Source organism: Phyllobates terribilis, unplaced genomic scaffold (assembly GCF_046119375.1).
Source record: "Phyllobates terribilis strain yellow unplaced genomic scaffold, ASM4611937v1 Scaffold_7__3_contigs__length_470593459, whole genome shotgun sequence".
Classification (NCBI taxonomy): domain Eukaryota; kingdom Metazoa; phylum Chordata; class Amphibia; order Anura; family Dendrobatidae; genus Phyllobates; species Phyllobates terribilis.
Window position 1 is genome coordinate 238,132,573 of NW_027362767.1, and position 144,179 is coordinate 238,276,751.

The 144,179-nt window shown below is 44.8% G+C and overlaps 4 protein-coding genes across 10 annotated transcripts; 2 read left to right on the forward strand and 2 right to left on the reverse strand.

Moving 5' to 3' along the window:
- The first annotated feature begins 9,010 nt into the window (after positions 1-9,010).
- Positions 9,011-23,349, forward strand: LOC141154267 (non-structural maintenance of chromosomes element 3 homolog). The gene is made up of 11 exons (XM_073639911.1): positions 9,011-9,121; positions 10,558-10,635; positions 11,265-11,372; positions 15,757-15,820; positions 18,674-18,753; positions 18,849-18,943; positions 19,584-19,663; positions 20,542-20,584; positions 21,297-21,359; positions 21,998-22,112; positions 23,003-23,349. Exons 2-11 carry the CDS (start codon positions 10,582-10,584, stop codon positions 23,102-23,104), a joined length of 804 nt encoding a protein of 267 aa, XP_073496012.1. The 5' UTR covers positions 9,011-9,121; positions 10,558-10,581; the 3' UTR covers positions 23,105-23,349.
- A 1,318-nt stretch (positions 23,350-24,667) lies between these two features.
- Positions 24,668-71,148, reverse strand: PFKFB1 (6-phosphofructo-2-kinase/fructose-2,6-biphosphatase 1). 3 transcript variants are annotated; one of them, XM_073639909.1, is made up of 14 exons: positions 71,036-71,148; positions 46,047-46,172; positions 43,935-44,031; positions 42,157-42,223; positions 41,142-41,216; positions 38,503-38,559; positions 38,297-38,418; positions 35,571-35,778; positions 35,141-35,287; positions 33,877-33,981; positions 33,466-33,595; positions 32,276-32,338; positions 30,470-30,534; positions 24,668-25,624 (listed from the first exon to the last, which is right to left on the reverse strand). In XM_073639909.1, the coding sequence occupies exons 1-14, from the start codon at positions 71,082-71,084 to the stop codon at positions 25,565-25,567; spliced, it is 1,371 nt and encodes a 456-aa protein (XP_073496010.1). In that variant the 5' UTR covers positions 71,085-71,148; the 3' UTR covers positions 24,668-25,564. The 3 variants fall into 3 exon arrangements, with proteins under 3 accessions (XP_073496010.1, XP_073496009.1, XP_073496008.1); XM_073639908.1 differs by lacking the exon at positions 71,036-71,148 and adding an exon at positions 53,281-53,587 and having other exon boundaries at positions 32,276-32,335; XM_073639907.1 differs by lacking the exon at positions 71,036-71,148 and adding an exon at positions 53,281-53,587.
- On the forward strand, positions 59,815-81,089 carry APEX2 (apurinic/apyrimidinic endodeoxyribonuclease 2). Of its 4 annotated transcripts, XM_073639904.1 has the most exons (8): positions 59,822-59,941; positions 63,096-63,174; positions 76,802-76,917; positions 77,466-77,549; positions 77,848-78,028; positions 78,487-78,633; positions 78,708-78,777; positions 79,316-81,089. In XM_073639904.1, the coding sequence occupies exons 3-8, from the start codon at positions 76,803-76,805 to the stop codon at positions 80,264-80,266; spliced, it is 1,548 nt and encodes a 515-aa protein (XP_073496005.1). In that variant the 5' UTR covers positions 59,822-59,941; positions 63,096-63,174; position 76,802; the 3' UTR covers positions 80,267-81,089. The 4 variants fall into 4 exon arrangements, with proteins under 4 accessions (XP_073496006.1, XP_073496005.1, XP_073496004.1 ...); XM_073639905.1 differs by lacking the exon at positions 63,096-63,174 and having other exon boundaries at positions 59,815-59,941; XM_073639903.1 differs by lacking the exons at positions 59,822-59,941; positions 63,096-63,174 and adding an exon at positions 74,060-74,220 and having other exon boundaries at positions 79,316-81,085.
- An 8,248-nt stretch (positions 81,090-89,337) lies between these two features.
- LOC141154268 (ceramide kinase-like) lies at positions 89,338-129,793 on the reverse strand. Of its 2 annotated transcripts, XM_073639912.1 has the most exons (13): positions 129,421-129,793; positions 117,646-117,747; positions 102,363-102,485; positions 100,862-100,990; positions 100,429-100,492; positions 100,202-100,347; positions 98,814-98,888; positions 96,145-96,297; positions 93,380-93,485; positions 93,188-93,246; positions 92,014-92,222; positions 91,721-91,905; positions 89,338-90,526 (listed from the first exon to the last, which is right to left on the reverse strand). In XM_073639912.1, exons 1-13 carry the CDS (start codon positions 129,536-129,538, stop codon positions 90,445-90,447), a joined length of 1,551 nt encoding a protein of 516 aa, XP_073496013.1. In that variant the 5' UTR covers positions 129,539-129,793; the 3' UTR covers positions 89,338-90,444. The 2 variants fall into 2 exon arrangements, with proteins under 2 accessions (XP_073496013.1, XP_073496014.1); XM_073639913.1 differs by lacking the exons at positions 117,646-117,747; positions 129,421-129,793 and adding an exon at positions 112,624-112,713.
- Positions 129,794-144,179: the final 14,386 nt, after the last annotated feature.

Consider the following 144,179-nt stretch of genomic DNA (forward strand, 5'->3'; position numbering starts at 1 on the left):
CGAGATGGTTTGGGGTGAGCTGGACCGCAGAGTGAAGGCAAAAGGGCCAACAAGTGCTAAGCATCTCTGGGAACTCCTTCAAGATTGTTGGAAGACCATTTCCGGTGACTACCTCTTGAAGCTCATCAAGAGAATGCCAAGAGTGTGCAAAGCAGTCATCAAAGCAAAAGGTGGCTACTTTGAAGAACCTAGAATATAAGACATATTTTCAGTTGTTTCACACTTTTTTGTTAAGTATATAATTCCATATGTGTTAATTCATAGTTTTGATGCCTTCAGTGTGAATGTACAATTTTCATAGTCAAGAAAATACAGAAAAATCTTTAAATGAGAAGGTGTGTCCAAACTTTTGGTCTGCACTGTATATATATATATATATATATATATATATATATATATATATATATATATATATATATATGGTATCGCTGTAATCGCACTGACCTGAAGAATAAAGTCGTCTAATCGCTTATACCGCAAGAGGAACTGCATAAAAAATAAATAAAACCAATTTAGATTTAGATGGAAACCCCAATGTAAGAGCTCAGTGTTGAACGCAGGATGAATGTGATTAAAAATGTTATAAAACATGTTGCCAATAAAAGCTTAATCTCAATCCACAAAAAATGAAAGTCCCCACTCAGGTCCATCATCTGTTAACGGAAATGTAGGGGGCTTCCATGTTAATGGTAGTACAAAGGATCTGGAAAAGCAAAATGGCTCCTTGCCCCCAAAAGAAATTCAGCAAATTTTGCGCTCCCAAATCCAAATACACCCTTCTGAGCCCCGCAGTGTCCCTAAACCATATTTAGCGCCCACATGTTTGTCAGTACTGTAGCAAAAAGAGCCTGCTTAATTTATGGGGTACATGTCTCCAGAAACACGAGCTGGACACAATGTATGGGCACTACAATGTATGGGCACTACAATTTACGGGCACGCCACTGGCAGATATGCATTTTTCACTCAGCAACATCTACTGCTGCTTGTGTGGGAGTGGTGGAGATGATGTTCCACTCTCTGACACCACAAGTAGTTAAATGTATTTGATCGTAATGTATGTCATCTGAAAGCAAAATCCTCTAGGGCTACAGTATAGCTGTTATCTGTAGCGGGTCAGCCCAGATTAGGGAGAGGGAACTGAGAGTTAATGTCAATTTCAGGAAGTGTCAGTTCAGTTAGGGAAAGTGTGGTGAAGGGGATAGCAGTGGTCATATGCAGTGGACTGCTAGGGCCACCATGAGCCTGTTACTCGGGACAGTGGATTGCCATAGAACCCTTCCGTGTGAATCAATTTGTCAGCCTGGGGACCTCGAGATGGACATCGGGGCCTTTGGGCGAACTAGGCCTGCTGTGCTGCAGGGACTGATGGACTCAGACTCTCAGAGACGGGAGGTGATGGAATCTGGGTGCATTGCTTGTGGTGGAAAAGAATTCCTAGTGCTAGAGGAGTTAGCAAGAGGGATAACTCTACCCATACCGAGAACTAGGGCTGAAGTTATGTCTTGGACCTCTGGGAAAGACTTTAATCTGTTGTGCCCTATCCTACATGGTTCATTGTAATGACTGTAAACTGCTCTGTAAAAGTTTGATTCTTTTAAAATATTCGGTGTCCCCTGCATTGTGTGCTACGGTCTGGAAGATGAAAGCTTGGAGCCAGTGGAGGCCTATGACCTACAAGTGTGATGCACTCCACACACACAGCACACCGGAACTGGGAAACTATTTTCCTATAGGGTGCCAGAGCGTGCAGAAGCAGTAGCTCGCCCACGACTACCTTGCTCAGGCACCTTACACTTGTTTCTGGCAAACACCCATGGAGTCAAAATCGTCACTACACCTGTAGATACATTTCCAGAGGGGTTTAGTTTCCAAACTGAGGTACTCTTCTAACACTTAGGGGCTCTGTATATGGAATATGCAAACTATTCTAGGAAAAGCTGTACTCCAAGAGTCAAATAGCGCTCCTTCCCTCTGAGTCTTGCCGTCAAGGCTGCCACCAGGAATTTCAGGGCCCCATACTAGCACCCCGATGAAGGCTCGCCGAAACACGCGTTGGGGTGGATGCGCACCCACCCTGAGAGTTTAGTGACAGCATGATTCTACTCCAGCAGGTACCTTACATGCAGACACAAGTTTAATTAACTATTTATTATGTTCCGTGTCAACCGCCATTTGGCATCTGTATATATGGTATGAACTTTTCAGAATTGTGAGGGGAGTGTTCATGTGGTCTGTTTCACAGTTTATTACATGTCTAAATTAGACACTCTATATGGAAATTGTATATATTCTCACTGGTTGCGCAGCGTGTCCCTTGTTTGTCCTTTGCACGTCATGCTGCCATTGGTTCTATTACACTTTGTGAATCTTTTTAAATACTTTCTTCAATAAAAATGTTATTTTTATATGCTCTTATATTATGATGGGGATTATTTGATCATCGTTTTCCTCTTATATCTTTTTCAGGCGCAGTGCAAAGCTCAGAAGGGAAGGAGCGCCATATTATAGAGCAGATTTTACTGGTATGGTTTGAGGGTGCCATGACCCACTGGGAGAGCCCAGGAGGTGCAGAACAGCAGAACCCCCCCATAAGTGACTCCATTTTACAAACTACACCTCTCAATTCATCTAGGGCAGTGATGGCAAACCTATTACAGACCGAGTGCCCAAACTGCAACCCAAAACCCACTTATTTCTCGCCAAGAGCCAACACGGCAAATTAACCTAAATACTGAGGTTTTAGTTTAAAAAAAACAACTCATACAGATGGGGGTGGGGGGCAGAGAGCAGCCACAGAAAGGAGCAGGGGTATGAGACTGCAGAAATAAAGAATGTATCCATGTATATATGCTGCCCTCCCCCAATCCATGTATATATGCTGCCCTCCCCCAATCCATGTATATATGCTGCCCTCCCCCAATCCATGTATATATGCTGCCCTCCCCCAATCCATGTATATATGCTGCCCTCCCCCAATCCATGTATATATGCTGTCCCCCCCCCATTCCATGTATATATGCTGCCCTCCCCCAATCCATGTATATATGCTGCCCTCCCCCCAATCCATGTATATATGCTTCCCTCCCCCAATCCATGTATATATGCTGCCCTCCCCAATCCATGTATATATGCTGCCCTCCCCCAATCCATGTATATATGCTTCCCTCCCCCAATCCATGTATATATGCTTCCCTCCCCCAATCCATGTATATATGCTGCCCTCCCCCAATCCATGTATATATGCTGCCCTCCCCCAGTCCATGTATATATGCTGCCCCCAATCCTTGCATATATGCTGCCTCCACCCCCCATCCATGTATATATGGCTGCCTTCCCCCCATCCATGTATATATGCTGCCTCCACACCCCCCATCCATGTATATATGCTGCCCTCCCCCAATCCATGTATATATGCTGCCCCCAATCCTTGCATATATGCTGCCTCCACCCCCCATCCATGTATATATGGCTGCCTTCCCCCCATCCATGTATATATGCTGCCTCCACACCCCCCATCCATGTATATATGGCTGCCTTCCCCCCATCCATATATATATGCTGCCTCCACACACCCCCATCAAGGTATATATGCTGCCTCCACACCCCCCATCCATGTATATATGGCTGCCTTCCCCCCATCCATGTATATATGGCTGCCTTCCCCCCATCCATATATATATGCTGCCTCCACACACCCCCATCAAGGTATACATGCTGCCTCCACACACCCCCATCCATGTATATATGCTGCCTCCACACCCCCCATCCATGTATATATGCTGCCTCCACACCCCCCCATCCATGTATATATGCTGCCTCCACCCCCCCCATCAAGGTATATATGCTGCCTCCACACACCTCCTTCAAGGTATATATGCTGCCTCCACACACCCCCATCAAGGTATATATGCTGCCTCCACACACCCCCTTCAAGGTATATATGCTGCCTCCACACACCCCCATCAAGGTATATATGCTGCCTCCACACCCCCCATCCATGTATATATGGCTGCCTTTCCCCCATCCATATATATATGCTGCCTCCACACACCCCCATCAAGGTATACATGCTGCCTCCAAACCCCCCATCCATGTATATATGCTGCCTCCACACCCCCCATCCATATATATATGCTGCCTCCACACACCCCCATCAAGGTATATATGCTGCCTCCACACCCCCCATCCATGTATATATGGCTGCCTTTCCCCCATCCATATATATATGCTGCCTCCACACACCCTCATCAAGGTATACATGCTGCCTCCACACACCCCCATCCATGTATATATGCTGCCTCCACACCCCCCCATCCATGTATATATGCTGCCTCCACCCCCCCCATCAAGGTATATATGCTGCCTCCACACACCCCCTTCAAGGTATATATGCTGCCTCCACACACCCCCATCAAGGTATATATGCTGCCTCCACACACCCCCTTCAAGGTATATATGCTGCCTCCACACACCCCCATCAAGGTATATATGCTGCCTCCACACCCCCCATCCATGTATATATGGCTGCCTTTCCCCCATCCATATATATATGCTGCCTCCACACACCCCCATCAAGGTATATATGCTGCCTCCACACCCCCCATCCATGTATATATGCTGCCTCCACACCCCCCATCCATGTATATATGCTGCCTCCACACCCCCCATCCATGTATATATGCTGCCTCCACACCCCCCATCCATGTATATATGGCTGCCTTTCCCCCATCCATATATATATGCTGCCTCCACACACCCCCATCAAGGTATACATGCTGCCTCCACACACCCCCATCCATGTATATATGCTGCCTCCACACCCCCCCATCCATGTATATATGCTGCCTCCACCCCCCCCATCAAGGTATATATGCTGCCTCCACACACCCCCTTCAAGGTATATATGCTGCCTCCACACACCCCCATCAAGGTATATATGCTGCCTCCACACACCCCCTTCAAGGTATATATGCTGCCTCCACACACCCCCATCAAGGTATATATGCTGCCTCCACACCCCCCATCCATGTATATATGGCTGCCTTTCCCCCATCCATATATATATGCTGCCTCCACACACCCCCATCAAGGTATATATGCTGCCTCCACACCCCCCATCCATGTATATATGCTGCTTCCACACCCCCCATCCATGTATATATGCTGCCTCCACACACCCCCATCCATGTATATATGCTGCCATCACACACCCCCATCAAGGTATATATGCTGCCTCCACACCCCCCATCCATGTATATATGGCTGCCTTTCCCCCATCCATATATATATGCTGCCTCCACACACCCCCATCAAGGTATACATGCTGCCTCCACACACCCCCATCAAGGTATACATGCTGCCTCCACACCCCCCCATCCATGTATATATGCTGCCTCCACACCCCCCATCCATGTATATATGCTGCCTCCACCCCCCCCATCAAGGTATATATGCTGCCTCCACATCCCCCATCCATGTATATATGCTGCCACCACACACCCCCATCAAGGTATATATGCTGCCTCCACACCCCCCATCCATGTATATATGCTGCCTCCACACCCCCCATCCATGTATATATGCTGCCACCACACACCCCCATCAAGGTATATATGCTGCCTCCACACCCCCCATCCATGTATATATGCTGCCACCACACACCCCCATCAAGGTATATATGCTGCCTCCACACCCCCCCATCCATGTATATATGGCTGCCTTCCCCCCATCCATATATATATGCTGCCTCCACACACCCCCATCCATGTATATATGCTGCCTCCACACACCCCCATCCATGTATATATGCTGCCACCACACACCCCCATCAAGGTATATATGCTGCCTCCACACCCCCCCATCCATGTATATATGGCTGCCTTCCCCCCATCCATATATATATGCTGCCTCCACACACCCCCATCCATGTATATATGCTGCCTCCACACACCCCCATCCATGTATATATGCTGCCACCACACACCCCCATCAAGGTATATATGCTGCCTCCACACCCCCCCATCCATGTATATATGGCTGCCTTCCCCCCATCCATGTATATATGCTGCCTCCACCCCCCCATCCATGTATATATATTGCCTCCACACACACACCCGCAGCTGCTGCTGTTCATGTTCATCGCATATAAAAAGCAAAAAAAAAACATAATAAACATTCCTATTCACCTTCCTTCCTCTCCCGCGCAGCGTCCTCTCCTGTAGCCAGCAGCTGACTCCAGCATCCTAGCGACAGGGCGCATGACGTCACTGCCTTGTGCCCGGTCGCCTGTACGCTGACATCAGCTGCTGGCCTCTGATTGGCCGGCAGTGTGTATTGCGGTGCACGGGCCTGGCAACTCGTGCGCTGCAAAACACTTCAGCTAGATGTGTGTCAGAGAGCGCAAATCTAGCTGAAGTAGGGGCTGGCGTCGGCACTCGGCGGGCTCAAAGTCCTCACCCGCCGGGCCGGGTCCAGGTCCAGGAGAACTAGTACTGCGGCTATGGTGCGCGAGGTCTTAGGGAGGGCTCTGCGTGCCCCCTCTGGCACCGCGTGCTATAGGTTTGCCTGTACTGATCTAGGGGTTCAGTGATCATATTGACACCACAGGTGGGTCATAGAATTTTATACCATTGGGAAGTGAAGGAAAAATAATTACATTTTTAACACATAAATGTTGTTTTTGCCCAGATTTTACTTTTTTTTTCAAGGGGAAATGGCTAAAAATGCCATCAAAATTTGTCACACAATTTCGGCTGCATGTGGCAATATCCCATATGTAGCTGTACATTACTGCTTAGCCACACGGCGACACTCGGGAGGGACGGAGCGCTATTTGCCTCCTGGAGCGCAGATTTTCCTAGAGTAGTTTGCGGACTCCATATACAGAGCCCCAAAATACTAGAAGAGCAGAATAGCCCTCAAGTGACCTCATTTTGGAAATTATACCCCTGCCAAAGATGTGTATGCTAAATGTGGTTTAGGCACACTGGGGCTCAGAAGGGAGGGGGGCATTTGGATTTGGGAGCGCAGAATTCGCTGATTTTTTTTTCGGGGGCGAGGAGCCATAGTGCTTTTCCAGAGCCTTTGTGCTACCAGTAAAGTGGAAGCCCCCTATATTTCCGTTAACAAATTACGGATCTGAGTGGGGGCTTTTTTTTTGGATTGAGTTGAAGCTTTTATTGGGAACATTTTACATAACATTTTGGATCACATTTATCCTGCGCTTTACACTGAGCACTGATATCGGGGTTTCCATCTGAATCTCCGAGTGAACCCCCGATGGATCCATTCACTATAATGAGCAGCAGAGTTACTCTGGACTATGTCTGGCCTCTGTTCAGCTTTGTCCTTCTTTTCAAAAGTGCACAAAACTGTGGCGGACTGCGCTTTTATGTACACATAAAAAGACGGACACCGCCGGATCAAAGTCGAGACGGCGTCCACGGTGCCTACATCTGCCTCATTACAGGGAATCTTCTCCCTGGGGGTTACGTCTGAATCACGCATTTCAGAGATTTGCATGGTAAGTGCTCATCGTAGAGCGCAGGATAAATGGAAGCCAAGCCTTACTGCGAACAAGTCAGCAGCAGGTGAAGAATTGGTTTTATTTATTTTTTACGCCGTTCCTCGTGCGGTATAAGTAATTAAATTACTTTATTCTTCGGGTCGGAGCGATTACAGAGATACCAGATTTATATCGGGTTTTTATGTTTGGCAGCTGTCACACACTAAAAGACGCTTTTTATTGTGCATCGCCATATTTTGAGAGCTATAATTTTTCCATATTTCGGCCAACAAAGTCAAGTGAGGACTTGTTTTTTGCGGGACGAGTTGACCTTTTTATTGGTACCATTTTCGGGCACGTGACATTTTTTGATCGCTTTCTATTCTGATTTTTGGGAGGCAGAATGAACAAAAACCAGCAATTTGGGAATTGTTTTGGCGGGGATTTTTTTATGATGCTCCGCAAGTGGTAAAATTGATAAGGCAGCTTTATTCTTCAGGTCAGTACAATTACAGCGATACATTTATATAACTTTTTTTTTATGTTTTTGACACTTTTACACAATAAAAACATTTTTAGAAAAAATAATTGTTTTTGTATCGCTTTATTCTGAAAGCTATAGCTTTTCTATGGAGCTGTATGGCGGCTTGTTTTTTTTGCAGATCAAGATGATGTTTTCAGCTATATCATTTTTATTTATATTCGTCTTTTTGATGGCATTTTATTGCACTTTTTTCCAGCGGTATGATGATAAAGCACAGATTGCTACGTTTTTTTTTACGCCATTCACTGCAGGGGTTAACTAGTGTGACACGTTTATAGATCAGGTTGTTCTGGATGCGGCAATACCAAATATGTGTACTTTTTTTGTTTATTTTTTTCTACATAAAAAATGTTGATTTATTTGTGTAATATTTTTTATTATTTTTAAATATATATTTTTATATATTTTTTAAACTTTTTTTTACTTATTCCCTCTATGGGACTTTCACTTTTTTTTACAGGTATAATGCATTGCAGTGCGCTAATAATGCAGTATTATACCAATACTGAAAGCTTCTTAGACCATGACGCGCTATGCCCGTTATATCGATAATCCTCTTCAATACCACCCCACTTTTTTTTAAAGAGAAATGTGCGACATTTTTAAGGATCGTGTAAATTCTAACTCTACAAATGGCACAAAACATCAAAAGAACAAAAAAAAAAAACAGCTTTGAATTTACTCAAAATTCATCAAACATGGTCACTATGATGAATTTGGAGAAAAATTACAAAACAAAAAAATACCCCTCAGCTGATGAATTGGGGGCCTCAATAAACCAATATTGGCTACAAATTCCCTATGTGAATGTCCAGGAGAAAATGTCGACTATTGTATATTCAGAGCAGTGATTTCTAGTCACTTTGAGGAGAGGCTGACATTATTCTCAGGAGTCAGACATTGTCTCATTTTCAACAGAAACGAAAGCGGTAACAACAACAGCCAATCAGCGTCTTTCTTTTTCCCGCCCTGAACGATGAGCACGTGACATGTTGCGTCATCAGGAAGAGGCGGCGCTGGCTTGCTTTGGTGCCGGGGACTCAGTTGCTGCGCCGGTAGCGCAGGAGAAGGTAACGTTCAGGCTTTGGTGCCGGGTTTGCTGCATTTTGCTTATCCTAGTCCATCTTGTTTAGAGGAAAAGCGCGTTGTATGTGGTCGGTCACCATAGTGGTGGACCTACTCAGTCCCTCTGCAGCTGATGGTTGTCAGGAAATGCACATTGAGTAGTAGTTGTCCATAGTAACAGCTCTTGCTCCAGTTTTCATTGTCAGGTGGTTCTATGGAGTTGGGTGAAGTCGCCACACCTGCCAATGGCCTATATATTCATTACTGGTGTTGCCATTAGCAACCAGATTGCACAGCTTACTCTTCAACTCATGTAATAAATGATTGTTTTAAAGGAGGGTTATGTTTTTTTAAATGCATGAAATTGAGACTTAAAATCATATTTGAAATTGAATTTTAATAAAAATGTTGCACTATTTCCCTTCTGCAGCCTCTATGTTGCACTGTCTTATTGCTGCTTGCATAATGAGTTAACTGAGAATCTGTCAGTGAGACAATCTGCTGTAAGGCTCATTTTAACAGTGAGTTAAGCGGTGGTGACACTGCGGCCGCTACCATTCGATTCACATAAGGACTTTGCATTGCCTTTGGAGCTGCCTTATGGCTTCTCAGATATGAGTGGCAGTTTTTTGCTGGGTATACAGCGCTGCTGGTTAGATTTGATGTGGAAAGTGTGGTGACAACCCCTACGGAGGCTGTAAGGCACTTTTTATGCCACTTCTTTTAACTGCTTTAGGGTTTGAAAGCCCGTTAGTGATTAAAGGGAATCTGTCACCCCATATAAAGTATGGCCAGCACCTTTTTAAGGCCTCCTTTACAACATACATACTCTCTTCACTCAGACTGCCTTGTCCAGGGGCTTCTCCCAGCACACTGCAGTGCTTTTCTTGTCCTGATGAAGTCTGTAGTACTAAATAAATAAAAAAGACGCATGTACTTTGGGTCTGGAGTTGGATTTATTATATGGGATACCAGCAGTGCAGATTATCCGCATGTTATCTGTGTTTTCCCTGTCTGATGACTCATTAGACCTGCAGCAGCTAGATTCATAAGTGACTTAAATGTTGTGTATACACAACTAAATCAGGTTAGTATACCCTTTTAATCACCTTTTATCTCCCTTTGATACAACCCTGCTGCGCTGTCTTTTTCCTCCTGGTTGTATTCTGGTGCTCATTGCTCAGGCAGCTTTTGCTCTGAAGTATGGAGTCAAAATGCCAGTGGCAGAGCCATCATACTGACTCAGGAAAACAATCGCCGTCATTTTCTTAAAACTGCTTTGTCCTGGAAACCTGGGCTACCATCTAAATGAAGCCTCATGCATGTTGCCCAGCTATCCTGAAAAACAAGTAGCAAATGTTATTTTTTTAACACTTTGGAGGAAATCTAGAAATATATATTTTTTTCTTTTATTAACAAAATTATATCTGTTTACTTCAAGGTGAATTTCTGAAGTCCAGCTACCATGTCACAGCGAAGGAGAGGTCGGTCTCGGCTTCAGGACACTTCACACCTTCAGGTAGGATGCAAAAGTGATCAAGTACACCCGCACGGGGTCATATTCAGACAACTGTGTTGTTGACCCATATTTTAGTTTTTACTGCAGCACAATTCCCGGCCCAATCGGGGGTCTCATTCCCTGAATATGCAGCATTGTGTACTCCTTTTGTTGCTGTAGTTGAGGGTCACGAGACCCATGGTTGGGCCGGAACTTGCATAACTAATACGGCTGAAAAAATCTGTCTGCAATGCAGTCCTGTAAAACAGCCCATTATAGGCGAGTGCACGAGCTGACGTGTAGCCTACTCATCCCCTTGTCTCCTGCTATCAGAGGTGAACGTTTCAATATGATGTAAGTGGACATCTTTTTCTCTGTATGTTGTGTGTATCTATTACTGCTGTCATGTATAGAAATAGCCATTTGGTGTGCTCAGAGCGGCCTTTGGTGAAACCTTCCTTGGCTGTTTATACCGCACCGCAAAGCAATCCACTGCGTCTACCCCGATGAGACATGGAGACCCCGTCCTCCTCGGTGTAGGTTGCAGCACATATTCCACTATATTGTCTACATGGAATCTGCTTTCCAGTGTTGCGGCTCGTCCACCCTGAATCACCCAGTGTTGCCACTTATTCTTTCCCTTTGTGTAGGGTGGAGATGTGGATATGGAGGAAGAGGTTTCATTTACTCAGACACAGACGCCATCTCAGGTGCAGAGGAACCTGGAGAAGCACTCTCCTGAGCAAATCAATCTAAAGGTACAGCAAGATCATTATAGATGTTGGTTATTCCTTTACTGCAAGAATTCTTGCAAACTTTGTACTACAGGTAACGTGGTCATTATGTGCTGTCAGGTATGACTTCTACTAGAGATGCCACTGTGCACTATTCAGCACAGTGTGCAAGAGTCCTGAATGTGGAGAGGGAGAATAAGAAGCTGTCAGACATCCCTGTTTAGCTGCTTTTCTTAAAGGGTCAGGCATGTTTAACCCCTTAACAACATTTTACGTACTAATACGCGTCTGTGCCCTGGGACTTAAGAGCCAGACCCGTATTAGTACGTCATGGCGATCGCGCGCGCACACAGGCTGTGCGGGCGCGATCGCCGCCGGGTGTCAGCTGATTATCACAGCTGACACCCGATACTATGTGCAGGGAGCGGTCCTGCACCGCTCCCAGCACATTAACCCCCGCGATGCTGCGATCGAAGTCTATCGCAGCATTGCGGGGGCAAGGGGAGGTGATCGCAGATACTCACCTCCTCTTCCGGCTTCCAGCGCTGTCTGCAAAGGCTTCCCGGGTGTTGCCATGACGACCCGATGTCGTCATGACAACATCCGGGTCACCAGACAGCAGGAAGATTGTTTGGACATGCGCAGTGCATCTCCAAACAATCTTCTCACTGTGCAGCGCTTACAGCCTGCATGGCACAGGGATGGTGCTGCATTCCTGTGCCATGCAGGCGATCAGAGAAAAAAAGGTGAAAGTCCCAGAGTGGGACAAAGTAATCAAGTATATAAACTTTCAGAAAGTGGAAAAAAAAAAAAATAATCCACCAAAAATAAAAATATAATGTACCCATCAATAAATATTATTATTTTTATTTATATATATATATATATATATATATATATATATATATATATATATATATATATATATATATATATATATATATATATATATATATATATATATATATATATATATATATATATATATATTAAAAAAAAAAAAAAAAACATTTGGTATCGCCGCGTCCGGAATAACCTGACCTATAAAACTGTTCCACTAGTTAACCCCTTCAGTGAACACGGTAGAAAAAAAAAAAAAAGCAAAAACAATGCTTTATCACCATACCACCAAACAAAAAATGGAATAACACGTGATCAAAAAGACAAATATAAATAAAAATGGTACCGCTGAAAACGTCATCTCGTCCCACAAAAAAAACAAGCCGCCATACAGCTCCATCAGCCGAAAAATAAAAAAGTTATAGCTCTCAGAATAAAGCTATGCTAAAAAATAATTTTTTCTATAAAACTGTTTTATTGTGTAAAAGTGCAAAACATAGAAAAATGATATAAATGTGATACCGCTGTAAACGTACTGACCCGGAGAATAAAGCTACCTTATCAATTTTACCACACGCGGAACAGAATAAAAAAAAAAAAAAATTCCTGAATTGTTGTTTTTTGTTTAGTCTGCCTCCCAAAAATCGGAATAGAAAGCAATCAAAAAATGTCACGTGCCTGAAAATGGCATCAATAAAAACGCCAACTCATCCCGCAAAAAACAAGCCGTCACATGACTGTCTGCCAAAATCTGGAAAAATTATAGCTCTCAAAATATGGCGATGCAAAAACTAGATTTTACAAAAAATGCGTCTTTTAGTGTGTGACAGCTGTCAGTCATAAAAACCCCATATGATTCTGGTATTGCTGTAATCGCACCGACCCGAAGAATAAAGTCGTCTAATCACTTATACCGCACGAGGAACGGCGTCAAAAATAAACTCTTGGGTTAGGATTGGGCTAGGGTTGTCCTAGGGTTGGGGTTGTCCTAGGGTTGGGGTTGTGATTTTTTTCAAAAGTAAGAAAAAAAGATGACGATATGGCGACTAGTGTTGAGCGCAAGTGCTCGCTACTTGAGTTTGCATCGGGTGCTCTGGTATGCATTGAGTATCGTGGGTATTTGAGTGACATGCTCAAGTCTCTGCCCCATATGCTTCGCGGCCAAAAAAACTTTACGGGGATTGCCTGCTATACACGAGCGATCCCCGCATGTTTTTTTTTGGGTGTCTAATTACCGTGAAACATGCAGAGCAGGGACTCGAGCATGTCACTCGAGCACACGCTGTACATGGTGCATACCTGAGTACCCGATGCAAACTCAAGTATCGAGCACTTGCGCTCAAGACTAATGACAACTTATTCAATATGATGACCTAAAGTAAACAAATTCTGTGTTGTACCTCTGGGTTTAAAATGTTCACTATACACCTTAATAAAATCCTTGAGGGGTATAGTTTCCAAAATGGGGTCACTTGTGCCTAAACAGTGGAGCTCCCCCACATCACGGGCTCTCCATACGCGACATGGTGTCCGCTAACAAGTTGAATGGAAAATCGGCTCAAATTGTTAGCGGACGCCATGTTGCGTTTGGAGAGCCCCTGCGTGCCCAAACATTGGAGCTCCCCCACAAGTGACCCCATTTTGGAAACTAGACCCCCCAAGGCACATATCTAGATGCATAGTGAGCACTTGGAACCCCCAGGTGCTTCACAAATTGATACTTTTTCATTTTTATGAATTTTTTTTTCCACTTTTTCATTTTTACGAATCAATTTGTGAAGCACCTGGGGGTTCCAAGTGCTCACTATGCATCTAGATAGGTGCCTTGGGGGGTCTAGTTTCCAAAATGGGGTCACTTGAGGGGGAGCTCCAATGTTTGGGCACACAGGGGCTCTCCAAACACAACATGGCGTCCGCTAATTATTCAAGCAAATTTTACAATCAAAAAGTCAAATGGCGCTCCTTCCCTGCCGTGCGCCCAAACAGTGTTTTTTCCCCACATATTGGGTATCTGTGTGCCCAGGGGAAATTGCACAACAAATTTTGGGGTCCATTTTTTTTCTGGTTACCCCTGTGAAAATAAAAAAATTGGGTCTAAAGTAACATTTTTGTGAAAAAAAGTTAATGTTCATTTTTTTCTTCCACATTCCAAAAATTCCTGTGAAGCACCTGAAGGGTTAATAAACTTCTTGAATGTGGTTTTGAGCACCTTGAGGGGTGCAGTTTTTAGAATGGTGTCACTTTTGGGTATTTTCTGTCATAAAGACCTCTCAAAGTGACTTCAAATGTGATGTGGTCCCTAAAAAAATGGTTTTGTAAATTTTGTTGGAAAAATGAGAAATCTCTGGTCAACTTTTAACCCTTATAGCTCCCTAATAAAAGAAAAAATTTTGGTTCCAAAATTGTGCTGATGTAAAGTAGACATGAGGGAAATGTTATTTATTAACTCTGTTGTGTGACATATCTCTCTGATTTAAGGGCATAAAAATGCAAATTTTGAAAATTGCTAAATTTTCGACAAATTTCCATTTTTTTTTTCACAAACGCAAGTGATATTGAAGAAATTTTACCACAATCATGAAGTACAATATGTCACGAAAAAACAATCTCAGAATCGGGGGGGATCCGTTGAAGCGTTCCAGAGTAATTACCTCATAAAGTGACAGTGGTCAGAATTGTAAAAATTGGCCCGGTCATTAACGTGCAAACCACCCTCGGGGCTTAAGGGGTTAACAAGCCTTATCCTTCTCCCTTTCTCGGCTAATTGTGATATACATATTAAGTAATCATAGAGTCCAGTGTGGTGTCTGTCCCATATTGGTCTAGTCGGTGTGTATAGTCAGGCCACTCATGGTGCACATAATTTAGATTGTAGAAAAGCAAAGGAGTTGTCTCAGATGATTAAAAAAAAAAAAAAAAAAAAAAAAAAAAAAAGCATTAATATTGTCCCTGTCTCCTATGCTAATGAGGCTTTCACTAGTTGATGGGGCGTTAGTTGCCCCAGACTAGTCAGCCGTATTTCCATGTCATCACGCCACTGTGGGGGTGATAACATAATTTGCAGGCGCTGTCATAATCTGCAGCTCATGCAAATGAAGGCTTCCGGTCATGTGCGGTGCGCCTCTGAAGACCGGAAGCGCACACCTGGCTTCAGAGACGCAGTGACGATGCCGGAATGAGCGGGCGCGCATGTGCAAGATTTCCATGAGCAGCGATGACGTTGGCTCCTGCAAGTTATCACTCCCACTGTGGTGTGGTAACATGGAAAAAAGGCCGACTTAGTCAAAGTCCTCGTTATCATAGGAAGTGGGGACAATATATGTGCGTTTTTTTTTTTTGTTTGTTTTCTAACCTAATTTTTACCGAAAAAACGTTATACAGGCTTGGTTAGGCAGGGAATTTACTCATAAGTGAATGCTGCTGGGTTAGAGGGCATGGGGGTCCTAACAGGTTTCCATTAGGTAAAACGAGTTACTTGCATTTTTTTTCAAAAACATGCAGCATAAAAAAAACTCCCCGAAAACTTATTGTAGGAACGAAGCTTTAATGTAAATATTCTGCGTTGTAGGTTGGAGAGTTGGTTCAGTATCTGTTGATCAGAGACCAGAAGAAATTGCCTATAAAACGTGCAGGTATGTCTACGTTGCTATCTTTGTAAAATATCAAAATGGGGAGAAATTTAAATAAGTTTTTTTTTCTGCTTATAATTTATTTTCTTCTTTTAGTTTTCTATGTTAGTTTACTTTGGATGTTGTAGCTCTCTTCCTAGGAAAGAAGGATATTCACATGGATATATATTTTTATTTTGGAGGTGGTCAAATATGAAGTGGCTTGTCTTCTTTTATATACATACAGTACAGACCAAAAGTTTGGACACACCTTCTCATTTAAAGATTTTTCTGTATTTTTATGACTTTGAAAATTGTACATTCACACTGAAGTCATCAAAACTATGAATTAACACATGTGGAATTATATACTTAACAAAAAAGTGTGAAACAACTGAAAATATGTCTTATATTCTAGGTTCTTCAAAGTAGCCACCTTTTGCTTTGATGACTGCTTTGCACACTCTTGGCATTCTCTTGATGAGCTTCAAGAGGTAGTCACCGGAAATGGTTTAAACTTCACAGATGTGCCCTGTCAGGTTTAATAAGTGGGATTTCTTGCCTTATAAATGGGGTTGGGACCATCAGTTGTGTTGTGCAGAAGTCTGGTGGATGCACAGCTGATAGTCCTACTGAATACACTGTTAGCTGCTTTTTTCTTGCCATAATACAAATTCAGAGTAAAGAAAAACGAGTGGCCATCATTATTTTAAGAAATGAAACTCAGTCAGTCTGAAAAATTGGGCAAACTTTGAAAGTGTCCCCAAGTGCAGTTGGAAAAACCATCAAGTGCTACAAAGAAACTGGCTCACATGAGGACCGCCCCAGGAAAGGAAGACCAAGAGTCACCTCTGCTTCTGAGGATAAGTTTATCACCAGCCTCAGAAATCGCAGGTTAACAGCAGCTCAGATTAGAGACCAGGTCAATGCCACACAGAGTTCTAGCAGCAGACACATCTCTTCAACAACTGTTAAGAGGAGACTTTGTGCAGCAGGCCTTCATGGCAAAATAGCTGCTAGGAAACCACTGCTAAGGACAGGCGACAAGCAGAAGAGACTTGTTTTGGCTAAAGAACACAAGGAATGGACATTAAACCAGTGGAAATCTGTGCTTTGGTCTGATGAGTCGAAATTTGAGATCTTTGGTTCCAACCACCGTGTCTTTGTGCGATGCAGAAAAGGTGAACGGATGCACTCTACATGCCTGGTTCCCACCGTGAAGCATGGAGGAGGAGGTGTGATGGTGTGGGGGTGCTTTGCTGGTGACACTGTTGGGGATTTATTCAAAATTGAAGGCATACTGAACCAGCATGGCTACCACAGCATCTTGCAGCGGCATGCTATTCCATCTGGTTTGCATTTAGTTGGACCATCATTTATTTTTCAACAGGACAATGACCCCAAACACACCTCCAGGCTGTGTAAGGGCTATTTGACCAAGAAGCAGAGTGATGGGGTGCTACGCCAGATGACCTGGCCTCCACAGTCACCAGACCTGAACCCAATCGAGATGGTTTGGGGTGAGCTGGACCGCAGAGTGAAGGCAAAAGGGCCAAGAAGTGCTAAGCATCTCTGGGAACTCCTTCAAGATTGTTGGGAGACCATTTCCGGTGACTACCTCTTGAAGCTCATCGAGAGAATGCCAAGAGTGTGCAAAGCAGTCATCAAAGCAACAGGTGGCTACTTTGAAGAACCTAGAATATAAGACATATTTTCAGTTGTTTCACACTTTTTTGTTAAGTATATAATTCCACATGTGTTAATTCATAGTTTTGATGCTTTCAGTGTGAATGTACAATTTTCATAGTCATGAAAATACAGAAAAATCTTTAAATGAGGTGTGTCCAAACTTTTGGTCTGTACTGTGTGTGTGTGTGTGTGTGTGTGTGTGTGTGTGTGTGTGTGTGTGTACATACATACACACACACATACACATACACATACACACACACACATACACATACACACACACACACACATACACACACACACACACACACATACACATACACATACACATACACATACACACACACACTTGAAGACCAAAAATAGGATGAGAATTGGTCCTTTTTTGCATAGGACAAAAAATGACAAGTAAATTTTGCTGTAGATTGAGCAAAACATTTTACATTGGAATTCTTGTAAATAAGATGTTTCTGTTGCACCCTTGTAGTGCCCCCTGCATTTTGTATTTCTCCAGGAGTATAACTAGAAAAGCCAGGGCCCAATACTTAAATTTTGAATAGGTCCGTCACCCACTGTGCTGCCCGCTCTGACTCAAACCCACGCACGCCCCTGCTCTCATAACCACCAGACCCTCTTGCAGGGTCACAACAGGCGAGCACATTGCTGCACACATTTGCTGCTCTTGCCTGGCGACCATCCCAGGCACGCCTACGATCGTGGGCTCAGTAGCAGGGCTGCAGTTTCACCCCTACCTGCAGTATATCAGGGATCCTTCAGCTTTGTGTCACGTACATAATTACATAAGTGAACACTTTAATAGGAAGAATTTGTGTCCACTTACTTCCTGTAATACTCTGTGCTGCTGTGGGTCCAACTCCGGTCTCATCCATTCTCTTCCTCCCAACATGACACTGCCCCTGAGATGTATAGCCGTTTGTCAAAGGCACGATACCATGGTCACTGCGCCTCGTGTGAGCAGAACGGTCTTCTCTTGAAACTCTGAATACCAGCGAAATAACCCATATAAATGCCGCACAGCCATAGTGGTGCCCAGCCAAACTCTTTCCTCAGGCTCGAACTGCTGGGCCCGACTGTATAGCAAGCAAGGTGCGGGGATCTGTGTACTGTGTGCATATACTTCATAATATATATCTATTATAAAATTTATATCTAATAATTATATTACAGATATTGTAAAGAATGTGGTGAAAGACTACAAAGATATCTATCCTGAAATGCTTCTCCGTGCCAAGAAGGCATTGCTAGACGTAAGTGAGTCTATAACTGGATGGGGTGAGTGTAACAAACCTCTTTGATGCCAATGTTATTCAGACTTTTTTTTTTTTTTTTTTTTTTTGTGCAGGTTTTTGGTTTTCAGCTGGAGGAAATTGACACGAAGAACCATATTTATGTCCTTGTTAATAGATTGGACCGTATGCAGGGAGATGGAATGAAAGTGTAAGACCTAATTGAAGGATCTGTGAAGTGGGTGGGTTTTCATAAAGGAATGTTTCCTTTTAGGCTATGTGCCCATGATCAGGCAATGGCAGTGCTTTGGACGCAGCATATTTTCGCTGCGTCCTACCACTCGGGTAAATCCGCATGTGTTCATTGAACACATGCGGAGTTCCTGCACCCTATACATTCTCTTGCATCTCTGCAACAGAAATTGACATTCTGCAGCTCATAAAGTTGCGCTGCGAGTGAGCTTACGCAGCTTCAAGTAGAAGCACGGTGGGCATGAGCTTTCTAAAAACCCCATCCACTGTGCTTCTAATGTAGAACGCAGTGTTTTGGACGCAGCGCAGGTGAGCTGCGTCCAAAACACTGCTATTAATTGTGGGCACGCAGCCTTAAAGATTCAGCAAAAAGAGGGGAAAAAAAAAAAAAAGTGGACTTTGTTGCAAATTTGATGCAAAATTTCCATGTGTGACATGCATGTTTTGCCATGAAGTTTGCTGCAGGCTTTAACCGATATAGCGTAAGAGCGAAGTCCAGGATGATTCCTGCAAAAAAACAACTAATCTGCTAAGGATTTGGAGCAACTTCTAGACTGGATCTGTGGTGAATTGACCCATCCCTTACCCTCTTATTTTAGGGATGACAATACCGCAAAATTGGGCTTACTTACAGTAATTCTAAGCCTTATCTTCATGAAGGGGAACAATACTAAAGAGGGTAAGTAACTTTCAGATGAGCACTTCAATAAATTGTGTTTATTAGATATGCACCATAATTGCTGCCGACTGTACGGTGACCTGCTGCAGGGACAACAAACACCCCTCGAACGGCAAATGGTAACGCCCAGTTGTCAATTCGTACATATCCAGGAGAAATAGCCTGAGGAACGGCACAACAGTTAAGAAAAATGCCACAGAATTGGGAAAAACTCATATTAAAACAAAAAAAAGGACCTGTCCTGATGTCTAAGTAGAACCTGATATTCTTAGGACTAAGTGCTATTTGGAGGAGCAGTGAGGCACAGATACTTGAAAGCCCAAAAGTGGTGTATGTTTTTGGTGCTGTAAATATCTCTAGAATCTGATTTTCTTATGGATTTTTGTTGTGAATATCGCCTAGCTGAAATTATAGGGATTATCTGAGGTATCAGTCACATGTCCTGTGCGTTACAATATGACACATGAACAATACCTCTCTCTCTCTCTCACTCACTCACTCACTCACTCACTCACTCACTCACTCACTCACTCTCATTGAGTGGTTATGACATCGGCACAACTGACCTCTAATGTGGAAGTGAGTGATGAGAGAAAATCAGCCCTTTAATGCAGTTTATTTGCACACAAACAAATGCTATTTTCTATATAAAAAATTAGTCTCTTCTAAAGTAAAAATAGGTCTGCGGTTTCCTGATCTATTTTATTTGAATCTTTCAGATTTTCCAACATCTCTGCTGACATTGAATTAAAAGTATTCACGTTCTGAGGCTAAAGATTTGTCCTAATGAAGCTTTCTTTCTATAGTGTGGGGGGTGCAGATTAGACATCAGACTAGTTAACGTTTTATATGATGCATTTCTTATTTGCTCTCTGCAGCTGCTATCTGGGAGACCCTGAGACGTTTGCGCATTGATCCAGGGTATGTTAACACAACCAATATTATAGTGGTTAACTATTTTGTTATAAAGCGATGTCCTTTTTAGTCTGATTTTAGATTCTGCCCCCTCCTCCTCTCTTGGTCCCAGATCCTCGTCCACGCTCATTCTGTCTCTGGATGGGGGGCTTTTTCCACTCTTTTTGTGGCTCAGTTAATTAGTGAAGCCAGCCCCCTTTTGTTTGCCAGGAAGACCATGCAAGTTGATGTCCTGGAACCAAGTGAGGGGTCTGAAATTGGGACATATTGGCTTTATTCAGAACCATAGGAAACCTGTCAGGTGATGCATGAATTGGAGACTGGCTCCATAATTACAAACATGTATGTTTTCCTCTGAAATTCTGCAGGTAAGGCCTAGTAGCAGGCCGGATGCAGGAAAGGGGTGAATGAGCAGCAGGCAAGTCCTGGGAGGGCAGAGACTTGTCAATCAAGCAGGGACCCATCCCCATGACTAGTGTGCTCAGTCTCCTTTCAGCTTTCAATTCTTTGTTTTTTTTTTTCTTCTGTAAAACGTTGCTGCATTTTAGAGTTCATTCTACGTCTGTTTCTGAATCATGGCTCAGGCAGCATGAATCATAGGATAAGTTGTGTTGTTTTTTTTTTTTTTTTTTTTTTTTACATTTTTGTACTAAATTATTTGATGCCAGACAGCCCATTTTAATGACCACTAAAGAAAATTTGCCATTTTATTTGGTAGGGAACGGCATGAAGAGTTTGGAGACGTGCGGAAACTTATGACAGATGAATTTGTAAAGCAAAAGTAAGTTCTGAGGGTGAAGCATCTTTCCTGCGTGCCGGTGTGTCCAGAGCAGCCTGTACAGAGTCCCTCGCTGCTTACACCACAGAGCAATTGCAGTTTCTCTCCTTTTTTATCTAAACAGCGGTAAATACCAAAGGAGAAAACTGCAGACATTGAAATTTTATCCTGGGTGTATATGGCACTATTTTAGACTCCTAATTCCTGTCCTTTCAGGAAGAGCTTTCAGCAGGCTCATCTGGCAGGATGACAGATACAGGATCCTGTGTTATACACAGCTGATAACACAGGATCCATCAATGGCAATAGGTGATGTCTCATCTCCTCCCCCTTTCTTTTCAATGACTTTTGCACAGTATCATTAGCTGCTTCAATACAACAGAGGCTCTGTCTCATTGCTGCTAATGTACATGTGGATTTCTTGAAACAGGAAGTGGGTGTAAAAAGAACAAAATTGCAAGGTTGTGTGTGTATATAGTGTGATATGGTGAAAAAAATAATAATTTCAAAGAACAGACTGTAAATTCTGCCATTTGATGATATTGGAGGCATTTTGATTTATGCTCCAAGATATAAAAGACCTGTTAAACATTTCTAAGAAAGTAATGCTTAAATTAGGAATTTCTGGTTGTTTTTTTTAGATATCTAGAATATAACAAAATCCCTCACACAGATCCCCCAGAGTATGAATTCAGGTGGGGACCAAGAGCTTTCAAAGAAACTACCAAAATGAAAATCCTGGAGTTTGTCTCAAAGGTAAGAGGAGGTATGGTGGTATGTTTGGCTACCTACCTATTGTATCATAATGGGCTATGAAGAATTTCATTAAACCTATACAACCTCATTAGGCTGTGGTCTCACAATCAGGATTTGCAGTGCTGATTTTATACCAATATGCATCAATTTATCGCATAATGCAAGTGAGATGAGGTTTTAAAAACCCTATTCACACTTTGCAGAAATCTGCATTAAAAAAAGTGAACCTAGCTTAAAGCCGGCCATACTGATTAGATGGCTGGCTGACGGCTGAACAATGCTATGGCCCATTGCTTGCCCGACCGCCAAGTGCCCCTGTGTTTTCTATGAGAAAGCTGACTGACCTCTCCCCTGGCAGCTTATCTCCTGGGGAATAAGGCAATCAGCTGTGTGAAATCGCACATGCCCAATCAACACCCCCATCCTCTGAATATCAGTGCCCGCCCCCCCCACCCCCCCACCATGGGGTTTCATAGGCCAGTCTGCAACTGGTTGGGGGAGAGGGTCATTTCAAGAAATGTGCATCTATTGATGCATTGGAATTGTACAGGTACTATCCCAGTGCTCTCCTCTTCACACCAGAAGCCACCAGTCCCATGTTCTGGAGCAGCTTTCTGTGCAAATATGGCAGCTAGTAAGGTCACCATCATATGTACCATGCCTCTCAGATTTTCCACGTTGCTCCTCTGATATTTCCAGCTATTTTGGACACTGGAAAAAGTGGCTCCACAACTTTAAAGGGGTTGTCAACTGCTTGGACAATCCATGTTTCACCCCAGTACTCTCATCCGGTGTGGATGCTTTTCCCGGTGTGTTGGCACTGGGGCTCGCATGTCATGCGATCCCTGCTGCCAATCAGCGCTTGCTTCACTCTCCCTATTTCTTCATAGATTCAGCAAAAGGATCCAAAGTCTTGGATAACACAGTACAAAGAAGCCCAGGATGTATCAATGTCCCAAGTACCCACACCATCACAGTCTACAAAGCCCTGAGCAGACGCCCCCTGCCACAATAAAGCGCACACACAGGTTAGCTTATGGGGCATTTATTAAAACAAAGTTGTAGTTTCGCATATTTGTCCCCAGGGGGCACTTTATTCCATGGACTGTACACAGGTTTGCAGCCTGACTGTTTTTTTTTCTTTTTTAGCCCACTTCCATCTGTCTTCTTTTCCAGGTGTATTTTTTTATGTTAAATCTGTTTTAAGATGTTATATAATTAAAACTTTATTCTAAAACACCTTGTATTCCTTCTTCCTAATGGTCTCTGCATCACCCCATGTGTTTCTGGCTGGTTGATATGGCTGCTTTGTGCTAGAGCCTCTACAAAGGAGGTGACTATATGTGTCACAAGGACACCAACATCAGTGATATATACTCCAGATACCAGAGGTTAAATTAAAGTCATAATTAAAGACCAAAAAGAGAGAGCGTGAAGCAGTACAAACTAAGGAGTAGAAAAGATCCAGGAGAGGCACGTTACATGCTCGTATTATATAGACACCACATACTACTATGTACTCATTCATCTGCTACCGCTGCAGTATTATACATGGAGGGCTTGTCTGGACACATCAATGTTTCATCAGTATTTATATAACAACCAGGATTGTCTCAAACACAGAATAGTTGTCAGTCTCTGTTAGGCTATGTGCACACGATGCAGAAATGAAGCAGAAAATTTCTGCATCATTTCTGCATCTCCCTGGCAGAAAAAACGCATGCAGATTGTGCATGCGTTTTTCCTGCAGAATACATGCGGATCCACATGCAGATTCACATGCGTTTCCGCATGCAGATTGACAAGCGCTTTCCAGGCGATTTTAGCATCACTTGGAAAGTGCTTGACAACTAGGTCACACTATATAAATCCATGCAGCCGACATGGATTTATATAGTGTGACCCGAGAGAGTGTATATACTTACCTCCGATGGCCCGCGCTGTCCTGCTCTATCCGTTCTCCCGGCTGCCGGCAACTTTGAATTGAAAGACCTGCCGACGTCAGCGTCACGTGACCCGTCACATGACTCTGACGTCACCGCAGGTCCTACAACTCACTGCAAGTGCCGGGAAGCAAGCAGGAGCGCTGCGCGGGCCGACAGATGGTAAGTATATATATATTTTTTATTTTATTCTTGTTTTTACAGCTTTTTTAATGGTACCTGGGTGTGGATGAGACTCTCCTCTCCTCCACACTCGGGTACCATCCGCACATTAGAACGCACCAATTACGCAAGTACAGATGCAGTCTTGCGGAATTGGCGTGTTCTAATGCAAGTCAATGGCGGCGAAAACGCCGCGTTTCCGCAAAATTAAATGACATGCTGCGGATTTTTGAGCGCAGCGTTTATGCTGCGGAAAAATCCGCATCATGGGCACAGCACATGCGGATTTCAATTGGGGAACATTGCTGCCCTTCTACCATGCGTTTTTCATGCGTTTCCGCAACTGCAAAAACGCCGCGGAAACGCATGAAATACGCATCATGTGAACTCAGCCTTATAGTTTTCTCTTAAGTTCCACTCCTGGTTTTGGCATACAAACACTGTCGTGTGAATAAGTCCTTACATAGAGCATAATGACAGATTTGTAGATGAGCCGTAAGGGCTTTATAAGACAAATCTCTTCCCGTTAGACACAGGCCTCAAACTATAAAACCTGCAGTCTGGCCTGCACATGTGGTCATTATACAGATAAGTTGCTAAAATGTGCTTGCATTACAGTTGTCTGAATAAACCCTTAAAGGGGTATTCCTATCTCCAAGATCCTATCCCAATATGTAGTAGGTGTAATAAAATTTGCAAATGCCTCCATCTAGAAATGTAGTATAGTTTTTCTGATTCGCTGTGTCGCTTACCCCATGTGCAGGGCATTGCAGTAGCTTAGGTATCCATGGTTATGACCACTAACAGTTAATGAGTGATCGTAACCATAGATGCCTAAGCTACTGCAATGCCCTGCACATGGGGTAAGCGACATAGAAATGTAGTATAGTTCTGATTCACTAATTGGAAGTATTTGTTAATAGTAGTAGTGCACCAGCTACATATTGGGATAGGATATTGGAGATAGGAATACCCCTTGAAGGCTCATGCAGATGTCTGGATCTCTGTACGATCCCGTACAGCAATATACGGACTGGCCACTCTCTCGACCCGAGCACGACAACGTCGTATAACAATATGAGCTGTCCATATTACTGGCAGTATATATTATGACCTCCTCAAGCCAGTTGTGCTCATGACTCAGATTTGGATGGCTTCTATCCTCAAAGTATAATACCAATTACCTCAACAACTTGAAAACTTAAAATGGTTTGGGATTTAAAAAAAATAATAAAAAAAAGTTGCATCAAATATTTTAAAACAAGTCTAGAGCTCTTCAGCCCACTTTCCTTTTTCTCAGCTTCTTATTCGACAAAATAAAAAAAATACATAAAATAGAAATTCTGATTAAAAGTGTTCTGGGACGGTGTCCAACGCTTCCTCTGGATCACGAGACACAGCTACGTTCTGCAATCATACAAGAATGACGGCCATTAGTAAGAGCGAGGGGGACATACTTTCATAATTACAACATGAAATTAAAGATTACATTTGGACTGCGGCCATGTGACTTTAGCTTGAGGGTCAGTCTGGCTATAGGGGCTGACAACTGTCCTGTATGTGGGGCTGTCAAGTATGCACAGCATTAGCCAAAACCCATCTTTATTCTCTGCCTTGCGCTGAAAGCCTGACAAAGCAAGCATCAGGCCTCGTTACAATATTTATTTTTTGCCATTTACAAAGTGTCCCGCTGCTGTGACATCTCATTTCCTGGGTGTTAGAGTCCTGCCTGCAGCACTACGATTAGAGGCAAAAAAGCATTACACGTTTTTCATTGGAATCTGTGTTTACTCTGTCGCCTCATTGGGGGACACAGGATCATGGGTGTTATGCTGCTGTCCACTAGGAGGCGACGCTAAGCATAATCTGAAAAAGATTAACCGTGGCTCCTCCTCTGCAGTATACACCCCTGGACGGCATTATTAATTTATATAGCGCCATTGATTCCATGGTGCTGTACATAAAGGGGTTACATACAAAATAGGAATATCGCTACAGTAAACAAACTAACAATGATAGACTGGTACGGAGGGAAGAGGACCCTGCCCTTGCGGGCTTACATTCTACGGGCCTTCTCCAATTTTTGCTTAGTGTCGCATAGGAGGCACACCTAAAACTTTTAATCCGTTTTCACCGACGGGATTACAAATGAAGAAAAGTGGGTCTACTGCGAGACTCCCGGCATGGCTCTTTCCTCGGCCCCTTATTTCGCTTCAGTTTGGGCTGCCAAGGCCATCCTGGCTTGGGCCCAAAATTTACAAGCTGGCCTCCAAGCATCTGCTCCTGAGCTGTCGGACCAAGCAGTTCAAATAGCAGTTGTAGCAGATTACATGCTTCATGCAGCTCTGGATTCTGTAAGGGGTGCAGCAGGGATAGCATCAAACGCCATCACGATTTGGCGTATCCTCTGGCTGCGGGAATGGAAAGCAGACGCAGCCTCAAAGAAGTCCCTCACGCACCTCCCGTACCTCAGTGGTTGACTTTTTGGTGAACAGTTGGACACGATGATATCCAACGCCATCAGGGGTAAGAGTACCTCCCCCCCCCCCCCCCCCCCCAACTGAAACCCAAACGCACCTACATGAAGCGTAACCAAACTCTATTCCGATCCTTTCGGAACTCTTCGGGCTGGTCCGTCTCGCATCCAGCACAAAATAGCAACCGCGCCCCACACAGGGACAACTCGCGGTCGACGCAAAAGTCGGACAAGACCTGGCAGTCAAAAGCAGGCCAGTCAAAGCCCAAAGGAGGAAAATCTCAGACTTCCTCCTCATCATGACTCAGGGACTCTGGAAGACACCCCACCCGTAGGCGGCCGACTTTTGCTCTTTCATCAAGTCTGGCTGCCTATTACAGAAGACAGGTGGGTCAGGGAACTAGTGTTTTCGGGATACTAAATAGAGTTCACTTCCAACCCACCAAACAGACTCTTTCTTTCTGTTCCCCCAAAACTGCCAGCCAAAGCTTGTGCCTTTCCGCCAAACGGTCTTCTCGCTTCTTCAAGCAGGAGTCATAGTACCGGTCCCCGCGGCCCACGCGCTTCCGAGGGTTCTACTCCAATTTATTCGTAGTCCCCAAGAAAGGAGGCGGCGTACGGCCCATACTGTACCTAAAACAGCTCAACAAATATGTACGGGTACATCACTTCCGCATGGAGTCCCTTCGGTCCATCATTGCGTCCATGGAAAAGGGAGAATTTCTCGCCTCCATAGACATACAAGTTGCATACCTGCATATACCAATTGTACCCGCCCATCAGAGATTTCTCAGGTTCGCAATCGGACTCGCCACGGCTCCCAGAGTGTTTACCAAAGTCATGGCAGCCACCATGGACGTCCTGCACTCCAGAGGCATAGTAGTCGTTCCATACCTGGACGATCTCCTTATCAAGGCTCCCACCTTCAAGGACTGCGAGCTCAGCTTCTCAATCACAATCGACACTCTGAGTCTCCTGGGCTGGTTAGTCAACCTACAAAAGTCATCACCAACCCCGAGTCAGTCTGACCTTCCTGGGAATGCTATTCAACACCTTCAGGGGTCTAGTGCTCCTTCCCAAGGACAAGGCACTGCCTCTCCGTCTAGGAGTTCGCACTCTCCTCAGCAAAACCCCTCGATCTCTCCGGTTTGCCATGAGAGTCCTCGGCAGGATGGTGGTGGCAATAGAAGCGGTCCCATTTGCCCAGCTTCACCTCAGGCCTCTCCAACTAGCCATCCTCAAGTCATGGGACAGGAACCCTTTTTCTCTCGACTGGGAGTTCCAGCTGACGTCGTCAACCAGGAGGTCCCTGCACTGGTGGCTCAAGCCAGCCTCACTAACAAAGGGGAAATCCTTTCTCACGGGTCAATGAAAGGTTCTGACCACCGACGCGAGCCTGACGGGTTGGGGTGTGGTGCACCTACACCACAGAGCACAGGGCAAGTGGTCCCCAGAGGAAGCGACCATGCCCATCAAGATCTTGGAAACTTGTGCCATCCTCCTGGCATTGAAAGCCTTCCACTTACTGGCAGCCTCTCACATCAGAGTACAGTCGGACAATGCCACGGCTGTGGCATATGTGAATCACCAAGGAGGGACCCGCAGTGCCCAGGCGATGCGAGAAGTGACACATTTTCCACTGGGCGGAAGACACACAGGTTCGGTTCTCTCTGCGGTCCACATTCCGGGTGTGGACATCTGGGAGGCAGACTTCTTCAGCCGGCAAGGAATGGACTCGGGAGAGTGGTCTCTTCATCCCGAAGTTTTTCGACAGATCTGCCATCGCTGGGGGACTCCGGACGTGAACCTAATGGCATCCCACTTCAATGCCAAGGTCTCCAACTTCATGGCCAGGACACACGACCCGCGGGCGCTGGGAGCGGACGCCCTGGTTCAGGACTGGACCCAGTTCCAGCTCCTGTACATTTTTCCACCTCTCCCCCTGATATCCAAAGTGGTGAGGAAGATCAAGCAAGAGGGAGCTCCAACCATCCTAATAGCACTGGACTGGCCCAGACGTACATGGTATGCCGATATCGTACAGCTCACAGCAGACGTCCCCTGGCATCTCCCCGACCGCCCGAATCTTCTGTCACAAGGCCCATTCTACCACCAGAACTCAGGGGCCCTCAATTTGATGGTGTGGCCATTGAGACCTGGGTTCTAACCCAGTCAGGGTTCTTGCCGGACGTCATTGGAACCATGATCAGGGCACGGAAGCCAACCTCTGCTAAGATTTATTACCGTACCTGGAAAGCCTTCTTTACCTGGTGCGAATGTCGTGGCCAGACCCCATTCCCTTATCCCCTCCCCAGGGTACTTGGGTTTCTCCGATCGGGTCTGGAGGCCAGACTGTCCCTGGCCTCCCTTAAGAGCCAGGTGTCAGCTCTCTCAGTGCTTTTTCAGAGGTGCATTGCTAACAAGCCGCAAGTAAGGACATTTCTTCAGGGGGTTTCCCGATTAGTTCTCCCTACAGACGACCACTAGAAACGTAGGACCTCAACCAGGTGCTGACAGCATTGCAGGAAACACCCTTTGAACCCCTTAGTGAAGTCCCACTCCGTCTTCTATCCCAGAAAGTGGTTTTCCTGGTGGCAATCACCTCGCTACGCAGGGTGTCTGAACTCACAGCACTCTCCTGCAGACAATCCTTCCTGGCTTTTTACCAGGACAAGGTAGTTCTCCGTACGGTCCCATCCTTCCTTCCGAAGGTTGTGTCCGACTTCCACCTCAATGAGGAAATTTCACCGCCATCCCTCTGTCCGGTCCCGGTTCATAGAGTGGAGAAGGCTCTGCATATGCTTGACCTTGTCAGGGCATCGCGTATCTATGACTGCGCCCTTCCGGAAGTCTGATTCTCTTTTCCTTCTTCTGGAAGGCGGCTGCAAGGGTCTACAAGCTTCCAAAGCTACCCTTGCCAGGTGGATCAAATCCACCATACAAGAGGCCTACCGCCTCAAAAAATTCTCCTCTTCCAGCAGGTATTACGGCACACTCTACACGTGCGGTAGGGGCCTCCTGGACCATTCGGCACCAGGCTTCGGCACAAGAAGTGTGTAAGGCAGCCACCTGGACTAGCCTACACACGTTTACAAAACACTACATGGTTCATACCCAGTCCTCAGCAGACGCGAGCCTGGGTAGATGGGTTCTGCCGGCGGCGGTACCCCAATTGTAGGGGCCTGTCTACACAATATTCGTCCATTGCTTCCCACCCAGGGACTGCTTTGGTACGTCCCATGGTCCTGTGTCCCCCAATGAGGTGACAGAGTAAAGGAGATTTTTGTGTACTCACCGTAAAATCTCTTTCTCTTAGCCTCTAATTGGGGGACACAGCTCCCACCCTGTCGCCTGTTCCGGGCCGTTATGTTGAGTTCTCATATTGTTTTTTTGAGCTCGTACATAGTTGCCTTCTTATAGGCATGGTTATGTTATCCATGTTACGTTCCTCCTAATGCTTATGCACAAAACTGAAGATGGCTGACGCCGTCCAGGGGTGGATACTGCAGAGGAGGAGCCACGGTTAATCTTTTTCAGATTATGCATAGTGTCGCCTCCTAGTGGACAGCAGCATAACACCCATGGTCCTGTGTCCCCCAATTAGAGGCTAAGAGAAAAAGATTTTACGGTGAGTACACAAAAATCTCCTTTTTTTTCTGGTAGCTTATATACGAAGATTATCAGTCATTAAAGCACAAACTCCCCATTATCTTCAAAATCCTAGATTGTAAGCAGACTATCTTTCGGTGACGACAGTCACATATTTTGCTACTTACCGATGGCTTCTCCCTATGTGTATTTACAGCTTCAATATTCAGGTAAATGGACTCTACTTTACAACCTATGGGAAGAGATGTTACATGTTAGTATTCTCTATAGACAGTGTGATGGCATAGGCTGTTTGCAATCTAAAAGATGTAAGCGAGTTTTGTCATCTCAACTGGAGGGGAAAAAAAAGAAATAGCGATAAAGGTCTGTATGAGAATGTAGACAGTGAGTGCAGAATTGAACCCCCAAGCATGGTTAACCTCTTTATGTGACTGCAGACTTGTGAGCAGCCGGTTGTGTGCCTTCAAGTATGCGATTTGCCTACGTGTGGTCACGTGCCAACTAGATGTGTGTGGCCTCGCTCAATGCAAGTGTATTGAGCGAGGCAGGACACTTCTAGTAGGACCTGACCACCTGCTCTCAATACCTTGCACGCTGTGAGGATTCGCAAGTCTGCAGTCACAATGTAATTGCAGACTTTATCCACAAGCCTGGACATCCCCTTGTAATAGTAGTGTAATGTCTGATTGAGTGGATAGACATTTTTAGAAAAAGTTCAACTCTTCATCTTAATTTACAGCAGCATTTGCCTTATATTTGGACTGGAAACCCCCTTGAAATGAGTTTGGTGAATTCCAACAGTGTTCAATATTGCACGCTGTAGGGATATTGCTCTGCTTGCCACACGGCTGCTCATATGAAAAGTTACGGTCACATGCTGACTAACTACTTTTCTCTCCATGGAACATTGAGAGAAGCAGGAAGAGAAGCTAGTCGGCATGTGACCGCTCGGATCTGCAAGCAGAGCAGAATCCTGACAGTATCCATATTGCACAGTGTAAGCCTAGGGTCACACCGGCGTATCTTCTTATCCGAGAGAATAGGGCTGATTATGCTAATCACACTCTGATCAGAGTTTGATCTGATTGTCTCAGATGAGAATTTTTTTTTTTTTTCCTCTATCTTCATTCTGTCAGTCAGTGCAAATTGGACTGCACTCAGATGTCATCAGAGTACAGTCTGATTTTATTTATTTATTTTTTTCATGGACTCATTCACTGGGCAAAGTACGATTTGAACATCAGATGCAAATACTAACATGCATCAATTTTTGTTTTTTGAGAAAAAAAAAATCTCAAATGTGTACGGCCCCACAGAATAACATTGGTCCGAGTGCGATTCGATGTTTTGTCTGATCGCATTTGGATGAAAAATACGCTTGACTGCAAGAGCCCTTAGTTCTGCAGTGCCTGTAGCTTGGAGAATCCTATGTTTAGTAAGAAAAATAACTTAATTGTACTATGGAATGGACAAAACTAGAAAAAAAGTTAGATATTATTACTTATCTTGCCAAAAAAAAGTAATCAAGGCCAGAGTAGGGTTTAGATATGAGTAATGTATGTGAAATACAACCAAGCTGGGAACATGGAGGACTAGAAATAGGGTTTACATAAATAGTAATGATGAGCGTGCTCGTTACGAGTTTGGATCGGATACGTACCCAGTATCTCGGATGCTCCAGTTAAATGTTCGCGTCCCTGCGCCTCATATTTCACGGCTGTTACACAGCCATGAAACATGCAGGGATTGGCCGTATGTCAGGAAGTCCCTGCATGTGTTGTGGCTGTGTAATAGGCGCGGGAATTTCACTTGAGTAGCTGCAATACTCGGTGCATACCCGAGCACCCAATCCAAACTCTAGTAATGAGCACGCTCGCTCATCACTAACAATTATAAAAGAATTTAGTGGGTCTCTCTCCCTAACCCCCCTAGCTCTTCTAACCTTCAGTTCTTATATATAAGGAGGCACTCACCATATGCTACGGGGGTCAGTTTCAGCACTGTGTGAAGAGGACATTTCAGATAGGGCAGCTCTTCTGGGAAAAAAACAGATAAGTTATTGTTCAATAAAAAAAAAAGAGTTGAACTTTTTCTCTTCTTTAAATCTTCATATATGAAAGCAAATATTGTGCTTTGCCCTTACTTCATTGTGCGTGAGCTAATCTCCTCTGGATAAGGGTATGTTTACACTGAATTGTTTTTTTTTTTTGGGGGGGGGGGGTTTGTGAGTGTGTGTGTTAGGATTAGATTTGGTCAGTGAAAAAAAAAGATGGAAATTTATGCACATAGGTATTAACTTGTGGGCATCATATGTTCTGGGGGGAGTACAACTAGGAGAGTCACTTGTATAGAAGGATCTGGGTGTATTTGTAGTTCAAACTAAATAACACAAAGTCAATCAGCTGTTTCTATAACCAGCAGGATACTGTCATGTATTAGGTGAGGCACGGGACAGGGATGTAATACTACCACGTCACAAATTGTTAGTGTGACCTTATCTAAAATATTCAGTTTAGTTCTGGGCAGTAGTTCATAGATAGGATGCCCTGGAGGTAGAAGAGGTACAAGAGAGTCACAAAATCCATAAGGATATTGATTATGACAAAAGACAAAAAGCATTTTAGTCCTGAGAAGACTTGTACAAATACTTTTTGCAAGAACCATTTATGTATGGTCAAAGCTGTTTCCTATACAACTCCCTCAAAAGACAAGAGGGCACTTCCTCTGCCCGGATAAAGAAAGGTTCAGTCTCCAGACGGAACAAGGCTTCTTTACCATGAGAACTATTAATCTGCAGAATAGACGACCTCAGGAGCTGGTTCTTTACTGTAAGAGCGGTGATCATATGAACAGATGACCTCAGGAGTAGGTCACAGTGAGAATGGTAAATGGTTTCAAAAAGGGCTTAGATGTCTTTTAGAAGAAAATAAACACTAATGTAAATGTGTAAAATTTTTGTTCCGAAGGTTGATCGAGACTCGGGATCAGGAGGGAAAAACTTGCTCTAATAGAGGAGACTAGATTGTGCATTGTGGATCTACCTATAACCCATTCCCTTTATCCTCTCCCATCCTTCGGTTGAACATGTCTTTATTTCAGTCCTAACTATGTAGGATGAGATATGGCCATTACACTTTCAAAGCTGGAGAATATAATCAGTTACCTGCACTTTTGTCCAGAAAATAGGCCAGCAAACATCTCATGACTGCCTGGTGACAGATCACCAGCACGTTCTCCTGTCGCTCCAGCTCCATGATAACGGGCTCCAGTCTCTGCACCAAGTCCTCATAGGACTGGATAGAAACGGAAACTTAGTTACAATGCTAGATGACGTGACGGCACAATCGTTACCCAACACAACAGTCCGCATGGGCCGTTTCAATCCTATGACGTTTATGAGGCTAACAGTGTGACTGTAGGGCCAGCAAACCCAAAAGCAAAGTGTCCTGTATGACACACGTACTATATAACCAAAAATATGAGCACACCGTTGTTTTTTTTTAGTTTCAGTAAGGTAGTGTACATTTTAGATTTCTCTACATGTAGCTCACGTGTCTGACCATTCCTCGCTCACCTCTCCTTTAGGGTATCTGTAACGATATTTGTCCTGGTCTCTTAGTGCAAACTCCTCAGGAAAATGGTCCTGTATTTCTTCATACGTCATCTCCTCACATACGCCCTGGAAAGAAAAGGTTTCACTGACTGGAGCAAATTTTGCAGTAAGTTTACTATTTAAAAAAAACTTCAAAATTTCATGTAACATTAAATACTAGATTTAATCCTACGACTCCCTAACTTATTAATGCTCTGCACTCCATTGAAATGCATGAGAAGCTTAAAGGGAATCTGTCAGCAGGATTTCATCCCCCCCCCAAACTATTTATATATGAATGTAGCTCTTACAAAGACAAGTCCAGCAAGACTTTTACATGGCCAGTCTGTTCCTCCATTACTGAGAAATCTGCATATAAATTAATATGCAAATGAGTCTGAAGAGCTATGGTAGATCTGAAGCCTCTGTCACTCCAGCTCTATTGCTTGCCCAGCATCGCCGCCTCCTGCTTGACTAATGGCCTCTATGCTGTGTGACTTCAGGCAAAGGACTCTTCAGTCAAGCAGGAAAAGCCAGGGCTAGGTGGTGAATAGAGCTGTAGTGACAGAGGCTTCAGACCTACCATAGCTTTTCAGCCTATTTCTCGTGTCAATTTAAACACTGATTTCCCAGTAATGGAGGAACAGATTGGACATGTAAAGGTATTGCTGGACTTGTCTTTGCAAGAGCTACATGAGCCCATAAATAGTTTGGGAGCTTAAATCCTGATGACAAATTCCCTATAAAAAGGGTTCTCTGGGCATAAGATATTGAAGACCTATCCTATTACATTGGTGGTGGTCCGTCACCCCCAACGATCAGCTACGAGCAGCTGGACGTAAACATTAACAGCTTTGCCGGGTGTTGGACCACCACCGATCTAATAAGTAATGAATAATTAGTATCATATGACTGGACACCCCCTTTACGTTGAAGTATTGCACTGCACTGTGCGCATGTGGATGTCATTACCTTAGTATGCACACACAAAGGAGAAAACCGGACAGCATGGCATACTTGTGTACATGTTGTTTGACCAAAGCCCGTTTTCTGTAGCCTCAGTGTTGACGTCCTATCTAAAGTCACAGTAGGAAGAGCAGCTGTGGAGCACAAACCGCAGCTCCAACTAGTGGGATTCGATGTAAAGAAATGCAAAGCATGTATCTATTATGTGCATCTAACCATACGGCGGCTATGGGGGTCTGCAGATAGGTTACATATACTGTTGACAATGTGGTGGACTTACTGCATCAATCTCATTCAGGGCCTTCCATTGCTCGTAAGGGACGTTCAGCGCTTCTGCTGTCTGGATGGTGCGCTTCATATGACTGGTCCATACTTTGAGGTCCGAAATGTTCTGCGATTTTACAAAGTTGCCCAGTGCATGAGCGTACTGTAAGAAAACAAAATAAAAAAAGAGTAACACTTCTGGTGATCCTAGTTCCCAAAGGGCAATGCATTTGCACAATGTATATTTTATGCAACTTGTTTGAGGGATCCATCGCAATGTTGATCTTGAGCTTGCTGGTGACCAAGGATGATGTATGCACCATTAAGGCCTCCTGGAAAGCTGGGAGACAATCCCCCTTTCATTAGGAATTGGAGATGTGTGCACAACCCAATCCTCTGGCGGCAACCTTCTAGGGGCAGATTGCTGAGCGCAGGACACTTCTTACCTGCTTTCCTCGAGCTGAAAGCCCAGAGTCTCCTCCAATCCTGCCCATGAGGTTGAGATCACTTTCCCCATGCCGGGATAGGTAGATGGAGCGAGGGGTCACGTGGATATTCATCAAGTAGTAAACGGTTCGGCTCTGGATGTGATCCTGGACTCTGTTCACCAGATATCTGCTCCCGACATTAAAAATCTTAATATAAGACAGATCGCTGAAAGTGAGGAACAAATAAAAAGTAGGAACAGATGAGTCGCGGGAATGGTACCTGTCGTTCTGTGAGCACAGAATGTCATTGTTCTCGGCAGCACATGTCCAATTTACACAGAACGACGTGCTGTCGAGAATGATGAGTTTTATGCAAGCGTAAAAAATTTTCACCTAACGAACGAGCATTTTGCTTGTTTGTCAAGTGATTAGTCTAAGGGAAAAAAAAAAAATCTGACTCCCAGCAGCCAAGAGTCCCAAGATCACGTATTGGGGGTCACGTTGATAGTGGGTTACATTACAAAGTTTGGCACACACCATGCACAATCATGGAGAGGATGACGTAGACTTCCTGGTGCATGGAAGCTAATGTTCCCTGTGATGCCTCCACAGGGCACCAACATGCGAGACCCGGAGCATGCAGTGGGGCTTTGTATGGGAAGACGGCGCGTTAACAGTAAGGAGGAGGTCGTCTCCTCCCTCCGCTTTCAGACAATCCAGCTGTAGCCGGCTCCAAAACAATCCTTAGTTTGGACTTTGAGTTTCCCTGCTGTGACATTAGGGTCACCCTGGAATATATGTGCTTCAACTGTTGCTTTTCCAACATCTTGATAATACATGAGTGTGCAAAAGTTTTAGCCAGGTGTAAAAAATATGATCAAAGTAAAAATGCTTTCACAAATAGAAGTGATATAATAGCTCACTAGCATCAATAAAATGCTAAGATTTAGAAATCTAAATCCCATCAATATTTGATGACTGCCCATCACTTTTTCTAGGTACTTGTACACAGTTTTTGAAGGAACTCAGCAGTATATGGGTGTAGCTGGGCCCCATTGATTGCTGCCAGTTCTGAGTTGATGGCACTGCTGGACATCTTCCGATTTTGAAGGGAAGTAAACATGATAAGTCTCATCTGTTGCACTAAGTTTCATTGGCTGAACTCTGCATCTAGGGACCTAAACTTTGCCCATTTTTCGATGTCCTCAGTGATGAGAAATAGAGACAGATACTTATCCATCGCACAATTTCATCTGATCGGCTGCAGAATAAATTTGGATCCATACAACAACCCCAAACATCCAGCCAACGACCCAATAACGATCCTCACCATAAAGAACAACAATGGAAGTGATGATCCGGCCCCCACAGATCCCTGATCTCACATCATCCAGTCTGTCTGGGGTCACAAGAAGAGACAGAAGGATTTGTACAAGCGACATCCACAGAAGATCTGTGGTCAGTTCTCCAAGATGTTTGGAACAACTTCCGGCCAATTTCTCTTTTGTTCATTCACTTTACATTTTGTTAAATCGATAAAAATAAATTATGAACATTTCTATGTATGAAACCTTCTTGCTGTGCAGCATTTTTTCCACCTCTGCCTAAAATGTTTGCACAGTGCTGTAAATTTCCAGGACTCAAAACACATTTAGCATGATGATTACCCGGCTGGAGCAATTACACTGCCTCTTCATTCCTGCCAACTACAAACAGAGGCCATCAACCTGGTTGAGCTGGAGAGTATCAGTATCTGAATCTAATGTGATCAGAGTGAAACAAACACTGACCGGAAAGCTGCAGCCACTTCGTTTTAGCAATCTGTGGGGTCAACACTCATTAATCCTTAAAAAGAAAATCTACTAACACCTCAGAAAAGTAGGTTTGTGATCAAATCCTGATGCAGCTTTCTTAAAAACTGGAGGAACATATAGGTGTTTTTTAAGATCCGGAAAGGTCCTCACCCCTAAAAGTGGTTTTATATTTTTTAGCATTTTTTGATCGTTTCCTGAGTGCTTGCTTCATCGTTTTTTACCGGCAGCATTTTATTTCGAGTGTTTTTTCCATTGTTTTTGGCTCATCTTTTACTGCCGTTTTCCCTATTGTTTTTTTTTTCTCCATTCAATAATGAAAAAACGCTAGAAGTGAAAATGCTCAAAAATTCAAGAACGTTCTTGGAGCATTTCCCATTGTCTTGTATTGTAAAGTATAGATGGTCTTTCTAGTGGAAAACACCTGAAAAATGGTCCGCTCACCTCTTTTAGCTGCTTGGCCTCTAAAAGTTAAGATACTCAAAAGCCTGAACATATGTGCATGGAGTCGTTTTTATATAGAAATGCTTATGTTCATTCTTTTAAGCATTTTCTGAGCGCTTTTTCTGCTGGGTTTTCTGGCAGAACCGCTTGAAAAAGACATGGTTTGCATATACCCTTAGACATCACATAAGCAAAACGTGCAGCCCAATAAATGGCTTTTTCGGGTCAGAAGACATCTTTCCTGACTCCACCAGGCACATGAAGGCTCGGCCAAGCATTCTTGTGTTTTCAATAGGGATAGAGGGAAAAAAAAGATGCTGCCAGATGTAGTCAGCGGCTTAGTAAGGGGATCAAGTGAGGACATTGCAACCTCCTGATCCTTCATCTGTCAGCAGAGAGTCATGAGGTGCCCATACAGATGGCCGACTGGTCCCACTAAAATCTGCATTTCATCTAGTGTGGATAGAGGCCTTCAGTCTAAAAGATTACCTATCCAAGTCGTCATGCAACGGCTCATAATTCATCTGATAGCATTCAATACGTTTGAGGAAATCTTCCACCACCTTTTCCCGATCACAGTCCTTATAGTCCGGACTTGATAACTTCACTTGCTAGAGGGGAAAATAAATAAATAAAAAAGTAAGATAATTGTTTCCAGCACATCATTATCCCCGTCTAAAATCCATGGAGCTTACAGTGATATTTTCAGCAATGATGTCCGGATCATCGCAGATCGATTCAATGAAGAAAACCTTATGAATGGCAAAAAAAAAGAGAGAAAAGTTATTGAATAAAAAGGGCTGATACACAGTCCAAAGTAACAAACACGCACTGGCTCATAGCCAACAATCAGCAGTCACCTTTACCCGGCCACTGACAAATAAGTTGATTTACACAGTCTCTCTAGTGCCACCTAGTGTGGACTTCCTGTAATTTTTGTCAGATCCATTAAAGCAGGGATGTCAAACGCAAACAAAGGGCCAAAATGAAAAACTTGCACAAAGTCGCGGGCCAACCAGTATACAGAATAATGGGCACCACATAGTCCTCCATGCAGAATAATGGGCACCACATAGTCCTCCATGCAGAATAATGGGCACCACATAGTCCTCCATACAGTATAATGGGCCCCACAAAGTCCTCCATGCAAAATAATGGGCCCCACAAAGTCTGCCATGCAAAATAATGGGCCCCACAAAGTCTGCCATGCAAAATAATGGGCCCCACAAAGTCTGCCATGCAAAATAATGGGCCCCACAAAGTGCGCCATGCAAAATAATGGGCACCACATAGTCCTCCATGCAGAATAATGAGCCCCACATAGTCCTCCATACAGTATAATGGACCCCACATAGTCCTCCATACAGTATAATGAGCCCCACATACCCCTCCATACAGAATAATGGGCCCCACACAGTCCTCCATACAGAATAATGGGCCCCACACAGTCCTCCATACAGAATAATGGGCCCCACACAGTCCTCCATACAGAATAATGGGCCCCACACAGTCCTCCATACAGAATAATGGGCCCCACACAGTCCTCCATACAGAATAATGGGCCCCACATAGTCCTCCATACAGTATAATGGGCCCCACACAGTCCTCCATACAGAATAATGGGCCCCACACAGTCCTCCATACAGAATAATGGGCCCCACACAGTCCTCCATACAGAATAATGGGACCCACATAGTCCTCCATACAGAATAATGGGCCCCACACAGTCCTCCATACAGAATAATGGGCCCCACACAGTCCTCCATACAGAATAATGGGCCCACCTAGAGGTGGTTGTTCTGGTGTCGCGGGCCAAATTTAACAACCCTGAGGGCCAGATTTGCCCCATGGGCCAGAGATTGACATGCATTAAAGGTACACTGAACAAAGAAAATACACAAAATAAATCTCCATATTACAATAAATAAAAAAAATGTTCAGCCATGTCCCCCTCCTCCTCCTCTCAGTTGTGGCTGCAGCAGGAGCCTCCCCCCACTGTTCTGTCTACAGTACTAAACAACGATAGTCAAGGCTAGCCCCCTCAGCTGAAAATGGAAGAGATCAGGAGGAAATAATCCCGTATCCCCTGTTTTAGGATCATGACAAACTATAGGGGCAAGGTTATCTCCTGGTCACCTGCACCATTGATTTCTAGGTTTAGGGTTCCTTTCTTGAACCAGAGTTGGCGATCTGTAGACAGCGCTGTTTTGGAAATGACACTCCTAGGGATCGATGCCATGTGTGCTCTTCTAAATCCGAGCCTCCGTTATACATTATTCGGATTCATTATGGGAATTATAGAAGGATTATCCTCACCATTGGTTTATGTGATCACTGTATGCATGGCCGGCCATGCAGTAAATCCAGGCCTAAGTGTACTAATTACCCTCCCGGAAACAAAACTAATGATCAATTCACTAGTAATTATCTGTGGCAAAAATGGGATTTTGCAATGGACCTAGTTTATAGCCAGACATATGACAGAACAGCGGGTATGAGGAGCGGGTAATAAAGGCCACGGGCTCAACAGATATTACATCACTGCTAATGCAATGTTACCGGGGCACAAGACCTTGTAATCTTGTAGAAAAAAAACCCATATCTGTGCACTAACTAAAACAGGTCAACCTGATCTAACAGGAAACAAAGTAATAGGACATTTTCCTATCCCCGCTGCCACTTTGGGACCCTCCAAATCGCCAGAATGCAGGTTGGACATTGTTAGCAAACATGCCACCAATGCCTACCCTAAAACCGCCCCTTTAATGGTGCAGTCAGTATTTTGTCATTTGTGCAAAGCAAATCACCAATGACCACCGATATAAAAACCTTGCCAAAACAAGCACAGGCGTTCGGTGCACCCTTGGTGTGACCAAACAGTTCATTGTGAGCCCACCAGCTTGTTTTCCTTCTGTTTCTTGATTGACAGCTCAGGCTTTATAGGAGCCGGAGGAGGGTGGAGATAGATGCAAAACAAGTAGGTGGAAAGGAGCGCTGAACCTCTCAGCCAAGCCAAGGGTGCTTCGAGCGTTTGTGCTTGGTTTGACCAGTCATTCACTTTTAGGAAGATCTCACCCCATTTAAAGGGCTATTCCTGAGCTGATCGTTTCCACATCATAGGTGAATGGTGCCAATGATGTGTCCACGATAGGCAGGTACCACGTATGTGTCTTATTCTAATGAATAGGAAATACGTACAATATCTTGCATGTGTGTTTGACAGGAGTGTGAACTGCACTGGACATCCCCTTTAATGCTTAACTCCACAAAAAAAAAAACACATTATATAATCATGAGACACCAATGTGTATCAGCTGCTCCTTGTAGACAGTACCTTGAAGCCACGCTCCTTAGCAAACTGCAGGATCATGGCCCTTCTTTCTCTAGTGGTGTTGGTGGCATCAAAGACCTAAAATATAGAATTCAATCCATTACAGATCCATAGAGAGCGGCTCCAGTTATCCGGGAATTTAAAGGATGGACCATAATCTGAATGGCCGCCATGTCATACTGCATTGTCCCCTGTAGCATGCTGCGTCTTCCCCAGATGTTTTGTAAAGGGGGCCAAAAGCAGAGACACCTAAAAGGGGGCCAGAAGCAGAGACACCTAAAAGGGGGCCAGAAGCAGAGACACCTAAAAGGGGGCCAGAAGCAGAGACGCCTACAAGGGGGCCAGAAGCAGGGACACCTACAAGGGGGCCAGAAGCAGAGACACCTACAAGGGGGCCAGAAGCAGAGACACCTACAAGGGGGCCAGAAGCAGAGACACCTACAAGGGGGCCAGAAGCAGACACGCCTACAAGGGGGCCAGAAGCAGACACGCCTACAAGGGGGCCAGAAGCAGAGACGCCTACAAGGGGGCCAGAAGCAGAGACGCCTACAAGGGGGCCAGAAGCAGGGACGCCTACAAGGGGACCAGAAGCAGAGACGCCTAAAAGGGGGCCAGAAGCAGAGACGCCTACAAGGGGGCCAGAAGCAGAGACGCCTACAAGGGGGCCAGAAGCAGACACACCTACAAGGGGGCCAGAAGCAGACACACCTACAAGGGGGCCAGAAGCAGAGACGCCTACAAGGGGGCCAGAAGCAGAGACGCCTACAAGGGGGCCAGAAGCAGACACACCTACAAGGGGGCCAGAAGCAGACACACCTACAAGGGGGCCAGAAGCAGACACACCTACAAGGGGGACAGAAGCAGACACACCTAAAAGGGGGCCAGAAGCAGGGACATATAAAAGGGGTTGTATCTAATGATCGCCCACCAGTCGAATTTTGGGAATACACCTGGATCTTTAGGTTTTAGGAAGTTATAGATCTCTGCTACATCGCACATATTTAGTCACGTTACTTACAGCAACTTGTCCTTGTTCCCTTGTCAGATAAGTATGGACGTCTCTCAGGGCGTTGAGAGCACACTGCCTGTAAAAAATCCCAGACAAAACTTAGGTCAACAATTGCTGTCAATCAAGGAACAGAAGGTGGGAGATAGATGCTAAACAAGTAGGTGGGGAGCTGTTTGGCCTCATCGAGGGATCACAGAGCTCTTGTGCTTGGTTTGCACAGTCATTTTGTGCTGAAATACTCCCTTAATTCATTTCATCATACATCATCATACCATTTCTGTGGTCGCTTGTGGGAACGGGAGAACCGCCAGTTACCTGCCAGCATCCGCGGCTCTTCTTTAAATTAGGCAACCTGGCATGATGTCACAACGCAATGATGACGTTGTACCAGGCCAGCCATGGATGATGGCAGGAAAGAGTCCAGTGGCCACATATTACTGACGTGGCCTATGCACTGCACTGATTAACCCCATATCTGCAGGTTAATAGCGTTTTTTCACATGACAGGTTCCCTTTCAGCTCCCCCTTATTGTGCCTGCTAGGATCTAAAATAATATATCAGCAGAGCTGACAAGTCTGCATTAAATGTCAGTCTTAGTAAATACTTGTATTTCCTTTGGAAAAAAAAAAATCTGGATCATCTTCTCATAACTCTGTTGTGGAGTCCCTCAGTTATTCTTCCTAGAAATATGTGAATAACTTGATATCTGGGTGTTGTCAGTCGGGGGCGTGTCTGATACTGTCCAATCAGTGCTGCAGGCATCAGACTATATAGGGAAACACCCCTTCAACGAGATTTAAATGGTAACACCCACTTGTCAATTTATTCATAAGCTGCCAGGAGGAATAACAGAGGAATGGCACAATGCAGAATTATACAAAAACACAATCTGTTTTTCTATTTCATGGGGAATATCAGTATTTAATACAGACTCTAACTCTGGGTAAGTACTGATATTACTAGAGTCCAGAGCTGCATTTATAACTCTGCTGGTCACCAGTGGAAACCTTCAACAAGCAGGACACATGCTAATAGATGTATGGAAAGGCTCCATTGTCATTACTGAAAATTCTGTCATTCTACATTGCTTACTAGGGGTGTAACTATAGGCACTAATGAGGGCTTGTAACTTCAGGGGGTTAAAATGAGTCTAAATGCCCCATGATAATAGTTGTTGGGCTCAGATTTTGCACTGGGGCTAAGGAGAAGTTACGTCCCTGCCTCTCATCCTACGACAAGTGTGTCAGCCATGTTTTATTAATCCCGTACAACGTCTAAATATACAGAAAATATTGTACTATTGCTTAACTAGCAATTAAGGGGGTATTCCCATCTCCATGATCCTGTCCCAATGTGTAGCAGGTGTAATAATATTAGAAAATACCTCCGATTAGAAATGTAGTATAGTATTTCTGATTCGCTATGTCGCTTACCCCATGTGCAGGGCATTTTAGGTATCCATGGTTACAACCCCTAGCAACTATCTAACTGTCACTATATCCGTGGTCGTAACCATGGATACCTAAGGTCCTGCAATGCCCTGCACATGGGGTAAGCAACATAGCGAATCAGAAGAACTATACTACATTTCTAATTGAAGGTATTGGCTAATATTATTAATATTACACCTACTACGTATTGGGATAGGAACTTGAAGATGGGAATATCCCTTTATCAATGAAGGAATTTCTCCCATTGACTGTATTAGTGATATATAAATTAGGTAAGAACAGAAACATCCTGCAAGTTCACAACCACATGCGCCTGCATACAGGCTGACACTCACTTTCGGATTTTCATGGCCTCCTGGTTGTCAGAGCGGAAGAATTCATAGTTTTTATAGATCTGCACGGCCTCCCGGCGGTACTGTCCCACGTTAAATACTATGGAGAGAGAAAACAAGTCAGCGCCGAGGCCATAAAGGAATCAAAGGCATTAATCATCATTCCGGAAGATGACGGCCGGGCTGAACGTCCTAGAATTTCTGCTGCGGGAAACACCTCGGTTGTCAGGCGTTATATCACCAATTGCAAAACCTGAAATTTCAGAAATTCAGGTTCCAAGATCACAGATAAATCTTAGGTTTTAAAGGAAATGTCAGACCTATCGATTTTAAGAAATAAAACCAAAAATTTTGGATCATCTTTTTCTCAGAATTCTGCATCATACCCTTCCTCTGTTGCTCCTATTGAAAATTTATGAACAACTAGGTGTTACCAATTGGGGTATGTGTGTCTGCACATTCTGACATTGCCCAATCAAATCTGAGTGTAGCAGACTGTAGTGACACCACCTCCCTGCCACGGTACAGGGCATAGTGGTAACACCCAGTTGTCAACTTCTTCATAGATTTCCAGGAGGAATAACAGAAGTGCAGTGCAACAGAGTTTGAAGGAAAGATTCTCCAAAAGTGTATTTATCAAAACAAATATGTCAATCCTGGACTAACATTTCTGGGGTGACAGCTGATACCCAAAACCTAACTTCACTGTATCTCCGTAGGTATTTTCCTTAGATCAAGTTTAATTATTGTAGAATAGAAAGTTCTCCAAGTTTTACTTAATTTCTCATTATTTTTAAGATTTGCTTGCAAGCAGCATCTGGAAGGTTATCCAGCGCCGTTCACTTCCACATCGGAGGCGTGTAGTGCCGATGACGTTACGACCCCACGCACCTGGGCAGACGCATGTATGATCGGCAAGTATTGAGAGAGTCTACTGGTCATTAGGGTAAGGCACGGGTGAGTGTTACAGAAGGTGTGTGGGAAAATAATATCATTGGCACCGATCACCACCAAGGTGGAAGTGGTTGGTGCTGAAAAACCCCTTTAAGGGTGGCTTCACATATTGCATCTGCAGTGCCATTATTTTTTCGTCTTTTGCAGCAATTTTCCAAAATGTTGCATTTTTTACTGCAATTTTCTGTAAACTGCAGCAAGAAAAAAAAAGGATGCAAACTGACTTTAGGATGGGTACGTTTTATTTTTCCCTTTTTATATGAGTTTTTTTTTAAACTTTTGGAAACAGAAATCTTAATGTCTTAACCCAAAGAGGTTATCCCTTTATCACCTATTGTCGTGTATGAATGTTGGGCCCCCCACTTTTGGTAGCCCCACTGATCACTAGAACGGGGTCCTGAGCCTGAGTACCCCCATCTCTCCTGGATTCCTGTTCACTGCATGATCCCAGTGAGGCAGAGTATGAAACGAGGAGGGGTCACTGCCACTCCATCCCCAGTCTGTGGAGCCAAGCGGAACAGTCAAGAGATATACATGGCCGCCCATCAGCCCCATAGACATTCGCTGAACCATTCAAACTATCTCGTTGCAGTGAGGCAGATCACTGGGGTTGATAACCACTAATCTAGTCTAGTGATGGTGGAGGAACCCTGTGGATAGGTAATAAAATGTCCACCTTAAAGGGAAACTCTCAGGGACATTTTACTACTGAAGCTAGTGGTACGGCTGTATAGGTCTTAGTACAACAATAAAAATGATACCTGTCTTGTAGTAATCGGATGTGCCAGCGCTGATATATCAAGCTTTGAAAACACATGCAAAGTAGCCTGGAAGTGCATTAGGAGCAGAATGTATCAACACGCCCCCAATGCACTTCCAGGCTCATTTGCATGTGGCTCTAAAGCTTGATATCTCAGCGTTGGCACATCGGATTACTACAAAACAGGTATCATTTTTATTGTTGTATTACAATACATACAGCCGTACTAGTAGATGCAGTAGTAACATTGTCCCAACAGGTTCCCTTTAAGGTGTCGCACTTTTGATATAAGGAGCCATATAGCTGATTATTCTTGGACTGGACTGTGAAAAACATAGAGGAACGCAAGGTGCTGCAAATGACGGAAGTGGCGCCATTGCACTGGTGTAGCCATCATTTACCTTTTGTTGGGGTTCCAATCCAGTTGAGGTAGCGGGTGAGTTTCTTGGAGATGTACGTCTTTCCTCGGGCAGGGAGCCCCACCATGATGATCATCGTGGGGGAGTTGGTGAACTGAGGTATAGAGGCTGCAAAAGACGGATAGGGAGCTTTAATTTTGGCCAATCAAATATGATAAAACAGCAATAATTTGTTCCCCTCTGTTACGCTCGTGCCCGGACTGACTGGCGTGAGTGTGATTAGTGATCCCACTGGACCATGAACCGAGGAGTGCCTGGAGGGGCATAACTAAGTATCAACCCGGTCCGACCGAGGGTGCACGGCGGCTCAGTCGACTCCGTGAACCAGGGAGGAACCGAGCAGAGGGACCAGGTGCTACTCCAGGTCAGACCCCAGTCACAGCTGTTGATCCACACCGGGGAATGCAGGAACAGGCAGGTTAGCTGGTATGCAGACAGGTGGGTACTGGCAGGCACGGCTGGTATGTAGGCAGGTGGGTACTGGCAGGTGCAGCTGGTATGCAGACAGGCGGGTGCTGACAGGCACGGCTGGAATGCAGACAGGTAGAAACTGGCAGGTAAGAACGCAGGCTGGATAGTGACCAGTACAGACTGGGATACAGGAACAGAGCCGCAGGAGCGGTGAACAAGCAGAGCGGAGCAAAACCGCAGGTGCAGTGAACAAGCAGAGTGGAGCAAAACCGCAGGTGCGGTGAACAAGCAGAGCGGAGCAAAACCGCAGGTGTGGTGAACAAGCAGAGCGGAGCAAAACTGCAGGTGGGGTAAACAAGCGAAGCAGAGCGGAACCGCCGGAGCGGTGAACAAGCAGAGCAGAACAGAACCACAGGTGCGGTGAACAAGTGAAACAGAGCGGAACCACCGGAGCGGTGAACAAGCAGAGCAGAACAGAACCACAAGTGCGGTAAACAAGCGGAGCAGAGCGGAACCGCCAGAGCGGTGAACAAGCAGAGCAGAACAGAGCAGAATGTGAAGGCAGACAGGACAGGGCTCTGTTCACATGGAACAGACTGGAAAATACAGGAAGATGGTTAGAACACAGGAGGTAGATACAGAGGCAGGGAAAGGGGACAAGCAGAACCAGATACACACAAGGTACTTACAATGAAGTAGCGAGTGGACACAAAACTCACAAACAGAAGTACAGAGACAACGAGTTGGAGTTAGGTGCAGGTCCAGACACTGCTGGCAAAAGGAAGGCACGGACATAGAGAGAAACAAGTAACGGGCTAGGACACTGTTCAGACAGGAACTGAACCGGGAAGAAGATACAGAAACGAGCCTGGGAACTCAGCCCCCAGGGTGGCGGAAACAGACTAGAAGTCACAGGTACAGGAAAAGGCCCTGGGTACTCAGCCCCCAGGGTGGCGGACAGACTAGAGTCAGGACAGGGCCTGGCACCTCAGTTGCAAAAGACAAACTGAGTGAAAGTGTTGCTCAGGCACCTCCTACTGGGTGGAGGGGGTTTAAATATCCAGTGACTCACAGCAATAGGCTGGGGATGCATTAGGACTGTGCACACAGTAGCTATAAGAAACAAGCAGAAAGCCGTGCCGACGCCCTAAGCAATCAGACAAGATACATGGACACAGCAGGTAATGGAGCTAAGAGTGCAGCATGGACTGACAGGTAAGATTGCGGTCTTGCATGGTGGGAGGTGGTGCACCATGCAAGTACGCCACCAGGGATGTTACACCCTCATTCACACCTTGCTTCTCATCACTCTACCCTTTGATGATAAGAGCCAGAGCTCAACCACTACACTAAGTCCCAAGAAATAGGAGGTTCCCTGGAATAGTGGAAAAGATCAAGTTATTTATTTGCAGTATAGAAATTCCCTAATTAACGGGTTATTTCCATTTTTGCAAGTTGCTGATCACAAGGGGTTCAACCATTGAGACCCCCACCGATCCCGAGAACAAGGCTCTAAAATGAGCCGCTCCACGAACTGCAGATAATCTGATTTAAGAGGATAGGAGTTGATCTGTGATTCTCAGTAGCAGCTGCTACACAATGACTTGAGCTGTTCATCATCCTTCAATGTTTACGTACAGGTGCCGAAGGAGCTAAGAAATGCTGATCAGTGTTGGGTGCCAGGTATTGGACTCCTCCCATTTGACAAGGATGACCTATCCTAAGGATATATTATATATGTACAGTCATGGCCCAAAGTGTTGGCATCCTTGAAATTGTTCCAGAAAATGAACTATTTCTCTCAGAACATTATTGTAAGTACACATGTTTTGTTATACACAGGTTTATGTCCTTTGTGTGTATTGGAGCAACACAAAAACAAAAAAAAAGGCAAAGGACATAATTTCACAAAAAAACTCCCAAAATGGGCCGGACAAAATTGGTAAACATCTTTGTTTCAAGCATGTGATGCTCGTTCAAACTTACCTGTTGAAAGTAACAGGTGTGGGCAATATGAAAATCACCCCTGAAACCAGATAAAAAGGGGAGAAGTTGACTCAATCTTTGCATTGTGTGTCTGTGTATGCTATACTAAGCATGGAGAACAGAAAGAGGAGAAGAGAACTGTGTGAGGACTTGAGAACCAAAATTGTTGAACAATATCAACAAACTCAAGGTTACAAGTCCATCTCCAGAGATCTTGATGTTCATTTGTCCACGGTGCGCAACATAATCAAGAAGTTTACAACCCATAGAACTTTAGCAAATCTCCCTGGACATGGACGACAGAGAAAAATTTATGTAAAAAAAGAAATTCAAGTGGTCCTGCAGGCTCAGGGTGCATCAGTGTAAGCACGAACTATCCGTCGACATTTGAATGAAATTAAACGCTATGGTAGGAGGACCCCACTGCCGACACAGAGACATAAAAAAGCTAGACTGCAGTTCGCCAAAATGTACTTGAGTAAGACAAAATCCTTCTGGGAAAGAGTCTTGTGGATAGATGAGACCAAGATAGAGCTTTATGGTAAAGCACATCATTCTACTGTTTACCGAAAATGGAAGGAGGCCTATAAAGAAAAGAACACAGTACCTACAGTCAAATATGGTGGAGGTGCAAAGATATTTTGAGGTTGGTTTGCTGCCTCTGGCACTGGGTGCCTTGACTGTGTGCAAGGCATCATGAAATCTGACGATTACCAAAGGATTTTAGGGCGCACTATAGTGCCCAGTGCCAGAAAGCTGGGTTTGCATCCTAGGTCATGGGTCTTCCAGCAGGATAATGACCCCAAACATATTTCAAGAAGCCCCAGAAATGGATGGAAACAAAGCGCTGGAGAGTTCTGAAGTGGCAGCAATGAGTCCAGATCTAAATCCCATTGATCATCTGTGGAAAGATCTTACAATTGCTGTTGGGAGAAGACGCCTTCACATGAGAGACCAGGAGCAGATTGCAAAAGAAGAGTCCAAGATCCCAGCTGAGAGGTGTAAGAAGCTTGTTTATGGTTACAGGAAGCGATTGATTGCAGTTATTTATTACAAAGGGTGTGCAACCAAATATTAAGCTGTGGGTGCCAACAATTTTGTTCGGCCCATTTTTGGGGTTTTGTGTGAAATTATGTCCAATTTGCCTTTTTTTCTCTTTTTTTGTGTTGTTCCAATAGACACAAAGGAAATAAACATGTGTATAACAAATTATGTGTAATTGCAATCATTTTCTGGGAGAAATACTTCATTTTCTGGAACAATATCAAGGGTGCCAACACTTTCGGCCATGGCTGTTTAGTACATAAGTGTATTCGCCGGACAGTAACCATAAACGCCTACTTAAGTGGCGGGCAAATACTTGATCTCTTCTGATTATGACTTTCGTACAAAACCAAGAACTTGATTTTTTGCAATAAACTCTTAGAGTGAGCACCGTGACCATGGGCACCATGCCATCTGCCACGCTAGGGAATAGAGATGGCGTTCTTGTGAATGCCAGGGAGGTCTCATTGTTATGCGAAGACTTGCTGCCGTCTCCACCTGGGCTGTATGCCCAATACAACTGTGCCAGCTTCTAGAGCTTTAAAAAAGGGGTCTGAGGCGAGCCGAGCGTGTAGTCTACATTACTTATTTATAGCAAAGACTCTAAAAGGGATGGAGCTTTTACATTTTCCCATTTTTACAGTAAAGTATCTTTTTTTCTGTCTTTACATAATGTGTGATGGCCTCCTGATTCTCCCCGACATATATCAGATGGTTGGCCGTCCTGCTGAAATAAGTAGGTTTGGACAAGTTTTTTTTAAATTGTCTGGGTGCATTGAAATTTTTTTTTACACCTTATTTAACCCATTGCTATCCCACCCCTTTTCAACCATCACATGCATGTTCATTTAGGCCGATCGTGCACGTGTTTTTCAGACATCTCATCGTATCAGAACAAAAGATCAAACATGTTGAAATTAACATGCATGATCCTCCATTTTCTTGACATCTGCTTCCGGGAAAAAAAAAATAAAAATCAGGAGACCCCCAACACCTATTAGATGATCAGCTGGTTCCACTGCTGATATGTATGGAGAGTTTTAGGCTGGGACTGCTACCCCCCTACTGGGGGAGGGGGGGGGGTAGTCCATTTCAGGACCCCACTATACCAGCACCATGGACAGAGTGCACAGGGAATCCTCTGAGAGATGTGGGGATAATCTGGGTTTATATTATATGATTTTGACTTTGTAGTATGAACTTTAGGAAATTAGTACAACCCCCATACATAGGATAGAGATAAGAAAAACGTCCGTGACCTCCATCAAGTCTCAAAGTCCCAAAAATGTATTTAAGTAAGGGTAAATAAAAAAAAAGTTTCTGTGTGTTTACAGAGCTTGTGAAATGTACCGCAGAGATCAGCAGCTCCGACCCGCGAAGTGTAAATCAAAAGGCGAAACACTGCATACAACGCACGCCATGCCACATCTCAATAAAACCCCACCGAGAGCCATACAGGTCGTAGAAATGTTTTCAGCCACTTGTTGAAGGGTGACAACCTATATGGCTCAGCCTTATTGTCACCCACAAAACAATAAAAAATCTTATTGGATGTCCCATAAACAATATATCACCTATGCACAGAATAGCTGATAAATGTATGAGCATCATGGAGGATCCCAAAGTCCCCTGTGTGAACGGAGCAGCACTGAGCATGTGCGACCACCGCTCTATCAACTGTCTATGGTCGCAGTTACTTGCTACCGCTCCATTCTTTCAAAGGCCTCCCGTTTTCGAGAATCTACGTGGGTCTCAGCATCTGGACCACCATGGATCATATAGTTATACTGGTGGATGAAGGATAATTTTTTTTTTTTTTTTTATGGCACAGCCCCTTTAATTGAACCTGATATGTGCTGGACTAGCAGATATTCTAGATCATCGGACAGTCCTAGAAACTGTAGGATTAAATCCAAAATAAAATGTTAGAGAAGTCGTCTCATGATGGGGTTTGGTTGGAACCCTATGGATTGATAGCATGGCCAACGTGACTCAGATAGAAGGGCAGAACGGTGGCTCAGTGGTTAGTTCTGCTGCTCAGTTGTTGGGCAGCACAGTGGCCCAGTGGTTAGCACTTGTTGCTTTGCAGCATCGGGGTCCTGGGTACAAATCCCGCTAAGGACGACATCTGCAAGGAGTTTGTATGTTCTCCCCGTGTTTGTGGGAGTTTCCTCCCACACTCCAAAAACATACTGATAGGGAATGTAGATTGTGAGCCTCAATGGGGACAGTGATGATAATGTCTGTAAAGTTGTGGAATTAATGGCGCTATATAAGCAAATAAAATAAATAAAAATAGTAGGAAGGGGCAGGAGATCAGGGTCACTTTTCTTGCAATTAAGGGTAAAGGCAAATTATTATAATCTAGAATATCTCCCACTGGAGAGATGTAATACTTTTTCTTTTTTTTCCCCTCGATAAAAGATGGAAAACACTGGAATCCATACATTATTCACAGTCTATCACTGAGGCTTGAAGGGAGGTCTAACCATGCAAAAAAGTTAGGACAAAGATGGCCTGTCCCTCTCATTAGGCAGTGGCGCGCTCATTGCAGGCCATCCGCCAAAAATAGCTTTTATTGACTAGTTAGTGAGTGCCATATACGAGGGGTAGGGTGGTCCGCAGTGACCGATAATTGTACACTGTAAATATAGTATAAAATGAGAAATATGAAAAAAATACATAGACGTTTTGATCTTCACACACTGGAAAAAGTCTCGAGGGCGAGGATATCAATATAAACAAAGGTTCAGGACAGCAATAAGAAATAATGAAAAACCATAAGAGGTTGTCCACCTTTGGAAACATTTTTTGCCCCTTAAATGCATGTATTTTGGGCTAAAAATCATTTTTGCAATTGGGATTCCTTACAAATTTTACACCTGTTTGGGTTTAACAGTCTCTTTGTTTCCTGGTATATTCTACTTTGATATGGTAAAAAATCAGCAGGAGAGGAGCTCAGAAAAAAAAAGACAGAAAAAGTTATAAACTCTCCCATCAGCCCAAGCTCACCGATAGATTCTCAGTTAGCTTATTCAGCAGCCAGCAATAGACAGTGCAACACAGAGGGTATAGAAGGCAAATTGTGCAAAATATTTACTGGAAATTATTTGTTTCCCGGCATATACTACTTTGATGTGGTCATAAATCAGCAGCGAGACGGACTCAGAAAAAAAAGCACAGAAAAAGTTACAAACTTTTCGGTCGGACCTTCAGAAAGAGCTCTCTTATGGATTCTCAGTTATCTCATTCAGCAGCCAGGAATAGTCAGTGCAACATAGAGGCTAAAGAAGGCTAACGGTGCAAAATATTTACTGAAAAAAATGATTACATATATGCATTTAAGTAAAAAAAAATAAAAATATATATCCCCACAGGTGAATAACCCCAACTACATGGTGATATATCTTACATCGGCATGTACTTTTAGACATCGATGGAAAATGTGGGGGTCTGTCAGGTAAGACGAACAATAAAACTAAAGGACCCCAAAACAATCCTCTGGGCATAGCGTCCCATATTTTACACACCCAATTAAAACGCTGGGAAATTCTACGGGTTCTCAATGACACTGTTAAAGGGATAGTCACCGCCATCATGTCACCTCTTGTAGGGTCAGATTAATAATTGCCTAGGATAATTGCAGGGAGCAACCATGTCCTACGCACAGGCAAGGTGATAGGCAAGCGGTTTCCTACTTGGACCTCATTGTCCCCCCTGGTGAAGTCGCCAAGTCGCCCCAGCTCCAGGATCAGCTAGGGGTCAGTGCACTCACATCCTCTCCTCTGCTGCAGCCTCTCACTCTGGTGAGGGATCCATATTTTCTGTAGCCTGGTCTGCTTCAGTTCCCTCAGCATGTCAGCCATCTGCTGCTTCTGTGTCTTCAGTGCCTGAGCACAATCTGGGTCGGTGCCCGGGGTCTGCATGGTCACAGATGACCTATGGGGCTGGCACCTGATGTGGCCGTGCCCTGTGTGTGGGTCACCTCGTGGACCTTATCTGTGGGAGCAGATAGCCAGCTGTGTTGACTGAACAGCCACTCCACCCCTCCTCCTGAACTAGAAACCCTGCCAAAATGGGAGGGACCCATAGGGACCCATCCCCAACCCAGAAGAAGCCAGGAACTGGAAATGTGCACACTACACCGGATTCATCTCCGCCATTCACAAGTCAATGGAGTGCAAGCTCCTCGGAACACTGTCCTAACTATGGCAGCGAAGTATTATATGCCAAGGACAGAGGCGATTAATCTCCGCCATGTAGGACAGATTGTAGATGTGGAATTACTGAATTTGCAGAAATCTTCAAGTGACCCAGATTTTCACCCCCCCAAAAAAATGCAATGAGCCGATTAAAATCTGCATCGATTTTATGTAGAACTGTAGAAAACCACATCTATTAATCCTGCCGACGTTTGACACAACTTAAAATAACAAAAAAAAAGACAGAAAGTAAAGGAAAACAAAAAAAGAGAAGCAAAAATGAAAAATAATAATAAAATAAAAAAAATAAAAAAAGAGAAACAAAAAAATAAAAGAGAAAGAAGCAAAAAAGTGAAACTAAAACTTAAAATAAAATGAAGAGAAAAAAAAAGCAAAACAAAAAAAATGAAAAGAATTAGAAAAACAAAAAGGAAAAATAAAATTAAAAACAAAAAAAGAAAGAAAATTAAAAAAAAATAAAAAATAAAAGAGAGAGAAACAAAAATGAAACTAAAGTGAAAGTCAAAAAGGTAAAGAAAAACAAAATAAAAAAAAATCAAACAAAAGAAATAGAAAAGCAAAAAAAGTAAAAAAAAAAAAAAAAAAAGTCTCTGTACAAAGAATTGGTTCACAGCATTGTAAAGGAAAAACAAAGCACAGTGGGTGCCTATAGAAGTCAATCCATGCCCTTCCCCAGCCCCCACCCCCCTTGCTGTGCATTATATTCCAGTAGTCACATAGGACAGGGCTTCAGCTTTGATAGATGGTACTGGACAAGATGTGACTATTGGGGGTGAAGTGGGTACAATCACATCCAGGGTCAAATGCTTTACGGTCCCAGAGCTTTAAATTACACTTTATAATATGGCAATTGAGTTAAAGGGTTTTTCCAGTTTTGGTTCCCGGCTGCAGTTTGTTTGAAAAAACAAAACAAAACAACAACTGTGCTTTACTCACCCTTTTCAGGTCCAGCTCTGAGTCTCCACCACTCCTTCCTAGGTCTGTTATTGTTTGCAGTCCCGACGTCACGATGACTGCACGACAGCCAATCGGTGAGCTCAGCAGCTTGTTCTGTCAACTCAGGCAGACATACTGAGCTGATAGATTGGCTGCAGTGTTGTCGACATGAGGTCAGCGCTGCAGACAATAACAGACGAGAGCAGCGATGGAGGTACAGCTCCGGACCTGGTGGAGGGTGACTAAAATAGTTTGTTTGTTTTTAAAACCAACTGCAGCCAGGCGACTGTAGTTTTCCAAAACCGTAAAATCCCTTAAATGTGGCAGTAGTCATATACCTGTGGATGAGGTATACAGCGCTGTGACCTTTAATGAAGGGTTACAATTGATAGTTAACGCTCAGACAATGGGAGTTAAAGTACAGTACTCGGCAGCAGCCACTGCTGTAAATGTACTGGGCTGCTGGTATGTTCGCCCACGTCTGACAAATGAAGCCGATAACATTGGATCGGTGGGCATGCCAGGTGTATGACCCCCACCAATCTGATATTGATGACTAGGGGCGTAACGATCTCACTCGCAGAGGGTCCGACCGTTATTGGGCCCGTGCGGGAGGATGGCTCCCGCCGACACCAGCGCCTACTTCAGCTGGATGTGTGTCCGTGGACGCATTTTCATCTAAAGTGTTATTGCGGAGCAGAGACCCACCGGCTCCCTCAGCTTCAATACACACCGCCAGCCAATCAGAGGCTGGCAGCTGACGTTGGTGTGCCAATTACGAGCGGTGTATGGCAGTGATGTCATGCGTCGTCCATGGCTGGCATGCCAAAGTCAGCTGTAGGCTATAGAAGAGAGCGCCACACATCATGGAAGTGGAGGAAGGTAAGGAGGGAGAATCGTTTATTTTTTTAATGTGTTAGAAAAGAGCGGCAGAACAGACATTATACCACGAAGGGGGACATTATACAAGAAATGGGCCCAGGATGGGGGCTGTTATACCACAATGGGAGGCATTATACGAGGAATGGGCCCAGGATGGGGACATTACACCAGGAAGGGGCCCAGGGTAGGGAAAACTAGTATAGGATGGGGACATATTATGAGGAAAGAGCCCAGGATGGGGGACATTATACCAGGATGGCGCTTTATTGTTACAAGAATAGGCCAGGATGGAGGACATTATTACAGTAAGGGACCAAGGACAGGGGACATTATATATACCAGGAAGGGGTCCATGATGGAGGACATTATTACTGGAAAGGGCTCAAGATGGGGGACATTATACCAGGAAGGGGCCCATGACAAGGGACACTATACTAGGAAGGTTGGAGGTTACAGGATGGGGGCCAAAAATTTGGAAATGATTACAGAAAGGGTCCTGGATGGGGGACATTATTACAGGAAGCTGCCAGGTTGGGGGACATCATTACATGGAGGGTGAACACGCATGTCTTTATAGGATCTAGAATGCTACAAAGGGCCATACATCTGTCACGGGTGTGTCAGGTGTGTCAGACAGTCGTTCTGGATCCATCTGTAGAAGGTCATTGCGCTTGGCTCTCAGGCACCTTCTTGATCTTTTCATCTCTGTAGTGTAGTGATAGCCTTCTTCCTCTAGGACATAGCAGTGACCTCCACCTTCTGCTGCTAATTGACACAACCTTGCTGGATGTTTAAATACCTTCAGTCTCTCCAGAGAGTTGCCAGTGATAGCTCTATTTTCCTCTGTCCAGGCTTGAAGTACTAGTAGTTGGCCAGTGTCTTCTTGGAGTTCCCTTGGAGGATAGTTGGCCTGATCTCTCTGGTGTCTTCTCAAGCTAAGTGTTTCCCTTGTCTGTTTACCTGTTTGTCTTTAGTTGCAGTGGGGGCTGACTATTGCTCACCCCATCCCCTCCCTATCTAGGGCCTATTGCTAGGGGCAGTTAGGGATTAGGTATCCTGCTCGGCGATAGGTGGGAACCTATTTAAGGACTTTAGGGGAGACAGGGTGTTGTCAGATCTGCCTAGAGGTCTCCACTCCCCCTTTCCCTAGTGTTTGGGCTGCCTCCCCCTCTTCCCGTTGTTGTGCACTTTGTCTTTCCCTTACCTTGCGTGGCAACATCTGACCAACATGGAGGTGGGGGTCCAGGTACAAATGTCGCACTGGGGCTCATCGGACTCTAGTTACATTCTAGTTAATGCCAAGGATAAGTCATCAATATGTAAGTCCTGGACAACCCCTCTAAGCTCTGCTACATCGGTACACGGTGTTGCATCCAATAACAGTAAAACATTCTATGCACAACAGAAACGTTCCAGCACAGGATGTGAATTCTAACAGGTTTTTTTTTTAACGCAATATGTGGTTACACCCATTTTTTTTTTTATACTATCACACCCTAATGTCTCACTGGCAACGTATTGGATTGCATGGTCTAAAATGTAGCAACATTTCCAGGAGAGAAAAAAAAATCTGCCTGGTAGGAAATAATTGTTACTGGATTGATAAGATTTTGCAATGGTTTCCAGGAAAATCCTGTTCAGAGGATTCTAGAGGAAGCTACGGTGACAGGTTATTATGAACTTAATCCCCAGTGCTGCAATTAAAGCTGCGCCCGCTGTATCCCAGATCCTGTCCTCTTCCATCATACTAAAGACCTAGCCTCCCTTACTAGCCTTTCCCCAAACTCAATCGAAGTTAGTTAATTAACCCCTTAACGACCTATGAACCATATTTTCATCTCAGATGAATGTATGAAGCCGATTCAGGAGCTGTGCCCGTAAAATACCAAGGCTGATGACGGCAGTGATGCATATCCGACATCTGCCTGTCATCAATCAAATTAAATGACATGATCGCTGGAAACAATGGATTACCACAGCAGCCATAGGCACATCTCCATAGGAGAACTGTGATTTCAATGCTGGAATATTATGGAATTGAAGTACATAGTATAAGAGATCAAACAATCACGGGTTCAAGCTCCCTCCCTATATATGTGTATATACACTGCTCAAAAAAATAAAGGGAACACTTAAACAACAGAATATAACTCCAAGTAAATCAAACTTCTGTGAAATCAAACTGTCCACTTAGGAAGCAACACTGATTGACAATCAATTTCACATGCTGTTGTGCAAATGGAATAGACAATTATCAAGACACCCTCAATAAAGGAGTGGTTCTGCAGGTGGGGACCACAGACCACATCTCAGTACCTATGCTTTCTGGCTGATGTTTTGGTCACTTTTGAATGTTGGTTGTGCTTTCACACTTGTGGTAGCATGAGACGGATTCTACAACCCACAGAAGTTGCTCAGGTAGTGCAGCTCATCCAGGATGGCACATCAATGCGAGCTGTGACATGAAGGTTTGCTGTGTCTGTCAGCGTAGTGTCCAGAGGCTGAAGGCGCTACCAGGAGACAGGCCAGTACACCAGGAGACGTGAAGGGGGCCGTAGGAGGGTAACAACCCAGCAGCAGGACCGCTACCTTCGCCTTTGTGCAAGGAGGAACAGGAGGAGCACTGCCAGAGCCCTGCAAAATGACCTCCAGCAGGCCACAAATGTGCATGTGTCTGCACAAACGGTTAGAAACCGACTCCATGAGGGTGGTATGAGGGCCCGACGTGGAGAGTGATCTGCTGCCTGCAACATCCTTCAGCATGACCGGTTTGGCAGTGGGTCAGTAATGGTGTGGGGTGGCATTTATTTGGAGGGCCGCACAGCCCTCCATGTGATTGCCAGAGGTAGGCTGATTGCCATTAGGTACCGAGATGAGATCCTCAGAAGCCTTGTGAGACCATATGCTGTTGCGGTTGGCCCTGGGTTCCTCCTAATGCAGGACAATGCCAGACCTCATGTGGCTGGAGTGTGTCAGCAGTTCCTGCAAGATGAAGGCATTGAAGCTATGGACTGGCCCGCCCATTCCCCAGACCTGAATCCGATTGAGCACATCTGGGACATCATGTCTCGCTCCATCCACCAACGTCACGTTGCACCACAGACTGTCCAGGAGTTGGCGGATGCTTTAGTCCAGGTCTGGGGGGAGATCCCACAGGAGACCATCCGTAACCTCATCAGGAGCATGCCCAGGCGTTGTAGGGAGGTCATACAGGCACGTGGAGGCCACACACAATACTGAGCCTCATTTTGACTTGTTTTAAGGACATTACATCAAAGTTGGATCAGCCTGTAGTGTGTTTTTCCTCTTTAATTTTGGGGGTGACTCCAAATCCAGGCCTCCATTGGTTAATAAATGTGATTTCCATTGATGATTTTTGTGTGATTTTGTTGTCAGCACATTCAACTTTGTACAGAACAAAGTATTCAATGAGAATATTTCATTCATTCAGATCTAGGATGCGCTATTTGCTATTTGGCAGCTCTTTGATGTATCTCTGATGTTCCATTTGGATTTGAATCGTTGTGTGATATGGTATATGGCCTTTGATTTTGTGGAGTTTTAACTAATAGTGACTTTTTTATCTCTTATAGATCTTTGGAGAAAGTGAACTATATTATCTACAGGTTTCACCTCTACATCATCATGTGACAGTGTGATCTACACGTGTGATAATTTTTTTGCATGTCAATATATATTGTTGCTAATGTTTGGATCAACATTGAGTATCATATATATGAGTCTTTATTATACATTCTCTTTATAATCTATATAGCCAATATGGTTCATTCATTAAAGGGCTTGGTTGAAACTTGGTATGTGTGTATAACATGGGAATGGATGCATGGGGCATGGTGGGTTGAGTAACTTGCCCCTAACCGGGTGAGTGGCTCCCCCTATTGCTCTGATATTGGGTTTACCAACCCCAGCTAATGGGGGGTGTTACCCGATACTATCCTTATATGTCCCTATTATAAAAAAGAGAAAATATATAATATCGCACTATTACCTTTTTTTGGCCCTTTTTGTCCATTATTGTTGCTATGTGCTAAGTATTTTTAGGCTTCAGACTTTAATTATTGTATAATACTTGATAACAGCCTAAACATATATGACTCTTGTGGGCATACCTTAACAAAAATGGCGCTGATGCAACACATTTATATAGTTACTTGCACAATGGATAGTGGGTATATGTACCACATCAAAGATGGCGTCTATAGCATTTCCGCCCTTAGTGCAATGTCATATTCTCCAGTGATGTCATTGGAGCATGCTCAGTGTCTATTCTCTGTATGCCACAGTTTGGTCTCCTCCCTTTTTCAGCAGCAATCCTGACATGCGTTTTTTAACACTGGAGACGCCGCTTTTCGGCGTTGTTCACATGTTGATGTGGTGAGTCAATCCTGATTCTTTTGATTCCATACACCTGTATCTATTAAGTAATTTATCATGGATTGAGCTATATCATGTAAACAAACAATGTGTATGTATTTTCATGAATCAAAAAAAGCTTTATATAATGTGATCTATCTATGTATATGTATTGTATGTTTTTATGCACTTTGCACTTTATAATGTAATTGTCCTTTAAATGGATGACCTGATATATACCTCACCTGTATACTCTGCACTTTGCTTGAAAAAGGCTGTATTCAGCCGAAACGTTGCCACAGCTCTTGCTGAGCTAATAAATCATCTATCTATGGAGTGCTGTTTCTACTATTTTTTTCATATATATATATTTATAGATACATATATATATATATATAAATAAACATTAGGTTATTTTTTCTAATTTTTTTAATTAGCAAAGAGTAAAGGAAAAATAAAATAGAGGTGACAGGAGACAAAGTGACACTGATCTCCTGCCACTTCATTCTAGTGGTTGTCAGGGATCAATGTGTGATCAATGGAGACACAACCCAAGTCTGAGAGAACCTTTCTAAATAAAATAAAAACTGGTCAGGGGACAAGGTGACTAGTCCAAGAGGCAGGGCAGGTCTTCGCTGGCTCCTCCATGCCAGTTCAGCTAGATGGATAGATCTCTCCCCATGCGTGTTTAGGGAGAGACCTGTTTGCCTACCTGAGCAGGCGGGAAGAAGCCTGCAGGGACCTGTCCTGCCTCTTGGACTAGTCACTGTCACGACTCCTCCATTCACAGTGTCCTAAGGACGCCGTGAGTGACAGCTCAGCTGCCCTATCGGATCAGGGGCATGCTGAGCTGTCAGTATTGTGAATGACAGCTCAGCTTTACAATCAAGGACTTTCTTTTTGCTCCACTCCAAACTGGGATTCTTTCCAGCTTCAGAGGGATTTACAGCGATTTTTTTTTTTTGCAATATCAGACTGAAAACGCACTTTGGTTTGCTTGAAGAGATGCCCACCAACAGGATACCCTCAAAGGGGGGTCCTCCTGTTATGGACCTCGCCATTACCAGTCTAGGCCTAGGTAACCCAAGTAGCTTCAATCCACCCCACACACATCATGCCACGGAAACCCTTATTGATCTGCAGCTGTACAATAAGAGACACAGACAAGGCTTCTTCCCCACTCATCAAAATCTGTCCAAAATTGAGAGACAAGCAATAAACTCCCTTAAGCACAACAAAAGCATTATCATCAAGCCAGTAGATAAAGGGGGAGCCAATGTCATAATGGGTCGGGCGCAATACCTACAAGAGGTTAATCGACAACTTTCTGACACCAGTACCTACAGAGTCATTTACAGGGACCCCATCCCCTTCATCAGAGACAAAATCCAACAAACACTTTCCACATACCTGCACAAGAAAATCATACATCAGAAAACAGTTACCTTCTTGACCAATACACATCTGGTTACCCCTATATCCTACATTTTACCCAAGATCCACAAATCACTCATCAATCCACCTGGACACCTGATCGTGGCCTCCACCGACTGCATTCTGTCTCCACTTTCCATCTGCTTAGAGAAAATCCTTACACCTCTTACTAAACACACAAAATCCTTACTTCTGGACACTGGCCATTTCATTCAGATCCTCCACAACCAATCTAGTTTCCTCCAAAGGCATTCTGGTGACCCATGACGTAAACAGTCTGTACACCTCTATTTCGCATGATAAGGGCCTAGATGCGGTCTCCCACATACTCTCCACCTCTGAGATGCAGAATGACTCCATACAAATCTCTCTAAACCTCTTCTCCATGTCCTACATGAGAATTTCTTCCTATATGGAGATACTTTCTACCTCCAGACATGCGGGACCGCAATGGTTTCCAACGTGGCTCTGGCTTATGCTAACGCTGATATGAATCTATGCGAAGAACAACACATCTACTCAAATATACTCTTCTTACAATTCGCTAGCTGTTGGCTAAGATATATAGACGAGATCTTCTGCATTTGGCTAGGCCCTTTCGAGACCCTCAATACCTTTGTCACCATGCTCAACGTAGTTAGACCAGAACTCACTTTCATCCTTAACCATGACTTCCACCAAATTCCGTTTTTAGCCACACTTGTACTGAAGAACTCTGATGGCAGACTGTACACAGATTTATATTCCAAGCTTATACATAGCAAAAATTTACTGCATTTTACGAGCTGACATCCCAGGTCCACAAAAAAACAGCCACCCAAGATCACAATTCCAAAGAGTTGGAAAGATAGTATCTGACAAAACCCTACTACCCACCAGACTACGAGACATGTCCGACAGGTTCAAAGAGAGGAAATACCCCCCCATCCCTACTTGAATAAGAGACAAACAGGACTCTGTCCATGCCACCTTCACACATGCCCGAGAATAAGAATGAACGTATACCCTTCATACATACCTACCACCCTTTCATTCCCCAAATACATAGAATCATCCATAAACATTGGCCATTACTACACCAAGCCTACCCCTCCATAGAGGCATTCAAAGAACTTGCCCTACTGTGCAACAGGAGACCCCACAACATTAGGGACAGTCTCATCAGAGCAGACTTGGGCAGAACTATACGAGTACCGACACAACAATTTCTGGGCACCAAAAGGTTGGGCACATTCCCTTGTCTCAGTTGTGCGGCCTGTTCTAACGTCATAATATCCAGTGAAGTCCGTCACCCTAGAACAGGACAGTCCATTCCGATCAAGGGATTCTACACATGTGAATCTAATTTCTTAATCTATGTCATTAAGTGCCCGTGCAGACTTCTCTATGTGGGCGAGACAATACAACATGTTAGAGCACGGATAGCCAGCCACAAGTCCACAATTCAATGTGGCAAAACTTGGCTACCTCTTCCTTCCCATTTCTCCACAGCTCGACACACTGTATCACAACTGCGGTTCCAAGTTCTTAAGCAGGTCTCCACACCACATCGAGGGGGCAACCATATCGCGTTACTTAAACGGAGAAAATCTTATTGGATTCATAAACTCCAAACCCTGGCCCCACTGGGCCTTAATCGAGAGCTTTTGATATAAAGAATAGACTAAGAATCAGTCTTCTATTTCTTATTATTTATGTGTATTTCATTCACGGAATAATAACCAACTATTTTTCCTTACAGAACCGTTAAATCGGGCAGACACGAGAAACCCCTCACCCTCTTCCCTTCCCCTGATCCCACCATTGGTGATATACCTATGGTAAGTTCCCTGTCTTTCATACCTAATCCTCCCTTTCCTCTCCCCACTCCTCTCTCCACTTGTGCTGTGTCTTCCCAATGCCACACCCTTTGTGTTCAACAACAAAAAAAAATCCCCCTTTTCTTCCTTCCCTTTTTGTTTTATCCTCATGTTAACCATACTCCTTTCCCGGTCTTCCCACCATTTTCTCCCTCAGTCCTTTCCCCACCTCCCTCTCCCCATACCCAGATCGCTAAAAATCATCAGTGACATGGTTCATGGATACTACAGTATTACTTGATCTGCAACACGTCATTAACATGATTTTACACTACTAGTGTATCATGCTCCCATAACTTGCACGCCAGACAGCAACTTCCGGGTTGCGCGCTTTACACAGCACCGCCCCGCACTGCGTCCCTGGTCTCCATGACCATGGGTAAAATTGTGCATGACACGTCACCACGTGACCCATGCATCCTTTACACTGACCATCATCCCGGGACGCGTGCATCTAGCAGCGCCGTCCCAACTTTGCCTCCTCCATTGCAAGACTCAGCCAGCGACAGGGGTCGTCCCCCCCCTTGACCCCATGCCCCTAGATTTCCGGTTTGCATTATATAAAAGCCCCCCATGGCCACGAGTCATGCACACAGGAGGCGCAGGAGCGCCCTGACAACCATTGTCATTGAGGTATGTTTGTGATGAGAGGTATTAACATATTAATTGATTATTTTAGTTAATCTCGTATTTTGTCCATTTTCTTACTACATGACCAATGTCAATGGGCAGCACTCCAATAAGGCTCGTATGCATCTTGAGAGAGATAAGATTGACATACCGTATTCTTTAACATCAAGAAACTGTCATATATAATGCGGTGTGTGCCGTGACCTCATTATTTACATTGTAATTTTGTATATTTGAGCTGTTCCATTCGGGAATCCATGTTATTTGTATATACTGTATATATTGTATACCTTTGTATCTATTATCCATGCATGTGCATTGACATCCAGTTTTTTTTCCCCCTTTCCCAAGAGCAACTATGTGAACAAGGCCTAGGAGTGGGTCGAAAAGTTAAAGGAGTATTCCCATCTCCAAGCTCCTATCCCAATATGTAGTAGGTGTAATAATAATAATATTAGCAAATACTTTCAATTAGAAATGTAGTATAGTTTTCCAGTTTTTAGTTGTCTCTTTCCTCATGTGCAGGGCATTGCAGGACCTTAGGTATCCATGGTTACGGCCATCAGCAATGAGCTAACTCACGATATCAATGGTCGTAACCATGGATATCTAAGGTCCTGCAATGCTTGCACATGAGATAAATGACACAAAGAATTAGAAAAACCATACTACATTTCTAATTGGAAGTATTTGATAATATTAATATTATTACACCTACTACATATTGGGTTAGGATCTGGGAGATGGGAATACCCCTTTAAGTCGCCTCCATCATATGTACCTTTACCTTGTCCGTCACTTGCTTTAAATAATAATTAAAAATATTTGCATTGAACTTTTGAGTGTGCGGTGAAAATTTCTGTACTTCAGCTTTACAATCAGGCTGGGCCTGTAGATATTCCTCCAGGTGTTGCCTGTTCTGGGTGATTACCTGGTTATTTAGCTGGCTGGCAATGATTAGAACATTGCCAGTTGTACCTCTGCTCAAGTGGTGTGTGCCTGCTATGATAGGGAATGTAGATTGTTAACCCCAATGGAGACAGTGCCAATAATGTCTGTAAATTGTCTGAATTGTAAAGCGCTGCGGAATATGTTGGCGCTATATAAATAAAAAGATTATTATTATTATATGTGCTCGGAGTTCTTTTATATTCTGATCTTTGTTGCCTGACCTTGGATTTTCCTTTGACCATCCATTTGCCTAACCCCTTTGTCTTCTTCCGCTACCTTCTTGGAATTCTGATCCTGTACTGTGACCTGACTACGCATTTGTCTCACGCCTCTGTTTATGACGTACCCTCCTGGCTTATGACCTCGGACTCATTGACTTCCCTGACTCATGGCTTGTCTGTGAGAAGTGACTCAGTCACAGACACCTTGTCCCCGGCCGCACGTTCAAAAATGTTTTTGTATGTGCTTCACTGTAAAACATGTATGTTATTAATGCAGGAGCTGCTCATCCTATTCATGAATCATATGACCCCTTTAAAAGGTCTTTTATAATGAAAAGCTGCATGGGGGCAAATGATCATTGGGTTCCCATACAGTCTGTATAGTGACAGCAGGACACAGGGAGATGTGTTGCCATTTTTTTGGCTTGTATTAAAGATGTGATCAGCCAATGAACAAGAGCATCATTTGTTTGCCAGCTGCTTGACGCCATATTTACTCCAGTCAATGATCGGTGCGTCCGAGTGATTATTGATCAAGTATAGGAGAACCTTTATTTCCAATCTTACCAATGCAATTAAAAAAGGCAAAACCCAATGAGGCAGCGAGGAGATCCTAGTGGAGGGGCTTGTAAGCACAATCACATGGCCCGTGACCTGCAGGAATGTACTCTTGGCACAGTCAGCATGTTGTCTCCTCATTTCCTGCATCCTGAGCCTCTAGTATAAGTCACCAGTCACGTGCAAGCAGGTCAACTAGCTGCAAGGGAGGGATATTGCTCCCATACATGTTGTGTCTCCTATGTAAGCACTGCGTGTATACAACTACTATAACCAAAGGCATTGGAAGTCCCCAAGTTCTCCGCTCAGGAACTAATTTAAAGGGGTTCTCCACTTTGAACAATAATTATTTTTTAGGGTATATTCACATGATGCAAAGTTGTAAACTGATCTCTCAGTGTCACTCGCTGAGACCTATATCAATCAGCTATAAACTTTAGGGAAATCCTGTCCATGTGGCCTTCACAGATAGAACAAGTCCCCATTAAAGTCTACGGTGCTATTCATGTCCATGAAAAGTCCAAGCTTCTAACTTTCACCCCCCAAAAAAAGTCAGCACTCAAAAGAAACACGGATCGTGTCTGTGTACTGTCCTGCTTTTCCCATTGATTTGAATGGACGAGTTTGATCTGTGACTCAGATCAAACAGCCTCATAGACTACAATGGGTTTGTGCTCTATCCATGGAAAAACTGCGATAGAACACGTACGGACACTCAAAATACCCCATATTGGAAACAAAGCCCCTCTAGGCATTTATCCAGGTATGTAGCAAGCATTTTGACACCAAAGGTGTTTAGTGTTTTTTTAGGATTGGAAAATTTTGTCAATAATAGCCACTTTTAGCTCAATATTTCTAATTTTCACATGGAGTATAGTGGCCGTAGATGGGCACCCGGCAGGGCTCCGGAAGGATGGAGAAGCATTTGCAGGGTTTTTGCAGATGTCTCGGATGCAGCAGTACCGCAGACATAATGTGGACGACGATAGCTGTTTGGGTACGAGTGGATCTTGCTGGATTGGTTTCTGGACTGGTTTACAGAGCGTGTAAGGTACCAGTACAGCGAAGCTCTCCCACTCCCAAAAGTGACACTATTTTAGAAGCTACACCCCTGAAGGTCTTCATCTTAGGTTTTGCAAGTATGTCAATTAATGATGTTGGGTCACCTTAAGATGCACACCATGCATCAGTAATTACTGCGTGGATTTGTATGGGTCATGGCCGTGTGCTATAAGGCCAGTATTACCTAATATTTGGCTTCTTTACTAGTCCCATGTACAGCACAAGCCCCTAAAAAATCCAGCAAATGATAATGTGGGGTGCTGGCAAAACAAATCCAAAAATGTTAGGCATATAAAAACCGTTTAGATCAGCATTTTGGTATCATAGCCATAGGAGTATGGTACTAATTATATTTTTGAATGCCATAATTTTTTTTCTTTTTTGGAGTGGTAATGGACACCCCTTTCTCCCGTTGCCAGATGTATGTAAAGACTTTTTTTTCCGTGGGATGAGCTGTTTTTAATGGCACCATTGCGGAATACATGCAACCTATATATACTTTTTTTTTCGGTAACTCTAATTTTTTACAATTTTTTTTTAGACCACTAGAGGTCTTGCATAGTAAAATAGTAAAAGTTGCAAAAATTCAAAGGCCATGCCATTGCAAGCCTTATAAATGTATTACACTAGTATATATGAACTTGTTAAAGGGTTTGTCAGTGAAAACAAGTCATCCTCTGTCCACAGTATAGGTGATAACTTATTGACAGTGGAGATCCGACCACTAGGGTCCGTACCGATCGGGGGCACTTTTATCCACGTTAGAATGGAGCAGCAGTGCGCATGCCTAGCCGCTGCTATTTTTTCTGGCAGGGTAGCACTGGCAAAGGGTAATTTAACTTAAGGTTGGGGGGATTATTAAAATCAGTATTTACTAAGTCAGTCTTAATCAAAAGTCAACTGGAGTAAGATGAACATCGTTTATTAAGAGGAGCGTAGATGGCAGTCCGTGCCGCAGAAAAGCAAATTTTTGCCAAAATGATTGCAGAGGCGGCATGTAAGCAATGTAAACTGGGGAGCGGGAGCGTCCTCTAGTGGCCTCCAGCAGGCAGTGCTTGGTACAAAAAGACTGGGCAGATGGGTTTCAGAAAGATCTCAGTACCAGTCACCGGCTACAACGCTGGTGGTCATGACATTTATGAACCATGTGGCTTTCCATAGATATGTCGGCTGTCACTTTATACAGCTGGGGCTATTTTCAGAGATCCGGCTCCATTCATAGCACATTGTAGTGATTTAAGCCACCAGATACAAAAATGTATTAGGCCTCATTCAGACGTCCTATGAGAAAAACGGACCGATTATTTTGATCAGAGTGTCATCAGTTATTCTCGTACATGGAGAAAAAAAAAGTTTCTCCACCTTCTCCTTTCTGACAATCTGTGAAAATCAGACCGTACTCGCATGTCATCCGGTTGCGGTTTGATTTTTTTTCACGGGCCCATAGACTTGCATTGCTGATTTTGTCCCGACCCCTGGATCAAAATCGGTCATGTCTCCGCAGAGACGGCTCGACCTTTGAAAAATTACGGACATGTGAATGGCCTCATAGACTATCACAGGTACGAGTGTTATATGTGATGAACACAGATAGCACTCAGACGCCAAAAAGAGACATCTGAATGAGGCCTTACAGTGACTGGGTGGCACAGCATGTAGATAAATGGATGAAGAAGGCTGCAAAAACACTGAAAGAATTGACATGCTGCAGTTTTGAAAAAAAAAAAGCTTTGAAGGTTCAAAATAATGCAAGGAAAAAAAAAATAAAATGCAAGGAAAAACAATAAGCAGGATGTGCATAAGATTTCAGAAATCTCATTCACTTTGCTGAGACTGTAAAATGTTGTTGCTTTTTAGCGGCAAAGCATGCTGAAAAAAAAATTTGCTGCAAAACTGCAGAGCATGAACGAACCCCATCAAGTACAAAAATGCAGGTCTGAACTAAGGCCAGTTTCATACGTCCGACATTTATAGTCCGAGTATTGAGCCCAATGTCTGGATCAACCATGGGGTCTCCTGATCCGAACTGAACAGCCTCATATATGTCTAAAAGGCTGCTCCGTTCGGGTCTGAAGCCTGGTAGCCAGGCCTGGAAATTGTATTCTGCATGTGTAAAATCAGCCTTAACGGGTTATTCACATCTTCATAGATGGATATTGTCAGATATTGTAAAAACAAGCACTTGGCAATTTACTGCTTATTAAAATTTGCAGACGATCTTCAGATACTAACACTTTTCGTTTGTTTACGGCTCGTTGCCTAGGAGACCGACCACCGCTGCTGTCTAGTTTATAAGCACTGAGCTGAAGCTGGCTGAGATTAGGAGGTGACAGCGAGCTCCAGTGATTCTGGCGCAGCTTTAAAACAGTGCGTACAAGATCAATAGAAAAGAGCTTTTACGCGCTGCACGTGTTCTGCTGTCTAGCAGCAGTGGTCGGTCTCAAAGGCAACGAGCTGGACACAGGAGAGAACTGCAATAGCCTAGAGTGGCCACTACACAGTGTATGGCGCTGTGCTGTCCCGGCTCTGTACACTGTACTTGGCAACTGATGCAAATAGGTGATCAGTGGGGGTGACTCCAACTGATATTGATGGATAGGTCATCAGTATCATAGGCAAGGGCTACAAGGCATTATCCTGTGTAAATTACATTGCCCACAGTGTTATTTCATAGCTACATATTAATGGTACATGTTATGTCATGTCACTATTGTAAAGAATTAAAAAGCAGTTTTGGTAAAGTCACTAGAAATGTGGAGTTTCAGCCTAAGAGAGTCCCTCAGAGAGTTCTGACATGATGAGTAACAGAGGGTTTCACTCCTGAATGCCATGTGGTAGCAACAATAGTAGTAATCAGTGTGAGGCACTTTAAGGGCGCAGTCAGGCGGCCATATAAATCGGCACAAGATCAGAACGCAATGCTCGGACTGGCCGGCGTCTCTCCCCACTAGAGTGTGACAACTGCATACAAATACATGAAGCTTGAATCGGGAGAGCCGCCGGCCAGTCCGTGCACTGCGTTCTGATCTTCGGTTGATTTATACAGCCGTCTGACTGCGCCCTAATTGAGTTTCTGTGATAATCGCTTTTATTTTTGTTCAGTTGTAGATGTAAGATATTACATATACACGCTAAGGTCGGTTTCACGTGTCTCACTTAGTTCAGGTGTCTCATAGTCCAGGTACGGACCTCGATATCTGGACCGTATGTGGATTTCTTGACCAAAAGTCAACTGTGCCATAGACATATAAAATAGAGGTGGTGCCAATCAATTTACAGGACCCGGTCCATCAGCCACAACGGTGATTTGGGGCTGCAGGACGGGAGCTCTGAAAACCGCCTCTTACCACTACTCTCCATCCGCGGCTCTTGTTTTGATTAGCTGACCTGGCACGACACCACATGTGTGTCATGCTTCAACGATAACACGACGCCAGGCCGGTTAATCAAAAGAAGAGCCAAGGATGCAATCAGGTAGGTGGTAGTTCACAGGACTCTTCTTGCCCAATGGCCGCAGATTACCGACGTGACTGATGGACCAGGTGCTGTGAATCAATTCATACCAACTACAATATACAAGGTTGTTAAATCCCATCTCCAAGATCCTATCTCAATATGTAGTAAATGTAATAATAATAATATTAGCAAATACCTCCAATTAGAAATGTAGTATAGTTTTTCTGATTCGTTATGTTTCTTTCCTCATGTGCAGGCATTGCAGGACCTTAGGTATCCATGGTTACAACCTAATATAGTGACAGTTAGCTAGTTGCCAGCGGTCGTAACCATGGATACCTAAGGTGCTGGAATGCCTGCACATGAGGAAAGAGAAATAGAGAATCAGAATAACTATACTACATTTCTAATTGGAGGTATTTGCTAACATAATTATTATTACACCTACTACATATTGGGATAGGATCTTGGAGATGGGAATACCCTTTAAGTTTCGGTCGGACCGCCGGTTTGGACATCGTAGTCTGATGCGTGGAACCCACCTAACTTAAATGCAGTAATTCACTGCATCCTAAATATTTTACAATATGTCACCGTAGAGATACTGTAAAAAAAAAAGAATAACCAACGCATTTACAGTATAATACAAAACCTCCAGAATCAAAAGGGGATAAATACAACCAGCGGAGGGTTTGTCCAGAGGGTGCAACAACTGCATGGCAAACATAACAAATGCATGGAGTTTTCTGTGAATTGTTGTGGTTTTGCAGTTTTATCATCTAGTACAGACATAAGTGGTGACACATGTTTGCTCCCGCGCATGCAATAGTCAGGGTCCAGCGTAATGGTATCAAACTCACCGCCATGACCAGTACAGTAGTATAATATCGGTATATGACCCGACTACACACCAAATTAATACTGAGAACCCCGAGGCATCTCACCTGGGATCCGGGAGACCCTCTCTTCTTGCGTCTTGCTTTTCCCCTCCATTGCATATGACCCTGGGCCGCTGCTAGCCTTCAGTTCCTCCTTGCACGTATGAAAGGTCAGCTTTACTACACAGGAATAAAAATAAAACCCAGCCGCTGCCCTTTAGGCCGTCCTGACTGTAGCTTAATATATTCCTCAAACACCTGCTGTTCTTGCAACACTGAATAATCCTCTGGCTGCAAACAGGCAAGCGAGCGGCTGACACCCTGCGCCAATCCCTGGATACCCAGACTTAAGACACATTAGAGAGAAGTGAGGTTCCTACAAGACAGGTGCTTACACCAGAAGACAGCAACCCCCCTGGGTGCACCATGAGAGGGGACAGTGCATACAGGCCTGGCGGCCATGGCTGACCTCTGCTCCCTGCTGTCACCCCTGGAGAGTGAGGCCGGTGCCTGTAAGCCTGGGACCTGTGCTCTCCTCTTTCTGACCTTGAGTGAGTGCCATTAAGTACAGACTTCAGTCATCGCAGTGATTTATGGTGGTGCACTGTACAGTGCAGTATGTGCGGGGTTAAACCTTTAACACCCTGGGAAGGAGTGCTTGTTAGAGAAAGGTCACTGGGCGGACGTATCCCATGTCGCCAGTCAGCCTGACCATGTGTAAAAAAGTCTCATGGGGTTTCATAACATCTGGGAAATTTATACCCAGGCCTTATTAAACTCGGAGGGAATCGGGCCTTTCTGTTGCCCATGGCAACCTACGATAGAGAAGGTTTCAGTCTTTCAAAACAGGGAAAGAAAAAAAACTGCACTCTTGGTTGCTCTGGGAAACCCGACCTACGATGGGGACTTTTCAGGGGTAATCCAATCTGTAGGGTATGTTCACTGTGTTTTTTTTCCCCTGGGGGTCAAAAACAACAGTTTTTTTCATGCATAAACCACTTCAGGAAAATGCTGGAGTTTTTTGTCCTGAAATTTTTCCTGAAGAATTTTGTTAACATTTTCTTTGAGTTTTTTTTTCAGCGTTTTTTTTTTTACGATTTTTTTATTTTTGTGTGAACGGTTTCCTCTTTTTTTTTTTTTTATATCCAATAAGAAATGAATAAAATGCGAGCCTTGTTTGAGACTAAAATGATTACAAATGCTCAAAAAGACACAAAGGCATTTCTATTGTTAGCCTTCCCAATATCTTCTATTGTAAAATACTGAGCAAAATGCGCCTAAAGAACGGTGAGGTTACTTCTTTTGATCGCTATAAGTATGTTCACACAGAGTTTTTTTATGTGAATTTTTGTAGCTGAAAAATCCCATTCTTTAAAACTGGTGGTCTGTACGTCAGTCCTGATGAATGGTGAGCTGGAGTAAGATGCCCCGAATTCATTAGGAGCTGTGCGCCAGTTTAAGAAATGTACTTCTCATCTCCGTCTACCACCCTACATGTGCTCTCCACAGTGCTGCACCGCCTTACATCTCCTCCCTCATCTGTCTACCATCCTACCTATGCTCTCCACAGTGCTGCACCGCCTTACATCTCCTCCCTCATCTGTCTACCACCCTACCTGTGCTTTCCACAGTGCTGCACCGCTCTACATCTCCTCCCTCATCTGTCTACCATCCTACCTGTGCTCTCCACAGTGCTGCACCGCTCAACATCTCCTCCCTCATCTGTCTACCATCCTACCTGTGCTCTCCACGGTGCTGCACCGCTCTACATCTCCTCCCTCATCGGTCTACCATCCTACCTGTGCTCTCCACAGTGCTGCACCGCCCTACATCCCCTCCTCATCTGTCTACCACCCTACCTGTGCTCTCCACAATGCTGCACCACCCTACATCTCCTCATCTCTGTCTACCGTCCTTACCTGTGCTCTCCACAGTGCTGCACCACCCTCCATCTCCTCCCTCATCTCTGTCTACCACCCTACCTGTGCTCTCCACAGTGCTGCACCGCCCTACATCTCCTCCCTCATATCTGTCTACCACCCTACCTGTGCTCTCCACAATGCTGCACCACCCTCCATCTCCTCCCTCATCTCTACCACCCTACCTGTGCTCTCCACAGTGCTGCACCGCCCTACATCCCCTCCTCATCTGTCTAGCACCCTACCTGTGCTCTCTCCAGTGCTGCACCACCCTACATCTCCTCCCCATCTCTGTCTACCATCCTACCCATCTTCTCCACAGTGCTGCACCACCCTACATCTCCTCCCTCATCTCTGTCTACCACCCTACCCATCTACACAGTGCTGCACCGCCCTACATCTCCTCCCTCATCTCTGTCTACCATCCTACCCATCTTCTCCACAGTGCTGCACCACCCTACATCTCTTCATCTCGGTCTACCATCCTACCCATGCTCTCCAGTGTTGCACCACCCTACTCATCTTTTGTCCACCACTTTATCAGTGCTCTCTGTTCTGCTAATGATGTAAGACTAACATCCTCCATAACCTGAACTTCCAACTCCCGTCTCCAAGACTTTCCTCGTGCTGCACCACTTCTCTGGAATACACTACCCCAATTTGGTTATTTACCTGTATCCCCAGTTTTAAGTGTGCCCTAAAAATGTATCTTCTTAAGCAGGGCGATCCCGTCACTAATCTGCAGTAAGGTGCCCCAAATTTAGGCATTGAAAAAAAAACAGCCTACACCCAAATTGGCAATTTTTGGTCTTTTAGGGACAGGATAATTATGTATGAGCATAAAATAACACAAACCCATTAATATAACTAGTCAAACGCATTATCATTGCTTTCTCCATATAAAACGTTATTTATAAGGATTAGTACTACAGAAGTGTGAAGAATCCCAGACACATCTGCACCAGGGAAAGCAGTGTGGCTCTCACAGAGGATGTCACCCAGCTTTCCAAGTGCCCTGATAAGTCAGAGTTCTGATCAGTGCGCAAACAACCGCTGGGTGACGCCAGTCGCCACACTCACTGGGTGATCCGTGACTGCGCTGCAGCTTATATATATATACTCAGTGTCACCTTAAGAGAGGGGCGTGGCAAATGATGTCACGTTTAGTCGTGTCTATGTAAGCAAACCAAGCCCCGCCCACAAACATGACGCATTATCTATGCGCCGAAAATGCCCGCCGGCGGGAAATAGAAGAGGCGTCCGGCTCCTGCTGTCATAAGCGGCGTCTGTGACTGGTGCAGACATGTCGGGGGACAGGCGGGAGACCTGTAGGTGTGTGTAATGTGGGGAGAGGAGCCAAGGTGGGGTTGGTTACTGTCAGCGTATATGTGGGGTCTCTATCTTGTGGTCAAACTACAGATTCCAGCATGCCCTGACGGCTTGTGGTTATCAAAGCATGCTGGGAGTTGTAGTTTCCAGTTGGAAACTCACAGGCCGTGCTTCATTAAAAAAATAAAAAACACATGAAAAATAAACGCAGCAGAATTGGTGTGGGTTGCGTGTACATGGCTTATTAACCCCTTCCTGACTGAACCAGTCAACGTTTATTGTATCGTACAATATATTGAAAAATGGGAAAAATTAAAAAGTGTGTGGTGAAATAATGAAAAATCTGCAATTCCAAAATAGGTCTTCTGGTCCATGGCGTTCATTATGCGAAAAAAATGATTCGTAAACATGACAAAATATTATTGTTTGCTGACCATTTCACACGCCTCCGTGAATGAAGCTGTATGGCGGCTTTCTTTGTGTGCTGTGCTGCAATATTTATTGGTACTGTTTCGGAGGTAGATGAGACGTTTTGAGCGCCTTTTATTGTAATGTGGAGGCGTGCTGATCATAACACACCCATTCCAGCTTCTTCTTTTTTTTTAAATAAACCTTTTTTTTTTTTTTGTTACATTTTACTTTATTAAGCCTCTGAAATGACTTGAATCTGCAATCGTTTGATCTGCTCCGTAAAACCCTCACCCCCCCGCTGGATGTAAATTTACCTGATGGTAGACGTTAATACAGACGGCATTACAGCGTTTAGTGTCTATAGATCTGGACATATATACATTTTCTAGCAGGGCTGTGGAGTCGGCATAAAATGGACCGATTCCTAAAATATATAATAAATTGGGTACAGTAGTTCAATGCAGTTTGTGGGGAATATTTTTTCATAAGAATTTGGGAAAGTTATGAAATGTCCTATAAATGTCTGTCCTATTCCTGCTCTAAGGGTCTAGACTTTTAGCTGAGATGAATCTGTGCTGCAGTAAATTTATCACTTAAATATGAGCCCTGTATGAGGGAGTCGGTGTCATGGAGATTGAGGTGTCGGAGGTTTGGCTTACCGACTCCACAGCCCGGTTTTCTAGTGATCATTCAGGTGCAGCAGATGTTCGGGAATCTCCTGATTTTGGTATTTTTACCATTATATGTCATCATGAAATGATCTATTGTTTAAATCACGTTTTTATTTTTTTGTTCTTTTTTTTTTTTTTCTTTTCTGGCAATATAGTTTTTAAGGTTGAAGGTAGATATAAGTCCATTGAGTTCAAGCCATAATTTAACATGTTGGTCCAGAGGAAGACGAAAACCCAATGAGGCAGAGGCTGACTGCCCCATATTAGAGAAGAGACAGTCGGATGGAGATCGAAACGCAATACACGGATTGACTGACTGCTCTACCGACCTGAGAATGACAACTGCATAGAAATATATGAGGCTGTCATACGGTCTGCGGCTTTAGGCCACAGCCCCACTATCCGTATTCGGTCAGTATTTTTTCTCAGGGATGGGAGACAAAACCAGGAGTGGGTGATAAATGCAGAATTGGTGACTTGTTTCTATTATACATTTTTTCTGATTGTTCCTCACCTGGTTTTGGCTCTCACTCCTGAGAAAAAATACTGACTGAATACTGACCAAATACTGATAATGGGGCCATGGCCTTAGGAGAAAAATTTCTTCCCGGCTCCACATATGGCAATCGGACTCGTTCCCTGGATCATCGTTCCATCACAGAGTTTGGTACCCATAACCTGTAATATATTTATCAAGAAAGGCATCCAAAAATTAAAAAAATAGTAATGCTCCAATTCTCTCATTGGCCAATGAGGATTTTTTTTTTTTAGATTTAAGGGCCTAAAATCCTAGCATAAAACACCTTTAAATGCACAATATATTGTGACTTTTGGTATTTGTATGCCATTTTTGACCAGCTCTGCCAAAGTAGCTAAGGCCCGCCCAACAAATTCGTTAAAATATGCAGCATAACTTACACCAGAAATGTTCCAGTCCCTGACTGGAGTAACATATCTGATGAAGGTGCACACCAGTTGTAAGAGACGCCTTATTCATTAAGTGGTGTGCGCCTCTTAATGTTTTATGCACATTTTAGGCCTGCGTGCACATCTATAAGGCTAGTGTGCACAAAGCCAGTCTTAATGAATCAGGCCCTAATTGCCTTTTGTTTTTAAGGAAACAATAAATGTCCATTAGCAGCGAAGGTCAAACTGTGACCCCATCTTTTGAATTGATGCATCTAATGAGCCTGTGGAAAGGTCATTGTGAAGGAAGGGGTAGGAGGGGAGCTGTGATATTGCCTATTGTGGATCTTGTTTTATCAGTGTATAGAGGTGTTCTGATTTCAGCAGCAGGTCATTTTCTGATGATAGATGCCCTTTAAAATCCAGTTTTACTTTACAGCCCACTCTGCAAGTTGTAGTTTCACAGATTGATGCCCCCTGCAACAGCGACACGTGTGGTTATGGTACCTTTGGCATCACACACACATTCAGTATGGAGATGCAATACTCTCGCCTGATTGTGGAGAGAAGGGTAAATCTTTTTTCTTCTTTGCTAGAATGAAGATCGTAAGCTGGAATATTAACGGTATCCGAGCAACACGTGTAGGACTAAAGGAGATTTTGGACTCCTTAGACGCCGACATCATCTGTCTTCAGGAAACTAAAGTCACCAGTAAGTGTTCGCGTCCTAGGAGCAGAGGGTCTTCTCTCCTTGCCAGATTGAGTACTTGACCACAAAATGTCATTTTCTTCATTACAGATTCCTTATTTTTGATCATCTCCTGTACAAACAAACATCTAAGCTGCTCACGACAACGCTGCTCTGTAGTTTTTAATGCAAGTGGGGGCGATTGGGTGATTTACCTTTGCACTTATGTCAGAAGATTGGTGTATGCAAAAAAAAAAAAAAGTTGCTATTTTTGTGCAAACTACACTTTTTTTCAGTGTTGCACTAGCCTCCCACTTTTTTAAAAGTTAGTAAAGAAATTTGGCATAAATTATAGCGGACGTCTATACCGGTTTATAGCTGGTGTACTTTCCGTTTCTGGATCAATATGTGCCAAATTCCTAAATTTCACTTGCCTTACTCCATTGTGCTTCATGCTCAACTCCTGAATATGGAAAAGCAGCCTTAATACATTTTCTCCACTCTCAGTTGCTGTAGGTAAAAGTTTGGCACCTTGAGATCAGAAACTGCCCATTTTTATCCTCTGTATATAGGAGACTTGCTGGAGGAGCCTGTCGCTATCGTAGAGGGATATAATTCCTACTTCAGTTTCAGCCGTGTTAGAAGTGGATACTCTGGTAAGTGGCCGTTCACGGTTGAGCCTTAAGGCTGCGGTCACACATTATGCTAAATTCCCATAGTCTTTGCAGTGATTTTTGCAAAATTAGGGGTGAGTACTATTGAAAGTGCATGTGTGGGGGGAAGAGGAGAATGACTGCTGTGTGGGTTAGCGAGTACTAGAAAAATTGAGGGGACCCCTGAGTGTCTAATGGGGATTTGGGAGGGCGCCAGCTTTGACTTCTAGGCAAAATGTGCCTATTCCATCTCATCAATAAGTTTGAAGGGGTTTTATTATTGTCATTCTCTATTATATAGGAGTTGCTACATTCTGTAAAATCAGCACAACCCCACTGGCAGCAGAGGAGGGACTTGGTGGGCAACTGACTGGTCAGAAAGGGTCTGTCGGCTGCTACGGTGACACAGAAGAGTTCTCTGAAGAGGAGCTGCTGTCTCTAGACAAGGAGGGGAGAGCGGTGATCACACAGCACAGGATTCTGTAAGTACACAGCGGGTAAGGGAAAGCCCCATCATTAAAACTTCTAATCGAGCCAATAGGTGATAACTTGTGGATCTGTGGGGGGTCTGACTGCTTCAGATTGGGCGGAAGAAAGAGATGCCACATAATCCTTTTAGCCCTATAATAACCCTAAATAAAGTGGTATTGGATTATATTGCCATGGAAAAAATAAGAGAATGTTAAATATTGTGCAACAGAGAGTACTACTAAACACGGCTATTCCCAGAATAGATGATAAAAGTCTGATTTTTGGCCCCCGCACAATCTCTAGATGAAGTTGCCCTTTCCTGCAGTGAGGATTATGAATGGGGCTGTGGTGGAGCACGCTGCTGCAACTCCATTAAATGCTGTTGGGATGTATAGAAAAACCAGACCAGAATCCATAAGGTTAGTGATGTGACGTAGAGGATAAGCATGATGTCAATTCTATTTTCCAGCACAACGGACAATAAGGAGGAAACTCTGACTGTCATCAATGTTTACTGCCCAAGAGCAGACCCGGAGAAGCCTGAACGCAAGACCTACAAGCTGCGCTTTTACCGTTTGCTTCAGATCCGGGCAGAAACTATTCTGAAAAATAGAGGGTAAGTCTCTAGTCTAGAGGATAAGGCCTATGTAATTTGCACAGGTATCACGAATGAACTCTCTGTTGTTTCAGACATGTGATTATACTGGGTGATGTGAATACATCTCATAAACCCCTTGACCACTGTGATCCGACCTATTTGGTAAGTTTAAGAGCGTCTTTGAAGACTTCTCATTAGTCAGAAGCAATATAAAGTTTAATTTAAATAACCTACAAACTTATGTGAAGCTGTACCCGGAACTACAGCTCAGATATATTCACTTAAAGGGGTGTTCTTTTCTCGTACATTCATGGCCTATCCACAGGGTATGCCATAAATGTTTAGTGGATGCGGGACCCCATCATGCGCTGCTTTCAGTGGAGAGGTTATGGGAACGCCCATACAAATGATGGGAGTTCCTAACTTCTCTCCACTGATGACAATGATGGGAGTTCCTACACCTCTCCACTGATGGCAATGATGGGAGTTCCTACACCTCTCCACTGATGGCAATGATGGGAGTTCCTACACCTCTCCACTGATGGCAATGATAGGAGTTCCTGACACCTCTCCACTGATAGCAATGATGGGAGTTCCTGACACTTCTCCACTGATAGCAATGATGGGAGTTTCTGACACCTCTTTTTGATTTACATACATTTAAATCCAGGCTTTTTTTGCGTTCACATCTGAATTGTAGGAAGGGTTTGATGAGAACCCGGGACGTCAGTGGTTGAACCAGTTCCTCGCTGACCCTGTTGCATCTAAACCAGAAGATCCAGGTGAACCAAGCGGCGGACAGTTTCTTGACAGCTTTCGATACTTCCACCCCACTCAGAAGAACGCATTTACGTGCTGGTGCTCTACCTCCGGTGCGCGGCAGACCAACTATGGCACTCGCATAGACTATATTCTGGGCAACAGGAAACTGGTGGAAGCTGAGTTTTTGGATTCCATTATTATGCCAGAGGTTGAAGGATCTGACCATTGTCCAGTTAAGGCACTGATGAGATGTTGGCCATTGGCAGCTGATAAATGCCCGTCGCTGTGCACCAAATACCTCCCAGAATTTGCTGGACGGCAGCAGAAACTTTCTCAGTTTCTTGTTAAAAAGAACAAAGCTCTTGACATTCTTGCTGATGAAACCAAGGTGCTGTCAACTTCTCAGTCCTCAAGTTCTCAGTCCTCAAGTGAAGGCTCTGAAAAAAGTTCTGCTTCCAAGAGGACAACTGAGATCAGTGCAAATAATAGTAAGAAAGCTAAGCCAGGCCCCAAAGGCGGACAGGGCAATCTGCTCGGCTTCTTCAAACCTGTGATCTCCAAGCCAACAACTTTGGTTGACGGCCAGAATAATCCTGTGTCTGAGACTCAGAAGATGAAGGTGACGGCACAATGTGCTCCGGCCTCTGGAACTCAAAATGGAAACCAACAGCAAAGTGCCTTCTGGAAGACCCTTCTAAAAGGACCACCTACCCCACCCACCTGTAAGGGACACGGAGAGCCCTGTGTCTTGCGAACAGTGAAGAAGGCCGGTCCTAACAGCGGCCGACAGTTCTATGTCTGTGCACGGCCTGAAGGCCACTCTTCCAACCCACAGGCACGATGCAACTTTTTTCTGTGGGTCAACAAAAAATCTGGCTCGGACGTATGATCACTACATTATGGATGGGCGCTGCATTCAGAACAGGTGTTTTTTCACTTTATTAAATGAATTAGAAAAATGTGGGTTATGTCTGTTTTTGCAGCTCAGCTCCATCTATATGAATAGGGCTAAGCTTCAATATCAGATAGAACCTGCTGACACGTGTGGTGCAATTTATTGTTAAAAAGCAGCCATGTTCTTCTTAATTTTGCATTTGCTATAACATATAATATGGCGCTATGGCTGTCATGCTGATTGACAGCCGGTTTCCCACAGTTAGGCAGCAGGGAGCCGGCTGTCAATCAGCAGTCACGCACCGTCAGAGGAGAGGAGAAGCCACTGCTCTGTCGACGTGACGTCATCGGCAGTCACAAAATCACCGGCACGAGCGGTCTGTGCCGGCAGAGATCTATATTAAAATTAATATAATCCTGGATAACTCCTTTAATTTGACTTCTTGAATCAGATGCTATGATTGATTGTTAATCTTCTTAATGTCATAGAAGGTTTATGCTGAGAAATATTCCTCTTTGGATATGAACAGAGTATAGACAACCACAGATTTCCAAAGTGAGGGTCTGTAAAGCACCAGATCCGCCTTGGAACCATGAAACAACCTATTGAACAACTCCAAAGATGAAAATCTCATACTGCCATTAAATAAGTATGGTGCCCTGTGTCCACTCACAATCTTCTGCTCTGTGACACATTACAAGATGATTTTAGGTGTTAATTTGCCCTTCACAAGCGACTTTTTTAAGCCAAAGCACTTAGTCAAAGTCCATCATTATAAAGATATTTTTATTTAATATTTATGAAAATTGAAAACTTTTTGTACTTGTTCCAGTAATAAAATATCTACAAAAAGTTGTGGTTTATTGACCCCTTTCCTGTCGCAGTCAGGTTTGGCATCCCCATTTTTTTTAATTTTAAGGTGTCATTTTATGTGGTATTAAAGAGGTTGTCCACTACTTTATCATTGATGACCTATACTTGGGGTAGGTCACCAATGTCTGATTGGTTGGGGTCCTACATCTGGCACCTCCTCTGAACAGCTGTTCTCTGTGGCGGCCGCCGGTTGGAACTACTCAGTTGCGGGGTTTCTCCATCTTCTAATAGTGTCCGCCACAGGGTACTAGACATGCGCCTCCTATTGATTTGAATAGATAGGAGGTGGATGTGCAGTACCCTTCTGTGGCCACTATCAGAAGATGGAGCAGCTCCGCAGTTGAGCATTAGCTTCCACTGACATCGAGAACAGCTGATCGGCGGAGGTGCAGGGTGTCGGACCCCGACTGATAAGACATTGGCGACCTATCATAAAGGATAGGCCATCAATGATAAAGTAGTGAACAACCTCTTTAATTTCTTTATATGCCAGTGAACCTGAGACTTTTTGTGTCACATTACACTTTGCTAGTGGTAAATTCAGGTTGATACATTTATTCATGAAAATATCTGAAATATGCCCAAAATGGGAAATATTTTTAAACTTTGAATATTTATGCACTGAAAACAGTCCGGCCGCACAAAATAGTTAATATATTGGGCTACGGCGACGCTAAAATCGCAGTGACGCATTGCAACATTGGATATAAGGATGGTTGTTGCAGCCTGCGACATACTGTGACACGGAAAATCCAACACATTTGGAATCGTATGCGATTTTGTCGCCACTCTCACACAAGTGGCTTGTCACCCATTCCCATCCGTGTGCAGGTTCTGATCTTTGACCTCTTCGGTCCGTGTCAGTCTTTACCATCATCTGTTTTTTTGACATATGAAGGAAAAAAATACTGAAAGCGTCCTAAGCATTTCCTAGCAATCAGTCAACTTGTATGGGCGAGTTTGATTCTCAAATCGGATGAAAATCAAACGTCTCCTTTTTGTGGTCTAATAGTCTGCAAAAAATACATGTGAAAAAGCCCCAAAAGGGGTCTTCTCTTGTGTCTAGCACCACAATCCTACACAGGTATTTTGTTTCATTCTGTTCCTACCCTGCTTTGACTTATCTATACCTGTCCTCTGCTTGCTGTGTGCAGTGAGTCTCCCTGTCCTCTGCTTGCTGTGTGCAGTGAGTCTCCCTGTCCTCTGCTTGCTGTGTGCAGTGAGTCTCCCTGTCCTCTGCTTGCTGTGTGCAGTGAGTCTCCCTGTCCTCTGCTTGCTGTGTGCAGTGAGTCTCCCTGTCCTCTGCTTGCTGTGTGCAGTGAGTCTCCCGGGCCTCTGCTTGCTGTGTTCAGTGAGTCTCCCTGTCCTCTGCTTGCTGCGTGCAGTGAGTCTCCTTGTCCTCTTCTTGCTGCGTGCAGTGAGTCTCCCTGTCCTCTGCTTTCTGTGTGCAGTGAGTCTCCCTGTCCTCTGCTTTCTGTGTGCAGTGAGTCTCCCTGTCCTCTGCTTTCTGTGTGCAGTGAGTCTCCCTGTCCTCTGCTTTCTGTGTGCAGTGAGTCTCCCTGTCCTCTGCTTTCTGTGTGCAGTGAGTCTCCCTGTCCTCTGCTTGCTGTGTGCAGTGAGCTTCTTGTCCTCTGCTTGCTGTGTGTAGTGAGTCTCCCTGTCCTCTGCTTGCTGTGTGCAGTGAGTCTCCCTATCCTCTGCTTGCTGTGTGCAGTGAGTCTCCCTGTCCTCTGCTTGCTGTGTGCAGTGAGTCTCCCTGTCCTCTGCTTGCTGTGTGCAGTGAATCTCCCTGTCCTCTGCTTGCTGTGTGCAGTGAATCTCCCTGTCCTCTGCTTGCTGTGTGCATGGAGCTCCTTGTCCTCTGTTTGCTGTGTGCAGTGAGCTCCTTGTCTTCTGCTTGCTGTGTGCAGTGAGCTCCTTGTCTTCTGCTTGCTGTGTGCAGTGAGCTCCTTGTCCTTTGCTTGCTGTGTGCAGTGAGTCTCCTTGTCTTCTGCTTGCTGTGTACAGTGAGCTCCTTGTCCTCTGCTTGCTGTGTGCAGTGAGTCTCCCTGTCCTCTGCTTGCTGTGTGCAGTGAGCCTCCCTGTCCTCTGCTTGCTGTGTGCAGTGAGCTCCTTGTCCTCTGCTTGCTGTGTGCAGTGGGCTCCTTGTCCTCTGCTTGCTGTGTGCAGTGAGTCTCCCTGTCCTCTGCTTGCTGTGTGCAGTGAGCTCCTTGTCCTCTGCTTGCTGTGTGCAGTGAGCTCCTTGTCCTCTGCTTGCTGTGTTCAGTGAGTCTCCCTGTCCTCTGCTTGCTGTGTTCAGTGAGTCTCCCTGGCCTCTGCTTGCTGTGTTCAGTGAGTCTCCCTGGCCTCTGCTTGCTGTGTTCAGTGAGTCTCCCTGGCCTCTGCTTGCTGTGTGCAGTGAATCTCTCTGTCCTCTGCTTGCTGTGTGTAGTGAATCTCCCTGTCCTCTGCTTGCTGTGTGTACTGAGCTCCTTGTCCTCTGCTTGCTGTGTGCAGTGAGTCTCCCTGTCCTCTGCTTGCTGTGTGCAGTGAGTCTCCCTGTCCTCTGCTTGCTGTGTGCAGTGAGTCTCCCTGTCCTCTGCTTGCTGTGTGCAGTGAGTCTCCCTGTCCTCTGCTTGCTGTGTGCAGTGAGTCTCCCTGGCCTCTGCTTGCTGTGTTCAGTGAGTCTCCCTGTCCTCTGCTTGCTGTGTGCAGTGAGTCTCCCTATCCTCTGCTTGCTGTGTGCAGTGAGTCTCCCTGTCCTCTGCTTGCTGTGTGCAGTGAGTCTCCCTGTCCTCTGCTTGCTGTGTGCAGTGAGTCTCCCTGTCCTCTGCTTGCTGTGTGCAGTGAGTCTCCCTGTCCTCTGCTTGCTGTGTGCAGTGAGTCTCCCTGTCCTCTGCTTGCTGTGTGCAGTGAGCTCCTTGTCTTCTGCTTGCTGTGTGCAGTGAGCTCCTTGTCCTCTGCTTGCTGTGTGCAGTGAGTCTCCCTGGCCTCTGCTTTCTGTGTGCAGTGAGCTCCTTGTCCTCTGCTTGCTGTGTGCAGTGAGTCTCCCTGGCCTCTGCTTGCTGTGTGCAGTGAGCTCCTTGTCCTCTGCTTTCTGTGTTGTGAGTCTCCCTGTCCTCTGCTTGCTGTGTGCAGTGAACTCCTTGTCCTTTGCTTGCTGTGTGCAGTGAGATCCTTGTCCTCTGCTTGCTGTGTTCAGTGAGTCTCCTTGTCTTCTGCTTGCTGTGTGCAGTGAGCTCCTTGTCCTCTGCTTGCTGTTTGCAGTGAGCTCCTTGTCCTCTGCTTGCTGTGTGCAGTGAGTCTCCCTATCCTCTGCTTGCTGTGTGCAGTGAGCTCCTTGTCCTCTGCTTGCTGTGTGCAGTGAGCTCCTTGTCCCCTGCTTGCTGTGTGCAGTGAGCTCCCTGTCCTCTGCTTGCTGTGTGCAGTGAGTCTCCCTGTCCTCTGCTTGCTGTGTTCAGTGAGTCTCCCTGGCCTCTGCTTGCTGTGTGCAGTGAGTCTCCCTGGCCTCTGCTTGCTGTGTGCAGTGAGTCTCCCTGGCCTCTGCTTGCTGTGTGCAGTGAGTCTCCCTGGCCTCTGCTTGCTGTGTGCAGTGAGTCTCCCTGGCCTCTGCTTGCTGTGGGCAGTGAGTCTCCCTGGCCTCTGCTTGCTGTGGGCAGTGAGTCTCCCTGGCCTCTGCTTGCTGTGTGCAGTGAGTCTCCCTGGCCTCTGCTTGCTGTGTGCAGTGAGTCTCCCTGTCCTCTGCTTGCTGTGTGCAGTGAGCTCCTTGTCTTCTGCTTGCTGTGTGCAGTGAGCTCCTTGTCCTCTGCTTGCTGTGTGCAGTGAGTATCCCTGGCCTCTGCTTGCTGTGTGCAGTGAGCTCCTTGTCCTCTGCTTGCTGTGTGCAGTGAGTCTCCCTGGCCTCTTCTTTCTGTGTGCAGTGAGCTCCTTGTCCTCTGCTTGCTGTGTGCAGTGAGTCTCCCTGTCCTCTGCTTGCTGTGTGCAGTGAGCTCCTTGTCCTCTGCTTGCTGTGTGCAGTGAGTCTCCTTGTCCTCTGCTTTCTGTGTGCAGTGAGCTCCTTGTCCTCTGCTTGCTGTGTGCAGTGAGCTCCTTGTCCTCTGCTTGCTGTGTGCAGTGAGCTCCTTGTCCTCTGCTTGCTGTGTGCAGTGAGCTCCTTGTCCTCTGCTTGCTGTGTGCAGTGAGGCTCCTTATCCTCTGCTTGCTGTATGCAGTGAGCTTCTTATCTTCGGCTTGCTGTGTGCAGTGAGCTCCTTGTCCTCTTCTTGCTGTGTGCAGTGAGCTCCTTGTCCTCTGCTTGCTGTGTGCAGTGAGTCTCCTTGTCCTCTGCTTGCTGTGTGCAGTGAGCTCCTTGTCCTCTGCTTGCTGTGTGCAGTGAGTCTCCCTGGCCTCTGCTTGCTGTGTGCAGTGAGCTTGTCTTCTGCTTGCTGTGTGCAGTGAGCTCCTTGTCTTCTGCTTGCTGTGTGCAGTGAGCTCCTTGTCCTCTGCTTGCTGTGTGCAGTGAGTCTCCCTGGCCTCTGCTTGCTGTGTGCAGTGAGCTCCTTGTCCTCTGCTTGCTGTGTGCAGTGAGTCTCCCTGGCCTCTGCTTGCTGTGTGCAGTGAGCTCCTTGTCCTCTGCTTGCTGTGTGCAGTGAGTCTCCCTGGCCTCTGCTTTCTGTGTTCAGTGAGCTCCTTGTCCTCTGCTTGCTGTGTGCAGTGAGTCTCCCTGTCCTCTGCTTGCTGTGTGCAGTGAGCTCCTTGTCCTCTGCTTGCTGTGTGCAGTGAGCTCCTTGTCCTCTGCTTGCTGTGTGCAGTGAGGCTCCTTGTCCTCTGCTTGCTTTGTGCAGTGAGGCTCCTTGTCCTCTGCTTGCTGTGTGCAGTGAGGCTCCCTGGCCTCTGCTTGCTGTGTGCAGTGAGTCTCCCTGTCTTCTGCTTGCTGTGTGCAGTGAGTCTCCCTGTCTTCTGCTTGCTGTGTGCAGTGAGTCTCCCTGTCTTCTGCTTGCTGTGTGCAGTGAGTCTCCCTGTCCTCTGCTTGCTGTGTGCAGTGAGCTCCTTGTCCTCTGCTTGCTGTGTGCAGTGAGCTCCTTGTCCTCTGCTTGCTGTGTGCAGTGAGGCTCCCTGTCCTCTGCTTGCTGTGTGCAGTGAGTCTCCCTGTCCTCTGCTTGCTGTGTGCAGTGAGTCTCCCTGTCCTCTGCTTGCTGTGTGCAGTGAGTCTCCCTGTCCTCTGCTTGCTGTGCATGTTTCCTGGCTGCATGCTTAGGGTGCCCGCGCATGCACTTCATGGTTTTTAAAGAAACAGTGCGCGTATTCCTAATAGTTGGGTTGGCCTCCCATGAGTCTGAGTGTAATGGCGGACAACTGTCACTGTGGTCTTGCCGTCTGGCAGGCCGTCCTCAGCAGAATTAAAAGGGGAAAGTTGTGGAAGGAATACAGGATCAGACTTCGGGTGCAACACGAAGAATAAGCTCATTTTTACTGGAGCAGATGATGATTGATGATGATGGTTACAGCTCTCCACAGTTATTCATTACACTGAGCCGATAGCCCCTCATGGTGTGATGACCCGGCTCTTCTCCTGCAATGTGTAGCAGCTCTCCTCACTCCCGTTGTATATAGCACTATACATGCACTAATACTTCTCTCAGCCTGGACCTTGGCATCCACAGCAGCTCAGGCTTACATGAAAGTACCTCAGTCTCTTCCCACCGCTGACAGCTAAGGATCCTCCATAGACCTCCTCATCTGATCCCTCGCTGACGTCTCTGGCACTTGGGCACGTTTTGAACAGCGCAGGGCACTATGTTCCATGCGGCTGCACAGATTTAGCTGTTGTCCCGACCACTTCAAAGGCACTGGCTGATCTCCAGCACCACTCAATCCCAGGGGGGCAGGGTTGCTCCTCCTGGGCTTAGTAGTTCTCTTGCAGGGGCTGCTACCCACCAGACTTCACAATACCTCTTACACTAATTACGTGTGTGTGTGTGTGTGTAAAAGTGGCTGAAGAGCTGGCTCCTCACACCATCAGCGTTCAGACATTTGTGACTCCTGACTTTGCAGGGCGCTACACTAATGTGTCCCCAGCCCATTGCTCCACCTGTTGGGAGGTGCCGGAGCAACATTCTCTGTGTGTGTTCAACTACTGAGCTGCCTGGTCCTGTCCTGTACCTGTCTCCTGAGTCTGTATGCCCAGACCTGAATCCTGAATCTTTACCTGTATCTGATATTGCCTGTTCCTGCCTCCTTGGGGGCTGAATACCCAGACCTGTACCTGTGTCTGTCCTTGTCTGAATTAGGACTAATCCCTGAACCTGTTTGTATCGAAGTCTGGATCTTTCTCTAAAACCTGCAGTGTCTGAACCTGTACCTATCTAATCTGTTGCCTCTGTGCAACATTAGAGATTTACGTGTACATTTGCTACTTCATTGTAAGTACCTTGTGAGAATCTGGCTCTGTGTGTACTTGTCCTTATGTTTGTCCTGTGTGAACCTGACCCTCTCTGATCTATGTGAACCTGCGCCTGTCCCCTCCTGCGGTTCCCTGCCTGTCCTCGCCTGCGGTTCCCTGCCTGTCCTCGCCTGCGGTTCCCTGCCTGTCCTCGCCTGCGGTTCCCTGCCTGTCCTCGCCTGCGGTTCCCTGCCTGTCCTCGCCTGCGGTTCCCTGCCTGTCCTCGCCTGCGGTTCCCTGCCTGTCCTCGCCTGCGGTTCCCTGCCTGTCCTCGCCTGCGGTTCCCTGCCTGTCCTCGCCTGCGGTTCCCTGCCTGTCCTCGCCTGCGGTTCCCTGCCTGTCCTCGCCTGCGGTCCCCTGCCTGTCCTCGCCTGCGGTCCCCTGCCTGTCCTCGCCTGCGGTCCCCTGCCTGTCCTCGCCTGCGGTCCCCTGCCTGTCCGCGCCTGCGGTCCCCTGCCTGTCCTCGCCTGCGGTCCCCTGCCTGTCCTCGCCTGCGGTCCCCTGCCTGTCCTCGCCTGCGGTTCCCTGCCTGTCCTCGCCTGCGGTCCCCTGCCTGTCCTCGCCTGCGGTCCAGTACCCCCTTACTCTAGAGATACAGTTTTCCCTGAAGCCGTTCCTGTCTGTCCAGTCTAAACTGGGTCCTACCCATTCTTGTATTCCAGTCATACCTAAAGGTGACCCAGTCCTTCCTGAAGCTGTTCCTGCCCGTCCAGTCTGAACTGGGTCCTACACCCGCCTGCCTATATATCAACCGTGCCTGCCAGCACCAGTCTGTATACCTCCTTGAGGGTCAGCTGCTGCGTATCCAAGGTCAGTCCCGGGGTAGCACCTTGTCTCGCCCCCCCCACCCGGTTCCCTGCCTGTCCTCGCCTGCGGTCCCCTGCCTGTCCTCGCCTGTGGTCCAGCACCAGTCTGTATACCTCCTTGAGGGTCAGCTGCTGTGTATCCAAGGTCAGTCCTGGGGTAGCACCTGGTCTTGCCCCCCCCCTCCCAGGCTCTCCTCAGATAGAGGCACCGTCAGCTGCCGTGCATCCAAGGTCAGTCTTGGTGTGGCACGTAGTCACACTCCTTCAGGCTCTCCTCGCCTCCACGTCACAGTGGGACAACGACCCACGCTTGCGCTTAACAGTCCGAGCGTGAGCGTAACAATTAGTCTTCATAGGGGTAAGCCATTTTCCGACACAAAAGCAGGTATCACAAGTGTCATAAATTCCGAGTTCTCATATGTTTTTTGGCAATTGTATAAAACAAATGTTCATCATGTCACCAACGCAGCAATAAGGAGATAAAGCAGCACAGGAAGACATCAGCCGATCTTCTGTCACCTTTTGTCTGCTGTATTGCAGTAGTGTCTCATATCCACTAGGTGGCACTCTAACACTAGCGATCTTCACCATTCCTCCTGATTTACCACATAGCCCCCATTTCCAGATGTATGACTTTTACTTCTGCTTCTGAGATACTAAATCCTTTTACTGTTTGCTAATTGGCTTTTGTGAATAAGTCTAATTCTGCTGACTATCCTGCACCAATCACTTGGCGTAAATGTCCCATCATTCTCTATTATGATATAATAACCTTTATTATAGCTCCAACCTATTCTGTAGCCTTATACAATCAGGGGAGGCAATGATAGAGAGACGAGACTATCCATTGGGCCTCCTATAAAAAAACTATCTACACTGATTGTCAGGCTTGATAAATTTGCCCCATAGGGCTTTTTCCATATTGCCCTTTTAGCATTTTCTTTTTGATTAATTTTACAAAACCTAAAAAAGGATAAATACAAGAATTATATTTATATATTTAATTTTGCAATAGTGTGGAACCCCCTTTAAACAAAATCAAAATACCAACAAAAGGTTGTAAAAGGGAGAATGTATTAAAACAGACATAATTTCTACTCCTAATCTCCAGATCACACAATAGTTGTTCAAGACATAATGGATTTAAAGAGTTATTCCCCATCTTCATAGACGGATATTATCAGATAGAGCTTGTAAATTCAAGCAATTTTTTAATTTGCTGCTAATTAAAATTTTCAGCCGTTATTGAGTTATTAATACTTTTCTTTTGTTTACATTCTCGTTGCCTAGGAGACCGACCACCGCTGCTGTCCAGTTTGTAAACACTCCCGGGATTAGGAGGGAACAGTGCGCCCCAGCGATCCTGGCCGGCTTCATAACGGCTCAATAGAATAGAGCTTGTAAGCACTGCGCATGTTCTGCTGTCTAGCAGCGGTGGTCGGTCTCTAGGGCAACAAGCTAAAAACAAACAAAAGAAAAGTGTTAATATCTCAAGAACGGCTGAGAATTTTAACAACAAGTAAATTGCAAAAGTGCTTGTATTTACGAGCTCTATCCGACAATACCTTTAATAATCTTCATAACCCGACCACCATCACAGGCATCTATATTGAACTCCTCAGAATCAAAACTGCCTTGTACAATTTTGATTCAGAAGATTTCATTTATTAGCCAAGTGTGTGTCAGGACAGTTGTGAGTATGCAAAAAAAATCATTAATAACTCTCCTACCCTGGCGGAGATGGAAGGTAGGATATTTCTTTAACCCTTCACACATAAATATTTCCTACAAGCTCCAGGCTCGTCACGGATCTTCATCATTCATAAATTAGCAACATTTACCTCTATCAGGATCCCCATTATGGGGTAAATGATTAAATATCGGCTACTGAAATAATCTAAGGCTCCTTAACCCCGAAGTTGCTGGAGATGTAGTATTTCCTAGCGAAGACTTGGAGCTCGGCAGTTGTAGATCCTTGGTGTCGGGCAGCGCCTGGCCCGCAGGTAGCAGTGGTGAGCGGGGATTGCTGTGCCAGCAGCTTGCAGTAGACTTCAGCCTTCATGGCCACGTGTGTCATCTGTATGCTTAATCCTTTATGGGCAAATATAGGGAATTGTCCTCAATTGTGTGTCTTCAATCCCCCGAGCAAACAATTGGATGAGCTGGTGGTGTACCCTGCAGTGAAAAAGAAGGAACGTGAAAAATCAGTCCGCCATCGCTATGTACATGATATCTGTACCTATACAAGTACATAATCTACTCCTCAGTGACCAAGATATATACATACATACACATATATATATATATATATATATATATATATACATACACACTTTTTTTTTTTCATCTTCACATCCCAATAATATATATATGTGTGTGTATATATAATGTGTATGTATGTGTATATATATTTATGTGCATATATATATATATATATATATATATGTGTGTGTGTGTGTGTGTGTGTGTGTATGTATGTATGTAGATTATATATATATATATATATATATAATCTACATACATACACACACATTATATATATATATATATATATATATATATATAGAGAGAGATATAGATAGAGATATATATATATATATATAGAGAGATATAGATAGATATATATATATATATATAGAGAGATATAGATAGATATATATATATATATATATGAGAGATATAGATATAGCCACATAAGGACTGTTTGTTTTTTTTTAAATGCCTCTAAAGCGTTGCATTTTTTGGGGGTAATGGGTGGATGATAAGAAAACCAGCAATAATGCCTTTTTTTTTTCCATACATTTATCGAAATAAATAATAACTTTATTCTCTGGGACCGTTATTACGACGATATCATTTTTTGCTAGTCTTTGAAACCTTTTATAAAGGGAAAAAAAATGTTGCTCTTATTGAAGCCATTTTGCAGTAAATTACTTTTTGAGCGATTTTTATTACATTTTTTTGGGGGGAAGCAAAACAGCGTTTAACAATATCAATTACCACCCCCCCAATAGAGGTCCTTATAACACTTATGTTAGAAAAAAAATCGTCCAAACCCGCTGGGGTAGGCATCTAACATCTATGGAGGCCTCCCAACAGATTATGTTGGATGGCATAATGTTTGGCGGTTCTGCTGGCAGATAAGATGCTGACAGAAGGTTCTGGAAGAAACCCTCTTCTAGAGAACATAGGAACGCAACACCAAGCCGAGCATGTCTGTATATGGGGAGTTGGGAAAGATAGCTGTCGGTCGAATAATCAGCCAAGTGTGGATGGCCAGGTGAAGGCTTGGGCCCAACCTGTAGCCCTAGCCTTATACTGACAAGACAAGAAGCCTGTTGTTGGCATTAAATGGTTGCGCTCGCTCACCTGACACTGAGCTGTGAACAGTCCAGGATTTCTCCGTCACAGTTCCACGTGCTGGTGGCTGCTGAGTTCTCGCATGGACATACTAAAAACCTCTTCTGACGACGGATTGTCTCTTCCTCATCAAGCTCTTCGGGGGTGAAGCGCATCGCGCGGATCCGATGCACCTCCACGTTGGGCAAAGCAAACTTGTCAGGAAAGAATATTTCATTAGTGTGTGATAGAAATAAGATTGTGTAGGGCTCATGGTGGCCCCACGAATGTCTCAAGACCAGTTCCACATTCTCACCACTTACCTGATCTTTGCGGTTAGTGTGCCGGCTGAGGTGTCTCAGGAACTGAAATGTGCTGCTTTCCTGCACTAGGATAAGGTCAGCAGTCCCATCGGCTAAGTGTGCCGTCGGGGACAAGCCATCTTGGCTCTTGGGGCAAGCACTAGACATTCCTGTAATGTTAATGGCCAAGAAGGAACCGGTCACCTTCTTCCAGTTTTCGGAGTCAGAAACTGCCAGACAAGAAAAGAACCATTAAGCTTTCTACTTATATCTGATATCTTATATCTGATGCCTTGTTCTTTTTTTTTTTTACTTTGAAATATCAGGACCCACACTGTCCCATGCATGACCCCTCAATCAGATGCTCGGCAAAGGAAACTAGGCAGGGCTGGCTCCAGTTTATATGGGCCCTTGGGCAACTGAGTCCCACAAGGCTCTTCTTTGCCTTCTATATCTCCCTCTTGCTGTTGGTTTATTAGCTTTTTTTTTTGCCAGAGGATCTTAAGTAGGCGCCTGGCTTCCATGATAATGAAATCAGCACCACATTTCAAACCCCTTAAAACGCATCTCTCACAGCGACAGCTGCATCTAAGGGTTTAAACTGCTGTAATTAGATCTAGGTGTAATCACAGCAGCCTGATTCGGTTACCACCCAGCAGCAGAAAAGGAGTTAGATTGCTGTGATCCGAGCTAACTCGATCACAGCAATTAGACTCAAGTTCCAGCTGTACATCACAGCTGGCACCAGTGCTGTATGGAGCAGGCTCAGCTCCTGTGCCCGCTCTATACACACAGTGTGCACGGGACCTTGGGGTACAGTGGGTCTTAGCACTCGCCCGGGTTTTCCGAGTGCTGGTGCCAGCCCTGTTCCCAGGAGTCAAAGTACCACCGATCTGATATCTTATGATGAGGGTAGAACACTGATTATAAAAGTCCTGGAAAAAAAAAACTTTAAATCTACAAAACACAACTACATTTTTACTGCAATCACATTTGGTGCCCTTATAAAATCTTTGCTCTTGTGACCAAATTGGATTGGAAAGTGTAAAACACAATATATATTGGGCCTATTGCCACCTGGACTATTACTTAAAAGCCCGCCATCCCATTAAATTAGACTATAGCCAATTACAAGTGACAATTATGTAACTCAATGAAGGAGTGAAAAGTCAATCAGTAGAACATCATGACTTACTTGGAGATTCTTCTGCCATCTCTCGGAATCTTTCTGATGATTCAGAACAGACAAGACACCTAAAAATAATTAAGACATGTGAACAATATGGTCCTCGTGGAAGTAATGTGTTATATGTTAGCCTGCCTTCTGTAGCAATATGTTGCCCAGTACACAAATACATGTAAGAGGGTGGAGAATGGTGACTATTACCCTGTCCTGCAGCGAGTGTTGTCTCTTGGGCTGGAGTCGCTATCTTCAGCCTCCAGAAATTCAACTGTTCCTCTGTATGATCTGTTACTAAGTGCCATCCTTATGCCTATGATGAAAAGATATATAGTTCAGCATGAACTTAAAGAGGAAGAGAAATAATGAAGCATATGCTGAAAAGAACCCCCTGCCTACAGTGAAGCATGATGGTTACTCGGGCGATCCTTACAGTGAAGCATGACGATGGATTGGTTATGCCCAGGTCCGGCATCCGCACCCAGGCAAGTGCAGGCGGGGAGGGCCACTCACCGTCAGGCACCCCTGCACACTATGGGACCCGTGAGCGGTGCTGGTGCGGTGCCAGCGCCCCCCCCCGCTTGCTTAGGGCCCCGGCAGCCGGTGGCACAATACTTACCTCTCCCCGTGCCTCCGCAGCAGCTCCGGTCTCTTCCGAGGCTGCTGCACTTTGACGTCTCAGGTCAGAGGGCGCAGTGACGTCTGTACACCGCGCTGTCTCCTGAGCCATCACAGCGCAGAGAGGGAAGACGCCGGCGACAATGAGGAGTCCAGAGCAGCGGCAGCAGGTGAGAAGTGAGGTGAGTATTTGATATTTTTTTTTTATATGTATGGGGAGGCATGGGGCATTATATGTAGGGGGAAACAAGTGACATCCTGCATGGGGCATTTTATGAAGAGGAGGTGGGGAGTGACATCCTGCATGGGGCATTATGTGGGTGCCAGTATGCTGTGTGGAGCGTTATATGGGGGCTAGTATCCTGTATGGAGCGTTATGAGGGGGTCAGTATCCTGTATGGAGTGTTATATGGCGACCAATATCCTGTATGGAGCGTTATATGGGGGCCAGCATCCTGTATAGAGCATTATATGGGGACCAGTATCCTGTATAGAGCGTTATATGGGGATCAGTATCCTGTATGGAGCGTTATATGGGGACCAGTATCCTTTATGAAGCATTATATGGGGGCCAGTATCCTATATGGAGCGTTATATGGGGGCCAGTATCCTATATGGAGCGTTATATGGGGGCCAGTATCCTGTATGGAGCGTTATATGGGGACCAGTATCCTGTATGGAGAGTTATATGCGGACCAGTATCCTGTATGGAGCGTTATATGGGGACCAGTATCCTGTATAGAGCGTTATATGGAGACCAGTATCCTGTATGGAGCGTTATATGGGGACCAGTATCCTGCATGGAGCGTTATATGGGGACCAGTATCCTGCATGGAGCATTATATTGGGTCCATTATTCTGTATGGAGCAATATATGGGGCCCATAATACTGAATGGAGAACTATGTGGTGCCCATTATACTGGATGGAGGACTATGTGGTGCCCATTATACTGTATGGAGGACTATGTGTTGCCCATTATGCTGTATGGAGGACTATGTGATGCCCATTATGCTGTATGGAGGACTATGTGGGGTCATTATTCTATATGGAGCAATATATGGGGCCCATAATACTGTATGGAGGACTATATGGGGCCATTATACTGTATGGAAGACTATATGGGGCCATTATACTGTATGGAGGACTATGTGGGGCTCATTACACTGTATGGAGGACTATGTGGGCTGATTATACTGTATGGAGGACTATGTGGGGCCATTATACTGTATGGAGGACTATGTGAGGCCTATTATACTGTATGGAGGATTATATTGTCTGGTCTGCACTGTGCGTTGTGAGGATTCTCCGGTTTCTGAGCTATTGGGGAATTTACCATAGATATCGCTCATGTAATGTAAGATGTGAAATCTTTGGCATTGTACTATATATATATATATATATATATATATATATATATATATATATATATATATATATATATATATATATATATATATTTCTCTGCGGTGTCTGCGCATCATGAATCGTGGTATGTGTTTAAAGGGGCCACTGAGACTCTTTCGCCCGGGGCCCACAAAAACCTGGAGCCGGCCCTGGTTATGAATACAGTGAAATGTTGGTGGCTCAGTGACGCCTTCAGTGAAATGGCTGCTCAGTGATGCCTAAGGTGAAGCAAGGTGGTGGCTCTGTGATGCCTACAGAGAAGCATGACGGTGACCCAGTGATGCTCTGGGGCTGCTTTTCTTCCTCTCGCTCTGAAAACCTACAGTTTGTGGAGGGCAAGATTGATACAATCAAGTATCAGGAATTTCCTAGAAGAAAACATCATGCCGTCTGTCAGGAAGTCTAAGCTTGGCCGTCATTGTACCATCCAACAGGAAAATGATCCCAAGCATACCTCAAAGTCAACCACATCTTGGTTTCAGAAGATTCTGGAGAGGCTATCACAGTTACCCAACTTAAACCCCCCTAAAAAGTATTTCATTCAATTTGATGGTGGCAACAGCAAGCAAAGAATATTAGTGACCTGGAGGCTATTGCCTATGATGAATGGACTTGGGATAGCTGCCAGAAGCTGGAGTCTGGCTATTCATCACCTGTGCAGCAGGTCATAACAGCCGGAGGGGCGCTACTATCTACTAAAGATGCTTGTCATTAGGGGCTGAATGAAACTGCAGTAATCCAGTAAAAGAGACATTTTGAGGTGAATTTGGAGAAACCACTTCTCAGAATTATTAGTTGTGTTCAGGAATTTTATTGTATAGCAGAAAGTTTTAAAATTTTACTGATACACTGAATTTGCAATGGGGGGTGGATCCTTTTCTTTTTGACACGTATGATAACTTGACGTCAAATATTTCTACATTTCTTGTACCCATGGACAACTCTTACCTGCTAGATCATATCGCATAGGTCCCACACAGCGCATGCTTTCACTCTCCTTCAGGACATCCCCAAAAAAGCCATAGCCGATCAGTGACACCGAATATCTCATGAGTTGTCCGTTGTGATATGAAGCGCAGACATCCAGGGGTTGTGTGTCACCTACAAGAAAAGAAAGCCATGTCCATTAGTTTCTGGAAAGTTGGCCACTGACTAAGTTTTTTATTTTTGTAGTTTCTGTCAATTTGGGTGGGAACTTCTGACAGTTTTACAGGGAATATGTCATTAAAAATTGACCTATCAACATTATTTTTACAAATATATATGTATTTGTTTAGTCATTGATAACGTTTTTTTCCATATCACAATGCATGTTAAAAATAAAAATTAGAACTATTGTAATTTGCACACCAGCCACCGTTGTATTTTAGACTTTAAATTCCTGTTGTTTCAGTAAACAAAACATGTAGATTAGTCGCAATGTGAACGGACCCAGACTCTATTTTTTTTTTCTTTTGTATTGACGCATCTAATGAGCATGTGCAAAACGAATTGTGAAGAGAGAGGGAGCAGCTGTGACATCGTCCATTGTGATTGGTGGATCCTGTGTTATCAGCTGTGTACAGAGGTATTACCTGTCATTGTTATCCTGCCTCTGCTGATAAGGAAATTGCTGAAAACTCTTCCTGATGAATATTTGTTATCGTTCAAAACACCAGTGGGGGCCTATTTGATGTATTTGGCCACTGCTAAGCATCATTGGGAAAAAAAAACAAAAAAATAATATTGCCTGATGCAGTCTGACTTTGGGTCGTCCTCCCACTTTCATTTTAAGTGTTTAGGAACCTTTATAGATGCAGGTGACGGAAGAAGGATCTCACCGTGGCTTTTCACGGGTCTTATTAAGTATGATATGACACATTCTCTGGTTAGGAACCTTGATGAAGCTTGGGGCCCTGACAACATTTTGTAGTTACGAATATACCAATTTTTTTTTCAATCTATTTTTCTTATGTATTGCCGGTTATGAAGGGGTTAAAGGGATTCAGAAAATTATCTACTTTTGTTTTATGTATTTTACTTACATTTTTTTTTGTTAAATCTGCCATATCTATCGATCTCTCATATCTATCTAAACTCCTTGAATTTTAACACCAGCCACTAGACCCAATACTAGACCCATATTTCCTGTTCTTTACTGATGACCTTTCAGCAGCCTCATTGCTATCACAAGCAAGATTGCAATGACCACTAATACCACTATATAGAGCGGATAACACAGGATTCACTATTCACTATAACTAAAGGTCACAGCTCCTTTTGTCCCCTTTAGATAAGAATTACCTTTGCCCAGATTAGAGCATGCTCAGGGTCTGAGTCAGTCTATTGCTTCAAATGGCCATGAAAAGAACAGGAAGTAGGAGTCTAATATTAAAGGGGGTCTCCAGCCTTGGGGTAAAAGTCTACAGTTACTCTATGTGACTGTTTGCTTGTGAATCGTCACATCGTGTGCACTGCGCTGTGAGGATTCTCTGGCGCTGGGAGCGTCCGGTCATGCAATTTGCATACTTCCGGCCACATTCCGACTAGACTTGTTGCACGTCTAGTCGGCAAATGACCGCATGTATACAAATTGGCATACTTTCGGTCCTGCGCCTGCAGTGCGCATGTTGTGAGGACTAACAGGTTTGCAGTCACATACAAGTGACTGCAGACTTGTACCCTAAGGCCGGACAACCCCTTTAAGCCTAGTGACCAGCGTGAAAATTACTATTTTTTTTTCCAAATATAAATAGTGATATGAAAATTAGAAAAAAAAACATTTAAGATAAAAACCCGATTTAAACATTAGAACATTTCCTGATGACACATTGTCATAAATGTGATTCTAACAAACTGGAGAGAACAGGGGACAAGACACAGAAAATGCTTGCCTTTACCTGCCCCTTGTAGCCACGTGGTTTTTAGGCTGATTACACTACTTATATAAATTACAGCAAGGTGCCCTCTAAGGGGGAGAGCAAACGTTTGCAGGAGATTAGAAGCACAGCATGACTGCCCCCTACAGGCATGGAGTCTATCACATGGGGGGAAAACCTGAAAATGAGCACTAATGAAAACCTACAGGTTCAGTAAGTTGCGGATCTAAGGATATGTTCACACTAAATGGATTCCATGCCAAAATCCACATCTACGAAGTCTCATATCTGCCTGCAACAACTTCTCCATTTATTGTGCCTGTCGCGCTTTTTAATGTAGGTCAGTTCTTTGGCATGTTTTCCGTTTGCTGAAAATCACCCATTTTTAATGTGTTTTTTTTTAATTTTATTTCAGTTTTTGCAGTAGAAACGGGTCAAAAAGCACGCTATATTGATACTCAGTATTTTATCTAAAAACACATTAAAAGCCACACTAAAAAAAAGTAAAAAAAAAAAAAAAAAAATGCATCAAAATAACACCAAAAAACCCAAACATGTTCTTACAGAATTGAGCCAAAAACCACGTGTGTTTTGAAAGCAGTTTTTAGATGAGGATTTTTCAACCAGAAAAATTCAAGTAGAAAAACTTAAGTGTGAAGTCTGGAATTTCTCCAGATAAGAAGTGTTGAGATCTATTTCTATAACGTCCATTATTCAGAGCTGGATATCTCATCAGTCAGTGATTTTATCCTGACGTACCGATGATAATGTGCAGAGCTGACGTCACCGGGTCATTGATTCCCATTGTTGCAAAACATACACAATCCGTAGATCCTGGAGACAAGGAAACAGAGGGATAGTTATCATACAAGGAGGAGAACCAAGATGGCCATTCTTCATTGGATTCCTATACACATCTTTATTATGCAAATTGCCTCTTTTGAGATGAAGAGGACTTGAACTCTATAGCGCCACCTATTGGAAGCAGCATTCCTACAAGTCACAATCGAGACCCTTTAACGAGTCGTGCAATATGACTTAGGATAAAAGCCAAATCAGAATCTCAATTTGCAGACACGATATTTCGGGCTGTTGCCCCTCATCAGTGCAAAGTATGAGAACTGATTTGGCTAGGTGAGAGGCTCTGGACTGAGGTAAGGGGTAACGTTTTCCTTGTGGAGAGTTTCTCATTGTGGGAGTATACACATCTTTCTTTGAAACCCATGTTTTGTTTTACTTTAAAGGGGTTGGCCAGTACTTTTTTTTTTTTTTTTTTTATTGATGGCTTACCCTTAGAATAGGCCATCAATATCTGATCAGTGGGAGTGCGACACCCGGCACCCTCGCTGATCAGATCTAGCCAGTGGTGGCCGGTTACTGCAGATCAAATGAATAAGAGGTGGATCTGCAGTACCCGGCCATGACCACTATAGAAATGATGGCGCTGTTGTGTTTCGACAGCAACCTGAGAACTTCCGGCAGGCACGTGGGTGGTGCTGGGTGTCACATCCTCACAGATCATGTATTGGCAACGTAACCTAAGGATAGGCCATCACTAAAAATAACTACAATAAATCTAATATGAAAAACAAGCAAATTAAAAAAAAAACTCTGAGAATTTCCACTCTGAAAATTCAGCAAGAAAAATCAGGGTTTTTTTTAGTGGAAACAGCTTTCTTCTTTGGAGAATTTTTGAAGGACTTTTCAGCTTCCTGAAGAGGTTTTGAAGCATTTTGGTAAAAAAAATAATTTCCTGAATCATTTTTTTTTTGCAGCCTTCTGATTAGACTGTGCCAAGTTTGGGATGGATTCCGTCAAGAGCGGCATCAAGGAAGTGACATGCACTTTTTTTTCCTTCTACTATCTCTAATTTAGCAAGACGAGAGGTCAGCTAGAAAAGAGTAGTGCATGACTGGGGGATTAGACTGCACAGTCACCATGGACAGGCATCAGTCAGTATGGAAGCTGTGTACACAAAACGGTGAGAGATTTTTGATCAAAGTTTCCTGAATTTTCTATTTTGAATGCAGTAGTATTTCAAACCATTTTACAAAATTATAAGTTTTAATGATAATGATGGATCTGTAAAAATGCAAAAATTGCAGGTAAGGTGGACTCTTCCTGTATATTACAGCTGTGACTCTCACCAGCCGGTATGATTCCAATCCGTAGGTTGCATGGCGTAAGTTTTGCGTCGTCCTTGTCTTCACAAACTCCGCTGTCGCTCTGCGTACGTCTCACCAGTCCATGGAGCAATTCGCTAAACATGCCGTCGCCTCCGACACAAACCACCCTGGGAAAATGCGATGTTATAGGGTGGATATCGCAGAGCGTATGACCACTGTGATCACACGTGGTGGAAAGGTTTACTTACCCATCGTATGTCCATAGATCTGCATCCAAAATATAGTCTCTGGCATGATTTGCTCGAGTCGTTTCTAAAAATGAAAAAAAAAAAAAAATAGAATGAAAATTGAAAAAATTCAAATTTTTCGATTTGATATACAAGTTTAATAATTCGGGTTGGGAGGAAAGTAATAGGAGATGCCCTTAAAGGCAAAAAATACATTTTTATTTTGAGCTAACAATATTTGATCCCTGGATAATGGAGTTGAATCACTCCGGGCGTAGCGCCACACACAATTGTGGCTGTGCCTGGTACTGCAGGTCATAAAGTGCATTGGCACAGTCACAACCATATTCGTGGCGCTGTCCCAGCAGCTTGACCCACATTAAGGATAGACAATCAATCTATGGGAAAAAAAATCCCTTTAAGTTCCATGTGATTTTATACTATAGACCCTTACCGATCACATCAGTCTGGATTCCCGCCAGCAGGAAGAGGTGGCTTATTTTACTGTAGTAAATTCTGGAGGCTTTCCCACGACCTCCATACGGGTTAATGAACACGAGAAGTTTCTTTGGCCTCGGGTATCCTGTCACCAAAGGAGAGATTTATGACAAGGTGCAGTGCTGAGGACACAGTATGCCGGACTTTGTCACACATCATATAAAACTATATTGCCGGTTACAGAGACGCCGTATCAGGTCATCAGAGTTATACCAGGATAACCAGAACAAATATGCATAAAGAAAAGCCCGCATAGTAATAAACACTCATAGGGTAAGTCAGCACTTTTCCATCTTGGCTTTATATAGGACACCATGCCTTCCAAAAATACAAGGATCTGATAACAGCACAAGGCAACAGCGGGGAAATGCTTTTCCAAATCTGCAGGTACATCAGCGTACAGGCCACTGTGTACAGCAGTCTGTATTCTGTAGAAGAAAAAAAAGTAAAAATACTATACATTACAGCCGGCATGACATAGCCATGAGCCATCACCGCCCGGAAATACTTCACTTGTTACTATAGACATTTTCTGTATTGAAACCAAATAATTTTTTTTTTCATTAAAAAAATATCATATGACAGACATCATAGCTTGCATAATACCACTTTATCGCCATATAGTGCCAAAATTTTACCGCCACCTTAATGCCATGCACTGCCAAGATAATACTTCCATAAACAGGCCACATAATACCACCATATAGTACACAGATAACATGCCATAACCAAATAGTACTTAAAGCACATAATACTGCCATATACTTAGTTTCTACCTAGTAGTTCAGTTCTTAATAATACCGCTATACACTGATAAATACTGGGAGGCTTTGGTTTGCTCCTTGGGGAGTTGGGTAAATGGCCAGGAATGGTATGGCTTATTTGTATCTAAAGGCTTCAATACACATGAGATCAGAGTCACCCAACTCCTCGACCTGACATATATGGGGGCTTCCTGACGAGAGACGGATGGGGCAGTTGGAATTTAATTTGTTTTCAGGGGCGATAAGCTGATGACAGGTGTCTGGCAACGACTTTCTTTCCTCTGTACCATTGAATATATGTGATCGTTGGCCAAGCCGAATGGAGGAGTCAGACGAGCTGTCGACTGAACAAACGTTCGGCCAGCAGCGATCTCATGAGTATGGTCAAGATTTAGCCCTATTTGCCTCCAAGGTTCTACCTTTCTCATGAATCTCATGCTGGCTTCCGGTTGAATCATGGTTGGTTTAGGCATCGGCCATCTTGGCCGGCTGAGTGCTCCTGTGTTCTCTATGAGAAAGCATCTGTGCCGGCAGCTTATCTCCGGGGAGAACAAAGCGGTCAGCAATCTGAATCCTTAACTCCTCTGATGATCAATTGTCCAGGGTTGGCCGAATCTCTGAATATTATGTATAGGGCTATCAGTAATTAAAGATTGATTTCATACAGTTTATCATGAGTGATGTTCATCTTACCGATCTCAGACGTTTTCTTCTGGATGGCCTGCACCCATCTATAAGCCACCTGGGCGTCCGGAGAAGTGAAGGTCACCATTTGTAGGGACCATCTCTGAGAAGACTTACGAGAGACGTGATACACTGAAGGATAAAGAAACACCCTTGTGATTAAAAGAGAACTTGCGGTTCCAATCATTTGTAAAGTCCATATTGCGTCTCCACAAGGTGGAGGTGAAATGACATCCTCTACATTTTGCTGCAAGCAAAGTGGTTGTCTCTTCCCACCATCAAACACCCTCCACCACCAAAGGAGAATAAAAGCTCCACGTCCTTTCAACAAACTGAGAAAATGAACGTTTGATTTCCATACCGTACATCTCACTTATATAATGTGATATAATGACATTTAGTGGAACGAGAAGCCCCCGTTGGTTAGGAGGTGGGGTGACGGGTAGCTATTGGATTTAGATCCAGGATCTTCAAGATATCCCCCCTGGATGCACTCCTGTTAAAATACTTAAAGGACTCTTTAAAGGAGACATTCTTTGCACCTAATTTCCCTAATGGATTATACCTCCATAATCCCCTAGGTAGTCTGGATTTCCTCAAATGGAAGTATCATAGACAATAGATTCTAATGGAACTTCCACTACAAGGATCCTACAGAGGGAATAAAGGTGGCCAGTGTGACGTGTTCGGACAATGTCTGATGTAAAGACCCCTTTAGATGGCTGTCAGCCGAACAATGGCTTGACCGATTTCTATCGATAGCTATCTCTTCCGACTCTCTGACTGGCGCTCCTGTGCTCTCCAAGGTAGAGCTGCTGCTGAACATCTCTGGCGGCGGCTTATTTCAAAGAACAAAAGAATTGGCAGTCCGAAATTGGATACGTCAGATCCTTAACTCATGTGTCAGGGGCCCCCATACACATTAGATGCCGGCCGAACCTGGGTTCGGTTGACATTATATGTATGGGAGCAATCTTAAGGATCGGGCGTGTTGACTTTCTGCAGCCCGATCCTTATGTCTAGGGCAGATAAGCTGATGTCAGAGCGTTCTGGCAGCGGCTTACTACCCTCGACATTGACAACACACGCACAACCGAGCCCGCAGGTGCAGGAGGGATCATCTTTACTGAGTGAGAGATGACTTGGACAAGGATCATAATTAATGATGACGTATTTTTTTTTTTATCCACCCGGACGTATTTCCTGTTGTCATCCGAAGAAAGTGAGCGGACAATGTGTCACAATGGATGCACATTATATAGAAAGCAGTCATTCCAAAAATGTCTGATTCACACAACGACAATGAGAATGGGCGGCACAACCAGATCCTTATTCACATTACTGGTCAGTGATTACAAGGTGCCCTCTGCAGTGTCTAACCCTCCATGAATGGATATTATGTAAAGGGTTGTCTTCCTTAAATAAGGGGTCTGGAAACTGCTCCGACCTCGGCTCCAGGCTGTTCCTAGTATTCCATCGTCCCAATGATGAGCAGAAATAACAGAAAAAAAAAAATTGCATGTAAGCGGCTTCCAAGATGCATATTTTCTCCAGTTTATTCACCTGCCTTCAGTCATTAATATGAAAATGTACTCATGTGGAGTACAGATGATTGCAGTGATGGGTCAGCACCTGTGTCACTAAATTTGGGGATCAGCTGCTGCAGGAGATTGTTCTGATAAACAGATCACTCAGAGGAGGAGACAGGCTGAGCCATCACTGCCATCATCTGTACTCCACATGAGTATGTGCTAACAAGCAGAACACTCAGAGGAGGAGACAGGGGCTGAGCCATCACTGCCATCATCTGTACTCCACATAAGTATGTTCTAATAAGCAGAATACTCAGAGGAGGAGACAGGGGCTAACCCATCACTGCCATCATCTGTACCCCAGATGAGAATGTGCTAATAAGCAGAACACTCAGAGGAGGACACAGGAGCTGATCCATCAGTGCCATCATCTGTACTCCACATAAGTATGTTCTAATAAGCAGAATACTCAGAGGAGGAGAAAGGGGCTGACCCATAACTGCCATCATCTGTACTCCACATGACTATGTGCTAATAAGCAGAACACTCAGAGGAGGAGACAGGGGCTGATCCATCACTGCCACCATCTGTACTCCACATGAGTATGGGCTAATAAGCAGAACACTCAGGAGGAGACAGGGGCTGCCCCATCAGTGCCATCATCTGTACTCCACATGAGTATGGGCTAATAAGCAGAACAGAACACTCAGGAGGAGAAGACAGGGGCTGACCCATCATTGCCATCATCTGTACTCCACATGAGTATGGGCTAATAAGCAGAACAGAACACTCAGGAGGAGAAGACAGGGGCTGACCCATCATTGCCATCATCTGTACTCCACATGAGCATGTTCTGGTATCAATCGCAGGCAAATAGACTGGGGAAAAGCCAGAGTTTGGAAGCCACTTACATGCAATTTTTTTACAGGCATGAAGACAAATCCCAAAGAAAGTAATTTGCAAAGTTTTAGAACAAAATTATTTAAAAAAAACACCTGAAAGTTTAGTTACTCTTTAAATCACTCTTTTAGAAAACTCTGGCAAATTTGGCCAAGCTTGTTAAATGCTCATGCCACATCCTTTTGCTCTCTTAGGGAATAAGTCCCTACCCATGTATGGCAGAAGCTTATCCCCTCTTCACATTGAAAACACATGCACGCTCAGCTGAACAGAGCCTGCATGAATACTGGGGAGTCAGAAAAGAAAGTAGATAAAACAATAGAAGCATCGCACAGTAGGCACAGATTTAAAGGGGTATTCCCATCTCCAAGATCCTATCCCAATATATAGTAGGCCTAATAATATTAGCAAATACCTCTAATTAGAAATGTAGTACAGTTCTCCTGATAAGCTATGTCGCTTACCCCATGGCTTAGCTAGCAATGGTTATGGCCACTGGCAACTAACTGTCACTATATGAATGGTTGTAACCATGGATACCTAAACTACTGCAATGCCCTGCATATGGGGTAAGCAGCATAGCTTATCAGGAGAACTATACTACATTTCTAATTGGTGGTATTTGCTGATATTAATATTATTACTTCTACTACATATTGGGATAGGATCTTGGCGATGGGAATACCCCTTTAGTGAGTTTACAAGAGTTAGATAAAAAATGAAATAATGAATGCCAGAAAACATACGGTAACACCTCCCATGTACAGTTTTGCTACCAGGTTAGTCCCTATCAATTATATAATAATCACCAATCTTGCAGCCATTAATAAGGTTGTTATGGGTTTAAAAAAAAAAGTTTTTGTTTTTTTTTCATAAACAGCGCCATAACTCTCTGCAGGTTGTTAGTGGTACTGCAGCTCAGGCTCATTCACTTCAGTGGAGCTGAGCTGCAATGCCAGACACAACCCATGGGCAGGGGTGGTGCTGTTTATCAATTTCCCTAGGACTGTATTTGACAGCAGAAAAAAAACCTTAAATGAAAGAATTGTAAAAGTGTCTATTAAAATGAATACCTTGCCTCCCGCGGACAGGAATTAGCAGGATAATCCGGCATTGTGTCCTGCAGGATTCATCAAGATCCCTGTGATATGCAATTAGCTGGGAGGTATTGATGACTGATGCCATCAACAACGTCAACAGATGAGACCTACAATCATCCTCCATGGGCCAGAGGGAAAGCGGTGTGCATGAAGAGCCCTTAGGCAGGGGGCTGCGATGGCCGAACGCACCACATCAATCATTGGGGGGAGGATCACATTTCGCTAAGTACTTTTCCAATACATAAAAACCGAACACTGGGGTGAAACTTTCACATTCTTGTCACTGTCATAACACCATGGAAATAGGATTTTTCTTTAGGGTCAAAGTAATTATGCTATTACCCCTTATTTTTAATACTCCTTGATTTTTAATTTTTGCACTTTTTTTCTAGAGCCATAATTTTTTTTAATTTTTCCGTCAACTTCAGGATTTTTTTTTTTGCAGATTGTTTTCAATGACACCATTCAATTTACTAAAAAAAATAAGAAAAAAAAATTCCAAATGGGATGGAATTGAAAAAATGTGTTGTCACGTTGTATGCCTATCCTCTGGGCCAAATCCAAGCAATTAAACAAGAAAAAAAAACAGCAATTTTTGTTGTTGGCATTGGCCAGAAGTGCTCAGTTATAGAGCTGCATAGCACAGCTCCATCAGTGGAATAGTGGCCGCGACTGGGTACTGCACATCCTCCCCTTATTTATTTGATTAGATGGCGGATGTGCAGTACCCGGCCGTGGCCACTATACATTCGATGGAGCTGTATAGCATGGCGGATGTGCAGTACCCGGCTGTGGCCACTATACATTTGAAGGAGCTGTATAGCATGGCGGATGTGCAGTACCTGGCCGTGGCCACTATACATTCGATGGAGCTGTATAGCATGGCGGATGTGCAGTACCTGGCCGTGGCCACTATACATTTGATGGAGCTGTATAGCATGGCGGATATGCAGTACCTGGCCGTGGCCACTATACATTCGATGGAGCTGTATAGCATGGCGGATATGCAGTACCTGGCCGTGGCCACTATACATTTGATGGAGCTGTATAGCATGGCGGATGTGCAGTACCTGGCCGTGGCCACTATACATTCGATGGACCTGTATACCATGGCGTATGTGCAGTACCTGGCCGTGGCCACTATACATTCGATGGACCTGTATACCATGGCGTATGTGCAGTACCTGGCCGTGGCCACTATACATTCGATGGAGCTGTATAGCATGGCGGATGTGCAGTACCCGGCCGTGGCCACTATACATTTGATGGAGCTGTATAGCATGGCGGATGTGCAGTACCTGCCCGTGGCCACTATACATTCGATGCAGCTGTATAGCATGGCGGATGTGCAGTACCTGGCCATGGCCACTATACATTTGATGGAGCTGTATAGCATGGCGGATGTGCAGTACCTGGCCGTGGCCACTATACATTTGATGGAGCTGTATAGCATGGCGGATGTGCAGTACCTGGCCGTGGCCACTATACATTCGATGGAGCTGTATAGCATGGCAGATGTGCAGTACCCGGCTGTGGCCACTATACATTTGAAGGAACTGTATAGCATGGCGGATATGCAGTAGCTGGCCGTGGCCACTATACATTCGATGGACCTGTATAGCATGGCAGATGTGCAGTACCTAGCCGTGGCCACTATACATTCGATGGAGCTGTATGCATGGCGAATGTGCAGTACCTGGCCATGGCCACTATACATTTGATGGAGCTGTATAGCATGGCGGATGTGCAGTACCTGGCCGTGGCCACTATACATTCGATGGAGCTGTATAGCATGGCGAATGTGCAGTACCCGGCCGTGGCCACTATACATTCGATGGAGCTGTATAGCATGGCGGATGTGCAGTACCTGGCCGTGGCCACTATACATTCGATGGAGCTGTATAGCATGGTGGATGTGCAGTACCTGGCGTGGCCACTATACGTTCGATGGAGCTGTATAGCATGGCGGATGTGCAGTACCTGGCCGTGGCCACTATACGTTCGATGGAGCTGTATAGCATGGCGGATGTGCAGTACCCGGCCGTGGCCACTATACATTCGATGGAGCTGTATAGTCGACATCGGGAACAGCTGATCGCCGGGTGTCGCACCCCCCACTGATCAGACATTGATGGCCTACCCTAAGGATATCCAGGTAAAATCAAGTTTGAGTGTATGCCCAGCTTTAGTTGTGACTTCCTTAGAGAGACCCAAAGTACCGCACTTATTGTGGCATTAATACTGTCATTAGGTGTTTAATTGCATGGATTCGGCCCTGAGGATAAGCAACGTGACAACAGCATGAGAACAGAATATACAAGTCGGTTGGTTCTTTTTTTATTATAGTGACACATTGTGACTAGGGACTGATTCATACTGGATGGATTTATCAAATTACATGTTATCCTGATCTGACCTTAAATGGAAGTGATCATCATAAAATGACCTATTGTCTTTATTAAATTAGATTTTGTATTAAAGCTATTTTTGAAATTTTTGCCATTGTTTTTTCCCCCCAGGGCAGCACGGTGGCTCAGTGGTTAGCACTGTATGGTGGCTCAGTGGTTAGCATTGCAGCCTTGCAGTGCTGGGGTCCTGGGTTCAAATCCCACCAAGGACAACATCTGCAAGGAGTTTGTATGTTCTCCCTGTGTTTGCGTGGGTTTCCTCCGGGTTCTCCGGTTTCCTCCCACACTCCAAAGATATACTGATAGGGAATTTAGATTGTGAGCCCCAATGGAGATAGTGCCCGTAATGTCTGTAAATTGTCTGAATTGTAAAGCGCTGCGGAATATGTTGGCGCTATACAGGGTCGGACTGGGGTGTCTGGGGCCCACAGGGAGAACTGACTCTAGGGGCCCACCTACAGCCATATGCAAATATCTGTTATCCGCTATCCCTGTTACAGTGGAGCATTGACTGGCGGCTCCGGCACATCTACTGTGCACCACTATAACTGGGATGTACAATTACGGTAGTTTGCATTAAAGGGCTTCTTTGGTTAAAACAAGTTATCACCGATCCATGGGATCCACAGGATCGGTGATCACTTATTGATCGTTTGGGTCCGAACATTGGAAAATGCGCCTATCAGAAGAATGGGGAAGTTTCATCCCTGACAGGACACTTATCCCCATTTTAAAATGCAGCTTCCAAAAAAGAGCAGCGCTCACAGTCACTGAGGGAATGACTGGATGAGTGGTCGCATCTCACAAGCCGCTCCAGTCTAATGGGGAGAAAAGCTTCACATTCTGCCGATTGTGTCCCAGCAGTCAGACCCCCACCAATCAATATCATCACTGATCCTGTGGAGAGGTGATTACTTGTTTTCACCAGAGAACCCCTGTAAGTGCATCTCTGCCGCTCTGGTCCAAGTATTTAATCTCTAAGGCTGCGACCCCACTATCAGTATTTGGTCAGTATTTTTTCTCAGGAGTGGGAGCCAAAACCAGGTGAGGAACAATCAGAGAAAAGGTATAATAGAAACAAGTCACCAATTCTGTATTTATCACCCACTCCTGGTTTTGGCAGCTACTCCTGAGAAAAAATACTGACCGAATACTGATGGTGGGGCTGTGGCCTAATGGAAAAAATCTTTTCCTAGTTAATATCAGCAAGAACAAAATGACTGCCATACACAACACAGTCCACTATATCAACACCAATAATACCACATACAAAAGAGACAAATATCGCCACACCATGACTAGATCACATATTACCACCACATAGTGACCGAATAATACTACATACAAGGAACAAATACGGCCACACCATGACCAGACCACATATTACCACCCCAAAGTGACCAAATACTACAATACTGATCATGAATACAAACCACAATACTAACAACACTGTTATTACCACTAGTGACATTATACACAGGAGCTCTGTATATAGTGTCAGTGTACAGGTAATACAGGGATCACCAGTGACATTATACACAGGAGCTCTGTATATAGTGTCAGTGTACAGGTAATACAGGGATCACCAGTGACATTATACACAGGAGCTCAGTATATAGTGTCAGTGTACAGGTAATACAGGGTTCACCAGTGACATTATACACAGGAGCTCTGTATAGAGTGTCAGTGTACAGGTAATACAGTGATCACCAGTGACATTATACACTGGAGCTCTGTATTTAGTGTACAGGTATTACAGTGGTCACCAGTGACATTATACACAGGAGCTCTGTATATAGTGTACAGGTAATACAGTGGTCACCAGTGACATTATACACAGGAGCTCTGTACATAGTGTATAGTGCACAGGTAATACAGTGGTCACCAGTGACATTATACACAGGAGCTCTGTATATAGTGTACAGATAATACAGTGGTCACCAGTGACATTATACACAGGAGCTCTGTATATAGTGTACAGGTAATACAGTGGTCACCAGTGACATTATACACAGGAGCTCTGTATATATTGCACAGGTAATACAGTGGTCACCAGTGACATTATACACAGGAGCTCTGTATATAGTGTACAGATAATACAGTGGTCACCAGTGACATTATACACAGGAGCTCTGTATATAGTGTACAGGTAATACAGTGGTCACCAGTGACATTATACACAGGAGCTCTGTATATAGTGTATAGTGTACAGGTAATACAGGGATCACCAGTGACATTATACACAGGAGCTCTGTATATAGTGTCAGTGTACAGGTAATACAGTGATCACCAGTGACATTATACACTGGAGCTCTGTATATAGTGCACAGGTAATACAGTGGTCACAAGTGACATTATACACAGAAGCTCTGTATATAGTGTATACATAATATAGTGATCACCAGTGACATACACAGGAGTTCTGTATATACTATATACACACGTGGTCAGAATTGTTGGTACCCCTCGTTTAATGAAAGAAAAACCCACAATGGTCACAGAAATAACTTGAATCTGACAAAAGTAATAATAAATTAAAAATCTATGAAAATGAACAAATGAAAGTCAGACATTGCTTTTCTGCTTCCACTGAATTTAAAAAAAAAAATTAAACTCATGAAATCGGCCTGGACAGAAATGATGGTACCCCTGAAAATAATGTGACAAAAGGGACATGTTAAATAAAGTTGTGTCCACTAATTAGCATCACAGGTGTCTACAATCTTGAAATCAGTCAGTGGGCCTGTATATAGGGCTACAGATACTCACTGTGCTATATATAGGGCTGCAGATACTCACTGTGCCTGTATATAGGGCTACAGATACTCACTGTGCCTGTATATATGGTTACAGATACTCACTGTGCCTGTATATAGGGTTACAGATACTCACTGTGCCTGTATATAGGGTTACAGATATTCACTGTGCCTGTATATAGGGTTACAGATATTCACTGTGCCTGTATATAGGGTTACAGATACTCACTGTGCTTGTATATAGGGCTACAGATACTCACTGTGCTTGTATATAGGGCTACAGATACTCACTGTGTTGTTTGGTGACATGGTGTGTACCACACTCAACATGGACCAGAAGAAGCAAAGGAAAGAGCTGTCTCAGGAGATTAGAAAGAAAATTATAGAAAAGCATGTTAAAAGGTAAAGGTTATAAGACCATCTCCAAGCAGCTTGATATTTCTGTGACTACAGGTGCACATATTATTCAGAAATTTAAGATCCATGGGACTGTAGCCAACCTCCCTGGACGTGGGTGCAGGAGGAAAATTGATGACAAATCAAAGAGACGGATAATATGAATGGTAACAAAAGAGCCCAGAATAACTTCTAAAGAGATTAAAGGTGAACTTCAAGCTCAAGGAACATCAGTGTCAGATCGTACTATCCACCGTTGTTTGATCCAAAGTGAACTTCATGTAAGACGACCAAGGAGAACACCATTGTTGAAAAAAAAAATAGTAAAAAAGCCAGACTGGAATTTGCCAAACTACATGTTGACAAGCCACAAAGCTTCTGGGAGAATGTACTATGGACAGATGAGACAAAAATTGAAGTTTTTGGCAAGGCACATCAGCTCTATGTTCACAGATGGAAAAATGAAGCATATCAAGAAAAGAACACTGTCCCTACTGTGAAACATGGTGGAGGCTCTGTTATGTTCTGGGGCTGCTTTGCTGCATCTGGCACAGGGTGTCTTGAATCTGTGCAGGATACAATGAAATCTCAAGACTATCAAGGGATTCTAGAGAGAAATGTGCTGCCCAGTGTCAGAAAGCTTGGTCTCATTCACAGGTCATGGGTCTTGCAACAGGATAATGACCCAAAACACACAGCTAAAAACACCCAAGAATGGCTAAGAGGAAAACATTGGACTATTCTGAAGTGGCTTCTATGAGCCCTGACCTAAATCCTATGGAGCATCTTTGGAAAGAGCTGAAACATTCTGGAAAAGGCAACCTTCAAACACGAGAGGAGTCGGCCAAAATACCTGTCGAGAGGCGCAGAAGTCTCATTGACAGTTACAGGAATCGTTTGATTGCAGTGATCGCCTCAAAAGGTTCAACAAAATATTAAGTTAAGAAGAAGAACCATCATTTCTGTCCAGGCCGATTTCATGAGGTTAATTTTTTTTTAAATTCTGTGGAAGCAGAAAATCAATGTCTGACCTTCATCTCTTCATTTTCAAAAATTTGTAATTTATCAGATTGAAGTTATTTCTGTGACCATTGTGGGTTTTTCTTTCATTAAACGAGGAGTACCAACAATTTTGACCACGTGTGTAGTGTAAGTGTACATGTAATACACTGACTCACCAGTGATGTCTCTAGGTGAAGTCCTTCATCTTCGCTTTTCTTCTTCATCTGGCACAGACAGCCATCACTTCTTCCAGCCAGGAATCATCTCTGCAGAAAATAACACACAGTTATTAATAACTGATCTCTTCTAGAGAATATCCCCACTTTCCCCCCCCGACCTCTACACTACACCAGTTGAAGAAAAAAAGCAACATAGTGCCGTCCTGCACAGTAACAGGACCTCTCTTTTGTCCCATCCCATGGAAAACAATTTCCTAAAAAGTAAATTATATTACAGAAGTAATAATGTAATAATAATTGGAATCTAAAGTAATAATGTTCCCCACTGGTCACCATAAACTAATAAAGTATGTTCCTCAATCTGGCTCCCAAACAGTAATTAAGTCCCTTGTCTAGCCAGGCACCCCCATATGTCCCTTCTGGCCACCATTTGTCTAGTGTGACCCCTCCATATATTTATCCTAGCACATGTGTATCGAGCCTGCCCCCTCCCATATACCCATCCTAGCCCCCCCCATGTGCCAGTCTGCCCCCCCACATATCCATCCTTGCCTCCATGTTTCCAGCCTGCGCCCCCATATGTCCCCCCCATATATCCTCCATGTGTCCAGCCTGCCCTCTACATATTCATCCTGGCCTCCATGTGTCCAGCCTCTCCCCTCATATATCCATACTGCCCTTACCCCCTGCATATATCCATCCTGACACCCCCCATATATCCAGCGTGCCCCTCCATATATTTATGCTAGCCCATGTGTATCGAGCCCGCCCCCCCACATATTCATCCTAGCCCCCCCCATATATCCATCCTGGCCTCCATGTGTTCAGCCTGCCCCCCCCCCATATTTCCATCCTGGCCTCCATAAGTCCAGCTTGCCCCCCCCCATATATCCATCCTGGCCTCCATATATCCATCTTGCCCCCCTATATATCCATCCTGCCCCCCCATATATCCATCCTGCCCCCCATATATCCATCCTGGCCTCCATGTGTCCAGCCTGCCCCCCATATACCCATCCTGCCCACCCCCCTTTGCCTGGGTCCACCTTGGTTCCCCCTTGTGTGTCCTGCCAGGGCTCCCCCTTGTGTGTCCTGCCAGGGCTCCCCCTTGTGTGTCCAGCCAGGGCTCCCCTGCCTTGCGTGTCCAGCCAAGGCTCCCCCCCTTGCGTGTCCAGCCAGGGCCCCCCCCCTTGCGTGTCCAGCCAGGGTTCCCCCCTTGTGTGTCCAGCTTGGCCCCCCCTCGTGTGTCCAGCTGGGCCCCCCCTCGTGTGTCCAGCTGGGCCCCCCCTCGTGTGTCCATCCAGCTGGGCCCCCCCTCGTGTGTCCATCCAGCTGGGCCCCCCCTCGTGTGTCCGTCCAGCTGGGCCCCCCCTCGTGTGTCCGTCCAGCTGGCCCCCCCTCGTGTGTCCGTCCAGCTGGGCCCCCCCTCGTGTGTCCGTCCAGCTGGGCCCCCCCTCGTGTGTCCGTCCAGCTGGGCCCCCCCTCGTGTGTCCGTCCAGCTGGGCCTCCCTTGTGTGTCCATCCAGCTGGGCCCCCCTTGTGTGTCCGTCCAGCTGGGCCCCCCTTGTGTGTCCGTCCAGCTGGGCCCCCCTTGTGTGTCTGTCCAGCTGGGCCCCCACTTGTGTGTCTGTCCAGCTGGGGCCCCCCTTGTGTGTCTGTCCAGCTGGGCCCCCCCTTGTGTGTCTGTCCAGCTGGGCCCCCCCTTGTGTGTCTGTCCAGCTGGGCCCCCCCTTGTGTGTCTGTCCAGCTGGGCCCCCCCTTGTGTGTCTGTCCAGCTGGGCCCCCCCCTTGTGTGTCTGTCCAGCTGGGCCCCCCCCTTGTGTGTCTGTCCAGCTGGGCCCCCCCCTTGTGTGTCTGTCCAGCTGGGCCCCCCCTTTGTGTGTCTGTCCAGCTTGGCCCCCCCTTGTGTGTCTGTCCAGCTGGGCCCCCCCTTGTGTGTCTGTCCAGCTGGGCCCCCCCTTGTGTGTCTGTCCAGCTGGGCCCCCCCCTTGTGTGTCTGTCCAGCTGGGCCCCCCCCTTGTGTGTCTGTCCAGCTGGGCCCCCCCCTTGTGTGTCTGTCCAGCTTGGCCCCCCCTTGTGTGTCTGTCCAGCTTGGCCCCCCCTTGTGTGTCTGTCCAGCTGGGCCCCCCCTTGTGTGTCTGTCCAGCTGGGCCCCCCCTTGTGTGTCTGTCCAGCTGGGCCCCCCCTTGTGTGTCTGTCCAGCTGGGCCCCCCCCTTGTGTGTCTGTCCAACTTGGCCCCCCCTTGTGTGTCTGTCCAGCTGGGCCCCCCTCGTGTGTCTGTCCAGCTGGGCCCCCCTCGTGTGTCTGTCCAGCTGGGCCCCCCCCCCTTGTGTGTCTGTCCAACTTGGCCCCCCCTTGTGTGTCTGTCCAGCTGGGCCCCCCACTTGTGTGTCCTGCTGGCCCCCGCCTTGTGTGTCCAGACCATTACACACACACACACACACACACACACACACACACACACACACACACACACACACACACACCTCTTACCTTCCTGCGATCCCGTGCGGTGTCCTCCTTCTCCTGAGTTGCGCGCCTCCTTCACAGCAGGCGCATGACGATGACGTCATACGCCGGCCGGCGAAGGGAGACACGCAGCTTCAGCTGCTTCACTGGGACGTGCGCCGCGGTGGTTCAGGTAATGAACGCTGCGTGCGCGCGTCCCTGCATACACTGTGCCTGCGCTTTTAAAGGGCCCGTGCCCCTTAAAACCGCAGGATTTTTTTTTGTTCTCTTCTCCCCCCTCTACTCTGCAGCAGGGGCGGGGCCCACCGGGAAATTTCCCGGTATCCCGCCAGCCCAGACCGACCCTGGCGCTATATAAATAAAAAGATTATTATTATTTTATCTACAATCTGTATAAAAAAAAAAAATAGAAAATTAGAAATCTTGCAATTCTCATAATGACCACTGGGGCTTTTTTTCTAGATTCTAACTTCCTACTGTTTGCAATGATCAGACTCTGACCCCATCTTTTGTATTGAATCATCTAATGAACATGTGCAAAGCTCATTGTGAAGGAAGGGGGAGCCGTGACATCGAATATTGTGATTGGTGGATCCCGTGTCATCAGCCCTGTATAGAGGTGTTACCTGTCATTGTAATCCTGTCTCTGCTGATAAGGAACCTGCTGAAAACTCAAGATTACTATTTTTTTTTTATTAAAAGATCATGAGATTAAAAAAAGATACTGGAAAAAAAAACAGTTTAAACTAATAATTATACAAGAACCTTAAACTATAAGTCATGTTCTGATGATATCTTCCCTGATCTCCTGATATTTCATAGGAGTCAACCACCTAAATGATTCATACTGTCCTAGAAAAGGTAGCACGAAGTAAGCAGACTTTTTTTTGCCCTATTTCATTTTTAAAGATTATTTGTCATAGAGTCAAGTAACATTAAATGCGGACGTCCATTTGATGTCATATAGGGTTTACCTGCTTACAAAAACCCATTTTCATATACTTTATTAAGAAAATGTATTCAGGAGTCCTCCTTCCAGGGTAATCATCCTTTGGCTGGAGTGGAGACCAGTTACAAAGAGTGTCGCAGACACTGGAGGACTTGTTCTGTCCTTTATTACACAGACGACCCACTAATTTGAATGTTCACTGTGCAATGCTTCATTTCTCCTGCGGGGGCACTGCAGGGAAATCAAGCACTTCATACCAGCTTCTCAATAGATGATTGCTGTGATCCCATTGTCTCCTGTTTAATGGGAAAGAGACCCTTCTAACAAGTTGGAAACTTCCAAATCGGATAACTCGTTTAAGACAAACTAGTTAGTGGCGCTGCACTTACTTAAAGGGGTATTCTCAAGTTTGGAAGTTATCCACTATCTTATCAGATAGGGGATAAATTCCTGATTGCTGGGGGTCTGTCTGCTGGGACCACCACCAATCCCAAAAAAACAGGGATCTAAACAGCCCCATGTGATGGAGCAGTGCTCGATCATGTGCGCTGCCGCTCCATTAATTCCCATGGGAGTGCTAAAGACCAGCCGAGTGCAGCGCTCTGCTATCTCTGGTGGTCCCATTAAGAATGAATGGGGTGGCAGATCACATGATCGACCAGGGCTCCATTCACACCTGGTTCTCAGGATCAGTGGAGGTTCTAGCATTCGGGACCCCCAGCAATTGGGCTGTTATCCTCTCTTCCAAACTGGAGAATATCCCTTTTATAGCTATACGATAATAGAGAAGTCCTCTTAGTGTGCTGGTCAGGTTAGTATGGAGGGAAATTTCCATTCTGGTGGTAGGTTTGGGTCCAGCTGTGGTACCCAGGTGCTGGCTGGGGTGTGCTGCTGTGGCTGACCTGTCAAAAATGACAACATTGTGATGTTGCTTTAAGGACCTGTCACTTGCCATAAATATGCAATTTTTTTTTAATTGGGGTAAATGCCGCTGTTCTCCTGAATCCAGCGATGTTTTTCTTTTCTTCCTGCTCCTCTCCGTTCCTGAGATATTGACCTCTGTTCCCTGTATATAAGTCTTGCCTTGTTAGCCAAATGGGCGTGGACCTCAACTGTTCTCTGTGGGTGTGTTCTTGAGGACCACGCCCACTTGTCTAACAAGACCAGAATGACATACAACGAAGAGAGGGCCATATCTCAGGAACGGAGAGGCGCAGAAAAGAAAGAAAAGCGTCGCCGGATTCAGGAGAACAGCGGCTTTTATGTCAGGTAATAAAATACATATTCAGGGCAAGTGACAGGTCCTCTTTAATGCCCATGTTCTGACAATGCAACATTAACGAACGAGAAGCACATTTCAAAAAAGGATAACACCTGGTTATATGGTGTGACCGGCTGACAAGCAGCTCCAGAACAATGCGGTGATAATTAGCTGCAAATAAAAGAACCTTCGTTTGTGTCGGAGGCCAATGAGAATAATGTCCTGTGACGTGTTCCCATACTTAAGACAATGAGTCATCTCCTTCATCTTCGGCTAATTACAGGTATTTACATGGAGGAAACACCAGAGAAGGCAGACATCCTATTTCCCGGAGGTTACCTGTGAACTGGTTACTAGGGGCACTGATCCTCTTTGTCGGCTGTTTGCTGTCACCTGGGTGAACGGTGACAATTTCATTAACTGGAATGGAGACCGTAATACCTGCGGAAAACAAGGGAGATTGAAATCAGTCCTGATCAAAGACTGCACTAAAGCCAAGAAAGTCACAGCGTGACCGAAACAGCCATTGTGACCTACAGCTGGTGTCCGGGAAATCACTGCAAACTCGGCAAAACAAGGGCAGGTAAACAAGAATGGAAGCCCTACCGATCACACTGGCCACTGGGGCTTTTTAAGACTCCTATTTTCCATCCTTTCAGGAACAGTTTTCAGCAGTCTCGTTATCATCAGAGTCATACAAAAGGGTCTATCATGCCAAAGAGCTCACAGATGACCTCGGGGTGCGATAGCAACTATCGGCACACATGATGACAATCGCGGGGAGCCAATAGTGTAAAAGAGGAAGACCTCACCCTCTTTAAACCATTTAGATGCCGCTGTTGCAATTAGCAGCATCATCTAAGGGGTTATTCAGTTCCAAAACCATTCGGGACCGATACTGCTGGGTGTCAGCTGTCATGTACAGCTGACACCCGCAGTATTTTTACCCGTCGGCGGCGCTATATACTTAATCCTCGGCACCGTGAAAAAGCGGCACTTAGGATTAAAGCCCTTTAATGACCGTTGTGAAAAGGCGAATTGACAATAAACATTGTGATATAGAGAAAAAACATATTGCCAACATTTAAAAAAAAAAAAAAATATATATATATAAAACATAAAACCTGATTTATCCAATAGGTCATTTTCTGATGACACATTCCCTTTAACTCAGTCTCAGAATTCCCTTTAATGTCCAAGTAAAGTCAGACTGGTTCGTAGGAACAAATCATCATATTCATCCTTTTCAGATGTGATTTTGATGCAGATTTAAGAAGCGGATTAAATAACCCAAAATCCACAATACAGTACCATAACATGCGGAGTTAACCCATTAGAGAAGTGGACATTTTTCTTTCTTTCTTTTTTTATGTACCGTATATTTTTGAGTTTTTGTTTTTATCTTCTCACCATTCTAGAGACATAACTTTTTTTTTTATTTCTGTTGACAATGCAATACGAGGGCTTGTTAATTGTGGGATGAGTTGCAGTTACAGAACTTAACATTTTCAATAATCTATTGAAAAAAGTGGAAAAAATCCAATTTGACAATTCTCTCATTGTTTTTTTCAGGGTTTTGTTTTTTTCAGTGTTCACTGTTCTGAAAAAAAAATCCGCCTTCATGATTCTCCAGGTCACAATGATTACAGCAATACCAGAATTGTGAATATATCCATTTCTAAAGCTGCTATTGACATGAAATTCTCACCAGATGTCGGTAACAATCCATCCAATCCACACAGGCAAAAAAATCACCCTAGATGTCCATAAATTAAGTTATGTGTAATAATAAGCAATGACAGGGGAAAAGTGTTCAACACATGACGAAAGAAGTGCAAAAAGCCACGGAAGGTCATGACCCCAGCTGAAATCTATCAGTAATTAGAAAGCAATCCTGACTCTTAATGAAAAATAATATCGGCTAGTTCAACTGATGGCCTATAAAAAGGTGTCTCATTACCAAGGTGTCACACAAGAAACATCTCATGATGGGTAAAACCAGTGAGCTGTCTCAAGACATTTGCAACCTTATTATTGCAAAACATACTGCTAGCATAGGTTACGGAAGAATTTATAAACTACTGAAGGTGAATTTATACCAGCAAGAAGAGAAATATCTACTAAAACATAACTTTTAATGATATGTATAAAATATATTGATAAAATCCGTATACATATAGACCACCAGAACGAAAAGTTTAAAGTGAAAGTTCTCAAAACAACCAGGGTTGGTCTCACCAATGTTGTATGATGAACATTGATCATCCATGCAAGAGACATAGGAGCCAGTTGTTTCAGGGACTCAATCTGTCATACCCTGTCATACCCCATGAGTTGCTCCTGCCCTGATAAGGGCAGTACCCAAGTATGGTACTGTCTAAATGAACCCCCAAAACAACAGTGTCCTTCTCTACGCGTTTCTTCACCTATTCAGAGGATTCATCAGGGGAATATGAACTGCAGGTGTAAAAAAATAAAAAAGTATTTAAGACATGAAGAAAAAGGGGCAAAAAAACATAAAAGTCATGGCACCAGCTGAAATCTATCAGTAATTAGGAAGCAATCCTGCCACTTAGTGAAAAATAATGTCAGCTGGTTCACCTGATGCAATGTTGTATACAAAGGTGTCTCATTACAAAGGTGGCACACAAGAAACATCTCATGATGGGTAAAACCAGTGAGCTGTCTCAAGACCTTTGCAACCTTATTGCTGCAAAACATACTGATGGCATTAGTTACCGAAGAATTTGTAAACTACTGAAGGTTCCAGTGGGCACTGTTGGGCCATAATCTGGAAGTGGAAAGAACATCATTTATCATTTCACCATAAACCGGCCACGACTAGGTATTTCCCGCAAGATTTCAGACAGGAGTAAAAATAATTATCAGAAGAGTTGTCCAAGTGCCAAGGACCACCTGTGTAGAGCTACAGAAATACCTGGAATCAGCAGGTACAATTGTTTTAAAGAAAACTATAAGTAATGTACTCAACCTCCATGGCCTGTATACACGCTGACCACGCAAGAGTCCATTGGTGAACAAAAAGCATGTTCAAGTGCATTTACAGTTTGCTCAACAATCTTTAGACAAGTCTGTGAAATACTGAGACAATATAATCTGGTCAGATGAGACCAAAATTGAACTATTTAAATGCCGTACTACACACCATGTTTGGAGGCCAAAATGCACCTCATATCACCCCAAAAAACACCATACCAACAGTGAAGTTTGGAGGTGGGAACATCATGGTGTGGGGCTGCTTTTCAGCATACGGCACTGGCAAACTTCATATAATTGAAGGAAAGATGAATGGACAAATGTACTGAGACATTTTTGATAAAAATCTGCTGCCATCTACCAGGATGATGAAGATGAAACGAGGGTGGACAGTTCAGCAAGACAATAATCCCAAACACACAGCCAAGGAAACTCAATTGGTTTCAGAGAAAGAAAATAAAGCTGCTAGAATGGCCGAGCAAATCACCTGTCCTGAATCCAAAAGAAGAGTTATGGAAGGAACCAAAGCTCAGAGTTCATAGAGGAAGCCCACAAGACATTCAGCATTTGAAGTGGAAGAATGGGCCAAAATCACACCTGAGAAAAAAATCACACCAATGCCTGCGACTAGTTTCTCCATACAGGAGGCGTCTTGAAGCTTCATCACCAACAAAGGCTTTTGTATGTAGTATTAATTACATATCAGTAAGCGTGTTCAATACTTTTTCCCTGTGTCATTTCTCATTATTACACAGAATTTATGGACAGCTATGGTTTGATTTCTTTGCCTGTGTGGATTGAATCGATTGTTGCCAACATTTGGTGAGAATTTCATGTCAAAAGCACCGTTAGAAATATATTTACTTAAAAAATTGGTGATAAGAAAGGCCTTTCCTATATATTGCGGTAACCTACTAAAACCCTGGAAGGGTAGGGACCCGCCCGAAACTCCTTGCTGGTTTGCCCAGTCTGAAGCCAACATTTCGGGTGTCAAAGTGGCAGGACCTTTGCCGCCTTCCAGAAATCAGCTTGACCGAAAATCGGTACCTAAAAATTGGGGCAGGTTCTTGGAGGTAGGTCAGCCTCGTTTCATCAAGCATGAGCCTCATATTCAAGTCAATTTAAAGCCCTGCAGGCTCTGTGTGTTGTCTGATAGTGCCCAGCCCCTGGCTTTGGGCAGAGGGGAAGGGGGTATATAGCAATGCCAGGTAGGCTAGGGTTAAATCCTAGCTCTACAGATTCTGATCAGGTACACCTGGCTAAAATTTGCATATAACCAGGCTGGGTGTTCATCTAAGTCAGTCTGCTGGGAAGGTTGAGCAGACTGGATTTGTGTTGGAGCAGAAGAGAGAGACTGGGCAAGCCATGTGCAGCAAACTGCAAGTATCAGTGGTTATTATGGACAATAGCTGTTTTGTTTGACCGAACTGGGACTAGCTCAGCGGTGTCTGAAGTAGCCATGGTCCGTGTTGTTTAATTAGCGCCTGGACAAAGCTAGGAATTTATGTTTATGGTTTTGTTTTGGTACCGTGCAACCAGTGGAAATAAACGTCACATTTTTTTGATAAAAGAATCCAGTGCCTGTGTGAACGCTACCTAATGCCTACCTGAGAGTGAATCCCTACAATGTATATATACACTGTATGACCACAGACCACATCAAAGTTGGATGTGGAGGGGACACACAACTTGTAAAAGCAACATGGTGCAGAGTTTTTTATGAAACCCAGTTGCAATTTTTTTTACCCCCAAACACATGCATTTAATTAAAAGAAAAAAGTGACATTCATATACTTTATTTTCTCACAAACTCATTGAGTCCAGCCAGAGCTGACTAAGGATAATTCCCTCATGACACCATAGCTGGAGGCGGGTAGAGATCTGGGTGATGTCACCGGGGAGGGCACCGCATTAGTCCCGACATGTACTGACACCTCTATCCATTCCTTGCAGGGTTATAACATTTGTTAGGACCATTATATGGCCATATTACGAAGACTTGTGATGTATTGGCATGTGCGGGAGGCAAAATTAGTGTTGCGGTGGTAGCGGCAATATACGTATATACAGGTGCATCTCACTAAATTAGAATATCATCAAAAAGTTAATTTATTTCCGTTCTTCAATACAAAAAGTGAAACTCCTATATTATATAGAGTCATTACACACAGAGTGATCTATTTCATGTGTTTATTTCTCTTAATGTTGATGATTATGGCTTACAGCCAATGAAAACACAAAAGTCATTATCTCAGTAAATTAGAATACTTTATAACAACAGCTTGAAAAATGTTTTTAAAATCCAAAATGTCCCACTGAAATGTATGTTCAGTAAATGCCCTCAATACTTGGTCCGGCTCCTATTTCATCAATTACTGCATCAATGCGGCAATGTGGCATGGAGGCGATCAGCCTGTGGCCCTGCTGAGGTGTTATGGAAGCCCAGGTGGCTTTGATAGCAGCCTTCAGCTCGTCTGCATTGTTGGGTCTGGGGTCTCTCATCTTCCTCTTGACAATACCCCATAGATTCTCTATAATAGATTCTCTATGGGGTTAAGGTCAGGCGAGTTTGCTGCCAATGAAGCACAGTGATACTGTTGTGTAAACCAGGTATTCCTTGTGAATCTCCCCTAAATGTTTGGCTTTTCTTAATCCTTTCTAGGCTGCGGTTATCCCGGTTGCTTGTGCACCTTTTCCTACCACACTTTTTCCTTCCACTCAACTTTCCATTAATATGCTTGGAAACAGCACTCTGAAGAGCCAGCTTCTTTAGCAATGACCTTTTGTGGCTTACCCTCCTTGTGGAGTGTGTCAATGACTGCCTTCTGGACATCTGTCAAGTCAGCAGTCTTCCCCATGATTGTGGAGCCTACTGAAACAGACTAAGGGACCTTTTTAAATGCTTAAGAAACCTTTGCAGGTGTTTTTGTTAATTATTCTAATTTACTGAGAGAATGACTTTTGTGTTTTCATTGGCTGTAAGCCATAATCATCAACATTAACAGAAATAAACACTTGGAATAGATCACTCTGTTTGTAATGACTCTATATAATATAGGAGTTTCAGGCTGTGTGCCCACGTTGCGTATTACAAGCGTATATGCTGCGGAATTTCCGCAGCATAAACGCTTGTAAAACGCATGTATATCCGCACCCCATGGTCCCCAATGGCATTCCGCAATGTCAATGCCCATGCTGCGGATTTTCCCGCAGCGTATATGCTGTGGTCAAAAATCCGCAGCATGTTCATTAATTTTGCGGAAGCGCAGCGGAATCAATGTGCGGATGGTACCTGGGTCTGGAGAGGAGGAGACTCTCATCCAGACCTGGGTACCAAAGAACCTGTAAAAAAAAAGAAAAAATAAAGTTTATACTTATCTTCTGATGTCTTCCCGGTGTTTTCCCGCCGTCACGCTGTTGTGTGCAGGACCTGCCACGTCATTGAGTCATGTGACCCACCACATGACTCAATGACGTCACCGCAGGTCCTGAACACAACAGCGTGAGCCGCTCAAGACTCCGGACGGGGCAGAGAATGCATTGGAAGGTGAGTATAAACTTTATTTTTTTATTTTTTACCATTCTGATTCTTTTTTTTTAACTATTACTTGGTCACACTATATAAATCCATGCCAGTTGCATGGATTTATATAGTGTGAACAAGTTGTCAAGCACTTTTCCAAGTGATGCTTAAATCACTTGGAGAAGTGCTTGATAACCCGCATGCGGAAATGCATGTGAAGACGACTCACAAACACATGCGATTTTCCCGCCAGGGAGAAGCGTAAAAAATATGCTTCAGTTCCGCAACGTGGGCACATAGCCTCACTTTTTCTATTGAAGAACTGGAATAAATTAACTTTTTGAGGGTATTCTAATTTAGTGAAAAGCTCTTGTATGTGTATATATATATATATATATATATCTATATATCTATATATATATATATATATATATATATATATATATATATATATACTGTATATATATATATATATTATCTTTGTAGGCATATGTCATGGGATGATATATTAATAATGATATGTGAACAGAGCATAAACAGAATAGTCTAAGGTGCTACTAAGCCAGATAATTGTGTAGGATCACACACACACACGTGAGGCGTACCTGACTGTACAGTCAACTAGTATCCACAATTAACTTTTATAATTAGTTGATGCTTGATATTGTCTATAGGAAATGTCTTATAGCTATTAGGAGATTACGACATATTAAGACGACAAAATGCCCAAAATACCCAAACGTTCCCGTGGAACGGAAGTAATTAGCTGCCGAACAGCTCTGGCATTGCTTAATCACACGGTAAATTATATGATCTGGCAGTTTTTTTCATATGCAAAAAAAATAAAAAATTTCCGTGCTTCGTTTACCCACAAAATAGCAAAACACGGACGGACAGAACATGGATGGCATCATTAGGGACGGACAGTACATGGATGGTATCATTAGGGACGGACAGTACATGGATGGCATCATTAGGGACAGGCAGTTCATGGATGGCATCATTAGGGACGGACAGTACATGGATGGCATCATTGGGGACGGACAGTACATGGATGGCATCATTAGGGACGGACAGTTCATGGATGGCATCATTAGGGACGGACAGTACATGGATGGCATCATTAGTGACGGACAGTACATGGATGGCATCATTAGGGACAGACAGTACATGGATGGCATCATTAGGGACGGGCAGTACATGGATGGCATCATTAGGGATGGGCAGTACATGGATGGCATCATTAGGGAAGGACAGTACATGGATGGCATCATTGGGGACGGACAGTACATGGATGGCATCATAAGGGACGGACAGTACATGGATGGCATCATTGGGGACGGACAGTACATGGATGGCATCATTGGGGACGGGCAGTACATGGATGGCATCATTAGGTACGGACAGTACATGGATGGCATCATTAGGGACGGACAGTACATGGATGGCATCCTGAGGGACGGACAGTAAATGGATGGCATCATTAGGGACGGACAGTACATGGATTGCATCATTAGGGATGGACAGTACATAGATGGCATCATTAGGGACGGACAGTACATGGATGGCATCATTGGGGACGGACAGTACATGGATGGCATCATTGGGGACGGACAGTACATGGATGGCATCATTGGGGACGGACAGTACATGGATGGCATCATTGGGGATGGACAGTACATGGATGGCATCATTGGCGACGGACAGTACATGGATGGCATCATTAGGGACGGACAGTACATGGATGGCATCATTAGGGATGGACAGTACATGGATGGCATCATTGGGGACGGACAGTACATGGATGGCATCATTGGGGATGGGCAGTACATGGATGGCATCATTATGGACGGACAGTACATGGATGGCATCATTGGGGATGGGCAGTACATGGATGGCATCCTGAGGGACCGACAGTACATGGATTGCATCATTTGGGACGGACAGTACATGGATGGCATCATTAGGGACGGACAGTACATGAATGGCATCATTAGGGACGGACAGTACATGGATGGCATCATTAGGGATGGACAGTACATGGATGGCATCATTGGGGACGGACAGTACATGGATGGCATCATTGGGGATGGGCAGTACATGGATGGCATCATTATGGACGGACAGTACATGGATGGCATCATTGGGGATGGGCAGTACATGGATGGCATCCTGAGGGACCGACAGTACATGGATTGCATCATTAGGGATGGACAGTACATGGATGGCATCATTAGGGACGGACAGTACATGAATGGCATCATTAGGGACGGACAGTACATGGATCACATCCTGAGCGACGGACAGTACATGGATGGCATCATTAGGGACGGACAGTACATGGATGGCATCATTAGGGACGGACAGTACATGGATGGCATCTTTTGGGACGAACAGAACATGGATGGCATCATTAGGGACGGACAGTACATGGATGGCATCATTGGGGACGGACAGTACATGGATGGCATCATTAGGGACGGGCAGTACATGGATGGCATCATTAGGGACGGACAGTACATGGATGGCATCATTAGGGACGGACAGTACATGGATGGCATCATTAGGGATGGACAGTACATGGATGGCATCATTAGGGACGGACAGTACATGGATGGCATCATTAGGGACGGACAGTACATGGATGTCATCATTGGGGACGGACAGTACATGGATGGCATCATTAGGGACGGACAGTACATGGATGGCATCATTGCGGACGGACAGTACATGGATGGCATCATTAGGGACAGACAGTACATGGATGGCATCATTGGGGACAGACATTACATGGATGGCATCATTAGGGACGGACAGTAAATGAATGGCATCATTAGGGACGGACAGTACATGGATGGCATCATTAGGGACGGACAGTACATGGATGGCATCATTAGGGACGGACAGTACATGGATGGCATCATTGGGGATGGACAGTACATGGATCGCATCATTGGGGATGGACAGTACATGGATGGCATCATTGGGGATGGACAGTACATGGATGGCATCATTAGGGACGGACAGTACATGGATGGCATCATTAGGGACGGACAGTACATGGATGGCATCATTAGGGACAGACAGTACATGGATGGCATCATTAGGGACGGACAGTACATGGATGGCATCATTGGGGATGGACAGTACATGGATGGCATCATTGTTTTTTTTTGGTTTTGTTTTTCACGGACCAGTAGACTTCCATTTGTTCTGCAACACAGTTCAAAAAGGGACAAGTCTCAGTTTTTACAGCTTTCAATATTTCATCTCTTGACAGTGGATTTTGGGTCTTCCACTCATGGATTTCACAGATTGACTGAATGCTCTCTGCATTTACCTACACTGTGCACTAGAACCATGCCAATATCAAGAGTATAATGCGCAGAATGAGATTTTATTTTACGCGAAAGCTTGTAGGCGATGTATGTCAGTGTATGGGAGCCACTACATGGGAGCCAATGGGCGATGAATGTCGCTGTAGGAGCCACTACATGGGAGCCAATGGGCGATGAATGTCGCTGTAGGAGCCACTACATGGGAGCCAATGGGCGACGAATGTCGCTGTAGGAGCCACTACACGGGAGCCGGGCGATGAATGTCGCTGTAGGAGCCACTACATAATAGCCTATAGATAATGTATACTATTGTATGGGAGCAACTACACTGTATGAAAGCAGCTAAAATGGAACCTATGGGTGATATATGGGAATCACTACATGGGAGCCTATGGGATAGTTATACTATTGTATGGGAGCCTATGGGATAGTTATACTATTGTATGGGAGTCTATGGGATAGTTATACTATTGTATGGGAGCCTATGGGATAGATATACTATTGTATGGGAGTTTATGGGATAGTTATACTATTGTATGGGAGCCTATGGGATAGATATACTATTGTATGGGAGCCTATGGGATAGATATACTATTGTATGGGAGCCTATGGGATAGATATACTATTGTATGGGAGCCTATGGGATAGATATACTATTGTATGGGAGCCTATGGGATAGTTGTACTATTGTATGGGAGCCTATGGGATAGTTATACTATTGTATGGGAGCCTATGGGATAGATATACTATTGTATGGGAGCCTATGGGATAGTTATACTATTGTATGGGAGCCTATGGGATAGTTATACTATTGTATGGGAGCCTATGGGATAGTTATACTATTGTATGGGAGCCTATGGGATAGTTATACTATTGTATGGGAGCCTATGGGATAGTTATACTATTGTATGGGAGCCTATGGGATAGATATACTATTGTATGGGAGCCTATGGGATAGATATACTATTGTATGGGAGTTTATGGGATAGTTATACTATTGTATGGGAGCCTATGGGATAGATATACTATTGTATGGGAGTTTATGGGATAGTTATACTATTGTATGGGAGCCTATGGGATAGTTATACTATTGTATGGGAGCCTATGGGATAGATATACTATTGTATGGGAGCCTATGGGATAGATATACTATTGTATGGGAGCCTATGGGATAGTTATACTATTGTATGGGAGCCTATGGGATAGATATACTATTGTATGGGAGCCTATGGGATATATATACTATTGTATGGGAGCCTATGGGATATATATACTATTGTATGGGAGTCTATGGGATAGATATACTATTGTATGGGAGCCTATGGGATAGATATACTATTGTATGGGAGCCTATGGGATAGTTATACTATTGTATGGGAGCCTATGGGCAGTGTATGTCACTGTTCGTCTATACAAATGTCAGCGGTGTGCAGTCCTCCGGTGTATACCTCCAGCGCACACTGCAGTGTGAATACACAATATATGATATTTGCTTTCATGGGTGGTGACAATGCCCTTTGTACTTCACAAATGTCTAAATTCCTTTGCTAAAAATACTAATGACATTTCGTTAATGATTACCAGTGAAAATAAGTCACAAAGGAAATCAGTACACGGCTGTTAGCGCAGACAATGGGTGGTCAGGGGTAATGTGTTTGGGAACATAATGGGGGATGGAAATTACTTGTTGTATTCATCATTCATTCTTCTTTCTGGGATACATAACATTCTAATGAATGAGCCTCGTGGTGCGGGCAGTTGACCACCAATGGTCCCTATGGACGTCTTGTGCCATCACCTTCCAACCATGAAAATGTCAACGCAACTCGTCCAAATGACCAAGTAAACCTGGCCATGCAAGGCGACAACCTCTAGCTGTATTTCTCGGTCTTTTAAATCCCTTTCTAAAGAAGGACTGTTAGGAGTCGTAGTGGAATAAAGAGGGGCTCTCGCTCTAGTAGACCCGGCTCATTCATGTATATAACCAGCGCCAACAGATATTGCTCAGCTTTCCATCTGATCGCCATGCCGGCTTAAAATCTTGATGACGCAATCATGTATTATATGGTCACTCATTCATTCGAATTAATGCCGCAATGCTACATTACCAAACATTCTACTGCAATAATACCCCATACAGTAGAATATATCAACCAATGATACAACCATATACCAGATGATGGCTACTAATGCAAAATGATAGAGATATCCATTGTCAATCACCATAAGAATACAAGAGCCACCCGTGCCACTTACTTTTTTTCCTGCATGGCCGTCTCTTGTTAAAGCTCCAGCTCAGAGTTGACTGCTCCAGCGCCAGCGACACTTCTGTGCCATTTATTCTAAGCGAACACATGAGGTTTTCTTTCTCCATTGCAATTGTTTTATCTCAGAGTTAAAAAATAATATAATCTTCCCTTCCAGGATTTGGAGATAGGACATGCTATGATTTTTTTTTTCTTATGGCGGAGTATTTCGGCTTGTATCTGCTGGTGTATGGCCCTATATACTCCAGGGACTGTGCGTCCCTCTCAGAGCCCAGCTCTGACTCTCTCCTTCCTCTCACTGGCAGGTAATAAAGTGTCAGCGCTGAGGATGATTAGTCCCTATGTCTGCTCAACAGGTTCTGGAGCAGACTCCACCTCCGGCACAGGCTTCCTCCTGGTAGACATCATGTACATGGGACCTGCAGGGTGCACATCTCTTCCCATTGTTTACCCCCAAACAGAGCGCACCATGCCGAGATGAATGGAATAACAATTAATTGAGTATTGGGATGTTTTGTTCTGCATTAACAATAGTCAAGTCATTGTGTTTCTTCCAGTGAAGTGGATAAGGCTTAGATGTGGATTTACGGTTAATGTCCCAATTTGACATTATTCATGACTGCCTGATTAATGCCACGTGTTATATGTCAGTGTTTATTGCAGGTGGTCTGTACACGAGCTTGCGCCATACAAATATATCCTAATGAATTTTATCCATTTCTGCAACATATCACCTATCCTAACTTACTAATCGCCTGGGGTCGGACCCCTGAGAGTATCAACAATTTAGAGAAATGCACCATTGGAAGGCATCAGTGACCACATGCCACCACAAAATCCATTGTCTATTGGACTGTCTGGGATAGTTGCGTACAGCGCTTGTCTATCTCTGGTACTTCCACAGACAGTAAATGTAGAGCCCCATTCTTGGGATCATGGGGGATCCAAGCAGTTGAACCCGTAATGATCACAAAATTATTACCAATTCTATGCATAGGTAATTATTGAGACAACCTTTTTTTATGTACCTGTCCAGATCTGGGCTGTGCTCCCCTCACTCCGGTCCGCTGAACTCTTTCGTGCACCATGTCAGGCTTTGCAGATGGCCCAGCATGATAGTTTGTGATCATCTGCCTGGGCCTATATAAGGCTCACCAAGACACACACCTGTGTCTTGGTATTAAGAGTATTTAGTAAGATTTTCTAGTTACTCCGGAGTTCTGTCTGCTACCTGTCTGCGGTCTTCCAGGACCTCTTTTACCTGTCTGCAGCTTTCCAGGATCTATGCTACCTGTCTGCAATTTTTCAGAAACTCTGCTACCTGTCTGCAGTCTTCCAGGACCTCTGCTACCTGTTCCCAGTCTTCTAGGACCCCTGCTACCTGTTCCCGGTCTTTCAGGACCTCTGCTACCTGTTCCCGGTCTTCCAGGACCTCTGCTACGAGTCCGCCTACTGCTTTCAGGAGGTCTCCTGTCCACCTGAGGCATCCAGTACCTCTGATTCCTGTTCCCGTTCTTCCAGGAACCCTGCTATGTGCCCGCATGCGGCTTCCAGGACGTCTCCTGCCTGCCTGAGGCTTCCAGTACCTTTGCTACCTATTCCAGGACCTCTTCTACATGTACATCTGTGGCTTCCAGGATGTCTTCTGTCCACCTGCAGCTTCCAGTACCTCTGCTACCTGTCTGCGGTCTCCAGGACATCTCCTGCCTGCAGCTTCCAGTACCTCTGCTACCTGTCTGAGGTCTCCAGGACATCTCCTGCCTGCGGTTTCCAGTACCTTTGCTACCTGTTCCCAGTCTTTCAGGACCTCTGCTACCTGTTCCTGGTCTTCCAGGACCTCTACTGCATGTCTGTGGTCTGCAGTATGTCTCCTGTCTTCCTGCGGCTTCCAGTACCTCTGCTACCTGTCTGTGGTCTCCAGGACCTCTGCCACCTGTTTCCCGTGTACCTAAACTGTCTGACGCACTGACGCTCGCCTGGATCTTGAGCTTCGAAGATCCACCTCACCTAGTGAGCCCCATAACACTTTAAAAGGTGGCTATTCACATAAGTGTTGATGATTGTTGGGCGTCGGACCACTGGGATTCCCCACCAATTTAGAAAAATGCCCCATCTGATGACTACAGTAGCCCCGTGCCACCACTCTTTTCATCGTCTATGGGACTGTCTGGGATAGCCGAGTACAGCAATCGTCTAATTTCGGCACTTCCACAGACAATGAATGGAAAGTCCTGTTCTTGGGATCACTGGGCATCAACAAGTGATCAATGATGTATCACCTATCCTTTGAATAGGTGATTACTTGGGACAGCCCCTTTAAATTGGCCAAATGCTTTACTCTAAAGTTGATCAAAACAATCTATTTGTACCAATTATTTCTCAGATGAAATTTAACAATGAACGATCATTTCAGACCACCGGTGACAAACAAAGTTGGAGGTGACCCATAGTCGCTTGTCCATGAAAAATGTCCCTTAGATGGTGTCACTGAACTTTTATGGCCAGGTTGACTGACTATAATGGCCATTTTTGGATTAAACTGTGTGTGACTGCATAATGAACATTCTCCGGGCGATCGTTTGTGCAATGGTTGTTCAACCATCAATATATATGGCCGCCTTTATTGTAACACTGGTATCACATCAGCTCTATTACTGCCAGTGATAGACAGAAAAGACCCAAGTGGCCCCTTATATGACACTTAGGAAATTTAATAAATGACTACACATTGAATCAAAGTCTGTCGAATGCACTTGTTTCAGCAGAACCGAAAAACCATCTCATGTGTTCGGGGGTCTCCGACTCTGGTAGTATTAATTTACATGCCCTATTCCATTAGGGTGCCTTGTCTCATAGCGTAGCATGCCCTATTCCAATAGGGTGCCCTCTCTAATAGTGGAGCATGGCCTATTCCAATAGAGTGCCCTCTCTAATAGCGGAGCATGGCCTATTCCAATAGAGTGCCCTCTCTAATAGCGGAGCATGGCCTATTCCAATAGAGTGCCCTCTCTAATAGCGGAGCATGGCCTATTCCAATAGGGTGCCCTCTCTAATAGCATAGCATGGCCTATTCCAATAGAGTGCCCTCTCTAATAGCGGAGCATGGCCTATTCCAATAGAGTGCCCTCTCTAATAGTGGAGCATGGCCTATTCCAATAGGGCGCCCTCTCTAATAGCGGAGCATGGCCTATTCCAATAGAATGCCCTCTCTAATAGCATAGCATGGCCTATTCCAATAGAGTGCCCTCTCTAATAGCGGAGCATGGCCTATTCCAATAGGGTGCCCTCTCTAATAGCATAGCATGGCCTATTCCAATAGAGTGCCCTCTCTAATAGCGAAGCATGGCCTATTCCAATAGAGTGCCCTCTCTAATAGCGGAGCATGGCCTATTCCAATAGGGTGCCCTCTCTAATAGCATAGCATGGCCTATTCCAATAGAGTGCCCTCTCTAATAGCGGAGCATGGCCTATTCCAATAGGGTGCCCTCTCTAATAGCATAGCATGGCCTATTCCAATAGAGTGCCCTCTCTAATAGCGGAGCATGGCCTATTCCAATAGGGTGCCCTCTCTAACAGCGGAGCATGGCCTATTCCAATAGGGTGCCCTCTCTAATAGCGGAGCATGGCCTATTCCAATAGGGTGCCCTCTCTAATAGCGGAGCATGGCCTATTCCAATAGGGTGCCCTCTCTAATAGCGGAGCATGGCCTATTCCAATAGGGTGCCCTCTCTAATAGCGGAGCATGGCCTATTCCAATAGGGTGCCCTCTCTAATAGCGGAGCATGGCCTATTCCAATAGGGTGCCCTCTCTAATAGCATAGCATGGCCTATTCCAATAGAGTGCCCTCTCTAATAGCGGAGCATGGCCTATTCCAATAGAGTGCCCTCTCTAATAGCGGAGCATGGCCTATTCCAATAGGGTGCCCTCTCTAATAGCATAGCATGGCCTATTCCAATAGAGTGCCCTCTCTAATAGCGGAGCATGGCCTATTCCAATAGGGTGCCCTCTCTAATAGCATAGCATGGCCTATTCCAATAGAGTGCCCTCTCTAATAGTGGAGCATGGCCTATTCCAATAGAGTGCCCTCTCTAATAGCGGAGCATGGCCTATTCCAATAGGGTGCCCTCTCTAATAGCATAGCATGGCCTATTCCAATAGAGTGCCCTCTCTAATAGCGGAGCATGGCCTATTCCAATAGGGTGCCCTCTCTAATAGCGGAGCATGGCCTATTCCAATAGGGTGCCCTCTCTAATAGCGGAGCATGGCCTATTCCAATAGGGTGCCCTCTCTAATAGCGGAGCATGGCCTATTCCAATAGGGTGCCCTCTGTAATAGCGGAGCATGGCCTATTCCAATAGGGTGCCCTCTCTAATAGCGGAGCATGGCCTATTCCAATAGGGTGCCCTCTCTAATAGCATAGCATGGCCTATTCCAATAGAGTGCCCTCTCTAATAGCGGAGCATGGCCTATTCCAATAGAGTGCCCTCTCTAATAGCGGAGCATGGCCTATTCCAATAGGGTGCCCTCTCTAATAGCATAGCATGGCCTATTCCAATAGGGTTCCCTCTCTAATAGCGGAGCATGGCCTATTCCAATAGGGTGCCCTCTCTAATAGCATAGCATGGCCTATTCCAATAGAGTGCCCTCTCTAATAGCGGAGCATGGCCTATTCCAATAGAGTGCCCTCTCTAATAGCGGAGCATGGCCTATTCCAATAGGGTGCCCTCTCTAATAGCGGAGCATGGCCTATTCCAATAGGGTGCCCTCTCTAATAGCGGAGCATGGCCTATTCCAATAGGGTGCCCTCTCTAATAGCGGAGCATGGCCTATTCCAATAGGGTGCCCTCTCTAATAGCGGAGCATGGCCTATTCCAATAGGGTGCCCTCTCTAATAGCATAGCATGGCCTATTCCAATAGAGTGCCCTCTCTAATAGCGGAGCATGGCCTATTCCAATAGAGTGCCCTCTCTAATAGCGGAGCATGGCCTATTCCAATAGGGTGCCCTCTCTAATAGCATAGCATGGCCTATTCCAATAGAGTGCCCTCTCTAATAGCGGAGCATGGCCTATTCCAATAGAGTGCCCTCTCTAATAGCGGAGCATGGCCTATTCCAATAGGGTGCCCTCTCTAATAGCATAGCATGGCCTATTCCAATAGAGTGCCCTCTCTAATAGCGGAGCATGGCCTATTCCAATAGAGTGCCCTCTCTAATAGCGGAGCATGGCCTATTCCAATAGGGTGCCCTCTCTAATAGCATAGCATGGCCTATTCCAATAGAGTGCCCTCTCTAATAGCGGAGCATGGCCTATTCCAATAGGGCGCCCTCTCTAATAGCGGAGCATGGCCTATTCCAATAGAATGCCCTCTCTAATAGCATAGCATGGCCTATTCCAATAGAGTGCCCTCTCTAATAGCGGAGCATGGCCTATTCCAATAGGGTGCCCTCTCTAATAGCATAGCATGGCCTATTCCAATAGGGTGCCCTCTCTAATAGCGGAGCATGGCCTATTCCAATAGGGTGCCCTCTCTAATAGCATAGCATGGCCTATTCCAATAGGGTGCCCTCTCTAATAGCGGAGCATGGCCTATTCCAATAGGGTGCCCTCTCTAATAGCGGAGCATACCCCCCCCTACTGGATACCCTCTCTAATAGCTAAACATGCTCTACTACACCATATTTCAGCTAAGTATTGTGATTTATATGGTTTATTTTACAACCCTACATAAATTAGTACACAAAAGCATACGGTATCTCAGGAAACATTTACTTTGCGGTGATGCAACTTTACAGATCTCACATAAAGGAATCTAAAAAAAAAGTTGGGTGAAATCTGATTTTTTTTTTTGTTGTTGACATAACTCTATAGAAGAAAACAAGCTTTATGGGAGCCTCCTGGCATTGACTTGCAATTCGCATTATTGACTGTAGTTTACAGCAGCCTGTATTCTGCAAATGGATTTGTCGACTCGTTATAGTAGGAAATTGCTATGTATGCACCTCATTAATGCACTTTTTCAAGTGTCGGGGTCTCACTTTCTAACAATTAAGTGTCACTGTGACCACCATCCAAGGTTTAGAAGTTTCCTTGCATCCTAGTGATGACGCTGTTCACATCCTGTTAACACTGTGGAGTGATCTGCTGACATCATGGAAGGAGGGGGACGCTGGACCTTCTCCTTTGTCTCGGAGCAGCTGGGGACAGGACACCCATTGTTCGGCATTCTGTGATTCTCCACGCCTCGGGCTTCATGACGTCAGCCTGTCACCTGCATACACATAAATGTCAGCGCCGCATAAGAGGCTTCTAAGAAATCCCAGAACGCTCATGACGTCGGTCTTTACTTTAGAAAAGTAAAAACATTTTGACATTTCAATAATGGCAAATTCTTTTTTCTTTTTTTTTTTCTTTCTGATATTATCTCTCTCTGGACTTAATAAAACGGACAACCAAGTCGAAAAAATAGTGGATGCCATCAACTAGTAATCTGCGGTTGACCATTGATGCGACGTACATTTATTACATGGCAACCTTCAAATGAATGGCTGAACATACAATGAATGGGCCGAGCGGGCATCGCTCTTACATAGCCGCTCTCCGCATGTAACAGACGACCACACGGCGACAGCCACGTTACGCTCTGTGTATGCTGGACCGCAAGTGTCAAGACTGGCGATTTCCAATTAGAAGATCAATTATTATTATTAATCTCACTTCTTGCAATTTTTTTCAAACATATACTATATGGACAAACGTAATGTGACCTCTCCACATCACATCGACAGAAGCTTTTCTGACCCCCCATCCTACATTAATATGGAGTCGCCCCTCTGTAGATATCACAGCTTCCGCTCTTCTAGGAAGGATTTATACAAGATATTGGAAGCTTCTATGGGAATTTTTGCCCCTTCATCCAGAAGAGTATTTATGAGATCAGACCCTGATGTTGGGGGGGAGGTCGGGATCACAATCTCCGTTCTTGGATGAGGCTGATGTCGGGGTTCTGTGCTGTCGTTCAAGGTCTTCCACCAATCTCCCCCCTCCATGTCTGTATGGACCCTGTGAACTGGGCGCAGTCATGGAGAGCGGAAAAGGGCCAAACGGTTCCCACAAAGCTGGAAGTTACAATTGTCCACAATATTTTGATGAATTATTAAGATTTCCCTTCACTGGATCTAAGAGGCCGACCCCTGATAACAATCCCATAGCATTATCCTCCTCCACCATCTGTACAGCGGGCACAATGCAGTCAGGGGGTAACGTTCTCCTGGAATCACCAAACCCAGACTCCTCCATCAGACGCCGGAGAGAGAAGTGTGATCCGTCACTGCACAGAACACATCTCCATCAGTGATAGCGGCTTTACACCACTCCATCCGACGCTCGGCATTGTGCTTGGTGATGTAAGGCTGCATGCAGTTGCTCGGCCATGAACCTCCTGGTGGGGGCGCAATGTTTGTGCTGATGTTATACCAGAGGAGGTCTGGACTCTGCAGTTATGGAGTCAGCAGAGCGTTGGTGACTTTTCTGCCCTCTGCTCCTCAGCACTCGTCCCCCCGCTCTGTAACGTTACGGGGTCTCCACTTTGTGGTCGAGTTGCCGCCGTTCCTTCCACTTCTCAATAATATCACTCACAGGTGATGGAGGAAGAAATGTCATGACCGGACTTGTTACCCCGGTGGCTCCTATTTCAGGACCGCGCTGGTATCAGTGAGCTCCGGCCGATCTGTCACATGTTGGTAAAGGCAGACGGCACAGCGGAGGCCCGAGGTTATACATAGGGAGGGGGTGAGGGGCCGGATGTTATACACCGAGGGGTCGGGGGGGGGGGGGACAGAGGTCATGCACTGGGAGGGTTATACAGCGGGGCAAGGGCAATGGGACTGAATGAACAAAGATGAGGTATGCCCATACTTTTGTCCATATAGCATAGTTTTCTTCTTGCAGACTGCAAGGATTTTATTGATGGCAATGTTTGTCCTTACCACAATTTTACGATCTACCTAGTGTAGTGTAGAAAGCTTTTTCCAACCATTGGATCCTATCTATTTTTGTATTATAGTCATAAAATGTACAGTCAGATGGTTAATGATCACCGATGAGGGCCATAAATAGTGCTCATAAACCGTCACTTAACGAGTCCCGAGTTACTCTGGTAGCACTTTGTATGAAGCGTCTCGACAAGTGACACTGGAAGAGCAGCTTATAGTATACATGCAATAATGTCCCACCCTAGAAAAGTGACAGCTGAGATCTGATTAGCTCCTGGGGACAGCACCCCCCACCCTGCTTTAATGTTTTTGATAATGAGCCTTGCACCAGTTACTTCTGGTTCCTAAAGCTGTATAATGCTGTAAAAGCAGAAACCACTCACTAAAAACCAGATATCTAAAACTATCTTGATGACCTTCTTCTGTCTCTTCCTTCCAGCACTAATAGGTTCACAGATCACAGCTCACATGCAACTTCAATATGGGTAAGAAAAAGTTTTAAAAAGTTCTGTGTCGCAAGGAAACTTTAAACTGTTTTTTTTTTCTACAAGAAATAATTGTCGAGGGGCTAGGGAATTGCAGTTTCACACCATATCATCCAAACCTAATATGGACCATAGTGATACACAAATATCGTTACCAAATTTAAGTTTTAAGGGTGCGTCCACAGGTACTGGAAATGTCAGAATTTTTGTTACCTACAGATTTGCACAGGTAAAATCTGCAATGATTTACAGTGTGGAGCTCCTCTTACCCCTCATGATCTTCCTTGGCAGAGCCATTTCCAGGAGGCTGTAAAGAGGCACATGGAGTCACTGTGGTTTATGGTGCAGTATTATTGGATTATTTTCTCCGAAAATCAGTTTCTGCATACAACATCTCTGTAAAACGGCATCCTAAGGTTGTTGGAGACATATAGGGGAGCAGTAGTGACCCCACCAAAGCTTTAGGAGGTCATTTTATATTAGTTTTCTTCATCAGTAGACAAGGAACTCTAAATGAAATGTTTTCTTACTTCTGATGGGATTTGCTTCCATTTTTGGCCAAGAAATATAAGGTATGGACATATGGTTTTAGAAGGATGTAGTATGGCTGCATTTAATGCTCGTCTTATGGCCACAAGACTCCGACCCCTAGACGTCCTCCTGCAGGTTGTTGTCACTTTATGTTCCCGGCTGATGTGAAAAAACACTAATCATGTCTGAAAATGCTTTCTCCAAGCAAGCAGCTTTTTTTTAGGTCCCCATTATGGTCACCGTATGCCGCTCTCTGCACACACCTTCCTGATTTGGTTATTGTAACCGAATATTTCCTGCTCAGGGATTTCCAAGAACTTGTATCTACTGCCTGTGAATGAGGAAATCCAACCACGCTCTGAAAAATTCAGTGTAACCTGGTTCCAACTACAAAAGGCAAAATTACCCAAGGGGTTTGTCACCAATTTTTCTAAGGTCCCTGAATTACAAATCTATTTCCATTTCTTCCTTTTGGAAACAGATGATGTAGCACTAGATAACTGGGCAGATTGTACAGCTACTGCAACTCTGCCCTGTCAATCAATAAAACCAATTTTTTTTATCGAATGGGTTTATTAAAAGTCACCCCCCCAAATCTACACATCTACCATCGCTGCGGCTCCTACTGCTGGGATGTCACAGTGGAGCTGAGTTTGTCACAGAGTCCAGTGCAGATCTGGCAGCATTATGGCAGATTTGACTCCGTGATATAGCAGAGCTGAGTTTGTCACAGAGTCCAATGCAGAGCTGGCAGCATTATGGCAGATTTGACTCTGATGTAGCAGAGCTGAGTTTGTCACAGAGTCCAATGCAGAGCTGGCAGCATTATGGCAGATTTGACTCTGATATAGCAGAGCTGAGTTTGTCACAGAGTCCAATGCAGAGCTGGCAGCATTATGGCAGATTTGACTCTGATATAGCAGAGCTGAGTTTGTCACAGAGTCCAATGCAGATCTGGCAGCATTATGGCAGATTTGACTCCGTGATATAGCAGAGCTGAGTTTGTCACAGAGTCCAATGCAGAGCTGGCAGAATTATGACAGATTTGACTCTGATATAGCAGAGCTGAGTTTGTCACAGAGTCCAATGCAGAGCTGGCAGCATTATGGCAGATTTGACTCCGTGATATAACAGAGTTTTTCACTAGGTTCTAGGTAGAACTGGCCAGCGGAATTTCAGAATTACCCAGCAATGTAGCAGAGAAGAGTTTGTCTCAAAGTACAAGTCAGAATTGGTCAGAATCAGTGATGTCCTCCACCCTTCACGTGAACAGGGGTCCTGTGTACACCAATCCTTCAAATTTCACGACTAAAGTCGGAGTGGCAGGCAATGCATTTATTTTTTGGGACTGATGGGGATAGTCTTTTCCATTCACTGGTAAATATGATTATGGTCTCTGTCTCCATTCATAGTCACAGCAATTCTCTGTTCCCCCTAGTAGTCACTGCAGTGCCCCCTCTCTCCTCCAGCAGCCACTTGGTGAGATAGATCCTCAGTTCTTGGTCCTGATAAGCAGTTATTATAGAGCATGGACAGGTGATATTGGTGCAGCAGAGCAACACAGATAGAATAACAGAAGAAGTAGTGGCAGAACGGCAACAGGAGGAGCAAACAAGAATTATGGGATTCAATGAAGCTGAGTTGATTATGGCAATAGAAGTAACAGAGTTATAGTCCCCAACGTAGCAGATGAGGCTGAGCAATAAGGAGATGATGAAGCAGAGCTGAATTTGTCACAGAGTCCAATGCAGATCTGCCAGCAGTTCAGCAGAATTGACTCAGTGATACAGCAGAGCTCAGTTTGTCACAGAGTTCAATGCAGAGCTAGCAGCATTAAGTCTGCGATATAGCAGAGCTGAGTTTGTCAGTTCTGGCCAAAACTGGCCAGTAGTATAGTAGAATTACCCAGCGATGTAGCACAGATGAGTTTGTCTCAAAGTCCAAAGTAGAAATGGCTAGAGATATAACAGAGTTATCCAGTGATATGGCAGAGCTGGGTTGGGCAAATGGTATAAAAGAGTAATCAGCGATGTAGCAGAACTGAATTTGTTAGGAAGTACCTTCAGCAGTTGATGGTAGTGACCTAGACACTAATTATCTGAATACTCAAGTGGCGTCCCGCTGCCTGCACCGCCCTATAAGGCCTGGGAGTGTGATGTCAGAGCTATGCATTGTGTTGCCATGGGAATACACTGCGCTGCGGATCAGACACCGGGGAAAAGAGGAAGACACAGTGCTCAGCGCTGGATACGGGAGAGGTGAGTAACAGCAGTGCCCCCTATCTCCTCCAGTAGTCATAGCAGTATCTTACTTCACCCCGTAAAAACACCATTCCCTTCCTGACAGTCTTACCTCATTAACCCCAGCCGTGTCTTTCTCCTGTCTCCGTTGCTCGCTAGCTTCATCACGCCCATAGATCTTGGATAGTGAAGACTACTGCTCCTAAAAAAACTCATCCTTTACATGGTCACGGTCAAAGAGGAACTGGGGATACACGTTAGTAATGTGATACCTTAAAGAGGAGCTGTCACCAGGTGAAAAGTGGCCAGTTTCTGTTCTTATTTTATTCCCACTGCTCCCCTGAGTATTCTGCTTTTTGTTCTTTATAAATCCACCATACGGTTCCAGAGATATGGGCCTTTTTTTTAGGGCTAATTTTTATGGTCTTTACCAATGGGGCGGTGCTCACTGGATAATTATGCAGAACAGCCTAGCTACATGCCCCTGAAGATCCTATGAGACACGTCCCTGAGGATCCTATGAGACACGCCCCTGAGGATCCTATGAGACACGCCCCTGAGGATCCCATGAGACATGCCCCTGAGGATCCTATGAGACACTCCCCTGAGGATCCTATGATACACGCCCCTGAGGATCCTATGATACACGCCCCTGAGGATCGTATGAGACACGCCCCTGAGGATCCTATGAGACACGCCCCTGAGGATCGTATGAGACACGCCCCTGAGGATCCTATGAGACATGCCCCTGAGGATCCTATGAGACACGCCCCTGAGGATCCTGCGAGTCCCTATAAATAAAAAGATTAATACCTCTGGAGCCGTATGGTGGCCACTTTTTACCTGGTGACAAGTCCTCTTTAATATCACAAACGCACTAGTACACAGGCCCCAATTAGCATCTTCTTTCTCCACTTACCACATGATAACTGGCTGCATAAAGATCATAATTTCACTTAATTTCCAAATCAGTGGTTCTCGCTGCTCCACAAGTAAAGCTACTGTCCTCACATCCCCACCAAATGTATGCAATGGGGTACAATACTGAAGCTCAGCGGCCCTGACCATTTCCCATGATGGGCCCAGATATTAGGGATGGGGGTTCTGCAGATAGACAATAGCATCTATGACTGGTAAGAGCTATGGAGCCACATACTGAAGGTCTGACAATCACACTTGGATTTCCAATATTCAGTCTACAAAGCAAACATAAGGGACTTAAAACCACAAATAATGGTGCCGAGATGTAATTGGAAGCTGAGCCCTTGCTATGAGCAGGCATATTTTGCACATTTAGCCATCCATGTACATTTGCAAATGTAATTTAAGAATCAGGAATATCCTGAGGGTAATAGCAGATCACATAGTGATATCGTACAACAGTCCCTGAAGGCTGGGAGGCTCATTAATCTACCAACACCCAGGCAGAGCAAGCGTCAGACATGAATATATTTTGAATTGTATGAATGATATATAATGATTCGTATAAAGATCTGGTCTAGGATATTCCGAGCTGATAGAAGGGGCATCCATGGTTTTGGATACCGATCTATTAGCAAAAGTGATTATCACTCTGAATGACTCATAACATCCATACTGTTATAGTGTATTCCCTAAGCCACGGGTCTGGATGTGCAGCGCAGACAGAGGCGTTGCTGCAGCATAGTACGGTATGCTAGATGGCTCCTGAAACAGTGAAGAACAGCAGAGCTGAGTGTGTGGGCATCATCAGAATATGTTACAGCAGAGCTGAGTATATAGGACAGCACCTTGAACATGGAACACCCGAGTTGAGTATGTAGAAAGGCACCTTGTAACAGCAGATCCATGTATTCAGACAGGTACTTTGAAATAGCAGAGCCATGTATGCACAGGCACCTTGGAATACCTAAGCCGTGTATGCAGACAGGCACCTTGGAATAGCAAAGCCGTGTATGCAGACAGGCACCTTGGAATAGCAAAGCCGTGTATGCTGACAGGCACCTTGGAACAGCAGAGCCATGAATGCAGACAGGCAACTTGGAACAGCAGAGCTGTGTATGCAGACAGGCACCTTGGAACAGCAGAGCCATGAATGCAGACACACCTTGAAACAGCAAAGCTGTGTATGCAGACACACCTTGGAACAGCAGAGCCATGAATGCAGACAGGCACCTTGGAACAGCAGAGCTGTGTATGCAGACAGGCACCTTGGAACGGCAGAGCCATGAATGCAGACAGGCACCATGGAACAGCTGCGCTATTAATGCAGAAAGACACATTGAAACAGCAGAGCTGTGTGTGGAGACAGGCACCTTGGAACAGCTGAGCCATGTATGCAGACAGGCACCTTGGAACAGTAGAGCCGTGTATACAGACAGGCACCTTGGAACAGCAGAGCCGTGTATGCTGACAGGCACCTTGGAACAGCAGAGCCGTGTATACAGACAGGCATCTTGGAACAGCAGAGCTGTGTATGCAGACAGGCACCTTGGAACAGCAGAGCCATGAATGCAGACAGGCACCTTGGAACAGCAGTGCCATGAATGCAGACAGGCAACTTGGAACAGCAAAGCTGTGTATGCAGGCCCACCTTGGAACAGCAGAGCCATGAATGCAGAAAGACATCTTGAAACAGCAGAGCTGTGTGTGCAGATAGGCACCTTGGAACAGCTGAGCCGTGTATGCAGACAGGCACCTTGGAACAGTAGAGCCGTGTATACAGACATGCACCTTGGAACAGCAGAGCTGTGTATTCTGACAGGCATCTTGGAACAGCAGAGCTGTGTATGCAGACAGGCACCTTGGAACAGCAGAGCCATGAATGCAGACACACCTTGGAACAGCAAAGCTGTGTATGCAGACACACCTTGGAACAGCAGAGCCATGAATGCAGACAGGCACCTTGGAACAGCAGAGCCATGAATGCAGACAGGCACCTTGGAACAGCAAAGCTGTGTATGCAGACACACCTTGGAACAGCAGAGCCATGAATGCAGACAGGCACCTTGTAACAGCAGAGCCATGAATGCAGACAGGCACCTTGGAACAGCAAAGCTGTGTATGCAGACACACCTTGGAACAGCAGAGCCATGAATGCAGACAGGCACCTTGGAACAGCAGAGCCATGAATGCAGACAGGACCTTGGAACAGCAAAGCTGTGTATGCAGACACACCTTGGAACAGCAGAGCCATGAATGCAGACAGGCACCTTGGAACAGCAGAGCTGTGTATGCAGACAGGCACCTTGGAACGGCAGAGCCATGAATGCAGACAGGCACCATGGAACAGCTGCGCTATTAATGCAGAAAGACACCTTGAAACAGCAGAGCTGTGTGTGGAGCAGACACCTTGGAACAGCTGAGCCGTGTATGCAGACAGACACCTTGGAACAGTAGAGCCGTGTATACAGACAGGCACCTTGGAACAGCAGAGCCGTGTATGCTGACAGGCACCTTGGAACAGCAGAGCCGTGTATACAGACAGGCATCTTGGAACAGCAGAGCCATGAATGCAGACA

Bases quoted from the DNA above. Each gene is read 5' to 3' on its own strand.
- PFKFB1 (XM_073639907.1), bottom strand. From the start codon at position 53,431: ATGCAGACCCCGGGCACCGACCCAGATTGTGCTCAGGCACTGAAGACA. The intron at 42,224-43,934 runs GTGAGTGTCAGC...GATTTTTTACAG, and splicing joins GAGGCCATGAAAATCCGAAA to GCAGTGTGCTCTCAACGCCC. The intron at 35,288-35,570 runs GTAAGAAGTGTC...GTTTTCTTACAG, and splicing joins TTTCAGCTCGAGGAAAGCAG to TACGCTCATGCACTGGGCAA.
- LOC141154267 (XM_073639911.1), top strand. From the start codon at position 10,582: ATGTCACAGCGAAGGAGAGGTCGGTCTCGGCTTCAGGACACTTCACAC. The intron at 15,821-18,673 runs GTATGTCTACGT...ATTATATTACAG, and splicing joins ATTGCCTATAAAACGTGCAG to ATATTGTAAAGAATGTGGTG. The intron at 20,585-21,296 runs GTATGTTAACAC...TTTATTTGGTAG, and splicing joins CGTTTGCGCATTGATCCAGG to GGAACGGCATGAAGAGTTTG.
- APEX2 (XM_073639903.1), top strand. From the start codon at position 74,192: ATGTCGGGGGACAGGCGGGAGACCTGTAG. The intron at 74,221-76,801 runs GTGTGTGTAATG...CTTCTTTGCTAG, and splicing joins GACAGGCGGGAGACCTGTAG to AATGAAGATCGTAAGCTGGA. The intron at 78,778-79,315 runs GTAAGTTTAAGA...TCTGAATTGTAG, and splicing joins ACTGTGATCCGACCTATTTG to GAAGGGTTTGATGAGAACCC.
- LOC141154268 (XM_073639912.1), bottom strand. From the start codon at position 129,538: ATGGAGAAAGAAAACCTCATGTGTTCGCTTAGAATAAATGGCACAGAA. The intron at 93,486-96,144 runs GTAAGAGTTGTC...TTTTCATCATAG, and splicing joins TATGCGATATGATCTAGCAG to GCATAAGGATGGCACTTAGT. The intron at 91,906-92,013 runs GTAAGTGGTGAG...TTTCCTGACAAG, and splicing joins ACACTAACCGCAAAGATCAG to TTTGCTTTGCCCAACGTGGA.